Raw genomic sequence first — 144,179 nt, forward strand, 5'->3', positions numbered from 1 at the left:
AAACACCCACATAGAGACCCATAAGGCTATTAAGTCCGGAATCTAAAATCCCATACAGCCGTGCCTTGGAAGTCGAATGGAATCCGTTCCAGAAATCCGTCCGACTTCCAAAACATTTGGAAACCAAAGCGCAGCTTCTGATCGGCTGCAGGAAGCTCCTGCAGCCAATCGGAAGCCCCTTCAGATGTCCAGGTTCCAAAAATAGTTTGCAAACCGGAACACTCATTTCTGGATTTGTGGCATTCGGGAGCCAAAAACGTTCGCGAACTAAGCTGTTCAAAAACCAAGGTACGACTTGCATCACCATTCAAACAAATTTTATTACTGAGATAAATTGCTATAGTGATAAATAAATAGTTGTACAGGAATAAGACAATGAAACACGTAAACCGTGCAGAAATAGTTTTAACAATTAATCTCTCTTCTCAGGGAACTCTGGGTATTGTAGTTCGGTGAGGGGCTACAGGTCTCCTAACAATTCTCAGCACCCTTAACCAACTACAATTCCCAGCATGCTTTGGGGAAAGCCATGAGTGCTAAAGTGGCTCATGGAAGCCAACTCCTAGGGGTTGAGGTCCCCCAATAATATATGTGAGGGGGCTGGGGGCTCCCAAAGTTGATGGGTCATTGCCATTCAAATAATGTGTGTGCACCGCATCATGTGATTGATTATGCAGGGCAGGGCATACCTGGGCACCCACAATATTTTATTCAAGTTGGCAGCCCTGAAGTGACTGCTTTAAATGTATAGTGCAGATGAGGCCTAAGTTCACTGAATTAGTTCACAAATTTCTATATTACACCTGAAAGTAGTTTCCATAATTGCTGGGTGAATGGAACATGAAATAAGTTTAATGAAATTTCTAGTTCATTTTCAAGTTCATGCATATTATTATTTTTTAAAAAAACCCTCTTTATCCTCTTTGAGCCTTTAAGCTGAAAGATCATAATGGTTGGGGAAAATAAATGATTTTTAAAAATCACATTCTGGTGTGTCTGTGTGTGTTTTGATGTTTCCTTTCTCTTCTATACTTCAGCACAGCTGCTTGAAGCATTCTGAATAGTGGGATCACCGAGGATCACTTGGATGAACCTGAATTGAACAGCAAACTGAATATAAACTGAACTAGTCCATTTTGTAAAAGGATGAATGTGAAGAAGAAGCAATTCCTTTTGGACACGCTGAGCTTGAGCTAGAACTAGAACTTTCCAAGATCCATCTGAACACTCTTCCAACAGCATTCATTGGAGGCAGTTTCCCATCCCAACTTCTGCCAGAGGGGTACAAGCAGCACTGCAATTTCTTGGGTCCAACGCTGCCCATTTGCCTATAGAAATCAAAGAAGAAATACAGTGTTACAGATCTTATTGGCATTTATTTATTTATTTGGAGCATGATTTCTAACTGAGCTCATGGACCACTTTATTTTATTTTTCATTGGTTGCCTTTGTTATTACATCCTGCCTTTAAGGGCAAAGCCTCGCAAGATTGTTCTCAAAACCCCCGATACAATATATTGAACACACAATATACATGAAACCAAGCAATACAATATATTGAACACACGCTGAAATTGTAAACGGAGCAAATAAAGTGGAAATAACCAATAAGCAGAAGCAGCCAAAATGTTACAGAAGCAGAAAACCATGAAATTCAGTAGAAAGCCAAGCAGATTATGAAGGTTTTAAAACATCTGCTTCAAGGTCATATGAGTACAGATACGGATCTACCACTGGAAAAGTTCTTTCTCTGGACCTCTGCAGTCTGATGGGTCCTGACAGTAGACCAGGTTGTATTGCCTGGCAGGTTTATTTATGCAGAGTAGGGATGGAGGAGAAATTTGATTCAGTTCACATTTCCAAGGCAAACCTCCCCGTTTTGCATTTCCTGAAAAATGCAAGAACCGCGGTCATTTTTCAAAATTCACGTTTATCTGAATTTTGCAATGCAGTACCTCAGCCAAATGATGTTTGCAAAAATGAACATATTAGTGAAAATAGCTTGAAAAAAAGACATTAAATTGGGGAAAACCACTTGCAAAATAGGTGTATTAGTCAAAACTGCGTACATAAATGTGTTTATTATATGAAATTAACAGAAATGTGGCGAATTTAAGACCGGGGGGTGGGGGAGAGAATGAGAAATGGAGAGAAGCAAAATTGACAGGTTCATCCATCCCTAGGGTGTTTCACATAACTCTATTCCAAACCAATCAGGGCTTTAAAGGTTAACCCTATAAACAATTAGGCTACCAATGCAAATAGCACAGAACTGGTGTTAGAAAATAGCTGCATTGTGACATTTCTCGGTTGTCTTTAATGGCAGCCCCATGTAGAGAACATTGTAGTAATGTAGTATGGATATAACCAGGGAAAGTATAACATGCAGTTCACACAGGCGGGGCTCATCGTGCTTGCTGACTGCAGCATCAAGCGATAATTTGCATGTGTGAATGAGATGTTGCAAGTCTCGCACGGCTCAGGTTAGAACTTTCATATCTCCTGGCGCTGCCTCAAATGCAATGCTTTGCCCGGGAATTGGCTTAAGTGTTCAACTGCAAGTCATCTAGCAAGCAGTAATAACATGTTAGGAATCAAGTGATGTATATGCATTGTGAGAGCCAGCCCTGGACTCTGGCCAGCCCTAGTGCTTAACAACTAAAAGAGAGAGAGAGAGAAAGAGGTGTGGAGGGCCTGCTTTTTGGATAATAAAAACCATTTGGCCATTTCCCCACAGTTTTAATAATTACCTGAAATCGCAGCACCTTGATCTTAGGACAAATGAAGCCTCCTTTCACCATGAAAATGTGCCTTTCTTATGCCAAGTGTCGGGGTGGGAGTGAATAAAAGCATTCTACATATATCTTAGGTATATTTGTCTATTATTTCACAAAGTCAAGAGCTGAGACCTGGAAAGTCAGGTGGCCCCCAGAGGGTTGCTTAGAAAGGAATGTGGCCCTCGGCCTGGAAAGGGTTCTTCAGCCATGCCTTAGCATGTAGCTTCATCTCTCTGTGTTTTTTCAAATTTAAATATAGTCGTATCTTGGTTGACCAACGCCTTGCGAGTTGAATGTTTTGGCTCCCAAACGCCACATACCTGGAAGTGAATATCCTGGTTTGCGAACATTCTTTGGAACATGGATGTCTGATGCAGTTTCCGAGGCTTCCGATTGGCTGCAGGGGCTTCTTGCAGCCAATCGGAAGCCGTGCTTTGGTTTCTGAACATTTTCGAAGTCGGACGGACTACGGGAATGGATTCTGTTTAACTTCTGAGGTAAAGTAAAGGTAAAGGTACCCCTGCCCGTACGGGCCAGTCTTGACAGACTCTGGGGTTGTGCGCCCATCTCACTTAAGAGGCCAGGGGCCAGCGCTGTCCGGAGACACTTCCGGGTCACGTGGCCAGCGTGACATCGCTGCTCTGGCGAGCCAGAGCCGCACACGAAAACGCCGTTTACCTTCCCGCTGGTAAGCGGTCCCTATTTATCTACTTGCACCCGGAGGTGCTTTCGAACTGCTAGGTTGGCAGGCGCTGGGACCGAGCAGCGGGAGCGCACCCCGCCGCAGGGATTTGAACCGCCGACCTTTCGATCGGCAAGTCCTAGGTGCTGAGGCTTTAACCCACAGCGCCACCTGCGTCCCTAACTTCTGAGGTACCACTGTACTAAGGACAGGGCCTCCCAATTTTCATCAGGATTACTGTGTGTAGCAACATGAGGTTTAACCCTTTCCTTCCCCAGCTGCATTCCTTATGAAAATTACACCCCCATCTGTATGTGGATCCATAGGATTTCCTACCCCTTCATTGGACCAACAAGTTGCCTGGATTCACTGAGTGTCCCACCAGGACAAAAGAAGGCACATATTTGCAGAAGATTTGCACGTGCTGATTTACATGTATAGATGCACAATAAATAACAACATTTGCTGTGATTTAAATAGAAATGCATTTTTAAATGCATTTTAACCAGTGCTTTCCTTTTTTTGGTTGGGGAAGGTGCCGGTACTTGAGTACCACTGAGTACCCCCAGAAAAAAAGGTCCTGGTTTTAACGACATTTATACACCGCTTGCTTGTAAATAGAACCTCTAAGCAGTTTGCAGAAAAACATAGCTAATTTAAAGATTGTCAATAGAAAACAAAGCTAAAAGAAGGTATTTAAGGAAAAAAAATCAAAATATAACTGATACCAACTGTTAGCTAGAAACGGATGAAAGCACATGTCAGCTCTTACATGTTTGGGTACGGCTTGCCTAAACAGAAATGCTTTCAGAGGGAGCTTAAAAGGATACAGTACTTAAGTACTTAATTCGTTTCAGAGGTCCGTTCTTAACCTGAAACTGTTCTCAACCTGAAGCACCACTTTAGCTAATGGGGCCTCCTGCTGTGGCCGCACCGCCGGAGCACGATTTCTGTTCTCATCCTGAAGCAAAGTTCTTAACCTGAAGCACTATTTCTGGGTTAGCGGAGTGAGTAACCTGAAGTGTATGTAACCTGAAGCGTCTGTAGCCTGAGGTACCACTGTATACGAGTTAAGAACTTAATTCGTTCCAGAGATCTGTTCTTAACCTGAAGCACCACTTTAGCTAATGGGGCCTCCTGCTGCCGCCACGCCGCCCGAGCATAATTTCTGTTCTCATCCTGAAGCAAAGTTCTTAACCCGAGGTACTATTTCTGGGTTAGCGGAGTCTGTAACCTAAAGCGTCTGTAACCTGAAGCATCTGTAACCCGAGGTACCACTGTACTATGAAGGGACCTGCCTGGTGTCAATAAGCAATGAGGTCATTATCATGGGGGGGGGGGGGGAGAATGTAACCAATGGTGCATTGTAGCGGATGCCCAGGCACTAACTGTTGATAAGCAATGAGTCTCCCTTTTGGGGGTTTTAATTTCATTTAAAAAAATACTTTATGCTGGGCTTGGAATAGAGGACTGCTCCTCTGTAATGTAGGTCACACAGCCAAACCTACTTAAAGCTCCTGATTCATTATCTCACCCCAACACCACACCGCCCCCCTCTTGCCAAGAGACGACCTGGGACCCAAGACATTGAGAGTAGCAGCAGGGCATGCGCAACAGCCCAGAATGAAAAGGGGCCGTTGTCTGTGCCAACTAATTTATGCAACCAAGTGTAAAACATACAAGCAAATCCCTCAACACCCCTCAAGCCAAAATCTCTCTGCTCATCTGGTGATTAACCGCCAAGGAGCAGATGCACCCTGCGACACGATTGGCTGGCACAGGTTGGTTGTTTCGGGAAAGGCCCCTTCAGCTGTCTCCTTGGTTTAAGAGGGAACCTGCTTACATGAGTTTAAATATAAAGTCCACAAACAGCCTGGTTTAAAGGGAGCACCCTGATTTATTTATTTTTTGCATGGGCTGGTTTAATGGCTGACTTCTGAGGCCATGTGGCGGTAGAAACAATGCATATGAGAGACGAGGGAGCCAGGGGCTGGCTTTTTAATTAGATTTGCCATCATATTTTGCCTAAAGCAGAAAGGAAAGAAAGGCAATCATACGTTCCTCTTTGAGTGACTCTCTGAGGAACATCAAGGGAAGCAAAAGGGTTTTTCAGGAAGGCTGAGATCCAAAGAAAACACCAATATGTGCATTGATACTTCTGGCATTGTCTTATCAACATGTACCATCCTTTTGGGCTGATGGGAAAAAACCCCCTGCACATTATGGGTAAAGTTGGCGCCAGTGTGGTGCACTTCATCAAGTGGTGCACTTTGACTGGGAAGACCTGGGTTCGAATCCTTACTTAGCCACAGAATTGATTAGGGATGGTGGATAAATATGGTTCCATTTGCATTTTATTGATATCATTAATATCACTGTAAACTTTGCTGATTTGCTCTTCCCTAAACAATGCATGAAGCGAAACACAGTTATCCTTCAAAACTTGTGCTTCTCTGGATTTTACAATGTAGTTTGCCAGTCAGCCATGTGGACAGAGATGTGTATATTAGGGGGAAGTGTGCATTAAAAATGCATATTTTGGCGTATGCGCTATGTTAGGGGGAAGTTGCTTGCAAAAGAATGTGTGAATCAGGCAAAATAGCATACAGGAAATTTAGGGCTTTAAAGGTCAACCCCAACATTTTGAATTATGCTTAGAAACATACTGGGAGCCAGTGTAGGTCTTGTAGCCAATGTAAGTCAATGTAAGACTGGTGTTAACCTGTATGGTCCTGGCGGTCACTCCCAATCACCAGTCTGGTAGCCACATTCTGGATTAATTGTAGTTTGTGAGTCACCTTCAAAGGTAGCCCCACAAAGAGAGCATTGCAGTAGTCCAAGCGGGAGATAACCAGAGAATATGATAGTGTATACATGGTCTCCAATGAATTTCACACAGAGAAACAGCCAAGCAAGGATGGGAGAAAAATTCTGTTCAGTTCACATTGAAAGGGGAACCTAACTAATTCACACTTCTTGAGATGGTATGTTTTGATAAATAAATTATTTTATTAAATACATAAATAGGCAGACTGAACACCACCATCCTTTGAAATTTGCACTTCTCTGAATTTTGCAAGATAATCTATACAAAAATGAATATACGACGTCAAAATGTGCATACATATACTGGTGATGATAACACATAAATGCGTTTTATCTGTGGAGATTGCTTTGCAAAAAGGTGTTTAAAGGTAAAGGTAAAGGTACCCCTGCCCGTACGGGCCAGTCTTGACAGACTCTGGGGTTGTGCGCCCATCTCACTCAAGAGGCCAGGGGCCAGCGCTGTCCGGAGACACTTCCGGGTCACGTGGCCAGCGTGACATCGCTGCTCTGGCGAGCCAGAGCCGCACACGGAAACGCCGTTTACCTTCCCGCTGGTAAGCGGTCCCTATTTATCTACTTGCACCCGGAGGTGCTTTCGAACTGCTAGGTTGGCAGGCGCTGGGACCGAGCAGCGGGAGCGCACCCCACCGCAGGGATTCGAACCGCCGACCTTTCGATCGGCAAGTCCTAGGCGCTGAGGCTTTAACCCACAGCGCCACCTGCGTCCCGCAGGGTTAAAAGGTGTTTAGGGGGCAAAATTGTGGGCAAGACTATTAGGAGAAATTTGCACTAAAATGCTGGTGAATTTTCATGAGGTTTTCTGTTGTTTTTTAAAAAATGCAAACTGATGTGGAAATGCCAGGAACTGAACTTCAGACTAGAAAAATGAGAGAAACCAAAATGAACAGACTCACTTATCCCTAGCAGGGAACGGCATTTGTACGAAGGGGGCTCAGGCATCGCATAGACAAAGTATTTAGGTTTCTACAAGGCTCTTCAATGTGCACTGAGGAAGGCAGTGTGTTTGTGTGTGTGTGTGTTTTAAAATTGAATATTTCGCTTTGCTGGCCAGTTCTTTTGCTCCTCACAATATGGAACATGACAGGATATTTTTCAGTGCTATTTTTGTACGTTCTATCACAGCCTATATTTAAAACAGCATTTAAATCTGCCAAATGGAGCAGTGTTTTAAAATGGTTGTCAGATCAGCTCTTTTTCCTCCCACGTACAGTATATTTCTGACATGGTTTGGAGGAGCAAAATGGAGGAGACTGGTAAAACGTCCACATTTATCCAGCTTGAGAAGGCAGCCAGGATATTTATGATGACATTAGGGAGGATGGGGGCAAGAATGGAATCAAGGGGTCGCTTGTTTGCTGAGTCGCTTGTGCTGAGGTATCAGAGTCGGTTGCATGGCTCTTAGGTTTGCTTAAGAGAATCGAGGAGCCAATCAGATTCTGGAGATTTTTAAGTGAGGAAATGAGCCCTTGGATAATTAGGGCCTTTTTCTCCTCCTCTCCCATCACTAGAGGATAAATGCCAGGCAATAATAACACATTCTTCCATTAAAGTTGGATAGCCCTCACAATTCACAGTTAATTATACCTCAGGAAGTGAGTGTATAAATGTGGCCTCATACAGTCAACAGCAGTTGGGACCTGAACCCTGACCCGTACATGAAAGGACCGGTCAGTATATCCTCTAAAACTGGACTGAGCAGCATTCAGACAATCGAGGCATTGCAAGAGTTCGAGGACAAATTCCAGCCAGGCACAAATACTTGGGGCGTGAAGCAGGGCCGAAGAGTGTGGCCTTAATATGGACTAAGGACTCAGTTACACTAGTCAAAAAAAAAAAAAAAAGCATGTTGAATGCAACCTGCAATACCAGATGATGCTGGAGAGTAAAAAAATAATATTCTAATCGATTTTCCATAGCATTTTCTTTCTTTGTTATAACGATTTAATTTCTCACTTATTGATAGTGGTCTTTTTTCCTGCGTCTAGAACCACCTTGTGTGGCCTCTGGGGAGAATTCTGAGTGCTGGGTAGAAAGGCTTCGAGGGCTGCATTTGACCCTGGGTTTCCAACCACTGACCTATCATTTCTCTATACTGTCCTTCAGTTAAAAGTTCCAAGACAGTTTGGATCATGAATGGCAATAAAAGCAACCATATGAACACGGCTGACAACAGGAACAGGCAGCACTAGTAACAACCGCAGCAGAAACTACTCATCTATCAGAGCTTAAATATAGCCGTTTCCTTCCTACACATATTGTGCCAGTGTGGTAGAGTGTCAGACTAGAACCTGGGAGACCAGGGTTCAAACCCCTGTTCGACCATGAAACTCAGAGTGTGACCTTGGGACAATCACTGCCTCTCAGCCTAACCTACCTCACAAGGCTGTTGTGAGGATTAAATAAGGCGGGAGGAAAAGAACCATGTGCCCCACCTTGAGCTCTTTCGAGAAAAAGGTGGGGTATACAGTAGTACCTCGTGTTACATACGCTTCAGGTTACAGACGCTTCAGGTTACAGACGCTTCAGGTTACAGACTCCTATAACCCAGAAATAGTACCTTGGGTTAAGAACTTTGCTTCAGGATGAGAAGAGAAATCGTACGGTGGGAGTGTGGTGGCAGTGGGAGGCCCCATTAGCTAAAGTGGTGCTTCAGGTTAAGAACAGTTTCAGGTTAAAAACAGACCTCCAGAACGAATTAAGTACTTAACCCGAGATACCACTGTAAATGTAACCACCACCACCACCACAACAAAACAGAATATTACAATACCTTGGGCTAAGCTAATTTTAATTGTACAGAGAATAACTTGACTGTGATTTGGTTTTTTTTACTCAGACTGGACAAGTCTGTTCAATGTTTAATGCTACAACTAATACAGATACTTTACATTTTGATACAGCTCTTATTCAGGGATCAAAGCACTTTGCATTACCTCAGTAGCCCTACAATGAGTCTGAAAGGCAGAAGAATACTTTGGGAGACCGTGATTTGCCTATGAGCAGGGGTGGCGGATATAGGGGGCAGAAGGGACTTCAACCTCCTCAATATTTTGAGACAGGAGGCTGAGTTGCCACAATATTGCGGGGCCTGCCCCCCCCCACTGCCCAGCACGCCAGGTGGGGGCGGGAGCAGGAGCAGGAGGCTTGGGGGAGATTTTCACCCTCCACACCCCTCACCACGATCGCCAAAACACTGGCCCACAGGATGGGGGCGGGAGACTTAGAGGGCGATTTTCACCCTCTGTGTCCCCCCGCCACAATCACCAGAGCATCCTGGCAGGTGCCCACACGTCCCAGCAGGTGTGGTTCAACAAGGGCAGGGAGTCATGTGTGTGATATCATGCAAACACGACAGTCCGTCCTCCCCAAATGTTGGGCCCAACTTAGTGCACCTGCCTATGGCTGCCTTATAAGTCTAGCTGAGGTGAGATTTGATCTTTTATTTATTTATTATTTAACTCATAAACTTCATATACCACTTGAAGGTGTGTGTTTGGGTTTTTTAAAGACCTCAAAGAAATTTACAGAAAAGATAGAACAAGAAAATCTAGGGGAGGAAATCACAGCCATGCTTTCAAGTATACAAAAGCTAAAATATTAAAACAGAGGAAAAGAGGGAGACCAGATTGTGTCAAAGGTATCTTTTATTGAGGAAGAGCGGGGTATTATAATGCTGCCATCATCACAGAGGTGTCTGTGGAGGGGAATATAGCGATTGAAAATACATTGTATTGTAACTTTTGAATAAATGTTTTAAAAATTCTTTTAAAAAGAAATACTGAAGCAGATTAAAATCAGCTCAACTTTCTAGCGTTTCGTTGGGCTTTTACAGCAAAGGTGCAGGCTTGATTTCAATCGGCAAGGAGTTTCAAAGTGTAGGCACTGCTGCACTAAACAATGGAGTTCTTACAGATACAGAACAAGTATTATGTGGCACCTGTAGTAGGGCCAATTCTACCAATCGAAGCCGTTGAGTGGGCACATGTGAGGTACCATATTTTTCGCTCTATAAGACACACCAGACCATAAGAACCACCTAGTTTTTGAAGGAGGAAAACAAGAAAAAAATAATTCTGAATCTCAGAAGCCAGAACAACAAGAGGGATCACTGCGCAGTGAAAGCAGCAATCCCTCTTGATATTCTGGCTTCTGGGATAGCTGCACAGCCTGCACTCGCTCCATAAGACGCACACACATTTCCCCTTACTTTTTAGGAGGGGAAAAGTGAGTCTTATAGAGCAAAAAATACGGTAAAGGGGGGGTGAGTCTGTGAAGAAAGGAAGTGAATGGCAAAGTTAACTTTTGTTGTCCCGCCCACTTTTGCTTCCTGCCCCGCCAGTGGCGTAGCGTGGGTTGTCAGCACCCGGGGCAAGGCAAGTAATTTGCGCCCCCTAACCCGTGGATTTTAGCAGGGGGCAGAGAGCTGTGAGTGCGAGCACCCCCCCAGATGTTGCGCCCGGTGTGGCCGGCCCCCCCTGCACCCCCCACACTACGCCACTGTGCCCCGCCCACCACTGCCAGAATTCTCTGGGAAAGAGGGCTTGACTTCTCAACCACTCTGGGAATGTGTAACTCTGGGAGTGGAGCAGGGGTCTCCTAGCAACACTCAGCACCCTTACCAAACCACAATTCCCAGGATTCTTTGGGGCAAGTCACGGCTGTTTAAAGTGGTGTCCTAGTGCCTTAAAGGTACACTATGAATGTGTCCTAAGATGGTTGCTGCTCCGGATGGTGCCCAGACAGGAGGTGTCCCAGGAACCAGATATATTCTACCCAAGGTTTCCATGAGGGAAGAAAGGTGTGCTATGAACGTACGGAAATAAAATAAAATAAAGGCGAGATGTTTTGCCGCATTGATTTGGGAGAGAAGTGGTATCCCAGGGTGGCACTGGAAGTGTTTTGAGCTGCAGAACAAAGCATCCTTTCTTGAGTTATTGGCACCCTTTCCTCAGGAGCCTGCGGTCACCCCCAAGGCATCCTGCCATATTGGAAGGACACAGCGTCCCCTCTTTTTGTGGTGACTGTTTGCCAAAACCCTGTGGTCTCGCTGGAGGGAGAGTTGCCTGTCTTTTGCCTCACTACTGACAAAAAAAAAAAGCCTTGCAAAGAATAGCTGTCGTTATCATACAACCACCAACCCCTCCCCACCCCACCAAGCCCCACTGTGCTGAGGAAAAGAAGGATTTAGACTGATTTCACGTGATTTGTTGTACTTTTGTCCTTCTTTTTCAGAGGAAGAAGAAGAGAGGCTTCCTAAGAGGCCCACTGAATCAAACTCCAAGAGAAACAATTAAAATGCAATAGAAAATCATGCTTTGCGTTGGAAGGGGATACTGGGTTCACCGGCAAGTTCAGTTGCCTAGACTCAGTGAGTAGGTTTTTATCTGTTTCTACTAGGAAGCAGAAGGGGATTGGACTCGGTGATGGCTAGCTGGGTGCAACAGGGGGCCTCTCAGCTGCAGCATGATCCTCCAGCCATGATGAGGGAATGTCTGGCTTTCCTAGTGGTACAGTAAGGGCATTTTATAGTATGGACTTCATGGTCTTACATAGGGTTGCCATACGTCTGGAAGTTCCAGGACAAAGCCAGGATCAAGGCATCACAAGCAGTGTCAAACAGTTTAACAACTTTGGCCCAAACAACTTTTGTCTAGATTTTCATGTTTTGAAATATGGGAACCCTATCTTACAGCACTCCCTCTTTCCTTCAGATGGTAATGTGTATATACCCTCACTTATTTTAAAATGTGGTAAGCCAGGACTGTGGCACATAAGGCAGGCTTCTGGCGCATTCTGCTAAGTGGGGTCCTGAACATCCGCCTCAATGCCTGTTGCTATTTCCTCCCAAAGTATTGAATTTTATTCTATTTACAGTGGTACCTTGGTTTACAAACTTAATCCGTTCTGGAAGTCCATTCTTAAACCAAAGCGTTCTTAAACCAAGGTTTGCTTTCCCATAGCAGCGGGGGACTCAATTTACAAAGGGAACACACTCAACAGGAAACGGAACATGTTCTGCTTCCAAGACAAAGTTCACAAACCAAAACACCTACTTCCAGGTTTGCAGCGTTCTTAATTTAAGTTGTTAATAAACTAAGCTGTTCTTAAACCAAGGTACCACTGTATTGGTATACAAACAAACAAAACATAGGAACAAACATTGTACACTACCCAAAATGGGCTGGGTCAGGCCAGTGGCCCATTCAGTCCAGTATCCTGTACTCACAGTGGCCAACCAATAATTTGAAATTTTACCTCCTTTCATCCAAATGCTTGCTCCCGCGCCTCTCAAAATGCACACTGATCATGTGCCATGCATATGTATATATTGAGTTTGTACTGTCGCTTCCCTGCCATGTTATTCTTTTAATATTATTGGTTCACATGCCACTATCCTAAGGGACATAAGCTACGCTCTTTCCATTTATTTAAGAAGCTTATACAAAGCTTACCAGAATGGTGGCAATTGAGTGGTAGGAAAGCTCCCAGGTTGGCTATCTAGCCCGTGAGCCAACCTCTACACTCCTAGCCATGCACCCTCCTGCTTTTGGATAAATTGACCAAGGAGTCCTTTATCCCTCTGCCTCTTTTGTGGAGGATTCTGGGAAGTGCATTCCTCCTAGGTCTACAGAGGTTCTAATTTCCTGCTCCCTTTCCCCAACACTCTGCTGATTTCATTCAGCCTCAGACCGTCTCCAGGGAAATGCCTGTCTGGTTGTGATATCTCTTCCCTGCCCTCCTTAGTAAGCACAAGGTGAAGAAAGGATGTATTTAATTTTTAGCAATGTGCCCCTTGTGTCAATACCTCCCCCTCATGTTCTCTTAGGCAACCGTACTATCTTCCTTGCTGATCTCCTGTTTCTTATTGTTCAAGAGGCAATTTTTCTTTCTTTCTTGTGCACCAGAATTTTTTGTGTGTGTCCTGAAAAATCTGCTGTCTTCCTTATTATGCTTAAGACATATTAACTGTTTCTAGTATTACTCTTATACCATACTAGCTTCTAGTAGAAACCCTGGGTCCATTCCTGTCCGGGTAAAGCATTATACACTGAGGTCACAACCATACCATACATTGAAAGCATATCCAACACACATGTAAAGCTCATGGTTTCCTGCTAGAATTTTGCTGGCCAAAAATTGGAAAACACAAGTACCAACAGTGGAGGAATGGCAGATGAATATGATTTTTCAGAGCTAGCTGACCTGACCGGAAGAGTCCGCGACCAGAAGGAAGAGGAGTATCAAGAGGAATGGAAGAAATTTAATGATTATTTAGTTAAATATGTTAAGATAACTTAAATAGAATTACCGTATTTTTCGCTCTATATAACGCACCAGACCATAAGACACAACTAGTTTTTGGAGGAGGAAAACAAGAAAAAAAATATTCTGAATCCCAGAAGCCAAAACAGCAAGAGGGATCGCTGTGCAGTGAAAGCAGCGATCCCTCTTGCTGTTCTGGCTTCTAGGACAGCTGTGCAGCCTGCATTCGCTCCATAAGAAGCACACACATTTCCCCTTACTTTTTAGGAGGGAAAAAGTGAGTCTTATAGAGCAAAAAATACGGTACTTGTGAGCACCAAAATGGCCTAGGATTTAAATATGTGATGTTGTAGAACACCATGGATAAAAGTTAAAATGAAACGAAAGAAAGATGTTAATTGGACTATGTAATTTTTATGAGAAATTTGTTTTGGAAAACTGCTACAATGATTTATATGGAAACTCAGCCAGGGGGATTTGAGGAAGTCACCTAACAATGTTAACAAAAGTGGAATTCTTACAGTTAGAATATATGTCTGTTTGTTTGCTTGTTTTTTGATGTTTTCTTTTTATGTTTGTTGATATGTTTGTTTTAAATTTGGAAAACCAATAATTTTTTTTTTGAAAAAAAGTAAAGCTTATAGTTTCCCCCAAAGAATCTCAGGAACTGTAGTTTACCTCCCAAGAGCTACAGTTCCCAGCACCCTTGACAAACTATACAGTTCCTAGGATTTAAACGTGTGCTCAGCACACTTTAAATGTATGTTCCCTGGGTGTTCCCTCCCTGAACAGGGCTCTCACCTTTCCCTAAGTTTTGCATCAATTTCAGGTCTCTCATCCTGCACATTTCAAAATGCCAACACTCTGAAAATGAGGTACATGTGAGATAAACAGGCAAAGCAGCTGCAATATTAAAGTCTTGATTTCTCTGTGAATCAAGCAAAAGACAGGCTGTGCAATGTAAGCGGAGGTGACCTGGAAGTCCTGAAACCTTCAGCATGATTTCAGACATACCAAAACAAAAAGCACAAACTCTCATCTTAACTAACTACTGCTCTCAAAGAGCTATCCAAAGGAGGTGAGGAAGAACCCAAGGCGGCGAAACTGCCAAATCCAAAGCCCTCCTGGGCTGGTACTTCTTCTGGCTGGGTGGAAAGTGGCAGGTGGGAGAGGGGACTTTGTTTTTCCTTTATTTCCCCTCCTCCAGCTTTTTAAAACAGAGCAGTGGTGGTTGATGCCCACTGCAATTATGTTGTCTGAAAGTGCACATAGATTCATGGAAGCTGTTTGCAGATACTCAGGAACCCCTTGTTAGGATTCTTGCTCCGTGTCTGCAGTCATGGGATTGTTGTCTATCACGTGACGGTGTATGTTTTCATTCCACAGTGTGGGAAGTGACGGAGACAGGGTGTTTTGGTGTTACTGTGTTCCGTGCAGTGGGACTATTGTCCTTTGTTCTTTTTCTCTGTGCTGTCTGATGAGAAAGAGGAAGGAGCTAAATCAGAATGCTCTGAGTGTATTATATGTAAATAAAAGTAGATTAGCCAAAATGCTGTGCTACTGAGTTCTGTTACGCAAACTGCAAATACTCTGCAGGATCCCTAAGTGTGCTGATGCCTCTTGGTGTCAGTCGCTGTGATGTTCGGGCTGGAGAAAGCTGTTGAAGCTCCTGAACGACCAACCAGGAGGGAGAGAACATGCCAGTCGGGCATGTGTCTCTGCCAGGGTCCTGCACATGAGTAGGATGATCCTAACACCCCTGCCTGGCCTGGATGCAAAAGGGGAGGTTGCAAAGACTTCATGCGAGGGCAGGGCAACTTGGGCCTCTAAATCTAGGGGGCCTCACGAGCCTGCCATCTCCCCAGTGCCACCGTCTCCCCTCTCCCAACATTGCAAACCTAATACTTCATGCGAGGGCAGGGCAACTCAGGCCCAACAACTATGAGACTCAGGGCTAGCCAGTGGGGCCCAACTTGAAGCAGTGAGGCCAAACTTGAGGGTTGTTTTTTTTGTAGGGCCCCAGTTCACAGCCAAAGTCTGCAAAATCTTATAGATATAAATAAAATCCATCTAGAGTGCCCTGGTGTGTGTGTGTGGGGGGGGCCTTAGGAGCGGCCCATGGAGTCAAATTTGGCCAAATTGCTCCAATTGTCTTAGGTCAGCCCTGATGAGACTGTGCAGGGGTTGGACTGATAATCCCTGCACCTTCTAGGTCCCTGGTGTCACTCTTCAGAGTACAGACTCAAGGACTTGTAATGGAAATAAGGGGGGGCACTTATTGGAAATCAGATTTGTCACCTCTCCCCGCAAACCCCGGGATGATGAGCCCAGCCACCTTTTATTCACAGTCGCATAAGCACTACACTACAGCATGGCCATAAACCTGTACGTTCAACCGCTGAAATACACACCCAATATGTAGCAATGGAGATTTATATTACTGCTTTATGAATGAACACTGGGTTTTATTAATGGACTCTGTATTTTTGGAATTACCTAAGAGCCACCAATAGGAAGCTCTAGAATCTGACAGCTAACCAATCGGGTACTACCAAACAGCGACCCCTATTGCTGAAAGCAGGTAACCAGCAGGAAACGCTTCAGCTCAGCCCCTGAACACCCTCTGCTGTGCAGATAACAGAGAAAGCTCACAAATTGTATCCCTTCCTTCGTCCTAGCTAACTCTATTACGCTAGTGTAAACCCTGGTTCACCAGGAGCCCAGAACAGTAGCAGATAAATTCCACTCATACATCAGCGACTGATAAGACTTGTCAACCAGTTCTTAAAGTAAAACCTAAAGTATATATTCCTAAAGTAAAATGCTCCAAAATACAGGCCAAAAGAGAGCAGGTCTGGGAAGAGCGAGCCATACAATGGGCACCACCAGTGAAAAGGCCCTGCTCCGTGTAGCTCCTGCCCTGTCATTTGATAGGGTGCCCACTTGCCCTTCTTCTTGGCATGGAATGCTTTCTATTGGAGTCTCCAGGTCCAATATAAAGACCATAAGAAGGGAGAACAGGTACCTTGAAGTTCCCAACAGTTGTTAATCAAGCAAGCAAGCACACAGGTCACCTTTGTCACAGTCAAGACATCTATGTCCTGGCCAGGCCTGCACCCAATCTTGTTTTTGTACAATCTTGTTTGTTCTCAGTAATCAAAATTATATTATCAACATATACAAGCAGAAAAGTTTTTCCCCCTTCATTTGCAAGGAATAATACAAAACAAAGCGGCATTAATAAAGAAAAGTTCCAGGGTGGCAACAGAAAGCAAAATAAAAATGCTTTTGCAGTTCATCAGAACTATCCAGCAATATCAACTTATAGGAAAACTGGTGCTTTTAACAGTAACCCTTCTAGTTGGTTAATTGATTCGGCAACTTCTATGCACATGACATCTGATACTAATCCCCCCCCCCCCCGAGTTAAAGGATAACTCATCAATGGCAGCTACAGTTGCAAATGGCAACAAAATATCTGTGAAAGGAAGAGGAACAGGTTTGCTCAAGTGTGTTGCAGGTAGAAATACTGTTTGTAATGAAGTGAGAGCAGTAGTTGCTCAAATTAACAAATAAGAAAGTTTTGAGAATTTACATGCTAGATTAAAATTGATTAATTCATTGAGAAGGGTATTGTAAGAAAAACACTGGGACCTAATTTGAATAATAGAGTGCCTGGCATCTGGAGGGCAATTTCCTCCTTTATTTCCACACTGTGGCTGCAGACCAAATCACCTGTCAGGAGAGCTATGAGATTCAGGTGAGGGTCATATACCTTGTCATTCTCAGCAGGTATAAAGCAGGAAGACCTGCACATCAGAAACTTATATTGTGGACTCAGCTATATAGCTGCAAATATAATCTTTTAAGTGCATTTTAAGTGCATTGTACAAATATGACACTAGATGGCAATAGTGAGCTAATGGCAAATTCAATATATATTCAATATATATTTTTAAACGTTTTATTTAAAAAGCATTTTCACAGTTTTTTAAAATATATATATTTAGATTCAGCTCGTGTCACCTCACTCTTACATTTTCTCCAAACTGAAAAGTATCAAAGGCTGCAACCTTTCCTCCCCTTGATCATTTTGGTCGGGAGACAAAACTGTAGATTGTGAGTTTACAAGGTGTCAGGTTGACTCAAAGCCATGTTCGTGCCATTTCCCAGCAAACTCTGAGCTAGCCGCATGGGGAACAACAATGGCTACTGATTAGAACAAAATGCAAGATTTTACACGTTTCAGAAAATGATTATAAAAACCATCAGGCCATTTTAGGAGATGATCCATGACCACGTTTCAAGAACCAGAGAGATTTGCAGTGGGGCTTGCAAAACTCTGAAACCAGCTCGGCACATTCATCTCTTTGAAGAATGTTTGAATTAAAATGTGTACTGTTTGAGAACCCTAGTGAACTTTGCTTGGTGTTGAAAAATGTTCCTGACTTGTAATAACTGAAGTTCACAGTCTGCTCATTTATGATGTTGTAATGAGCAATTTGTGAAGCTGTAATTCATACTTTATCATAATTCCTAATTTTGTATTTTTATTATGCCACTAATTACATGCGGTAACTAGTAGGATGGCTAAACCGGCAGTGACTTAGACAGTGCTGTAAATTATCAATGTTGCCCCTTCTTTCAGTTATCCCTGTCAAATCTGAGACTGTAAGTTACTTGAGGCAAGGACTCACTCTCTGTCTGTCTGTCTGTCTGTCTGTCTGTCTGTCTGTCTCTGTCTTTGTCTCTGTCTCTCCTTCTGCTGTGAAGTCCAACATGCATTGATGATATGGGGAAGGGCTGAAGTTCAGTAGAAGAGCATCTACTTTGCAGCCAGAAGGTCCCAGGTTCATTCCCAGGCATCACTAGGTAATACTGGGACTGAAATCCTGGAGAGCCACTGTCAGCCATTGAAGGCAATATTGAACTAGATGGTCTTCTTCTTCTTGTGCGATCACTCATAGCCGGGTAAGATTGTCTTCCATAAACACAGTTTTAACAGTGAGTCCATACGTAACTGTAGAGGCCAGTTCTGAATCCATACGTCCTTCCACAGTGGGGACATAGGTTTCTGGGTGGGAGCTGATCATGGTGAGGATTTGCCAAATGTGCCTTCCTCTTAGCCAGCGGTTCTCAACCTGTGGGTCCCCAGATGTTGTTGGACTACAACTACCATCTGGGGACCCACAGGTTGAGAAAGGCTGCTCTTAGCACATTTCTCCCTTTTGTCCTGAGTTTGAGTGTCTTCAAAACCCATGACACCTTTGGTAAAGGCTGTTCTCCAACTGAAGCACTCGCAGGCCAGTGTTTCCCAATGGTCAGTGTTTATACTACATTTTTTTAGATTTGTCTTGAGAGAGTCTTTGAACCTCTTTTGTTGATCACCAGCATTACGCTTTCCATTTTAAAGTTCGGAATAGAGTAGATGGACCAGTGGTCTGATTCAGTATAAGACAGATTCCTATTTCCTTGTGTTCACAAACACCTAAGGTTGCACACCATCTCAGAGACAATCAAGGGGTAAAGAGATGTCACATCTACACCATACATTTAAAGCAACTACTACTTGCTTCAGCACCATTTGGTGGAAAGTCAAGCTACCAAGTTAATAAACAAATCTTCACTCAGAAGTCAGCTCAACTGGGCTGACTCCCATGTAAGTATGCATAGGATTGCAGCCTATTTTCAGAGAATGGACAGTGCAGAAAGTGAACGTAAGTCAGAAGAAGGGGAGATGTAGTTGGATGGTCCATGGTGAACAAATTATCCCAGCTATCCCACTCTCATATTGCTTCCAGATGACCTGGTTATTGAGCATTCATCCTGACTGGTTGGCGCAAAGTTTGTGGGAAGGTTAGAAGATGCTGATGATTTACTGAGCATTAATGCTGATTTGCTTCTGGGGGTGATACATGATGCATCAAGCAATCGTTATCCCAGAATTTCTAGTGCAACTTCCCATCCCTTTCCTTATCACCAAAAGGCCTGATCTGGTGTTGTTGCTGTTGTTTTGGGGGAGTGTGTTTGTTGAGCAAGATTGCCATGTTGACTTGAATTGTGCAACCTGAATTTGCCAATATGAGATTTAATCCCACTGGAAAATAGCAACCACCTAGAAGCTCCTTGATTCAATTTCCTTCTACCAAAAGACTGAGCAAGTCCTGGCTCTACCAAGGAAACACGACACTCTGTTTTGTTGCTGTCTCTGCTTCTGTGACAGGAACCCCAAGGGGCAGGGGAGAAATTCAACTCAGTTCTCATTTAAAAGCAAACTTACCAAATTCTCCCTTTCTGAAACAATGCACAAACTGAAACACGGCCATCTTTCAAATCTACACATTCCCCAGTTTTTCATTGTATTTCTCCAGCTCATCAGTGTGTACAAAAATGCATATAGAAGAGTAATGTGTGCATATACATAAATATTAATGAAAACAACATACAAAAATCCATTGTATTGGGGAAACTATAAATATTAGTCAAAACTTGCTTGGGAAAAATGTGTACGTTAAGATAAATTTCAACTCAAACCCTGAAGAATTTTCATAAGGAATTAAACAAACAAACAAAAATCACAAATTGCTGCAGAAATGCGGAGAATTGAATTTAAGATCGGGAAAATGGGAGAACCAGAAATCGATAGATCCAGACACCAATTTCCTACTAAGGAAGGCTTCTGGCATGGAGGTGGAGAGGGGAGGGCATGTGTCCTAAGAGAAATGAGAGTTCCAGAGTTTGGGAATATGGAACCCCTCTGTTTGTTGAGAGCGCTCCATACCATTCCTTTCATTCTTTCCCCATTCTGCGTTTAGGAGATTGTTCTGTTTATTTGTTTATCCGTTGCATTAAGGGAATGGGCTCAGCAAAGGGACACAAGCTGTGCATATTATTATTTGAGTCTCCGGCTTGAAAAATCAGGCACATTAAAATTCCGAGGCGGCTCCCCACAAAGTCTCTGTGTTCTGTGAAAGATGGCTAGGAAACGAGGATGACTGGAGCTGTATGACAGGCGGGCAACACCGCCAGACAAAGAGCTCACTGTGTCAGCCAGCCTCCTTGTCCTCTGGTGAGGGGAAATCTTCAAAACCACCAACCACAACAATGCAGGCATATACTAGGGCGGGGTGTGTGTGTGTGTGTGTGTGTGTGTGTGTGTGTGTGTAGGCACACACACTGCCCTGTCACGGCATGAGAAAACGGGTTGCTAATATGGCATGGAATTGTGCGTATCGAAGGGAGTCAACGCACACAAGCCAACGGCTGCCGTGATATGTGCCCTCCGTCACATCGTGGCTGAAGACAGGGACACTCTATGTGTCCCTGGTGGAACCCACTCCTATTCTCACACCAAAGGGTTGCTTCCTACTCTCTGGGTTGTGCCCACCGTGTCTGAGATGCTGCAGAAGGCTCCTCTCTGCCTCCTCCATGAATACCTCTAACAACATTGACTTTCTGGATCAGCGATTAGAGAGGGGCGGGGTGGAAGGCAAGTGGCAAGCCAACCAAGGAGGAAAGAAAGGAAGGAATCAACAGCCACAACCCTCCATCTGGTCCACCTGATTATTTATGCAAATCAGTTTTATTCTCTGTCTCTCTCTCTCACGCACACACACCTTTCCATTTACAAAATGCCCGAGAAAGCGTACAATATAATAAGGCACCCTTCAAATCACAAAGGATAGGGGGCTGGGGGATAACTATAATGAAAAATAAACAAGGGAAAACACCAGGCTCCACTCTGTGATCCTCAAAATGCCACGCCTTAGTACCCAGGCTCTGCCTAGGGATGGGAGAAGGAATTCGGTTTGGTTCGCATGTTGATGCAAACCTTAAGAAGGTAATACAAGCCCTGTTGGGTCAGGCCAAAGGCCCATCTAATCCAGTATCCTGTTCTCACAGGGGCCAACCACAAACAGGACCCGACCACAAGAGCACTGTAACATCCTGCAACTCGTATTCAGAAGCCTTGTTGCCTCCGAGCATTCACACGTCCCAAAACAATGCAGGAAATGAAATACAGCTAGCCTTCAAAATTCGCACCTCTCTGAATTTTGCAATGAGATTCTTCAGCCGGAAAACACATCCAACATTTTCATCTATTGGAGGGGAGAGAGTGAGCATAAAAATGCTTGTTAGTGGAAAATAACATACAAGCCTCCTCCTTTTTATCACAGCGTTCTTTTAATGGGGTAGTTTTTACGGCGTATTTTAATGATTAATGCTTCTGTTTTAATGTTTTAATGAGATTGCTTTATTATGCATTGTAATGATGGATGTGTATGTTTTAAGGCTTGTGCAACTCATTTTTAGAACTGTAAACTTTTTTTTTTTTTTTTGGCCAGAAAGCGGTATATAAATGAATAGATAAATAATTCAGCGACGCATTGGGCTAGGGGGAATTGCTTGTAACAATGTGTATGTTGAGAGGAACATGCGTTAAAATGCAAACTGGTGAACTGACGTGAAGACTTGCCAGCTACCCCACCACCTCACACCTCATGATCTGAGCTGCAAAAGACTTGGCATCCCTCTGGCTGCCAGAGCTACAAGTACTGAAAAGCAAGGACAACTGCCATTTGATCTGTGTTGATAACATTCCTATCACTATTAAAAGGCATTAACCTATAAATGCAGCAAATGCTCTTAAGCCAATGGAAGGACTATAGTTCAGTGGCAGATCACCAGCTTTGCATGCAGAAGGTCCTGGGTTCAAACCCTCGGCATCTCCAGGCAGGATAGAGAATGTCCTCTGCCTGGAAACCTGGAGATCCACTGCCAGCCAGTGTAGAGTACACAATACTGAGCTAGATAGACCAATGATCTGGCTCCACATGAGGCAGCTTTCTATGTTCCTAAAATAGATGTCCTTTCTTTGCAATTTAATATTTAACATAACACGAAATAGGTCTGGAAACATGGCTGAAAATCTTTCCTTACCCCCTGATATCTGAAATGATGCTATGCTCACAAATCACGAAACCTGGTGTCGGGAGGAAATTGGTTAAACATATGCCAGTCTCTGAAGACCATTTTTAAAAGTCTTTGTGGACCAAGCTGCACATTATATCTGGCACAGGGTTTGCTACTGTGTTATGTGTGTGTTTGCATGGGAGATAGGAGGGCAGGAGAGAGAGGTCTGGATTGGGACCCTAGAGTGAGGACTGGGGGAGTGCAGTGCCCCACTGCAGCCCAGGTCCATAATAATAATAATAATAATAATAATAATAATAATAATAATAATAATAATTTTCCATGAGGCATCCTGAAGCAATTTACAGTACAATAAAAGCATACATTGATAAAAAGAATTAAAACACTTGCTAAACATATGCACACATATTTATTGGCACATACATAAAATCAATTCAAACCCAATACCAGGGACCAGTTGTAATGAAGATCTCCATTTAGAAATATTGATGAAAGAGGAATGTATTTAGCAGGCACCGAAAAGATAATATACAGAAAGATTGAGCTCTCCATGCATGCACTGAGGGGGGGAACTGTCGTGTTGTGTAGGGAACCCCCCCACAGTGCAAAATGGGAGCAGCATTTTGCCAGGGTCAGGAATCAGAAAGTCAACCCTATTCTTGCTAAATAAGGATGTGAGGTGTAGAAAGCTGCCAACTTCCCCTACCCCCCCCCCCAATCTGCTTCTGTGGCCTTAACAGCAGTTTGCAAACACCAGCAGGTTATATAATGCTTCTCTCCATGTTGTAAAAATGTTTGCCGGCTAATTTCTATGGATCGAGGGGCGATTAAAAAGAGAAAAGAGCATTCCAAGACTTGTATCTTGGGTCAGGTGGCAACAACCCTAACGATGATTAACTAGAGTTTGTTTGTTTTTAAAGAGGAAGTGGAAGCTGTAGCGGTTTGGGAATTTTTTTAGAAAGCAAGGAAACAAAGGATACATTTTTAGTATGTTTCATTGAATAGATACCGTTATCATCATCATCATCATCTTCATTAACAACAACAACATCTTCTCCTTTTGGATTTGACTCTGTTATTCCTCTGTCCATCAGGAATAACACACTGTTTGAATGTGCATACATACTGTCCAGTCCAACCTTCTCCCAACTTGGTGCACTCCAGATGTTTGGGACTAAAACTCCCATCACCTCCAGTCAGCACAGCAACATCTGGAAGGCAGCAAGGTGAGGAAAGATGGTGTAGTCTAAGAGCAAGATGTACTGCCTTTCTAAGGCCTCCATTTTCTTCCTTTCGAAAAACTAACCTCAGCAATCTACCGCTAGATGGCAGTGTGGCAAAGCGCTCCCTTTAAAAAAAGAGACAAATCTAGATGCATACCAACTTGCTTGGGCTGTTTCGGGAGAAGGATTGAGACTCAGGCACCATTCCTATGCTAAAGGTGGGACATTAAACATTTTAAAAAACTCCCCTATACGGGGCGGCCTTCAGATGTCTTCTAAAGGTTGTATAGTTACTTATCTCCTTGGCTCGGGGGTTGCATAACTCCATACCCTCCAACATTTCTCCAATGAAAATAGGGAAAAGCGGGACATTCAAATCAGAAACCGGGGCGACTTCTGTAAATCCAGGACTGTCCCTGGAAGATAAGGACATTTAGAGGGTCTGCACTTGGATGGCAGGAACAAATTCATGGAGGCAGTGGCGTAGCTAGGCGCTTGGGTGCCTGGTGCGGGGGCGTGTCCTGCAGCTGGGGGCGGGGCAATCCATGCCCATGGGGGCGGGGCGAACCTCTTCGATGCTTGGAGCTTTTCCACTGCCCCCCCCCCTCAGTTGTAGGGTGGCTGAGGGAGAGGCAGTAGGCAGACGCAAGTCCCACGCTGCCGTTTCAGGCAGCGCAGAACCTGCAGGCGTCTGAGCCACCATGTCGCTCCTAAAAAGTTTTGTGAGGAGATGGAAGGTAAAGCTATCCTAAAGTCCTCCGGTGCGGATCCGTCTCCAGCACGAAGGTGATGTGGCAGTTATCTGAGCGCTAAAATATGGCTGGAGAAATATCAGAATCTGATCAGATCAAGCAGTTCAAGGAATTTCTTGGGACATATAACAAACGGATAGAAACCTGCTTCCTGGATTGTGTGAAAGATTTCACCACCGAGAAGTCAATCCAGAATAGACTGACTTGCTCAGAGCACTGCTTACAGAAGTATTTGAAAATGACCCAGAGGATATCTATGAGGTTTCAGGAGTACAGTGGTACCTCTGGTTGCAAACGGGATCCGTTCTGGAGGCCTGTTTGCAACATGAAAAGAGCGCAACCCGCAGCGGCACGCCTGCGCACGCGTGGGTTGCAATTCGCTGCTTCTGCGCATGTGCATGGCATCATTTTGCACATCTGCACATGCACAAGTGGCGAAACCCAGAAGTAACCCTTTCCGGTACTTCCGGGTTGCCGTGGGACGTGACCTGAAAGAACGTAACATGAAGCAAACGTAACATGAGGTATGACTGTACCACATTCAGCAGAATGAAGCTCTGGCTGCCAAAGCAGGACTTCTTGGTAGGCCTCACTAAAAGGCAGGGGCTGCCTTTGTGAAGACCAACATTGATTGCTTTGCACACGAAGCTGCACCAGTGGCGTAGCGTGGGTTGTCAGCACCCGGGGCAAGGCAAGTAATTTGCGCCCCCTAACCCCTAACCTGCCGCCGCTGCCAGCTTCTTCTTGCTGCTGCCTGGTCTGGTCTGGTGTGGTTCTCTCCCGCGCTCAGCGCTGTGCTGGGCGGCCGCTGCACTGTCCCTCCCCCAGATAGTCCCTCGCTCTCTCTCCGCACCGCACACCTGGCACCCACCCCCTCCACAGTGGGCGGCGACCCGGCGGCTCAGATCGGATTCGCACAGCCAGCACTGCAGTGAGAGAGTGAGTGAGCCAGGTAGGGGCAGAGAGCTGTGAGTGCGAGCACCCCCCAGATGTTGCGCCCGGTGCGGCCGGGCCCCCCCCTGCACCCCCCACGCTACGCCACTGAGCTGCACTAGTCCCCACCACTGCTGTGGCAACATCCACCAGCTCAGAACAGAAGAGCTCAGGAAACAACTGAACTGTGGAAACCACCAGGAGCTGCAGTTGGGGTTGGCAGTGGCTGCAGAGCTGATGGAGTCTGTTCCAAGATTGTCTTCTATTGTGCATTCTGGAGGCTTACAGATTTGCTTCTGACCATCACTAGGTTAAAGATGGGGAGGGAACAACCACATTTTAGTTTTTGTTGTTTCTGTACAATGACTTACTTTTTAATACACAAGCGTGTCGTCCAAAAAATTATATCCCAAAGTGTCTAAAGCAAGGTTTTTTTTTATTTAATCAAAGTAAAATAAATTGAAATTACTGTTTAAAAAAAGAAAGAAAGAAAATAAAAAAATAAATAAAATAAAAATAAAAAGTTTGTGAGCCCATTTTTTTAAAAAAAACTTATTTTGTCACACACACACACACACACACACACACACACACACACACACTACACACAGTTGCTAGCCATGGTGGTTATGCTCCGTAAAGCATAGTGTTTCAGTAAATATACTGAGTGGTAGTTGACTAAGTTTTACTCAGAGTGAACATGACTATTATAGGTCTGTTAATGTCAATGGATCTGCTCAGAGTAAAACTTGGTTGAATATCACCCGTTATATTTTTAATATAAGGCTTCTTCATGTTTTTTGCATAATTGTCCACTGTGTTTCTTGGAAGGGGCAGAGCTCAACTGCATGCAGAAGGTCGCAGGTTCAATCCCCAGCATGTCTAGGAAGGACTGGGATAAAACTCTGTGCCTGAAACCCTGGAAAGCTGTTGCCAGTAGACAATACTTAGCTAGATGGACCAATAGCCTGATTCAGTATAAGACAGCTTCCTTTGTTCCTAATAAGTTATTATTAATAATAGTAACAATATTAATGGTAAAAGGGTGGTTCTTTTCTGAATACCTACAGTCATACCTCGGGTTACAGACGCTTCAAACCCGGAAGTACCGGAACAGGTTTCTTCCGGGTTTCGGCGCTCGCGCATGTGCAAACCACTAAATCACACTTTGCACATGTGCAGAAGTGCCAAATTGCAACCCACGCGTGCACAGATGCGGCGCTGCGGGTTGCGAACGTGCCTCCCACACGGATCACGTTTGCAACCCAAGCTTCCACTGTATTTGGAAGAGGAGGCAGAGAAATATAAGATTCTACTTAGTGCTTTTTTTCTTTAAAAAGGTTTAGGGGTACTCTCATTTTCCTACTCATATTGAAAGTCTGTCCCTCAATGAGGCCAAACTTAGATTCACTAAATGTTTAGGGGTATGCATACACCTGCATACCCTAAAAAAAAAAAAGCACTGGTTCTACCCAACTCAGAGCAGACGTATTGAAACAAATAGACCTAAGTGAGTCATGTCCATTAATTTGCATTGGTCTATTCTGAATATGACTAACATTAGAAACATCTCATAATCACCCAATCTATTTTTCTCTCCCTGAAATGCCATTTCTTTTTATGTAAATGCCTGCCAAAGGAATTGGACCTTCCCCATAAGATTCTTTGGGATGGAACAAATAAGGAAATTGGGAGGCGGCTATTCTGAAAGTGCTCACTAAAAACAAACTATGTAGGATGAAGTTCGTGCTGAGGGGACAAATACTGCGCCATGGTAACTTACAGTCTGCACCAGCAAAATGTGAAATCTGTGATCCATGTAGACATTCCGCCTCCTGTAGCTCTAAATGAGACTGAGCCACAAACCAAGAAGGTGACATTTTGAATATTGGCTCGGTTATGAATTCACTAGGAAACCTTGGGCAAACCTCTTTCAGCCTTAGCTTTCCATCGGCAATATGGCAACAAAGCTGAGCAGCCTTGCAGGGCTGTTTTAAAGGCGCATAATAAGATTGTGCAAATGGAGCATGCTCAACTCTCCAAAGCCCATTATAAATACTAAGTAGTGTGATAAGCCATAATTGTACCATTTCTTTTATTTGGGACTTGATTCTGTTTTCCTTGAAGTAAAAAAAACCAAACCTGTTTTGCATGTGTTTCTGTTAATTAGAGGGAAAGAATGAAGCCCCATTCGCTCCAGAGATTCACCTGGCATTGTCCACATGCAAGTATATTTTCAAAGCATAAGGACTAGGAACCTGAAAGAATGGGTGGTTAGACAGGCAAGCAGATAGATAACAGAGGCTAAGTTCCAAACCCAAATGCTGCATTCATTGCATTTGACTGTTCCATGGCATCAATGGTGATTACTCGATTAGGGCAATTCTGGCACTGCCCCACTAATCTCAATTTGCCCTTAGCCTGCCCTCACCTGCCTGCCTTCTTACAACCAATCAGGGGATGGCTCTGCCTGTCATTGGCTCTGAATCCACCAACTGTTGGTCTCCCCGCCTCTTGCCCTCCCAGCCCCAATGGGCACCGGCTGCCACACAGGAGCACATGGGGCACAAACACAGCCCTGGCCCCACAATATTCCTCTTAAAACCTCATTCAGCATTCCAGACCGTTGTCACTCCATAAAGGTAAAGGTAAAGGGACCCCTGACCATTAGGTTCAGTCGTGGCCGACTCTGGGGTTGCGGCGCTCATCTTGCTTTATTGGCCAAGGGAACCGGCGTACAGCTTCCAGGTCATGTGGCCAGTATGACTAAGCCGCTTCTGGCGAACCAGAGCAGCGCATGGAAACACCGTTTACCTTCCCGCCAGAGCGGTACTTATTTATCTACTTGCACTTTGACATGCTTTCGAACTGCTTGGTTGGCAGGAGCAGGGACCGAGCAACGGGAGCTCACCCCATCAGTAAGTCCTAGGCTCTGTGGTTTAGCACACAACAAATACCCCTTATGTCAATGCCCACCGCTTTAGAATGCCAGGTGTACGGTATGAGGAATTTTAATCTGGTAGTCCTTGTAGAGACGAGACAAGTTCATTCTCTGTTTCCTGACTAAGAGATGCTGGCTGAGATGACACTGTATAATCAATGGTTACCTGGCCATTTATATGCTGTTTATTCTAATTATAGTTTCAGTTCCTGCTTTCACTTTCCCTACCCACCCCCACCCACCCCCGTTCCCCCTCTCCAAATCTATTTTTTGCAGCCTGTAAAAGTAAACACCACTTTCAGCCCAATGTAATTCTTCCACTCCTCTGACTGTGCATCACACAGTTAACGAGAGAGAGAGAGATTCCATCTGCGAGCTGTGCAATTGAGCAAAAAAATAAGAGTCTGATGCCTGGAGGATGGAAAGAGAGAGAGAGGAAATGCTAAGAGGAAGGGGAGCTATGGCAAAGGGCGGTAGCTCAGTGGTAGAGCTTCTGCTTTCCATTCAGAAGGTTCCTGGTTCAATCCCCATCACCTCCAGGTAGGGCTGGGAAGAACCCTTATCAGGAGAGCTGCTGCTTACAGTCAGTGTGGGCAGTACTGGACTAGATGGACCGATGGTCTGGTTCAGCATAAGACAGCTTCCTATGTCCCTGTGTTTGAAAATTATGGATGCTACTCAAGTTGAAATGGCATTACAGTGGACGCTCGGGTTGTGAACGTGATCCGTGCGGGAGGCACGTTCACAACCCGCAGCGCCCGCAACCCACAGCGCCATGTCTGTGCATGCGACGGTCGCGATTCAGTGCTTCTGCACATGCACAAAGCACGATTTAATGTTTCTGCGCATGTGCAAGTGCCGAAACCTGGAAATAACCCATTCCAGTACTTCTGGGTTCGGTGCAGTGTGCAATCCGAAATCGTCCAACCCGAAGCATCTGTAAGCAGAGGTATGACTGTAGTAGATTTTCCAGGCAGGGCTGGCATCAGGGGTCAGCAGTGGCAGGCAGCAGTCAGGATCTGCATTGCAGTAGGGGTCCTCTCATCATCCCCGCTCATCCTTCTCCTGGCTGTTACTACCTGTTCACCCACCAACTCCAAGCATCATAAAAAGAACGTAGGAAGTGACCTTATATTGAGTCAGGCCATTGGTCTATCTAGGTTAATACTGTCTACACTGATTGGCCAACTGTGTACTCCAATAATGGGTGGCCATTGACCATCACCAGTGAATGCTATAATATCCAAGTTTAGAACATCATTATGATGGTTTCTCTCTCTTTAGTTTGGATTATTCATTTGTTATCAATCCTGTGTGGGAATATCATTTTGCTTTTCTTTCTTATGTTTGAGAGTTGGTGGATTAATTTTATTTTTACAGAAGGTATATTTATTTATTTTTTGGATGTGTATATTTTGACAATTATATGTGTATGTGTGCGTGTGCGTGTTCCAAAAACTGAGGCTCCTGATTTGAACATGTTTAATGTGCTTTCTTTTATTCTTAAAGCATCTCACTGCTTCCACACTTGCCATCCTGCAAACTCTGCTTTTCTGATTCTCCCCCCCCCCCTCAAATATGTATTTCTCTTTGTAAAGGGGATCTTTAGAAGAGTCAATCAAATTCCTGGGTGTTTTTTATTTAAGGCAAATTAGTTGTTTAAAAACAACCAAGCAAAACATTATCAATCAGCACATTAAAATATCCTAGCATCTTTTCAGGTTGTTTGGTTTACACCCCCTATCTCTAGCTCTTCCCCCTCCCTCCCTTTTCCATTTAATTTCAACGACAATGCTCCCACTTTGATTGACATTAAAATTATTTATTGTCACATTGTGGGTGTTCAGTACATTGTGTTTGCTTTGCAGCTGAGAAATGCTTTCTGTCTTTAGCAAGCTCCTTCTTTCCAAAGAACCAGTCTGGCCACCCTTTGCTCACTGGCAGAGTGCAAAAATAACATTATGCTTTCTACATGCAAAAATTACCTGAGATTAATGTTCAGTTTGGGCCATTGTTTACCAATTTTAAGGAAGCTGGTTTGTATTACAAGGCACGGAGGTATCATAAAGGCCAGTTCATGGCATCTAGATAGGTTATGGTTGAACATGAAAGAAGAGATTATTTTTAAGCATCAAGGTTAGGGGAGAAATACAATTCTGTTTGCATTAAAAGGCAAATCTCCCTCATTCACACTTATTAAGCCCATAAGCAAAAAAACGAGACGCAGCCATCCTTCCAAATTCACACTTCTCCAAATTTTGCAATGCCAAACAATGTGTACACAATGCATATACTGGGGTAAAAGTGTGCATGATAATCCATATATCAGTGAAACCAGCATATGAAAATGCATTATACTAGGAGAAATCCAAATATTAGGGGAAATACGCTTTGCAAAAATGTGTACCTCAGGCAAAATGGCATACAAAAATGTGTACATTGTGAGAAATTTGTGCTATAATGCTAATGAAGTCTCATAAGGACTCCTAAAAATCTTTTAAAAAGCAAGCTGATGGGGAAATGTGCAAAACTGAACTTAAGACTAGGAACACGAGAAACCGAGAGAGAAACCAAAACTGACAAATGCGCCCATCCTTACAAACACCTCTCTGATTCATCCACCTTTAGAAATCTCCACCTTTAATGTTCCGCTAATTGTTTCAACCCAGTCAGTGTAGACAACTGCTGAGTTAGATGGACCAATGGTCTGACTCGGTACAGGGCAACTCCATATGTTCCTATGGACATGGGTGGCGCTGTGGCCTAAACCACTAAGCCTCTTGGGCTTGCCGTAAAAAAAAAAAAAAGGCGAAAGATTTATAAGCCTCTTGGGCTTGCCAATCAGAAGGTCAGCGGTTTGAATCCCCACAACAGAGTGAGCTCCCCTTGCTCTGTCCCAGCTCCTGCCAACCTAGCAGTTTGAAAGCACACTAGTGCAAGTAGATAAATAGGTACCGCTATGGCAGGAAGGTAAACGGTGTTTCTGTGCACTCTGACTTCTGTCATGGTGTCATGTTGCGCCAGAAGCATTGTAGTTCTGCTGGCCACATGACCCAGAAAGCTGTCTGTGGACAAATGCCAGCTTCTTCAGCCTGAAGAGAGATGAGTGCCACAACCTCACAGTTGCCTTTGACTGACTTACCGTCCAAGGATCCTTTACCTTTGTGTGTGTGTGTCTGTGTGTGTGTGTCTCTGTGTGTGTGTTCCTATGTATGGAAAGGCTTCCATTCAGTCCATTCAGTCCATTCCATTCAGAAAGTTGGATGGGACCTAAAGGGTTATCTAGATCAGCCCCCTAGAATGCAGATATAGCTGACCACTCTATGCTACTTGGACTCCCTTCATGCCGTATGGCAGAGCTGTAGCTATAGGGGGATAGCCAGGTTTTTTGCCTCCAGAGGGGAGCCAAATTAGGCCTTTGACCCAGGTGAAATGAAGCCTAGTTTTGTCCCTGCCTATGCCTCCATGATTCTGTACTTAGCTGGCTTTCCTTCTAACCATCTAATCATTCTTTCAATGTTTTCATAGCTGGATATTCTCTCTCTGCTTTTCCTCTGTCTGTTGAGTCTCTCAAGAATCTGTCCTTGGCCCTCCTCTTCTCTTCTCTTCTCTTCTCTTCTCTTCTCTTCTCTTCTCTTCTCTTCTCTTCTCTTCTCTTCTCTCTCTACCCAGTATCACTGGGTGACATCGAATCCCATGGTTTTCAGTACCACCGGGACACAGATGATGCCCAGCTCTAGGCTTCTCCCCTTGAACTGCTCTTCTATCTCCAATCTGGCCTCTCTAACCGCCTCCCTGGTTTTGTTGTTTGCTTGGATCTCAAACTCAATAGCCCAATTCAGGCATTCGGATGCTCAGCAGAGTAATCATGCAAGGGAAAGGCATGAGGCTGAGCAGGCCAGGTCCACCCACCCCCATTGCTGTCATTCTCATCGCCTTCCATGACTGGTTTAGCCATCAATCCTTTTTCACAGGGATCTCTGGGAATTGTAGTTCCTTGAGGGGTGGGAAATAGAGGCAGGGGTGATGCATCTCGTTTCATGGCCTGAGGTAAAACAGGAAGGTGCCGCCACCATGGCCCTGCCACCACCACCCATTGCTTCCCTTACCAGGGTCATGTGGCATTGCCCGTGGGGGAAACAGTGAGATCTGGCAAGCTCTCACAAGATCTCACCGGAAACTTCTGCTGCTGCTACTACTTCTCCACCAACCTAAATAGAGGTCTCCTAAGGGCTTTCTGGTGTCTTAACAAACTACAGCTACCAGAATCCTTGGAGTGAAGCTGTGACTGTTTCTCCTGTTCTCATGGAGCCTCCCAACACACATTTTGGGACCCTGGAAAACTGGAAGTCTCCCTCCACTTCATGGAGGGTGATATGGTCAATAATGGGTAGTGGTAGAGATAGCATACTTGCCCCTGTGGTATGAGATTCCTCCATACCAGCATTGACCAACCAGCTGCCCCCCCCCCCCCCGATTTTCAGGGCTGCAGTTCCCATCAACTCCAGCTAAGATGGCCACTGGGTGGAGCTGAGGAGAGTTGTAACCCAAAACCTAGGGAAGGCCTCAGGTTGAGGAAGGCCACTCTTCACTGAGGTAGAACACCTGAAAAGGACCACCAAGTTGATGGTTGAACTTCTCACCCTTCCTCAAAGCTTTCCTTTTGCCTGACACTTTCCTTATCCATTGGTGATGCTGTGCAATTTGTTTTCAGTATTTGAGATGGTCAAATTCAAATATTAATGAGTGGCTATGAAAATATGGATAGCGTTTGAAATTTGCACTAAATTTTGATTTTAAAAAATAATAGTTCACTGTGCTAATTTATGTGCATATTTTACATTTAGCCCCCACCCCAATGTCTAATTTGCAGATACAATTTTGAGTTCAAAACCATTCTCTCCTCCCTACATTTGTTCTAGCTCATATTTTAATGATGCCTCTTGTTACTTCATTCTGGGCCTGCTTGATCCAATAGTCTTTAAATGCAAATTGAAAACACTTGCTCATTTAAATAAGCTTGATCTCCAGCCCTCTGATCAAAACTATGGTTGTAATGTTTCTAATGCTATTTGTTGTTTCCAGTGTGATTAGAGGCTGGGCTTGAGCGTTCTAAACCTAAACACCAGGAAGAAAGATATTTAGCAGAGAGAGAACCCTCTCCCAGATGATTTCTTATGAATTGAGCATGGAAGGCACTGCCAAGACAACATCGCTGGAGTGCATACGGTTAGAGTCACCACTGATGTACATTTAATATGAGCTTGGATATATTCCCTTTGCAGAACATGGGCAGCGATCCAGGGCATGGAAAGTTGAATGATGCTCAGTCCAGAGCCTATTAAACAAACCAACAGCTCCACTAATCAGGATTGGTCTGATGCCATTCAAAACAGAATGAAAGCTGTTTCTCCAAGCAAGAACAGCATACTCCAGCAGGGAGTATCTCTCGCTCTCTTTCTTGTCTGATTTTTAATTTCCTTTCCCTGTTTCTGCTTGACAGTGTTCATCCTCCATAGTTAGGGTGCAGCATCTTGTGTGTTTCTGGACAGGGAGAAGTTTGGCAGGTGCAGCTTCTTCTAACAAGGGAGGCAGTGTGGTGTAGTGGTTAGAGTGTTGGACTAGGTTCCAGGAACACGGTTCTTCCCCCTCTTCATTTTATCCTCACAACAACCCTGGCAGGCAGTGACATAGCATGGGTTGCCAGTGCCCGGGGCCACGGGGGGGGGGGGAGGGAGTAGAATGTGTCTCTTTATTTGAAATGCATCTCTGGGTTATTTGTGGGGCATAGAAATTCATTCATTTCCCCCCTCAAAATATAGTCCAGCCCACCACAAGGTCTGAGGGACGGTGGACCAGCCCACAGCTGAAAAAGGTTGCTGACCCCTGCTCTAACCACTACACCACACTGGTTCCCTTGTTAGGAGAAGCTGTGCTTGCCAAACCTCTCCCTGAAACAAAGGAGCTCCACCCCTTAATTGCCCAGACTTCTTTCCTGGCTAGCCTAAACTGCTGCCGCCTGCCTGTTCTATGCCTAGACTGTATCTTTCTCAAGGATCCTGCGAAACTCCATAGAGACAGAAAGAGCAGAGCATTCTGTTTTGTTAACAATTTGCACAGCCTTTGAAGAAGGAAGGTGCTGTAGAAGTGCTAAATGCTACCATTTGTTATTTCGCAAATGCAGCTAGAAGGGGAGGCTATTTCTCTCTGCTTTTAAAGAAAAAGGGGGGGGGGAGATATTTTTTTTTTAAAAAATGAGCCTTACTGTTAAAATCCCTGCAAGAGAAAGTTGGAAGACAGGGAGGTATAAATTCCTTGGCTTATTTTGGGTGGTGGGGGCAGGGAGAGCTTCTTTTCTGAAAGGCAAGTAAACATAGGATGGGCTGGTTCTTGCATCAGGAGAATAGCTGTGCTTCTAAAGGGCTGTATATGAGGAACGGCAGCACTTTGAAATAGAAATAAATACATACATAAATTAGGGAATTTGTACTGATTAAGGCACTTGTTTCCTTTGCTGCTTTTGCCTTCCCCTTTGGGTCCTGGCTCCCCGAGCCAATTGCATATTTTAAAAAGTTTTCTCTCTCCCCCCCCCCCCCCCCGATTTCTGAAAGGAACTCCAACCTCTAAACTAAAGTTCCTTTGTGGTTGCCTAATGAACTGCAAGGGCCAGGGCAGTTTACAGCTTCCTAATTGGTTTTAAATTGCACTCACCCCCTACTCCACCCCACCCCTCTTCATGTTCCCAGTTCATAACATCTTTATGGAGTGTCCACAATGAGCACAGCCCCTCCAAGGTCACCTCTCCTGAGACCACATTGTGGCCGGTCAAGGGCTCCATTGTGGGATGAACAAACTGTCCGGCCCTTTATCCCTTGTTTTCAGCCCCTCCTTCCCCTGCCCACATGGTCAGCGCATGAAAGGGCTCCTGTCGCTTTGTGATGAGAGGGCAGGGGGGCGGCAGAATACATACCTTATTCTAGATAAGGCAGAGCCATTAAGCCTAGACTGCTCATTCTCATAAGCTTCACTTCTAGATCTTGCAGTTCTTATGCTTCATGGAGGAGAAGGCCCTCAATGGCTGGCCACAATAGCTGTGCTCGGCCTCCATGGTCAGAGGCAGCAATGCTTCTGAACACCAGTCGCTGGAAACCACAGGAGGGGAGAGCGCTTTTGTGTTCAGGTCCCACTTCCTGGTTTCCCACAGGCAACTGGCTGGCTGCTGTGGGGAAAGGATGCTGGACTAGGCAGGACATTAGCCTGGTCCAGCATAGAATCATAGAATGGGAGAGTTGGAACATATCCTGAGGATCATCTAGTCCAGGGGTCAGCAAACGTACTGTGCCTCAGGCCGATGTCTCCAGCACTGATCGCATGGCGGGCCGGAGGGCGGAGGAGCGCATGCCCATACGCCTGCGCACATGCTATCTCTGGCACGCTTCTGGGTCGGAGGAGCACCGGAAATAGCTTGTGCATGGGCTTCCTCCGACCCAGGTGTGCACCAGAAATAATGCTTGTGCATGTGCAAATAATGCTTGTGCATGTGCACAATCTATTTCCGGTGCTTTTCCAACACGAAAGTGGGCAGCCGTGCAGCGCCGGTAAGAGCGGGCGGTGGCAGCGGGCAGCAGGGTTGCCGCGGGCCGGATAAACAAGTCCCGCGGGCCTTAGTTTGGGGACCCCTGATCTAGTCCAACCCCCTGCAATAATATGCAGCTGCCCCATACAGGGATCAAACCTGCAATGCTGACGTTAGCAGCACTATGCTCTAACCAGTTGAGCTATCCAGACTGACGGGCTCTTATGTTCTTTTTCTATAGATCAAAAACCAGGGGGGGAAACACATCTGTTATATCAGATCTTACATCTGAACATTTTTATTTATTCTATTCTGGATAAAATATATTCAGAAATGCATACACTGAGGTAGAATGTGTTCATGATAAAATGTGTACTTTAATGCAACCTTTTCGTGCAGATTTTCTTCTTTTAAAAAATTGCAGATTAAGAACATAGGAAGAGCCCTGTTGGATCTTCAAGTCCCATCAAGTCCAGCATCCTCTTCTTTCAGTGGCCCCCCAGATGCCTGTGGGAAACCCATGAGTGAAAGCATGGCGACCATGGATATGTGCTCACCAAGAAGTCCTAAGGACACACTTGAGCTCTTTGGTTGCTACCTATGCTCTTACTCTCAAAGACTTGGCAAAAGAGCCTTCTGGAGGAAGCCAGGAAGGCTTGATAGTAGCGCTTGGACTCTGTTCACTGTAGGCTTTTGTAGAACAAAATTAGAATGCCTGGACTAGCGTTTGTCTCCTCTGAGAGCATGCAAAGAAACACTTCCTGGCACATTGCTATTACTGCCAACTCCCTCACACTGGTTGCCTCTGTAAACGGCTGAGCCTCATCAGAGGAAGGGATATTCCATCCATCAAGACGTCCTTTGCTGTCAGAGGAGGAATTACAGCCTGACAGAGCTGTTCTTTGAGAGACTTGAAGGAGAGAGGGGTGCAGGGTTGGCAGGAGAGAGAGAAAGGGAGGCAGCCTGGAGGCAGATCAAAGCTAGGGTGCGCCTAAGGCAGCCTGTAATATGTGAGCTCCTATTAGCTTGCAGAGCATTTATCGCTCTACCGGGAATTTCATCTATCACAGCCCCAGCCAGCATGGCCAGTGCTCAGAGTTGGTGATCAGTGGTGCCAGAAAACCCTACTTTTGGCCAAGCCATGACTTTACCTACACCCCACATGATGTGTGACACGGCAGCTAAAAAAGCCAATGCAATTCTGGGCTGCATCAATAGGAGTATAGCATCTAGATCAAGGGAAGTAATAGTGCCACTGTATTCTGCTCTGGTCAGAGCTCACCTGGAGTACTGTGTCCAGTTCTGGGCACCACAGTTCAAGAAGGACACTGACAAACTGGAACGTGTCCAGAGGAGGGCAACCAAAATGATCAAAGGCCTTATGAGGAAACGATGCCTTATGAGGAACGGCTAAGGGAGCTGGGCATGTTTAGCCTGGAGAAGAGGAGGTTAAGGGGTGATATGATAGCCATGTTCAAATATATAAAAGGATATCACATAGAGGAGGGAGAAAGGTTGTTTTCTGCTGCTCCAGAAAAGCAGACATGGAGCAATGGTTCCAAACTACAAGAAAAAAGATTCCACCTAAACATTAGGAAGAACTTCCTGACAGTAAGAGCTGTTCGACAGTGGAATTTGCTGCCAAGGAGCGTGGTGGAGTCTCCTTCTTTGGAGGTCTTTAAGCAGAGGCTTGACAACCATATGTCAGGAGTGCTCTGATGGTGTTTCCTGCTTGGCAGGGGGTTGGACTCGATGGCCCTTGTGGTCTCTTCCAACTCTATGATTCTATGATTCTATGTGGCTTGGTCAATACAGCCAGGTATACCAACTGGGGAGGCCTGGTATCGGTGGTAGCTCACAGGCTGAATCTCTGGCTGCCTACCACCTTTCAGATTCCCTTTCATTCTTCTGAGAGCAGCGAGGCTGTCCTAGAGTGTGAGAAAGTTCCGCATGTAATGAGAAAATATTGTTACATGCACCTCAGTCTCTGAGCAGTGAGAAACTCCAAAGGTTACCTAGGGTTTGGTCTCCTTGGAATGAAGATCTGTGGTGATGGTGGTGTTTTTAGGAGATACGGTTTTATTTACATGTACAGTGGTACCTTGGTCCTCAAACTTAATCTGTTCCGGAAGTCTGTTCCAAAACCAAAGCGTTCCAAAACCCAGGCGCACTTTCCCATGGAAAGTAATGCAAGATGGATTAATCCGTTCCAGACTTTTAAAAACAACCCCTAAAACAGCAATTTAACATGAATTTTACTATCTAACAAGAAAGCAATAAACAGTGTACTGCAGTCACACTATCAATCAATCAATCAATCAATCAATCAATCAATAGCTGAACTGGGTTCCACACAGTCACAAAAATAAAACGAAAAGAGCCACAAAAACAAAAATACAAAATAAATAGCAAAAACAGACAGACCTCAGTGTAACACTCAAAACAGAAGTATGGCACTCAAATCTTCAGTGTAACACTCAAATCATCAGCGTAACACTCAAAACGGAGCATGTTCAGCTTCCTAAAAAAGTTTGCAAACCAGAACACTTACTTCCGGTTTGCAGTGTTTGGGTTCCAAGTTGTTTGAGTACCAAGGTGTTTGAGAACCAAGGTACCACTGTATCTGCAACCTAGGAATAAAATGGAAGGTCTCAAAGCATTAACACTCCAACAATAGCTATTTTTAACTCTTTTTATTGATAACTTTTACGCTTCATTTTATATTTTTGTACTTTGTTTAGAGGTTTTCTTACAATCAAGCAGTATGTAAATTTTGTTAACTAAAATTAACTATTTCAGTCTCCCCTTTTTAACCCTGTTTCCACTCTTAATATTCCTTTACCACAATGAAGTATTCTGGGATGATTAAGAAAGAGGGGAGAGAAAGAAAGAGGGGAGGGTAAGGGAAAATATATTTTCTCCATGCACAAGAAACTTCCTTGATGCAAAAATAATATTTTTTTGTTAAAACTGTCCCTAATGAGGCATCCTTCCAATTGTTAATTGTTACCAAGGCAATGACCCCGAGCTAGCCATCTTTAATTAACTTTGAACACATCTCCCGAAATGAGTTTCTCTGGCAAATTGCTTGCCATACCTCTCAGGCACGAAGCAATGACTGCAAAGCCTACCCTCCCTAACATATTGTTGCGCACCAACCCAATCTCTAAGAAGTGAGATTGCGGGTGTTCCAGGCACTTACTCAGGGTTTGTGTTTTGGGAATGAGGCATGGCAGAGACTGTGGTGTCTTTATTATATATGGTTTATTTACACATATATACAACCTGGGGCTACGATGGAGGGGTTCACAGCACCAACACCCACAAGAGGGTCTTGTTTTTCCCATAGCCTCAGCCTTGGATTCAAACTGAGATCGAATATCGTGCTTTTGACTCTCTCTCCAGCTTGCTGCCTTTCCTCTAGTCTAGTTCACATTGTTGGAATGAGGGTCAATCATTCCCAGAAAGAACATTCTGTGTATATTAAACTATGTGAAGTTTCCAGAAGCAGTGAGAAGCTGGTTTCTTTACGACAGGTGCAAGGACACTCTGAAGAATATTGCTACACATGCACAGATTTGGACTGAACAGAGAGAAATGTTTGAACTCTACTATCATACTGTGAAGATGTGAGAGAGGGTCTGGCAGCTTTTAAGGCTGGGCTCAGATATCAGCAACCTCAGATATGCAGGTGACATAACCTTGATGGCAGAAAGTGAGGAAGAATTAAAGAACCTTTTAATGAGGGTGAGAGAGGAGAGCACAAAATATGGTCTGAAGTTCAACATCAAAAAAATGAAGATCATGGCCACTGGTCCCATCACCTCCTGGCAAATAGAATGGGAAGAAATGAAGGCAGTGAGAGATTTTACTTTCTTGGGCTCCATGATCACTGCAGATGGTGACAGCAGCCACAAAATTAAAAGACACCTGCTTCTTGGGAGAAAAGCCATGAGAAACCTAGACAGCATCTTAAAAAGCAGAGACATCACCTTGCCAACAAAGGTCCATATAGTAAAAGCTATGGTTTTCCCAGTAGTGATGTATGGAAGTGAGAGCTGGACTATAAAGAAGGCTAATCGCCAAAGAATTAATGCTTTTGAATTATGGTGCTGGAGGAGACTCTTGAGAGTCCCATGGACTGCAAGAAGATCAAACCTCTCCATTCTTAAGGAAATCAGCCCTGAGTGCTCACTGGAAGGACAGATCCTGAAGCTGAGGCTCCAATACTTTGGCAACCTCATGAGAAGAGAAGACTCCCTGGAAAAGACCCTGATGTTGGGAAAGATTGGGGGCACAAGGAGAAGGGGACGGCAGAGGACGAGATGGTTGGACAGTGTTCTCAAAGCTACCAACACGAGTTTGACCAAACTGTGGGAGGCAGTGGAAGACAGGAGTGCCTGGCAGGGGCGCCGACTTATAAAAAATATTGGGGGGGCCCAAGACCTCCAAACCGCTGCTGCTGGGGGGACGAAAGGGGCGAGCCCCGGGCTGCCCCGACCTTAAGTGAACCTGTGAGGGCCCGCCCTTTGCGGCAGCCGATTGGCTGCCGCAGTGGGCAGTGAATATTAATGAGCTAGGGGGAATCCCTGCTTCTCGCGGGGCTGACGCCAGCCCCACGAGATTGTTGATGGGTCGAGAGCCCGCAACCCCACCCCCTCTCTAGATCGGGAGTGGCTTTGTTTTAACTCATTACTGAATGTATTTTAAAAGGTAACTATCGTCAAACAAAGAAAATAAAAAATACCAACATAATTTTGTGATTTTACAAAGCATAATATAACTAATAATTTTCTTAAATTATTGGGGGGGCAGAGCCCCCCCAAACGAATTTTTGATGGGGCTCGGGCCCCCTCAGGCCCCATGGAGTCAGCGCCTATGATGCCTGGCATCCTCTGGTCCATGGGGTCACAAAGAGTTGGACACGACTAAACGACTAAACAACAGCAACTATCAGAGCTGTCTGTACTTGAATGTTTCCTGTGATTTATTTCTATTCTCCATGCTTGACTTGGAACTCCAACATGCTTGGAGGCTGTGTGGTACTCTGCTACAAAGGGGCCTGGTGGTGTATTGGACCCAAGGATAGGAGTTTTCATTCCCTAGAAAAATTTCAACAGGTTTCAGGGCTCTGAAAACCTCCAACTGGTTATGGATATACCCCAATACCCATCGCAGCCCCAAAACTCTACTTCAAACTCAAGTTTTGTCCTTCTAACTAACTCTGAGTTGAGGGAGGGGCCCCACCCATTTGTCATCTCACACAGAGTCCCTTTCCCTTTGTTCTCCTAATGGTCCATCACCCAATCAGGAAGCTAACCTGGCTTATATTTTAACACTTACGTGATCCTGGGGTTAGAAGGGTACCAATTCCACCCCCCAATTCATAAGAATATAATTTTTTTCTGGATAGAGTTGGGGGAATAGATGTTGATCCTCTACTATTGCATCCATCTCCACTCAGTTTTGGTGATCCTACACAACAAAGAACCTTTTTCAGATTGAGGGCCACATTCCCATTTGGGCAACCTTCTGGGGGCCATGTGCCAATGGTGGGTGGGGCCAGAGGCAAAAGTGGTCAGAACTATGAATGCAAATCATACCTTTGTTCTAGTTTCTACACATAGCCACACACCTGTCTCCGCTCTCCATCCAGACAGCCAATAGGCATTATCAAAGTTCAAAGACTGGCAAAAACGCTCAAGGAGGGTATGAAGTAGGACAGGCGAGGGGTGTGGCCTGGAAAGAGGGGGTGTGGCCTTGGGAGAATCCCAAGGGGCATATAGAGAGGCCTGGAGGGCACATTTGACCCCCAAGGCCTGAGGGGGGGATCTCTCCTTCCACAGAAGAAGGAAGATATCAAGAACCAGGCACCTGTGTAGTGTGGTGTATATTGCAGTGATGCCTTACCAAAGTCAGCATAGGCTATTAAGGCCATTTTCCCTTTGAGATGTAGAAGGCTGAATGCTTGTGAGGACCTGAGGCAGGAATGGGGAATCTGTGGGCCTCCAGGTGTAGTTCAACTACCCATTTCATAATCCTTGGCAGTTGATGGGGTCCAACAACATCTGAAGGGGCTCAGGCTTATCGTTCCTAGACTCAAACCCAGGTTCGAATTCACATTCAGTCCTGGTGCTCACCAGGTGACATTAAACCAGACACTACAGTTGAGTCTAATTTATCCCACTGAGTTGTTGCAAAAATTGGGTGCGGATGAAGGAGGAACTCAGCATGCTACACTAAGTTTCTGGAAGGATTAGTAGGACGTATACCTATCATCATCAACAACATCAACAGCCCAGTGTATATTCATGGGAATATTAGTGGATCAATGTATCGTCATCATCAAAATATACAGAGGAGAATCTAGAGGAGCAAAGACACTGTTTTTCTTCTTTTTGTGGGAATGTTCTGGGGTGCAGGAGAGGATATATTGACTAATTATATCCTTATCCAACTTGTACTAACAAGTTCCCAAAATATCAGCAGAGTTTATAGACATTCCCCTTTAAGTACGCAACGGTAACGTGTGCACAGGTTCGCTAGAACCTCTATAATAATTACTCTGGTAATTTCCCCTTTGTTCCCTCTTAAAATACAAGACACGACACAGTCTTTATAAAAGTATAAAAGAGTTTACTCACGTTCTGTTCACAATATGATCCCAGAAGGTAGGCAGGCTTAAAAAGGTTACATACACTTAGAAATCTATCTTGTAGCAAGATAGCCCTTATCTCCTCTCTTGGCTGGGAGCCAAGAGAGCATCCTTAGATGTTTCCTCATGGAAGGAAGATGGCAGAGAGAGGCAAGAGGCAAGAGAGAGAATGGCTGCCTGCCCTGTGCTTTTATCATTTACCTGCACAGGTGAGGCCACACCCACCTCTGGTCACATGTGGAGGAAGTCCGTCCCCAGGAAGTTTACCTGCTTGCCAGACAGACATCCCTCCCCATGTTCTAACATGTACACTCTAGGAATGTTGTCATTGACTGCTCCTGTGTTTACATCCCACATACCCCTTCTCAGGCAATACAACATACACAAAACATAAACAACTTTATTCAACCACCCAGAGTCCCAGCTTGACACGTAGATTCTGGAAACTCTCTCTTGGTAGGGGTTTCGTCAGGATGTCAGCAGTCATCTCTTGGGTGCTGCAGTAGGATAGTTCCACAAGTCCATCCTGGATCATCTGGCGTATGTAGTGGTATTTAACCCCAATGTGTTTTGTTCTGGCCAGGAACTTCTCACTCTGCGTCAGCTTCAGGCAACTTTGATTGTCCTCCAGCAAGCTGACAGGCCCTTTTCTCACCAACCCAAAGTCCTTTATGAGTTGATCAAGCCAGGCGATCTCTCTGCAGGCTTCTGTTGCTGCAACGTATTCTGATTCTGTGGAAGATAATGCTACACAGCTCTGTTTATAACTGCCCCATGAAACAGGTCCATCCCCAAACATGAAAACATGACCACTTGTTGATTTATAATCAGCATTATCCCCAGCCCAATCCGCATCAGTGTACCCAACCAACTTAGGGTCTCTGACGGCTGGTAACCTTAATTTACAATTCATGGTACCCTTCAAATATCGCACCACCCTCTTTACACCTGCCCAATCATGCTCAGTGGGAGAATTCACTTTTCTGCTAAGAATCCCCACAGCATTAGCTAAGTCAGGTCTACATGTGGTAACTAAATACAAAAGTTTACCAATCGCCGACCTGTAGTCATTGTTGTCTGGCAACTGCTTCGAATCCTGCTGATTCTTCAGGAAGTCAGTGGCCATCGGTGTAGCAACTGGATGTGCGTCTTGCATCTGCATGTGCTCAATTAGCTCGTGGATCTTCTGTCTTTGGCTGAGAAGAAATGAGCCGTCCTCTTCTCTTTCCACCTGGATCCCGAGGTAGTACTGGACATCTCCTAGCTCCTTGACCTCCACCTCTTTGCTAAGGTGTTTTACTATCTGTGTATAGTCTTTCTCACTTGCTGTGGCAATAATCAGGTCATCAACAAATGCTAGGATATATGAGAATTGTCCATTATTTGACTTACTGTACAAGCACTTGTCAGCGTCGCCTTGCTTGTACCCAAGTTGCGTCAGCATTTTATGCAACTTCTGGTTCCAGGCTCTAGCAGCCTGTTTAAGTCCATAAAGTCCTTTCTGGAGTTTGCACACTAAATGTGCCTCATGTGGTTTTACAAAACCCTTGGGCTGTTTCATATAAATTTCTTCAGAAATCTGCCCATGTAGAAAAGCGGTAGCAATGTCTATGTGTTTCACCCTCATTTTCTTGGAGGCTGCAATGCTTAAAAGCATTCTTACGCTGCTGTACCTCACCGTTGGTGCAAAAACTTCATCATAGTCTTCACCAAAACGCTGTGAAAATCCCTGTGCTACAAGTCTAGCTTTGTAGCGCTGCACTTCTCCTTCTGACCCCTTCTTAACCTTGAAAACCCATTTACTGCCAATGGCCTTCTTACCAGGAGGCAGCTCAGTGAGTGTCCAGGTCTTGTTCTGATGCAGTGCATCCATCTCCTCCTGCGCGGCCTTCCTCCAGAGACTGGCTTCTGCAGCTGGCATCTCCTGTATCTCTTCCCAAGTGGAAGGTTCCTGTGGAAACGCCGACCCTGCAAAGTAGGACACCCGTAATGGTGGGACACCTTTGTTGGTTCTGGACGAGCGCCTGACCTCTGGTTCTGCGACCGCATCAGCTTCCTCATCCTCCTCCAACGCAGGCATGTCCCCATCTGAGTCCTCCTCTTCGTCTCTGGTGCCGCCAGGGTTCTGGTCCTCTGCGTCTTCTGGTGCGTTGCCTGTAGGGGGCGCTGTAACACTCGAAGGCAGATTATTACTTTGTGGGGTCTCAAAAGGGAAATATACAAACTCTTGAGTCCTTTCTGACTCATCTGAAGAGTCCACAACAGTGTTCTTAGTGTCTACTTTTCCATATTCATCAAAATAAACTGCATGGTATGCATTTGTCTTACCAGTTTGTAAGTCCATAATTCTGTATCCTTTGCCTCCAGAGGCATATCCCACCAGGATACCTGCTTTTGCCCTGGAGTCAAGCTTGTGTCTGTGTTCCTTGGGCACGTGGAAGTAACACGGACTTCCAAACACACGTATGTGGGACAGATTGGGAGCTTTCCCATGCCAAAGTTCAAATGGTGTGCGCTCTGCACCTTTAGTTGGCAGTCTATTCTGCAAATAGACCGACGTGTACACTCCTTCGGCCCACAGCTTCTGTGGCAAACATGCATCCTTTAGCATGCACCTTGTCATGTCCATAATGGACCTAAACTTTCTCTCAGCTATGGCATTCTGTTGTGGTGTGTATGGAATTGTGGTTATGTGTGCAATTCCTTCCTTGGCCAGGAGAGCCTGCATTTCATTTGAGCAGTACTCACCTCCATTGTCGCTCATTAGCACAGCTGGAGCTCTCTGGAATTTGTTCTTGACCATGGCAATGTATTCCTGGAGCTTGTCCACTGTCTCACTCTTCTCTTTGAGGAAATATACAACACAAAATCTTGAAAAGTCATCCAGAAATATTAAAATATATCTATTCTTTCCCAGTGAGGGAACATTCATGGGTCCACATATGTCAGTGTGCACTATGTCAAGCACTTTGTTGCTTCTTTGTTCTGCACAACGTGGAAATGAAGGTTTTACAGCCTTCTCAGTAATACAGCTTATGCACTTTGCTGGAGCTTCGTTGCTCTGCTTTACCTGCAAACCTCTTACAAGATCTCTTTTCTGTAGATCCAGAATGACGTTGGTGTCTCTATGTCCAAGCCTTCTGTGCCATAGGTCCAGATCTGCTTCATCCTTCTGGCTGGAATGTGCCACTTTTGCAGACTGATTCTCTGAAAGATCAAGCTCATATACACCATTGATTAGCTTTGCTTGAGCAAACACTTTGCCATTTCTAGTCACTTTACATTCTCCATTTCCAAATGTGATCTGGAAACCTTTCTTGTCCAATGTGGACACGCTGATTAAATTGCAGCTCAGCTCTGGAACATACAAAACTCTAGAGATTGTGTTCTCAATGCATTCATTGTTTATATTGCATTTCAGACTCATGGAACCTGCACCTTTTGCTTTAACAATGTTGCCATCTGCAATCTCAATTTCAGATCCTTCTTCATCATTTATCTCATTAAAATAGTCCCTTTTATATGAAAAGTGGGAGCTCGCTCCAGAATCAATTATCCATTTATTACGTCTATTTTCACGATTCTGGACAGTTAAATTCCTTTCTTGCAGTAACCATGTGCATTCACATTTCCCCTTCTTTTCCCCTTTTGGCTGAAAGGGGTGGGGTTTCTTGGCTTTAGGAGCCTTGCAATTCTTTGCAATGTGTCCTTCTTTGTTACAATTGAAACAAATCACTTTCTTAGGCATCTCTTTGGACTTTGTACACTGCCTAGATGCATAACTGCTGTCTTTGCTTCTAGTATTTCTCACTGGAGATTCAGCTCTATCTCTGCATTCTTCTTTTAAATAACCAATCAAGTCTTTAAAAGTCAGACCTTGTCTATGATCCATCAAACTTACAAATGCGCTAAAGCGTGGTCCAAGCGATGATAACAAAAATGCTATCTTTGTATCTTCATCAAAAGCTTTGGGAGTCAGATCAATTCTTTGAATAATCTCAGTAAACTTGTTGATGTGCTCTGTGAATTCCTCTTTTGAATTCATCCTCACTCTGGTTAATTTACACACCAAGTTTCTGAAGCAGTTTATGCTAGATTCTCCATACACGCGCTCAATATCTCTTAAGATTTGAGATGCATCATCTGTACTATTTATTAATGATAGCTGCTCATCACGAAGTCCACTCAAAATTATGTGTCTAGCTTCGCTGTTCATGCGTTTCCAAGCACTTATCTTGGCTAAATCCTCCTCAGACGATCCCGTAGGCTGAGGGTTTAAAGCTTCCAAAATGTGCTTATAATCTAAGCATGCTATCAAGCGCTGCTTCCAGTGTATGAAATTGTGTTCATTCAGCACAGGCATTCCTAGCTTTGCATCACTATCAAAAGCTGCTCTAGCCATCTTAAAATCCAAAAATTTGAAAATTCTTCAAAAATTTCAAAATTTCTCAAAATTTTAAAATCAAAATCTCAAAAATCTAAAAATGCAAAACAATTCTTCACTGCCTTGGGTCACTGTGAACTCTGAGGGAAGGGGGGGGTTGCTTAATCCCCACTGCACAATGGAACAAAGGACCATGTGCTTACCAGGAAGTTAACTCAGAAAAATACTACTCAATTCAAAATCACAATCCAATGCAATCCTTCAAAAATACGCAGAAATATGCAATACTGGGCCCATAACCCTTTGTGGGAATGTTCTGGGGTGCAGGAGAGGATATATTGACTAACTATATCCTTATCCAACTTGTACTAACAAGTTCCCAAAATATCAGCAGAGTTTATAGACATTCCCCTTTAAGTACGCAACGGTAACGTGTGCACAGGTTCGCTAGAACCTCTATAATAATTACTCTGGTAATTTCCCCTTTGTTCCCTCTTAAAATACAAGACACGACACAGTCTTTATAAAAGTATAAAAGAGTTTACTCACGTTCTGTTCACAATATGATCCCAGAAGGTAGGCAGGCTTAAAAAGGTTACATACACTTAGAAATCTATCTTGTAGCAAGATAGCCCTTATCTCCTCTCTTGGCTGGGAGCCAAGAGAGCATCCTTAGATGTTTCCTCATGGAAGGAAGATGGCAGAGAGAGGCAAGAGGCAAGAGAGAGAATGGCTGCCTGCCCTGTGCTTTTATCATTTACCTGCACAGGTGAGGCCACACCCACCTCTGGTCACATGTGGAGGAAGTCCGTCCCCAGGAAGTTTACCTGCTTGCCAGACAGACATCCCTCCCCATGTTCTAACATGTACACTCTAGGAATGTTGTCATTGACTGCTCCTGTGTTTACATCCCACACTTTTTACTTCTAACACGTCAGCTGATGAAATTTGTGAAATCTGAAGTGCAATAAAGGACCTACATCTGCGCTTACTCTCCTCTCTTCATTCATAGAGAACACTCTTCAATACCACACACAGACACACTTTCATTCCTCCACAGTACTTATCCTCCATACTGGTACATCCTCTTTCCTTCCTGCCTTCACAAAAGCCTACAGTGAATTCAGTCCTCCTTCCCTTACAATGGATTGCAAATTCCTTAATAGGTGTTGGGCAGCATCCAAAATTCCCCCTCTCTCCCCCCACCTCAGCCACTTTCTCTCTTTGTTTTTGCTGCTCACAGACCAAGACTGCAAATGCTCTGAATCTTTCTTTTCTCAGCTCCCCCCTTTTTTTGCAAACGACAAGTTTAGCCAATGCTGAAGTAGGGTGCCGATGTTCATCTCAGATCTGTACAAAGGTCTGTAAAGAAGCATTTCAGAACCCTGGAAGAGGATAGCATCCCACCCTCCCTCTTATGTGAGGTGGGTGCAGAGCCCAGGAGATCCTAGAGGGCAGCCCCCACCATTTCCTCCCTAAGGGTGGAAGGAGACTGGTAACACCTCTTAGTCCCTGAGAGGCCACTGTGGAGGCAGCACAGGGGATGGGGCTACGGAGGAGGCAAATATCTCGCCTCCAGGGAGGGTTCTGCAGCAGCCACAGGCAATGCATCCCTTGGAGATCAGATCTGCTGCCCTGGTGGACCCTGACACCCAAGGCAGTTATGTCAGCTTGCCTCATGGGTGGGTGGGCCAGCCCTGAGCAGACCAGGCCTTTATTTTACATGAAACATCCAGTGTACTTCTCTACGTGAGAGAACCCAAACGCAGCCACAGAAACACCTGCTAAATAGTTGCTCCGGAATTATGCCAAATGTAGTGGTAGAATTCTGGACTGTGCCATTCCAGGCATTTTAACAACAACAACAAGCCTGCATTTCTTCAGCTTTTAAAATGCGTGCACACACACGCACACACAATCCCTAGCATTCAAAAAAGAAAACTGCAAGAAGATGGGAGAGAAAGAGTTAACTTCATCCTCTTTCAAACATGCTTGTTTGTAGGGAGTTTTATTTAATGAACCTTCAAAAGGCACACACATCCCAACTGGAGTCCCTGAAGTGGAACAGCCCAGACCTGGACTACTTTAGCCTGCTATTTTACTCTGCGGAGAGCTTTCTCAATGGAAAAGATCGACCAGCAGCTCATTTTCATAAACCCACCATAAGAACAAGCAACGAGAAAGACATAGCGGGAAGTTAGCAAGGCTGGGGTAAGGAAAGGAGAAAAGAGTCTGCTTTCTGTCGAGCAATAGGTGCGCACACACATGCACATTCAGAGCACATTTCCAGCCTCAAAGAATTCTGGGCACTGTAGTTTGTTATGGGCTGTTGGGAATTTTAACTCTGTAAGGGGAGAACTACAGTGCCCAGAATTCTTTGAGGGAAAGAATGTACCTCAAAAGTATGCAAATCCAGGTTCTCAGGCAAAGCCTAATACAGTACTGTATCTTTTCTTAGACCTACTCCTTTTAACTGAACCAGTGTAGTTAGAGCGTCAGAATGGGATCTGGGAGACCAGGGTTCAAATCCCCACTCAGCCATGAAGCTTAGTAGGTGACCTTGGGCCAGTCACTGCCTCTCAGGTATCCTACCTCACAGGGTTGTTTTGGGGATTAAATGGGGAGGGGTAGAGCCATGTACACCACCTTGACCTTCTTGGAGAAAAAGGTGGGAAATAAATGCCACTTATTTGCATCTGCTTTGTCTACAGAAGTTCACAGGTTTGTTCCTTGTCATCTTTTGGTAGGGCTCAGAGAGACCCTTCTTTGCCTGAAATCCCGGGCAGCTGCTGCTGCTGCCAGCCAGTGTGGGCATTACTGAGGTAGATGTGTCAATGGTCTGACATAAGACAAATCCCTGTGTTCCTCTGAGCAGGTTTCCCTCACGATCAAGACGCCTGCTGTTTGTGTCTTGCTTGCTCCAGCCCTCCCCATTCTGATCTCCTTAGAAAAAGACGGTTTTTTTCTTCCCTTCCAATTGCTTAGTTAGGGTGGTTGCCACGAACAACGCCTAGGATATTAAGGCATTGAATACAACAGGAAGTGAGTGGCCTTCCGACCGGGCGGTTAGGACTGCAAGGGGTTCGCTGGGGTTGCCCCAGTTTAAGTATGCATTAGCATTCTCCTAGCCTAGAGAACTTTCTCCGGTTCCACCCGGAACGATTTTGCCCATTCCTGCTAAGAGACCATCGCTCTCTCCAAGTTAAGCAAAAATCTTTGCACTGGGTCCACTGATTCCCCGCCACCCACACTAACAGAGCGACTGAATCCCCCCACGAGGAGCGGGGTGGGGAGCCCAAACATTTTTAGATTCACTGAAATGTGTGGATGGACCGTGCTGTCTATTCAGCTGCTAAATATTTTTTAGAAACCTCCGACTGATCCATAAAAATCGTGCAATTCTGCACGCAGGTTACGCTGCTTAAATCCCACTGACTTCAATAGAATCAAAGCAACCCGTGTGCAGGATTGCCACCCAAATCTCCACAATGGTTTGCATGCGGTTTCCATTCCTCACCATTCCTCACCATTTTTTCCGCAACAGAAGTGAATTCAGTAAAATCCATCAGCTTCCAGCTCGAATGCAACACAGACACAAGAAATTCTCTGCACAGATGCCATTCCGGTTCGTATTTTTCAGCTAAATTTAGGCTGCAATCCGAACCCTGGCAGTAAGATCAATGGAATTCAATAGCCCTTACTTCTGATGAGAGTTGCGATGTTAATGTTTAAGGTGTCCTTTTAATTCATTCTAGGGCTTGGTGCGCGTTTCCTGTTATTTCCGTTGCAATAAAAAAGCAGACTCTAACTTTTCCTTATAGGTGTACGTACTTCTTGTTGACACGGGGATGTCATGACACTGACTAGCGTTTCAGTCTTTCCCAATTTTGCCTGGGGAAAAAATGGGATTGAATCTGGGACCATCTACATGCAAAGCAGATGTAATCACTGAGCTGTGGTTCTGTCCCAACTGATGGGGTCAGATTAACTTCTTTTTTAAAAAATTATTCTGACCATTGACTTCTAAGGATTCAGAATACTATTGCAGTGTAGAAGGTTTTTACTCCCAAAGTTGTTTAAATGATCTAGATCAACCAACACTGGAAAAAGGGGATACTGAATAGAATAAAACTACAATAACACTTATCTTTAATTACTAGAATAGAACTGTAACTGCTTTAAAATATACAGTGTAGTAGTTACCAAGTATATAATGGGATACTTGTAATATAATGGGATGATAATAATAATACTTGTTCCCAGCTGCCTACTGCCTTTGAGTCCTACCTACCACTGTCCCCAAGAACAGTGACCTGGGACCTCCACACAGTGGAGCTTACTTCCAAGTAAGCATGAATATGATTGAGCTGCAATTCCATGTGGATTAAACTGGATGAGAGCATCATTGAACTCAGTGGAATTTGTTTCCCAGTAAACTTGCATGGGATCCTGCTGGGCATTGCTTTCACTGACCCTCTCTCTTTTACCCATCCCACCTCCCCACCCCAAATATTCAGCAGGTTAGTTGTCCACAGTGTCATTAATTAAACTCTGTTCCCCAAATCAGAACAATATCTTTTTATTCTACCTTTGTAGTCGAAGGGAGGGCTCTGTCTTCCTAAACCTGGTCCTGGGCTATTTCGGCATTCAGCACCATCGGTTCTGGACAGCGACCTTTTCACCTTCAAAGGGAAACAACCCTAGGTAGTTCCGTTGTCCTGTCGAATTGGTGGTAAAGGGAGCGGAGCGCATTTCTTCAAGCGCCATATGACGGATGGATAGGGGTGGACTATGTAAATATTATATTTTGAAAACCAGGTGTGTCTGCTTAAAGATATGCAGAGAATAAAAACTTTTGGGGACAGAAAGGAAAATGTCAGTTTAAGCATATCTTAAGCCCTTTAAAAATGTCCAGTACAAATGTCCAGTACAAATATATCCACTACGGGATATATTTGGCATGTGCTTACTTTTCCCGGACCTGCCTACTCGGAAGTAAGCTGCAGTAGATTACACGCTAACTTGTACAGTATATAAACAAGATTCACGTTTTCGCAAAAAATCCAGACACATTTCCTTTTCACTTCTGATAGATTTATCTCTTTTTTTAAAAAAAAGAAAATAAAATCAGATCCACTTTCTTGACCCTACACTGCATTTTTTAAAAAGAGAACTCTGTCAAAATTATTTACAGTTTATACTAGGTTTTTAAGCTTCTGATTGAGTCATTCAACCGTTCTAAAGAGATCTTATTCTTTGTTTATTAATAAAAAAGACAATTATGTTCTTATTCATAAAAGTCGGTGTCTTTCATCCTTGTTAAATGAAGTATCCTTTCTTTCGCTATAGAAGATGTTCAGATTTTTCATAATGTGAATGCCGTGTTTATTTTTACTATGGAAATTCGTTTTGTTTCCGTACTTTTAGGGAAGTGAGAGTTATTCCTTTGCTGCTCTGAGATTACATAGGATGGGGTGGGTGTGTAGCGGGGAGGCGGCTGTCTCCACCGAGAAGCGATTTTTGTAAAATATGGAGGTAACCAAGGAAACATACTTTGCTTTTTTAAAAAGAGGCGATAGACTGAATAGTCCAGGATGTGAGTACAGAACCTGCCTTAGAACCAGATTGTTCTGGGAACATGGGCGGGGGAGGGATCTGTTTCTCTAATTTCTCAGTTCTCTGCTAACGAAAATTGCGACATTTCTGGTAACAATCGCAATATCAATTATACTATTTCTCCAGAATTCGGGAATGTATTGCTACATACAAATTTATATATATAGGTAGATGTATGAATTGATTTATACACCGCTCAATCAACTACGTATAACTAGGCGGTATAACTGAGTAATAATCCACACCCTGACCTAAATTTAGCGTGTGTAATTAATTGCAAGATCATTGGGGCATGTTACTCTATGAAAGCGCCATGTAAAATTGATTATGTAATTATAAATAATGCAAAAACGGAAGGACAGGAGAATTTAGAAATAGGCGGATGAAAGTCTAAGTATTAGTGGGGGGTTTTGTTTTTTACTTTTAGCACATTCCAATTTCTCTCTCTTGCCCTTGCCTGCCAGTTTTCTACATTAGAGCAGTGCAATCCTGAAGTAAGTCCCACTATGTTATGTTCAATGGGGCTTACTCCCAGGTAAATGGGCTACAGGATTGCAGCATAAAACTGCAATGGTAGACATGCAAAGAATTGTGCTATAAGCTACATTACTGGAGGAGGACATTACTGGTTGGAATGTGATTTAGAATAAATTCCTTCATGGCTGTCCACCAATTAACGAATTTATACTTGATTAAGCACCTGCCTTTCCACCAGTTAATGACTGATTGAAGTGAAATGCATTTTTCATATAGCCAAATATTCAAATCTAGGCAAAGTTTTGAGATATTGACCGAAGCATGAAGAGACGTGGGTTCCCCGCCCCCCCCCCGGAAATGCCATATTTTATATTTTGGTGCCCCCTCCGCCCCAATTCTCTGCTGCAAGAGAGTAATATTTCAATAGAAGACATGCACGCTTCAGTATATCAGGACGTCGAACTTAAAAGTGATCCCTTCAATCTCAACCCCCTCTATGAAAATTTGCCATCTCCAATTAAAATTGGACCCACATCATTAATCAACTAAAAAAACTGAGTTGATTAATCTACCCATTAAACCTTCAAGCCCTACAGTTAAGTAATTGTCGAAGGGAAATAGCTCATCCGAAAATCCGCGCTCCTTCCTTCTCCTTTGCTAAACTAATAACGCTTCTGAACAGTTTCTGTGTTACTTTCCTCCAATATCAGGGAAGTAACTGTTTTCAAGTATTTAATAACAAACCGGATTAATGTCATCACCATTCACCTTGTCACCTGGCATTCCTGCTGAATGGGGATACCTTCTGTTTGTCTGTTTTTTGTTTTTGTGTTTTTTTCTGGGGGATGGGAAGGGATCATTGCACCACCGAGGACAGAGGGGAACTTTCGGAGGCTGTTATGAGCGTTTCGTCCAGGCTACCTCTGTTGAAATGACGCCCCGTTTAGACTTGTGTAAAATTCAGCTCTCCATGGAGGAAACACAAACCTCTGCACCCCTCTTGTTACTCAGTAATATAACTTTAGTTGGGAAGAAGAAGAAGAAGAAGAAGAAGAAGAAGAAGAAGAAGAAGAAGAAGAAGAAGAAGAAGAAGAAGAAGAAGAAGACTTCTACCGGACTGCAAGTCAGTAGTGAGCACCACTTTCCCCTTCAGTGCAGGTCTCAAGATATTTCCGCACAAATGTACGTGTTGGCACATAGACAGTTTTTGTACACGTATTCGCCGTGCTACCTGTATCTATTGGTGAGAAAGGCATTCCCAATACACGTTTTGAGTAACTGGTGTCGACCAGGACACCTCATTTTCGAATACAAACACAGACCATGGGCGTAGCCATGGAGGGGGGGCAGGAGCAGCTGCCCCCCAAAATCATTAAAAATCAACAAGAATCAACACAAATCCAAAAGCCTGCCCCCTAACAAAAATCCTGGCCACGCCCATGCCACAGATCATCAAAATCCATGGGTGGCATTCAATGCAGACCCATTCAAGTTAACGGGCACTTATTCATTTCAATGGGTCTTGCAGGTAATCTCATTCTTCTGGGACGGTTCCATTGCCTTCAAGAGATGCTTTACCTTAGTCATGTAAATTTTTAGAAATGATTTCCTGACACTGTTTTAAATTATGGTTTGTGAACCCAAAGAGGAATAATACGCTCATATGATTGGAAGTAAGGATTTTTCAGGACATCCCAAAGGTTTCTATCCCGTGTGAGTCCTGCTCATAGTAGAACTATAGAAATTGAAGGATTTAAAACAAAAAAGATTCCTTCCAGTAGCACCTTAAAGACCAACTAAGTTAGTTCTTGGTATGACCTTTCGTGTGCATGCACACTGTGTATCTGAAGAAGTGTGCATGCACACGAAAGCTCATACCAAGAACTAACTTAGTTGGTCTTTAAGGTGCTACTGGAAGGATTTTTTTTTGTTTTGACTATGGCAGACCAACACGGCTACCTATCTGTAACTTGAAGGATTTAAGTTAGCCATGTCCATTAATTTCAATGGGTCTACTCCAAGTAGGACTAACGTTGGCTGCAACCAAAATATATAGAAATGTGTAGGGCTGGTTATAATTTGCAATGTAAGGTTTTGCTTCGAACATTGCTGTTTATGTCTGAAGTGTAAACCTTTGGGTAGGAAGTATGTATATGCGTTTTTTCTAATACATATAAAACCATGCTAGGTTTTCCACTGTGGGAGCGGGGACTTCTTGTGGGCGACAGATAATATTTGGGGAAGCACCATAGCTCAGTGGTAGAGTATCTGCTTTACATGCAAAAGATCTTGGGTTCAATCCCCGGCATCTCCGTGTAAGGATGGGTTCTTGGTCTGAAACTTGGAGAGCCACTGCCAGCCAGTGTAAACAAACGTAAACAATCGTGAGCTCGGTGAACCGATGGACTCGATGGACTCAGTACAAAGCAGTTTCCTATGTAAGCCAAGCTCAACGCTACACTGCAGTACTCTGACCCTGCAGAAGGCACGTTCGTATGTGATCAATCCATCAGGATTTATTAGTCAACTGACCATAATACACACCAAAAGGACCTGTTTCAGAATTCAGCTACTGGCAAGGCAGCATTGGCATCAGCCCAATCAAGATAAAGAGCAAGTAGCAATTCATCTGATCTACAAAGAGGAAAAAGGTAGATTTGAGGGAAAGAGCAGGCATTCCTGCGCGCGCCCTTAAGAGGTTCAGTTAAAGAGCATTGTCTGACACAGGAGCTTTACAGCAGTAAGAAGTATCCTAAAATCATAGAATTGTAGAGTTGGAAGGGACCACGAGGGTCATCTAGTCCAACCCCCTTCAATGCAGGAATCTTTTGGAGAGGGGGAGGGAAGGCCCTGATTTTTTGGGGGGCGGGATATGGTTCCTCGCATCGTACCAGATGACTGGAATCAGCCAATGAAGTCGTTTCAAGTATAAAAGGCGAACACAACGTAAGTTGCTTATGGAACTCCGTGCCACAGGATGTGATTATGACTACTGTATCAACATATGGGGATTATTTTATTTTATTTTTCAAGGATCAGGCAAATTGCTGAAGACAGGTCCAGACCTATAGGGAAATTGAATGGCAGGACTTGGGGAAAGACAAAAGCAGAATGTTGCTGCCTATAAACTTCTACATCCATCCTTCAGACTTCTGGCGGAGCAAGGATGGCGGACTAAATGGCCATTTGTTCTATTCCAGTTAGGGCCATTTTTACGCATTGCATTTGACAATCATATCCGAAACGAATAATTAAATATAGAGCATCCCATTTACCCCTCTTTAATTTATGCATGGGGTATTTTTATCATTATAAATATCTAAGCATGTGCAAATTTGCACATTGGTATTAATTTGCAAAATAGGCTTCAAAACTGCCGCATCACAAACACAGAGAAAACGGTTTGTGGGTATGTTGCCTTTTCTGTTGGGTTTTGGTCACGAATGACCCGTCTACTTAAAAACGAACTTGTATATTCTCCTGGTTTTGCCAAGGGCTTGAACGCAAAGTGTTAGTTCACACGTGCGTGGACATCGATTGAGTTATATCCCCTTGACTGTGTACTAACACTGGGGGGGAAACACTGCGTTTGAGAGGAGGGATATGCAAGTTCGACCGCCTGTGTCCCATTCAGACGCACAGGTCCTTACAATCATACACGCACGTCTGTATCAAGTCTTGGATTTGTGGTCCTATGCTTGCAAGCCGAGGTGCAATGGGACATGATCCATTCCGACCCCCGGAAACCCAATTTATTTTAATAGACACGTGCTTGATTACTTCCCACTCAAATCAATGGAACTGACCAGTGCGCAGATTTAGGTGGTCCTCCTGCATTATACAAGAGCTCCCCGCGACCCCACCCCATAAACTGTAGTAATTTCAGATCCTCCGAGGATGATCGCTGGAATGCCTTTCATTTACGGCAGGAATAACAAGCAGGGATAGCTAAGAGGCGCATGTACAGTATGAATCCTGCCCTTAATTGACAAAACACGTTGTGTATTGGGCTCTCCTTGAATTATTAGCCTGGCCGATCCTTGGATCTCGCCAGACACGCGTCTCTCAGGGAGGAAGCCAATGTCAAAGAGCCTTTGTCCATTTCATTTCGTCCGTTTCACTCTGGAAATGTCATTTTCTTTTTGAAATCTCTCTGCAGAGCTCTTTGGGACTCTGCCACGGTCCTTGCAGGCGGACACAAGAAGGCTCGGGAACACACCTGACCAGGTGAGAGCCAGCCATGGGGTTTTCTCGGGCTAGGGGTCGAATTCACCCCACATCGCAACAGACGGTCTGCTTTAAAGCAGGAAGGGAATCGCCTAAGTTGAAAAACAGCAAGAAAAGGCCCGCAGCTCTCGCTAAGGTTTCAAACGGTGCAGATTTGCTCTGGAAGGGTTTGGTGTCATTTTTGGTAGGTGCCACTGGAAATCTTTTTTGTGGCCTCGTTTCTGTGGTGGTGGCTACCACCAAGGAGCGAGGGAAGAAGACCGCAAGGCGGATGGAAAGGGTCTCTTTTTAACATATAATTACACTCGTCTTTTTTCCTGAGCAGTTTCTAGCAAGCTTTGCCGATTCTTCCACCCTCTCCAACCGCTCTAGTCTCTCTGCTCCCCAGATATCCAAAGCTGGTTGTTTTGTTTAATTAAACTCAATGTCAGCTTTAATTTTCCGCCCGGCTGGCTCGCTATGCCTTTATAGGAATTAACATTTTGTTTATATATGTCATTGCACTTTGTATAGACTGGCGCGTTTTTGCCGAGGGGAGAGGCGATTTCTTTACAGTAGATGGACCGCCCTGGAGGAAGCGAGGCCTAGCGCAACTTGCATACGGGAAGGGCGATTTCGAGGCTCTGGGCATTGCGGTGTGCGGGTGGTGCGTGAGAGTGGCCTCGATTGCGCCCCACTCCCGGCCGAAAAACCACTGTGGCCGGTGTAGACAAAAGCGAGGAGCGGGGAGAAGGAAGTCAAATATACCCACTGCCAATTGCGCACGAAGGATCTGCATTTTTCTGTGCTGTTTTAGTTAATCCGGAGCAGCTGCCACGCCTGTATTCCGTATTCAAAAAAATGCTAGCACTGGCCTGTAATCCAATGCAAGGCTTCCAAATAAGAAGGTATAGGGATTGGACTGCAAAACGCCCAGTTAAGCCCTTAATGCGAAGGATGCAACAATCCACTTACGTATTTATTTACAAATGAGACAAATTCACCACAAAGTAGCACGGCAGGTTACCACTACGTATTTAAAGCATGCAATATTTAAACAATTTAAAATGGACCACAGATCGTTTACTAGGCAATAGAGGTGGATTCACAAAAACCACACAAATTTTGGCCTGGGTGAAGAGGTCCATATTGACCCCCATTCTACCACCGGTCTTGGGGTTTAGATTGTGGACTCCTCCAGACTGGGTTTGTTCATTTGCTTGCAAAGGTATTTGGAAACACATATTTGAGCACATCCATGGGCTCCCTAGCCAATGGGAACAGTCAGGGCCAGATTTAGGTTTGATGAGACCCTAACCTACTGAAGGTAATGAGGCCCTTTATATGTCAAGCTGTCCTTTGTCAGCAACAAATTGTTGATGTTTTTTGTGTTGAATAGGTCCTATATGCTATGTGGTAATTTATGGACCTAATAGGTATCTAAAGCCATTTGCACATGCAGAATGTAGGCACCCTATATATAGAAATGAGCAAACCAGTGATATTTTAGGGAGCCGGCTAGCAGGCAGAACCCATTACTTACATCATAGGAGCCTATACAACACAAAACACTGTTGCAGTATGTAGGTTTTATTTTAATTTTATTTTTTATCATATATTTTGGAAATGCACATCCAGGTTTTTTTCTTTAAATTTTTTTGGGCCCCCAAGAGAGTGGGGCCCTAAGCTATAGCTTGTTTGGCTTATACATAAATCTGGCACTGGAAACAGCGGAGACCTAGATGACAGCAAAGCAAAAAAGCTTTGAGCAAAACCTTGATGTTGGTGGAAGAGAAGGTGGAACAGAGGCAGTGCTCCTGTCATTATCCTGTCTGTTATGGGTAGAAGATCCCTCACTGCCACTGAAGTCAGGTGCCACCTTTTAACTTGTCTGATGCATGGCGGTGCAAGATTTAGGGCAGTACAGGCAGTCCTCCCCCACAGGGTGCCAAGCCAAGGGGTGCAAAACTGAGGAGACCTATCATTGAGAAGATCCATTTGGGGGCACCAAGTTTTGGTCTTGTCATATTATGGAAGATGAGCAAAGTCTGCCCTTGTGCATGGACTGCTAGAGAATCTTAAAGCACAGACTGAGAAGCAACCATCAGAAGACATCTACTTCAAACCTCTTTGCCACTTTGTCTGAAAATATAATGCACAACGCTTCATTGGAAAGATGCTCGCTAGCCAGACAGATGGTTTAGGAGACAGAGGTCCTTGTTGTTGTTGTTTCTTGCTTCCACTTGGAGGTGGGGAAGGGGCTTCCTGGAAGATCCTATCATATTATTATTATTATTATTATTATTATTATTATTATTATTATTATTATTTTATACCCCGTCCATCTGGCCACTCTGGGCAGCTCCCAACAAAATATAAAAAACACGGTAAAACATCAAACATTAAAAACTTCCCTAAACAGGGCTGCCTTCAATGTCTTCTAAAAGTCAGATAGTTGTTTATTTCTTTTATGTCTGATGGGAGGGCGTTCCACGGGGTGGATGTCACTACCGAGAAGGCCCTCTGCCTGGTTAGAAGTGAAATCCATTAAAACCAATGAAAAACTCGTGTGGAGTAGATTTGTAATGTTCTTTTTGAGGAAAGGTGACATACAAATAAAATGATGACGGTTATGATATTTTTGCTGCCATGAATTGGGTTTTTGGGAAGAGTATTTCCGTAATTACGCCTTTAGGCACTTCCAGACTAGACAATTCTCCAATCCCAGTAAATCAGCCAATTATCCCAAAGCTATTTTTGCCACAAGTGCACATCTTGATTTCATTCTCCTGAAACCTCTAATCATCACTCCTTCTCCTTCCCCTTCATATTACTCTCCAGTTGTTCTTGTTGCTGTTTGTTGTTTTGTAGTCTTTAGCTTAAAATTTGCAATGGCCAGCTTTATAGTGGGGAAGACTACAACCATAACATGCAGTCCTATTCAGGTTTACTCATAAATAAGTTCTATCATTTTCAAAGGGAAAGAATGATTATCTCCTAGCCATAGGTGTGTGCCACAACACCTATCAGTAAGTTCTTTTGGGTGTACCGTAATGTCAGTGAGGATTGTTCTGAATAAAATGTAATTTGAAATCCATATTTCAAGTATACTGTCAGTGCCTTCACCCCTGCTGATAATGCAGATTCACTGATGGATATAAGTATAGCTAAAATACTACACATTGGGTGCAATCCATCTCCCACTCTGTTAGTAAATGATAATAATAAATAAATAAAATATTACGTGCAATTCATCTTCCAATGAAGACAGTGGCTTGAGTCATGTTCATTTTATAATATGTCTTGAGTGGTTCTGTTGTGTCTTGCATTTTCCTAAAGACTGATGGGGCTGAGCTAATATGGTCTTCTGAAAACTGCAGAAGACTTGCTGCCTTGTTTTGAGATGGAACAAGTGAAGGCTAGCACCGTATGATGTTCACCTTCCCCTGCAACTTTGTATGAGTTTGGAAGCTAGAGCAATGTTAAGCTTCCTGAGACCAGAGTCTGCAATGGAAAACACAGGAAGGGGAGAACAAAGACCTTTGTGGTTCCCCTTAAGTCCCCTTAACTGCTCTTCCCTTTCATTTCTTAAGGTCTGTGTTGCCAGTTTGTCCTGTCCATATCTAATTGTGGGATTTCCAGCCCAAATCACAAAGGCATGGGTTTCCTGCTACACATGGAATAGTTCAATTACTAGAGCAGGAGACTCTTGAACACAAGGTCATGGGTTCAAACCCCACAAGGATCCCTTCTTACTATATGATTCTATGATTGCCAGACTCATAGTTTCTGAATCAACCCTGAAGGTACGTATATCTTTACTGTTTTGGTGGGAATTTCTAACAAAAGAGATAATCCCATGTATTTCCTTACTGTCTGAGCTCTCTCTCTCTCTCTCTCTCTCTCTCTCTCTCTCTCTCTCCACCGATGTGAGCAGACATACATGCCTGGCCTCTCCTCAGAGCCCAGACTCCATTTTGGATACTCATTCTGTATTTCCATGACCAAGAAGTATTTCCACCTGCATACTAAAGGGTAAAGGGACCCCCTGACCATTAGGTCCAGTCGTGGCCGACTCTGGGGTTGCGGCACTCATCTCTCTTTATTGGCCGAGGGAGCCGGCGTACAGCTTCCGGGTCATGTGGCCAGCATGACTAAGCCGCTTCTGGTGAACCAGAGCAGCACACGGAAACGCCGTTTACCTTCCCACCAGATTTATCTACTTGCACTTTGATGTGCTTTCGAACTGCTAGGTTGGCAGGAACCTGCATACCACGTTGATGTATTTGCTGCCTGGATTGAAATATAAGTAAACAGTTTTGTTTTTACTAAAATGGGTGGTTCATCCTTAGCAATGGGGACAGAATGGGGAAAGGTCAGCAGACCACAAATAATCAGGGATAAAAAGCGTAACTGTCTAATTCTTAGCTTTCAGTAAGCTGCAAAAGAAGGTAAGTGTTTCTACTCTGCTAAAAGGGCTTCACGGCCTGTTTTATATCTGCTGTGACAATCTCCTCACTCTTCTTGGTCTCCCCAGGAGAGGCATGAAGAGGGTGGAGGAGAAATTGGCATCCCACAGGTGCAACTGCTTCATGAGGCAAGACCTACCAAAGAAGAGTTGTTGGGCTAATTGGACCTGAAACCCTGGTGCAAACCCTGTTTTTTCCCCCCTAATAAAGAGTTAACTCCACTTACTTTCTGTGATATACTGCTGGCTTGCTCTAGTCACTCTCTCTCTCTCTCTCTCTCTCTCTCTCTCTCTCTCTCTCTCTCACACACACACACACACACACACACACACTTCTGTCCTCCATCCAAGCAAGGAAACAGTGCTGTGAGAATTCAAGGACACATCTAGCCCGTCCAAAACACTCAAGGAAGATGCAAAGTAGAGCCTGCAAGGGGTATGGACCACAGAAAAGTTGAGAAGGAGGTGTAGCAGATTCAGAAAGAGAGACCTTGTATCAGATAGAAAGGCTTGGAGGGGCACATTTGGCCCCCAGACCTGAGGCTGCCACCCCTGGGTTCACGGAATCCCAGGATGAATCTAAGGCTGATACAGACTTGAAGTGCGCACTTCTGCCAGAGTGACGCTTGGACTGGTCCTGGGTGGAAGGAGCGATCTGAGCCCTTTCCTTGGTCAAAGGGATGGTTGGCCTGCTATAAGTTGTGTTTTCTTCTGGGAACATTTCTCTGCTTCGATGGGTCCCCAGAAGGACAGGAAAGATGCCAGGCAGAGCCCAGATATCTCCTTGCTTGAATGGCTTGTCTTCATCTCTGGGGGGAGGCAAGCAGGACCTCCCACCAAGCCCAGGAGGAAGGAGGATCAAATGCAATCTCTCTTAGAAGGAGCCAGAGAGCAAAAGAGGCACCCGCATGGTGCAACATGCCAATCACTTGGCAGGGGCAGAGCATCCTGCTGGCTCTTCTCACTATCGGTCCTGAACAGGCAGCTTCTGCACAGCAGCAGGTTGGAGTAGAAGGCTAGCCATGAATAAACACAAACCACCACTTATACACAAAACCCCCTCCGTTACACTCTGCACGTAGGATTACTGAAAACTACTGGTGAGTGCTCTAAGAAAGGGGTGCTCTTTAAGCAGGTTTGGTGGCGTGTTGAGAACAGGGATGAGTGGATCTCTCCATTTCAGTTTCCATCAGGCTCCATCTGCACTATACAGCTAAAGCAGCATCGTACACAGCTTCCCACAAAGCATGCCTCCTGTCCATCATCAGCTGGGATAGCTCAGTAGAGCATGTGATCTCAGGGTTGTGGGTTTAAGCCCCACATTGGGCAAAAGGGTTCCTGAATTGCAGGGGATTGGACTAGACACTTCTGGTCCCTTCCAACTCTACAATTCCATGATGCTATGATCGGACTGTAGTTTGTTAAGGGTGCTGAGAGTCGTTTGGACTGCAGACTCCCCATTTCCCCTCCCAGGGCTACAATTCGCAGAGTTTCCTGTGAAGAAGTAGTGCTTGTTAAACAATGTGGGATGTCATCCATTGGAGAGGTCAAATACAACATCCCTTGTTTCCCTAGAGTGGACACAGACAGGGGGTGTTACTCCAGCCAAGGTAGAATTTCCTGTTACACCTGGTCTGGAGCATCCTCCCCCTCCATGTGACCAGGCAGGTGGGCGTGACCCTTGCAGACCCTACTAAGGGGCCAGTCATGCAGCCATCTCTCTCTTGATGCTCCTCTCTTCCATTTTGGCCACTGCTCCTGGTGCCTCTGATGCTGTCTGCAGGCTCTCTGCCAGCAGCACATGGGCCCATCCTTACAACAATGTAAGCTACACTGTATCTGTAACTACAAGCTAAAGCCTGCCTTCAGGGATCATACTGTGAACTGAATGTGAGTAAACTTTTCATTACTTATAAGGAAGACTCTTGTGTCTTTATTCTTTTTGGAGGGAATCAAAGGGGTCTTACCAGGAATATACTGTAATCTGGGCATGCCAGATTGGATTGCTTAATTAAAGATATTCAAACGAATCTGCAACTAGCTTCTTGCTGTGTAAAGGGGAATGAGCTCTGCGTGAGAGGGGAAGGATAATATTCAATCAATATATCCTCTCCTACTACCCACAATATTCCCACAAACAACTCTAGGTACGGCAGCTCTGGGAGAGGAATAGGGGGCTCCCAACAACTCACAGCACCTTTAACAAACTACAATACCCATAATTCTTTGGAGGAAATCATGAGTGTTTAAAGAGCTATCATTGCGCTTTAAATGTATGGTGTGAATGTGACCAGAGTCAGACCACTGGTCCACCTGGCCTAATATTGCTTTCTCTGTCTGGCAGCAGCTCTTGCCAAGGTTTCAGGCAGATATCTTGCTGCTAGAGAAGGAAGGACTTGCCAATATCGTTTCCCCTGTTTTTCCAATCTTAAATTTAATTCTCCACATTTTCACAGCCATTTGCAGTTTTTTTTAAAAAAAAAAATCCTCACGAAAATGCATCCACAATTTCTTGCTGATTTCTCCTAATTAAACACATTCATATATGCAGTTTCAACCAGTACACATAGTTGGCAGACAATTTCCCCTAATATAATGCATGTTTGTACATTGTTTTTCTGAATATATTTATTCTTATGCACACTATCCCCTAACATGCATTTTTGCAAACATATGTTGGAGAACTGCATTTCATAATTCAGATAAGTATGAACTTCAAAGGGATAGCATTTTGGTTTAAATACTGTTTCAGAAAGTGCAAAAACTGATAGCTTCAGCTTTAAAGGGACCTTAGGTGAAGGGTAGGTAAATCATCATCATTATCATCTGAATTGAATTTCTCCTCCATCCCCTGCATGCTACTTTTATTTATTTATTGAAGTTATACCTCGCCTTTTCTCCAAGGTGCTCAAAGTGACATACCATATATAGTCCTCCTCTACCCCTTCCTCCTCCTGCTCCTGCTCTTTCTCACAACAACTCTATAGTGTAGGTTAGCCTGAGAGACTGGGGCTGGCCCAAGGTCACCTAGCAAGCATCATGGCTAAGTGGAGGTTTGATCTCTGGTCTCCCAGGTCCTGGGACGCGGGTGGCGCTGTGGGTAAAGCCTCAGTGCCTAGGACTTGCTGATCTCAAGGTCGGCGGTTCGAATCCCCGCGGCAGGGTGAGCTCCCGTCATTCGGTCCCAGCCCCTGCCCACCTAGCAGTTCGTAAGCACCCCTAAGTGCAAGTAGATAAATAGGTACCACTCCGGCGGGAAGGTAAATGGCATTTCCGTGTGTGGCGCTGGTGCTGGCTCGCCAGCTGCCACTTAGTCACGATGGCCACATGACCCGGAAGTGTCTCCGGACAGCGCTGGCTCCCGGCCTCTTGAGCGAGATGAGCGCGCAACCCAGGGTCGGACACGACTGGCCCGTACGGGCAGGGGTACCTTTACCTTTACTTCCCAGGTCCTATTCCAGCACTCTAATGTGCTCTAATGAGGTCCAGCTCCAAGGGCCTTCTGGCAGTTCTCATTGCGAGAAGCAAAGCTACAGGGAATCAGGCAGAGGGCCTTCTTGGTAGTGGCGCCCGCCCTGTGGAACACCCTCCTATCAGATGTCAAAGAGATAAACAACTACCTGACATTCAGAAGACATCTGAAGGCAGCCCTGTTCAGGGAAGTTTTTAATGTGTGACATTTTAGTGTATTTTTTGTCTTCGTTGGAAGCCACCCAGAGTGGGTGGGGTACAAATAATAAATTATTATTATTATTATTATTATTAAATCACTAAACACACTGGCTGCCTTTGACATCCTTTTAACTGAAGATGCCAGGAATTGAACTTGGAACCTTCAGCTTGCAAACTAGGTGCTATACCCACTGAGCTATGACCTTTCCATGGGGATAAAATAGACCTAGAAGGGTACATAAGGCTTCTGTTGAACACTGACCAGCTTTAGATGAGTACCTGCCTTTTCTTATCTACCTTACATGATTTCTCACAGTAGGAAATATATCCACTTAGCAATGAGTTCCCCAAATTACTGACAACCAATCATTCTTTCCCAAGCAGCCATTTTTAGTGGTAAATATTTTAAGCATACAAAGCAAATGAATAGGTTTCCTTAATAAAATGATTAATACAGAAAGGCCTAGCTGGCTATGCATAATTCATAGGCGGGGAACAATGGGGAATTAGACTTTTACTCGCCGTCTCTACAAAGACAATTATGGGGGCTGTATAACTATTTTGCCTTTACCTGGAGCTTGGGACTTGACTTTCATCAAACACAAAAGAAAGGAAATGAACTCATCTAAGTGAATCGTGATGGCCTGTGTGCTGTGCAGGGTTCCTAGGAAGGCAGGAAGAGATATTTGTTTCTGATTATGCGCTCCTTACTCGTAAGGAGAGGTTAAGTAGAAATAAAAGGTTTGGATCCAGGCTGGTGGCAAGCAGCGCACCTGGTAAGTGTTGTCTCAAGAAATCCCATGGGGAAGTGTCCAACTCAGTTACACTCAGAGTCAACTCACTGAAATGAACAGAGCTGTGTCCATTAATTTCGATGAGTCCAGGACTAGGGCTGGATACAGCCATTGAGGCTGAAGGGCCTACAACTTCCAAGTCATCCCATTCCAAGGCTATCAATGGTCTACCTCCACTGCTGGAGCCAGTAATGCTTTGAAATACCAGTTGCTGGAAACCACAGAAGGGGAGGAAGGGCTCTTGTGCCAAGGTCTTGCTTTGGGACTTCCCACAGGCATCTGATTGGCCACTGAGCAAGAGCTATAGCTGAGTATTTGGTGGAAAACCCATTCAGCAGGTATTCAAATTCAGCTATCTGGGAATTACATTCCATCATAGGCTTCTCTGGTCCACGCACCGTGCAATGACGGTGAATGCCAGTAAGATGTCTATGCAGGCCATAATGCATTTTTTCATAACAAGAGGTACTGTATTTTTCACTCTGTAAGACTATAACACACACCTAGTTTTTGGAGGAGGAAAACAAGAAAAAAATATTCTGAATCTCAGAAGCCAGAACAGCAAGAGGGATCGCTGCACAGTGAAAACAGCAATCCCTCTTGCTGTTCTGGCTTCTGGGATAGCTGCACAGCCTGCATTCGCTCCATAAGATGCACACACATTTCCCCTTACTTTTTAGGAGGGGAAAAGTGAATCTTATAGAGCAAAATATATGGTAATTCACATATCAGACCTACTTTGGGGAAGGTTCTCAGCCAGGGTGGAAGGAGAAAGAACTTGCCCATGTGAAGACCACCTGGTGGAAACCCTTACACATATGGTTCTTAATTGTAAACTATATGCTGATCTCCATCAGCAATTTCTAGATCAACTCTGTATCCCCAAATGGAAACCAGAGTTGGAGGACATACATTTTCTATTACTGGGGAATGATCAGGAGCTCACCAAGTTAGTGGCTAAATATCTCTATTTGGTTTTTTGTCGTCAAAATACACTGCAGACATCTGATCTTCCTGGAGACCAAGAGATGTGATGATAGACTGCTCTGCCTCCTTTCTTTTAGCAAGTGTTTTGTGCCACTGGGGAAGTGGTAATTCTGTATTGATTTGTTTTGGATGTTTGCATGTGATGCCAATAAAAGTTTTCATGATGATGATGATTGGCCACTGTGAGAACAAGACGCTGGGCTAGATGGGCCATTAGCCTTATCCAGCAGGCTCTTCTTATGTTCTAATGGGACGCGGGTGGCACTGTGGTATAAACCACTGAGCCTCTTGGACTTCCCGGTCAGAATGTCAGCGGTTCAAATCCCACAATGGGGTGAGCTCCCGTTGCTCTGTCCCAGCTCTTGCCAACCTAGCAGTTTGAAAGCATTCTAGTGCAAGTAGATAAATAGGTACTGCTGCAGAGGGAAGGTAAACGGCATTTCCATGTGCTCTGGTTTCCGTCACTGTGTCCTGTTGCACCAGAAGTGGTTTAGTCATGCTGGCCACATGACCTGGAAAACTGTCTGTGGACAAATGCTGGCTCTCTTGGCCTGAAAGCAAGATGAAACTCCACAGTCACCTTTGGCTAGACTTAACCGTCAAGGAGTCCTTTACCTTTACCTTTTTTCTTATGTTCTTAGGTGGCGATAGCTTTATCTGTGAATAATTAACACAAGGATGCCTCCCTGCTGGACTTACCATGCAAGGAAGGCAAGTCTGCATGGATCTTTGGAAGAGTTGTGTGCATTATGAATGTTAGAAATTCAGACTCAAATCTTCCTTTCAGAGGCAGTTTTAGGTAGTGTGACCAGTTCAGCTGCACTGGGCATCATGCTTTAGGGGCCCCCACAACAATGCTACAATAGAACAAAAATGCTCCAAGCTCAGACTCCATTTTTAAGCCAGGCTTATTATGTTTTAGTAACTCAATTACCATTTTAAACCTGCCTCAACAAAGCTACTGTATCTGTTACTCTTCATTGAGTATTCGGAGGGAGTGTATGTTATTTTGATCTTTTTAAAACCTGTTTGTGTGGTTATTGTTTTAAGCAGGAGAAAAGGGGGAAATACCAAGAAAAAATCTAGTCTGCCTTAAAGCATTCCTGATTACTTAAACTAAAAGGATAACACTAGCTAATCTAAGCTTCCCTTTCAAAGTGCATAGTTTGCAGACTTAACATATAGACTAAGAGAACAAGAAGAACATACGTTTAGAGAAGAGTGGAAAACGTTTATTGAATACATGGGGGGAAATTGTGTACACTTGAAAACGCTGGCAGCATTAAGATAAATTCAACAGTGTAAATAAGTTTTGATGGATGTAATAATGGAATACAGAATGTTATAGTTTTTGTAAAATATGCAGGGATTTATGAAATGCAAAATGAACCATGGAAAGAGAAGAAGGGAAGTCATTGATATTTTAAGGATGTTTAAATCAGTGTTTTAAATTGTAAAACAGAAAATTTAATAAAAAATTCTACACACAAACAGTGCAAAGGGAGGGCACTCTGCTGAACTGACATGAGAAAGGAAGGATAATATCTAATAATTTTTTTGTGTATAAGATGCCCCCATGTATAAGATGCCCCCTATTTTGGGGAATTCCAAATTAAGAGAATACCCCTCAACACTACCCGTGTATAAGACGAGCCTCAATTTTAAACCTAATTTGTTGGTTAAAAAAAAACCACTCTAGTCTTATACATGGAAAAATACGGTAGATTCTCTTCTCGCCTCTAAAATCACATTCCAACAAGATTGGGCAGGGAGGGTGGACATCAAAACTTTTGGCTTTTTCCTGGCTGGAATGCACTTGCTACATAGAGGCAAGTGTCACCTAGGCTGTTCTGCTCACTTCAGCATCTCTCCCTGCCCCCTTTTTGCCGTAGAGATGCTCACCTTTGCCTCTGTCTCCCAGAACATTGTCCAGGAGTGAGTGCATCCCTTAGCCTGGAAGATGTTCCCAGCCCCTGGTATAAACTAACTGGCTGTGGCTCTCAAAGGTCTCAGGCTTTTGTAGTCTTTTGTAGTCCTACCTGGAGAGGCTGGGGAATTGCACCTGGGACTTTTGTGTGGTAGAGGACTGTTTGCATAGATAGAATAGAGAGAAATGACTAGTTGACTAGTTCAGTTACTAGAGGGAAGGGCAATTAGTGCAGTGGTAGAGCACCATGTATGCAGAAAGCTACAGCGATAGCACACTTTGGGTTCGCATATTTCAGCGGCACCCTGTGGGATGCCAAAATTTGGTGCTCCTCGCCTCTCACATTCCATTCTACAGTATTCATGAAGCGCCCCTGCAGCACAGCACCCAGTGGCATTGCACCAGTCGTGCCACCCTAAAACTGTGGGGTGTAACATAAGCAGTCAAGTACAACACTTCCTGTTTGCCCAGAGTGGACACACAGGGGGATGTTACTCCAGGCAGGAGGACTTCCTGTCCCACCTGGTCTGGAGCATCCTCCGTGTGTGACTAGATAGATGGGCGTAACCCTTTGAGACCCTGTAAAAGGGCCAGTCACTCAGCCAACCTCCTCTTTTGCTGCTCTCTTCTGATACCGATGTATTTTGCTGTCTGCTGGCTCTCAGCCAGCAACACATAGGCTCATTCCCATATGGGATGAACTCAAACTCTCTTCTGTAACTACAAGCTAAAGCCTGCATCCAGGGAACCTACTGTGAACTGAATGTGAATAAACTTCTTACCATTACTTTTAAAGAAGACTGTTGTGTCTTTATTCTTTTTAAGAGGGATAAAAAAGGGGGAATTTACCAGGAACGAGCCCAATCTGGACAAAGCCATATTGGATTTCTTAAGTCAAGAGATTCAAACTAATTTCCCAACTGGCTTCCTGTAATATACTGGGGAATGTACTCTTCTACTAGCTCACTAGCGTGAGTGAGGAAGGATAATATTTAAACAATATATCCTCTCCTACTATCCACAATGGGATGTGGGTGGTGCTGTGGGTTAAACCACAGAGCCTAGGACTTGCCGATCAGAAGGTCGGCGGTTCGAATCCCCGTGATGGGGTGAGCTCCCATTGCTCGGTCCCTTCTCCTGCCAACCTAGCAGTTCAAAAGCAAGTCAAAGTGCAAGTAGATAAATAGGTAACACTCCGTCGGGAAGGTAAACGGCATTTCCGTGTGCTGCTCTGGTTCACCAGAAGCGGCTTAGTCATGCTGGCCACATGACCTGGAAGCTGTACGCCAGCTCCCTCAGCCAACAAAGCGAGATGAGCACTGCAACCCTAGAGTCGGTCATGACTGGACCTAATGATTAGGGGTCCCTTTACCTTTACTATCCACAACTTTCCCACAAAAAGCTTAGAGGTAAAGCACCATGTATGCATTAAGCTCCAGCAATGGTAAATTTTGGCTTCGCAAATTTCAGCAGCACCTGTGTGGTGCTAAAATTTGGTGCTTCGCACTCCATTCTACAGCATTGATGGGGTACCCCTGTAGCACAGCACCCGGTGCCATTTCACCAGTCGTGCCACCCTAAAACCACCTTGGGCTCTGGGTTCGAACCCCTGCCTCCCTAGGTAGGGCCAAGAGAGAACACTGCCTGAAATCCTGGAGAGTTACTGCCAGTCAGAGGAGACAGTACTGATCCAGATGGACCAATGGGGTGAGTCAGTACCAGGCAGATTCTTTATGTTCCAGTAGCATAAGCAAGTAGAAAGAGGTAGGAATAAGAGCGGCAATATCTGCCAGAGTGCTTGAACTCACTAGACAAATCAGACCTCTTGAATTAAGCAAAACACTTAGCTCAGCAGTTAGCTAAATATGTTTTACATGGTCAGTGCAGTTTTTTAAAAATAATAATAATAATAGGTTAGCAGCATAATGGATATTGGGTAAAATTGTCCAGGGGAATAGAATTTGCAAATGGCACACAAACACCAATAAATGTCTTCACAGTGCTTGACTTGATATACATAGAATCCAGTTCATTTTTCTAAAAGTGAAAGTATCTCTGCCACATACTTTGGAAAGACTCTGATCCTATGTCGCTTTTCTAGGAGCAAGTCCAATGGAAATAAAATATTTTTCTTTTTTTTATAATAATTTTTATTAAGGTTTTCCAAATTAAAACAAATCAAAACAAATTAAATCCAATCTATAAACTTTTTGCCAATAACTAGGACTTCCCCTCCCAACCCCCTCTTGTGTTCCAAATCTTCCAAATAAGCAATTAAATTCAACAAGTTCTTATCCCCAAATTACACTCATCATCAATAACCCAATTTATCCAAATTCCCATCCCCTAAGATCGATCTATACCCTTCCACGAGTTTCCCCCTTTCAAACATAGTACAGATGGAAATAAGATAAATATGAATAGTAATTTTACAGCCTTTGGATTCCAATTTTCCCTCCCCTCTTTCCCCTTTGCGTTTCACCTATCCCTCCACTTCTAATATCTTCCTGGTGTTCCCACATTACACTATATCCCTCAGGTTCTTTGCCAGTCTTTGATTACGGATGTCCAATCGTAGAAGGAGTCTATCAAAAAAGGGCCCATTTCTTCTATCCAGGTTTTTATATCCAGGAGTAAAAACTCCAATTTTGTATCCATAAGCTTGTCAAACCTGAATATCCCAAATGTTCCCCCAGTTCTGTCCAGTTCTTGTTATTTCCTTGTTCTTGTCAATCATTCTCCTCCTTTTTATTTCTCTGTTCTCCCACAGAAATGTTCTTTTTCCAAAAGTTTCTAGTGTCTCTGCAGAGGCTTGTTATTCCTGGAGCAAAGCATTGCATCATGTTCCTTTCATTTTCCAACAAATAGTTCCATTGTTTCCTGTAGTGTGTAGACCTCTGTAGACAAAATAATGTTCCATTCCTGCAGTTTCCCAGGAGATTAAAAGTTCCATTCAACTGTTCAAGTTTCCTGTGAAAAACACATGCAATATCCCTCGGCTCCTCTAGGTGCATTGCAGTAGCAAAGTTCCCTTCCAGAATCACATCCACCAGACCAAGTAGCTTGTTGACCGATATTTAAAACAGTTTATATTCAATTTATAACAAATATAACCGGCAAAGTCCTCATAACAAAATCTCTATTTTAATCTTCCTTTTTGACAGCTCTTTGACAGCTGTCAAAACCTCCATCGCTTTTCTCCAGGCAGTTTCACGAATCGCTCCAGGGATTCCGGGGGAGGGTTGCTTTTTTTTTTTTAAACAATTCCACTTTTCTCCTCCAGCTCAATCTTATAATTTTCCCTCGCGAAGTTACTGATTCGGCAAGATAAGGTTACACTCGATCTTAGTTGTCCAGTCCTTTGTTTTGGCTCTTCTACAATTTAGGGGTGGGCTGACTTCCTTTTTTCCGCCTCCCCCGTTCGCTCCGAATTTTAAAAATTTATCCCCTTTTTTTTAGTCCATATTCCAATTACTCACGGGTTCTTCTTTAGAGCCGAATTTTCAATAGAAGAAGTCAGCGCTCTCCGCCGGATGGCATGCGGCTGCGCTCGGCAGGGATAGCAGAGAACTCAAAGCACCACGCTTCTCCCCGGCACCCGATCCGTAGCCTTTAAAAAGGCTCCTTCACGAGTCGGGAGAGCGCTAACGGTGCCAGCCGAGTCTCCATGTCCACGGCCTCCTCTGGCCGTGGTTTTTAAGGGTCCCCGCATCGCCGGTGCGGTAGGACCCAGCCCCTGCCAAGCCGGCTCCCTCCGGAGCTCGGAGGGAGTCCGCCATTCGGCGATGGCGCCGACCCGGAAGCCCGGAAATAAAATATTTTTCACTGGCAGGGATGGCCCCAACAAGTTAGGGAGGAGTGAAAAGGCAACAATAGGAGGAGGGAGGACAAGGAGATTTCAGAAGGTAGAATCCTGTCCTTGGCAGCACAATATGTTACACCCAGCCCTCAGGACTGGCCCACCCTTGAGACAAAGTGAGATGACTGCCTCAGGCAGCAAGATCCACAGGGGCAGCAGATTCCCATGTGGACCTTTATTTCCCACCCCCCTGATCTTGATGTAGATCTTTATTCAGTTGTTCTTCCCTGGTGGAGAGGAAGACACCATGTTGTGGTTTGCCTCGGGTGCCGAAAAGCCTTGAACAGCCCTGGAGCACAAACAAGCATGAAGCGAGGGCAAAACCCCTTTACCACTGTTTCTTTATCTTAAATATTCAACTTATATCCCTACATTCCTCCCAAAGGGCACCAAATGATGTTCTGCAGTAACTGCTATTCAGAGACAGCTTGAGTGAAAGCCATTGAAATGGTGGTTCAGGTGGTGTGGTATTATTATTATTATTATTATTATTATTATTATTATTATTATTATTTCAGTTTATCTACTGGCCTTTATACAAAGATCCCAGGGTGGTGTACAACACTGAAAACATAATTTACATAGTATAATAAAACAACCACAGCAAAAAATCCTAATAATTGCCCACGCACATTTAAAAGTGTGGGATGTATCATCACTGAAGCAGTCAAACACAACATTTCCTGTTGCCTAGAGTGGACACACAGGGGAATGTAGCTCCAGATAGGGAGGACTTCCTGTCATACCTGCCCTGGAACATCCTCCCCCTGTATGTGACCAGGTAGATGGGCGTGACTCTAGCAGACCCTACAAAAGGGCTAGCCAAGCAGCCATCTTCCTCTTTTGGACTCTTTTTGCTCTTTTGCCATCTTCCGGCTCTTAGCCAGCAGCACATAGCTCATCCTCACAGAGGATGGAAGCCACAAGGTAGAAAGTCTGAGGTCTAGCTCAGACTTCTCTTCTCTACAAATGTAACTGTAACCACACGAAAAAAGCCTGCCTTCAGAATACTAACTGTGAACTGAATGTAAGTAAACTGTACTCTTACTTTTAAAGAAGATTGTCGTGTTATTATTTTTAAGAGGGAAAGAAAAGAGGAAACCTACCAGGAACAATCTAGACTGGACAAGCCAGACTGGATTGCTCAACTTGAATGATTCTAATGAATCCATCCACTTTCTTCCAGCAATCTGCAAGGGAATGTGCACTGCTGCTTGTTCACTAGCGTGAGTGAGGAGGGATAATATTTGATCAATATATCCTCAGCATTCCCACAAAAAGGCCATAGATGGTTTACGGTCCAAAGGCATAGGGAAAGACCTGTAATCATGGCACTAGGTGAGCCTTTCTGGGGAAAGCATTCCACAGATGGGGGAACCACCACAAAAAGGCCCATTCTCGTGTTGTCACCTTCTGAACCTCTCAGAGAGAGGGGACACAGAAAAGGGACTCAGGTGATTATTGCAATTACCTATTGCACCCACAAGCCCTACGCTTGGCTTTACCTGGTATACAAGTACAAATTTGCATTTGAGCGCCAGACTAAAACGGGACATCGGATGTCTTTGCATTTAAGATCTATGATTTTTTAAAATACAGATAGGGTTGTTGTGGGCAGAGGCTGATAATTATCTGGATCACTAATGAGGGGGGCTCCTCCCAATGCAAATACCAGCTTCAGAGGAAAGATTTTCCTCAAGACTGCAATGATTATCAGCCCCCTGACCGCATGGGAGCTGTTTCATTATTTTTAAACGTGTATGCTAAGTGCAAATACACATTTAGGCTGCAATCCTATATATGCTTGTTTATGTGTAAGTTCCTTTAAAGTGAATGGAGCTTAATTCTAATTGGATATGTATAGGATTGCAGTGTTAACATTGTATCTAGTTTGGCCCTGAATTAGAATAGATCAGAGATTCTAACAACTTACTTACAGCAGATCTACAATTTACTTACAGCAGATCTACTACTACTAAGCATCCGGTAATCTACCACTAAGTCCTGAGCTACTTCTTTTATTCCTAGCCAACAACAACCCTTTGCAAATAATAACAAATCTTTTTTTTAATAATAAGGTGCTGGGGTGGGGGCAGAATAGTTAAGATATAAATTAACACCCTCAAGTTGTTTTTCTTGAAGTTCATCTTCCTTAAAAATATTGCAACCTCATCAATGAAAGACCTCAAGTGCTCTGAACATTTGAATTCAAAATGACCATGATTCGATTTTGAAGACATCTTGCAGGGGAAATGTGGGAAAGTGTGTTTTGCTCCCCCTGCTGGCTCCTTCCCAGAAGTTCACCTTCCTGACTAACATCACAAATGCACATTAACAGATATGTGTGGGGAGATCATTTCTGAAACATGGTCTGGGAGGTGGGCTGGAAGGGAATCTGCACCGTTGTTGGTTTTTCTTTATTAAAAAAATGTTCACTGTAAAGTGGGCTAGAACTGGCCAGTCGTGTCCAACTAAATTCCACCTACAGTAGCCACATTAATTTCATCGGGTGAAAAACGAGTCTTTTGGGGAAAGGACAAAGGCTGCAATTCTGACCCCTTAAAATCAATGGGAATTCTGCTATTGACTTCACAATTATTTTATTCATATTCCACCTTTCCTCCGTGCTGAAACAATGAAGGTGGCATAGGAATGTCAGAACCTACCTTATACACAGTCAGATCAATGGCCCGTTTAGCTTGGCTCAGTATTGCCTACACTGGATGGCAGCGACTCTCCAGAATTTCAGAGAAGAACCTTTCCCAACCCTACCTGGAAGATGCTGGGGGATTGAACCTGGGGCCTTCTGCGTGCAAAACACTGAACTTGGCCTTTCCATATGATGGGGTGGCCATACAATGACATGCTTAGCAATTGGATGGCCACAGAACACAGGGATTTCAGAGCTCTAACCAGAGGTGCCAGGGATAGAGACAGGGGTCTGTGGAATGTGGCATTGCCAGTGAGCTTCTCCATAGAAGAAGAAGAAGAAGAAGAAGAAGAAGAAGAAGAAGAAGAAGAAGAAGAAGAAGAAGAAAGGAGGAGGAGGAGGAGGAGGAGTCTGGATTTGATATCCCGCTTTATCACTACCCGAAGGAGTCTCAAAGTGGCTAACATTCTCCTTTCCCTTCCTCCCCCACAACAAATACTCTGTGAGGTGAGCGGGGCTGAGAGACTTCAGAGAAGTGTGACTAGCCCAAGGTCATCCAGCAGCTGCATGTGGAGGAGCAGGGAAGCGAACCCGGTTCACCAGATTACGAGTCTACTGCCCTTAACCACTACACCACACGGGCTCTCCTGGGTTCCTGGGCAATGGTGGCTGGTGCTTATTAGGTTAGAAGGCAGGGAGGTCAACAGCAGGTGAAGCCTGAGCCAATGGCAGGTGGAGCCAATAAATTCTACTTGTGTCCCCATTCTTCTCCCCTCTGAGATCTACAAGGGCAAAACTGAGACTTACGGAGGAGGCAGCTGATGGGCAGTTATGTGTTGGAAGACAAGCAGGTGAACTTGGAGGAATCAAGAGTGAGGTTGGTGGGCCATTTGCCCCAATGGACCAGCCTCTGTTGCTTCAGCAACATTCCTGCATCATTGCCTCCAGATCATGGCTTGGTGTGGCAACTAAAATGATAAAAGAAAGGAACAAAGCCCATTCATTCCCTCCAGTGTTTTGCAAACAGTGGAGCACAGGTGGGAGGAGATATTAATAATTTCTTGAGGATATTGTTTTAATTTTTAATCTCATCACGTGGAAACATCCCTAGTTGAGTGGATTAAAGGTGGATTTTCAAGTAAAGCTGAGTCCTGCACATTAGCAAGCTGCGGTGTGCATGGAGGGACTGTGTGTTGCATGCAGGTAAATTCCGGAGTCTGCCCTGCATAATTTGTAAGGTGTGAAAGAGCTATCCTATTACATCAAACTTATCTTTCTTAGCTGTCCCTCAAGGTACACAATTTTCTCAAGTCTCAAAGATGAGCATTTGCTGCAACCTCCATTGAGTCACTTTACATTGCATTCTGCAGTCTCCATCATATTATATTAGCAGACTCCAATCTGACAAATAGTTTCTGTTTGTATCCTTCGTCCATTTTGAGTCCCTCCTGAGTCCTCTTGCATTTCTTTTGTTGATTTATGCTGTTTGCTGACTATAAAAAATCAATGAAAATCTTTTTTTAAAAAAAGACTTGTCTGAATATTCTGTGTGTATGTTTACCCTGTAAAGCAATTACAGGATGGTTTCCATACATGGGAATAATATCCAAATTTTATCACCCTCCAGCATTTTTGCATTTCCATGCCTCTTGTTGTTGCTGTTGGGTTGCGGGGGGGGGGGGTTGTTTACAAAACAAGGGGCCACTGATGGATACAGGTGCACCCTTACAGCAAATATATTGAATGTTACCAAGCTGTGACTTTTAACATTGCCGCCTTGAAATTGTATGTCTTATTGACAAATTGTATCTTATAAAATTATCTGGCTAAAGAGAGAGAGAGATAACAATTGCTGTAAATTGTTTTGGAGACTCTGGGGTTTAATCTGAAGTTAAGCTAGTTTATGGTGCTTCTGATTTTTCTTCTTTTATATTACTGATGTTTATTATATTATTACCATGTTTGTATTTAGGTACATTTTAATGGAATGACATGTCATGGCCTTTGTCTAGCACATTAAACAGAAAGAATGAAAGAATGAAAGAAAAAAGTATCTTTCACAACTGGTGTCCAAAAACCAAATCTGACCTATTGATTTATTTTTTAATTTAAAAATTCAGATTTTGAATTCTGAAATGTTGCCAGATTTGGAATGTGCGGAAATTTGTTTCCTGTCTGTGCTGATTCATGAATTATATAGTTGTCTCTGAGAGAAGGGATAAGATCTCACATCATCTCAGTGCGCCAAGAAGTGGGAATGTATAGGAATGTGGCATATCCCATGTGTTTCAGCTGCATTTTGCTCTAGAACTGTTTGCAATTAGCTGTTTTTCAATAAGCACCAGGGATGTGTGTGTGTGTGTGTGTGTGTGTGTGTGTGTGTGTCTGCCACACTGCACAAAAACCAGGCAGCTTTTAACCCACAGATAATGTTGCTATTTTTTAGATTCCTTACCTGCCCTTTACCATTAGGTCCCAGGTTGGGTTACATTGTAAAAATACAATATCAAAACCAGTTTTAAAGTTAAGCATGGATCCTGTGGATTTAAACAGTGTGACTGTGTGCAGAAGGGGCTGGGGAACTTGTTGTGATGTAGTTGAATGGGGGAAATGTTATGGGCATTTTAATGTACTCAGTTGCAGCGCGAGGTGGGAATGCGGAGGTGTGAATGTGGGTTAGACAGAATATGTATCTTGCAGAAAACTGAGCTAGCCCACAATATTTTGGCACCTAAGGCTTAAGTTAGGTTGTCCCTTAAGCATCAGAAATAAGACCCATGGACCAGAATGGATTTCACACCCTAAGTGAGTTTGCTTAGGACTGTGGAACTTCAAAGATCTGCAATGAAAAGCATCACTTTCTCTAATGCCCATCACAGTAGCTTCCTTTCTAGAAGAGGCATTCTGCCTCCTGTCTCTCACAGAAGAGAATGCCTCCTTTAAGTTAATACTCACCAAGTGCAGTTTTTATAAGTTTTTCTACACACACACACATCTGTTGCCTGCTTAATAGCGGACACCTTGTGAAATGCTGAATCGATTTAAAATATTTTCAGCCAGTTAAACATTGCAGCCCTGCTGCAAATCCAAACAGCAGATGTAATATTTCACCAGTGCTATTTTTCTAGAAAAAGAGATGCTGGAACTCACCATGAAAACATCCCTTGTTCTCTTAGAACGGTGTCCACCTGAGAGGTGCCGGAACTGAGTTCCGGCGAGATGAATAAAAGCCCTGTATTTAATCATAATAACTTGGCAGTTTGCTACCTTTCTAAATGGTGACCCAAATCTACAGCCTGAGCTACTTACATCCTTCTGACTCATGGTCAGCCCTGGCTAACCCTGGCCAAAAAAACAACAACAACTCTGTACACAGGAATGAGAAACTGAATGGAGTTGGGTTTTGTACTATGAAAAAAACCCACAAGAATGGAGTTGGAGGGGGAGACAGAGTGGCAGAAGTAAATGCTCCCTTCTTTGGCCCAGACGCTGTGCCAGTACCGCTTCCTGCCTGGGCTAGTCTGTGCCAAGTCCAGCCGTTCTTCGGGAAGAAGAAGGAGCTATTTGCTTTGGCCATGGAGTTTATCATTGTGCATTATTCACCTCCTGAGCGGGCTTCCTCCCCTGCTTTCTTTCTTTCTTTTTTCTTTCTTTCTTTCTTTCTTTCTTTCTTTTCTGTGTGGTGGTGGGGAGAGGCGGCCTTGAAAGGCCTCAATGGCTGGGAATACCATTCTAATGACAGGGTAGCACAGCTTATTTAGAAGATGAAAAGGGGCTTGTGGTCTCATAGCAGCGCCTCACAGCCCTCAAAGAAGGTGCTCTAATGATGGGGGTGAGAGGCAGGGAAGGCCTAAAACAAACTCCAAAAGGAGAGCAAATAAAGCAGCCAGGAGCTTAAGATATATTAAATTACCCTGATTAGGAATTTAGGCAAGGCTCGAGGCTGCTGGAGAGGCGAAGGGGGGGGGGACACGCCAGGGGACGCCATTCATTGCTGGGGAGTGGGGGTCAGGAGGTCGCGGGAGTTCACAGGAGCTGCCTCCATTCTTATGTTAAGAGAGGGAGTGGAACAAGTCCAGGCCCAGGGAAAGAGAAGAGAAAAACCCTTGGCAATCATTTTGGGCTCTCTCTTTGCAAGGCGAGAGAAGCACTCTAGCTAATTGCCAAGCGGCGTCTTCCCAGTGCCTCAAGGAGGGCAGTTCTAATAAGCCTTTGGGAGATCAGACCCCAAAGGTGGAGACTTGGAGAGAAGGGGGGTTGGCAGAGGCAGCTTTCAGGACAGTCAAGTTCCAGGACTTTCCCAGGGGGAGGCAAACTGCACAGGACTCTCTGGTCTGGAATCAGAGACAAGCACATCCACTGTTAAGAATGGTGCACTTTTCAATTCTTTTGGGGGGAGGGATTTATACCCTACCTATATACATGGGCTAGCTCATTCCTGGCTCAATTCTCTCATACCTTCCTTGTTTTGTTTTTTTCCTCCCCCCCCCCCCCCCGCTTCATGTCCAGTGCAATTTTTTACATGTCGGCTCAGGAGTGAGCCCCAATAAGAGTTCAATGGCTAAGTGTTGTATTATTGCAGGCTTCCTTGTTTTGAAAATCTATATACAAACTGGCCTTTTAACATTAAAAAAATATATTTTGGGTCGGCCTGTGAACTTTTGAACCAGCACACATTTTTCTTATTCTTTAAAAGGTTTGTTTTCCTTATTGTTATCCTACCTGTCAAATACATATATATATTATACTCAAACTCAAATTATCAAAATGGTTTTGTTTTTAAAGTACATTTAATATCAGAATAAGCATAACTTAATCAGGCAACAGGGTGTGTGTTTTTTTAAAAAAATAAGAATGGTTTTAAAAAATGCTTATAATTCTAAATGCTTATAGCTACTGCAGCTGGCAATCACTTTCTTAAAACAGGCATTCTTCCAAGAGGCAATGCCTCTTCTATGACAACACTTCCTATGACACATGTGTTTATCATCTAAAAAGCAAACGAACTAAGACCCTACCTGCCCGTGGACTGTCTCACCAAAGTGGTGCATGCTCTGGTTATCTCCTGCTTGGACTACTGCAATGCGCTCTACATAGGGCTACCTTTGAAGGTAACCCAGAAACTGCAATTAATGCGGCAGAATGCGGCAGAATGCGGCAGCTAGACTAGTGACTGGGAGTGGCCGCCGGGACCACATAACACCGGTTCTGAGAGATCTGCACTGGCTCCCAGTATGTTTCTGAGCACAATTCAAAGTGTTGGTGCTGACCTTTAAAGCCCTAAACAGCCTCGGTCCTGTATACCTGAAGGAGCGTCTCCACCCCCATCGTTCAGCCCGGACACTGAGGTCCAGCACCGAGGGCCTTCTGGCGGTTCCCTCAATGCGAGAATTAAGGTTACAGGGAACCGGGCAGAGGGCCTTCTTGGTAGTGGCACCCACCCTGTGGAACACCCTCCCAGCAGATGTCAAGGCAATAAACAACTATTTTACTTTTAAAAGACAAGTGAAGGCAGCCCTCTTTAGCGAAGTTTTTAATGTCTAATGCTGTATTGTTTTTAATATTCAGTTGGAAGCCGCCCAGAGTGGCTGGGGAAACCCAGCCAGATGGGCGGGGTATAAATAATAAAAAGAAAAGAAGAAGAAAGAAGAATACACACACACACACACACACACACACACACACACACACACACACACTATATATATATATTAGCTTCAGAAATAATGCTTTTACCCATATGCAGCAAAACACAGGGATGCAGGAAGCTGCCTTATACCATTGGTCCACCTAACTCCACATTGTTAACACTGACTGGCAGCCACTCTCCAGGGTTTCAGGCAGGAAACACTCCCAGCCCTGTCTGGAGATGCCAGGGATTGAAGCTGGAGCCTTTTGCTTCCATCACAGTTGCTCTGCCACTGAGCTATGTGGCCCATCGACCTGAAAGAGGGGCATGTGGAGGCATACAGTATGGAGCCCCTCCCTTTCAGTACTGTCAAGCTGCAGAGGAACCAACCCTTGTGGCAGGTTGACAGGAACAGATAATACAAGGAAAAGTCCTTACCATCTACTTTTTATTCAATATTTACAGAGAGAGGCTTGAGAATGCAGCCTCTTTGAATAATGGCATTGTCCCGAGTCAATCTCCACTCCCCTTCTCTCCCACTTCCTCATTCGTCATCCCTTCTATGGGTGGCACTGAAGGCCCTTTGCTTCTAAGCCCTTGGCTCTCCTACTTTTAAGGCTCTCCGGCTCCTGGGAGATGGTGGGTCTGGAACGTTTTCTAGTGATAATGTATCAGCCAGCTGCTCTGCCTCTGCCTCCTCCTCCTCTCCCATTATTTCCCAGCCCCCTCATCTTCCTCTGAGCTGCGATGTCCCTCAAACCCCTGTTGTAATTCTGAACTGTCTTCCTCTTCTCTGGAAAAGTCAGGCTGGTCTCCACCATTCCTCCTCTGCCCAGTCCCTGACAAATATTGATGTTGCTACTGCTTACTTACATGGGATGTGACTGGGCTTTTAGTGTTGCAGATCCAGCTTTTCACCCACTTTTTCTTGGTAATCTTAATGCCTGGAAAACCCACCTCCAAACCCACCTCTTCCCTGAAGCCACTGAAAAATTGCTTTATCCCAGTCACCAACTGGGGGGGAAATCCAGATTATATGTTTCTGCATCTGCTAATGTTCAATTCTGGCCACCCATAACTCTTTCCTTTCCCTCTCTTCTCCTCCCACCTCTTCTTGTTGAAACTGTAGATAGTAAGCTCTTTGGGGCAGGGACTTGTATCTTGACTTTATGGTAATTTCCTCAAGCTCTGTAGTAGTATGAATTAATGTGCTATTTAAGAACTGGTACCTGAGTTTGCTTTCCCACCTCTTCCCTCCCAATCCCCTTTTCCTTTTATGTGGTGTATTTTGCCTTTTAAGCCTCTAGGAGGGGCTGTCTTGTACGTAATTGATTTCATATAATCTTCTCTGGGAGCTTTTCCATCTTTAAAGAAATAGGATTCAAATAAATAAATAAATATAAGAATAATCAAATTCAGCATCTGAAGTGATGATACTTTGTAGCCAATGTGAGGCTACTGAGAAAAAAGAGATTGAGAGAACTCCCAAATTTAAGATAGAAGAGGGGTTTTTTTTGGTGGTGGTGGTGGTGGTGGAGGTGGTGGGAGAAAAAACATTATCCAGGCCAGTCGAATGAGGACTGACCACGTTCAACAGTCAAATATGGAATATCTACTACAAGGAAGAAAATGGGAAACTTAAGGGAATGGAATATCCTGAAACAGGGCATGGCTGCCAGTCTGGCACTCCATGCTGCAATACTCTGTTGTAGGTCCCATTTTAAACCCTAACCACATCTGCATACTGCACTTCCCATTAAGACAAACTCCTCTGAATAACAGAATTGTAGACTTGGAAGGGATCTCAAGGGTCATCAGAAGGAGGGTCTTCACCCCCATCGTTCAGCCCAGACACTGAGGTCCAGCTCTGAGGGCCTTCTGGTGGTTCTCTCACTGTGAGAAGTGAGGTTACAGGGAACCAGCCAGAGGGCCTTCTCGGTAGTGGCACCCACACTGTGGAACGCCCTCCCATCAGATGTCAGGAAATAAACAACTATCTGACTTTTAGAAGACATCTGAAGGCAGCCCAGTTTAGGGAGGTTTTTAATGTTTGATCTTTTATTGTGTTTTTAGTATTCTGTTGGGAGTTGCCCAGAGTGGCTGGGGAAACCCAGCCAGATAGGTGGGGTATAACTAATAAATTGTTGTTGTTGTTGTCTAGTCCAACCCCCTTCAGTGCAGGAATCTGAGCTAAAGCATCCATGAAAGATGGCCATCCAATCTCTGCTTAAAGACCTCAAAGGAAGGCGAGTTCCCAACCTCCCGAGGGAGACCAGGAGACCATTCCACTATTGGAACAGCTCTTAATGTCAGAAAGCTTTTGCTGGTGTTTCATTGGAATCTCCTTTCTTGTAACTTGAAGCCATTGGGGCGAGTTATACCCCCTAGAGCAGGAAATAGCAACTTTGCTCCATCTTCCACATGACAGCCCTTGAGATGGCTATCCTATCTCCTCTCAGTCTTTTGAGAATGTTCAGGGAGGCAGGAGAGCATATATTGTTTAATTATATCCTTCCCAACTTGTGTTAACAAGCTCTACAAATTAGCAGAGTAACATTCCCCTTTTAAACTTTCACAGTGGATAGGTTTGCCAGGCTTGTATAAGCCTCTGAAATAAGTTTTCTGGTAATTCCCCTTTATTCCCTCATAAAAAGAATAGACACGACACAGTCTTGTATAAAAGTATAAAATAGTTTACTCACACATCCTGTTCACAGATGGATCCCAGAAGGCAGACTTAAGTTACAAAATATATACATGTGGAATCTATCCCATAAGGAGATAGTTCCTTTGTCCTCTCTTGGCTGGAAGCCAAGAGCACATCTCAGGAAGGAGATGTTGCTTATTCAAGGAATGGAGTCAGAGACAGAGATGGCTGCCTCCCCTGTCCTATTTTGTTACCTGTACAGGTGAGGTCACGCCCACCTCTGGTCACATGTAGAGGAACTTTGTCCCAGCCCAGGAAGAAACAGGAAGTTACAACTGGCTGCTCCAGACATCCCCTTTTTATGTCCACTCTAGAAATGTTGAATTTGACTGCTCTGTGTTTCACACCCCACAAGTGTCCTCTTTTTCAGTTGTGAAAAGAGTTGTGAATAATAGTCCAAAACTCAGATCCTCCAAACTATGTATTGACACCACCTCATTTTTGTATGTGTATTTAAGTTCCTCCACACCAGGCAGAAATGGAAAGAGTTAAGAAGAGGCACTGTTGTAAGACAATCCTCCACCTTCGCCACTGGTGGGCAGCTTCTCCTTCAGGAATGTTCAGTGAAAGGCTACAAAGCATGCATAATGGCACTCTTCTCCCTCTTCCCCTCCTCCCCCCTTTTTATTATTTATTTATGCTGGTTGCCGGCAAGGTTAGAACAAGACATTGTCTGGCTCTTTGTAGACAAGGCAGAGCCCTATTCATCGCTCAGTGACAAGCAGAAAATCGGGGAAGAAAGCCCGAAGGAAAACAAGTCATCAACTGGGCCCACATGAACCCACACCTGCAATCAGAGGCAGGCTGCAACAACAAGGCCCCCATTTACAGTAGGTTGGGGTGCTGTCTAGATACACCAAACTGTGCCCCAGGAAACCCATGCGGTTCCTTGGAAACATAGCAGTGATTCCTTAATGGAAAGATCAGTTATGGTGGGCGACTGTCACTGAAAAATAGCTTGCTCATCACTCTGCCAATCTTCCTTTGAAAGATAGGGTGCTGGGAATGTTTTAGACCAACGACAGAGAAGGGTCGCCATCCTGGCTGGAGCTGATGGGAGCTGTAGCCCAAAAACATCTGGAGGGCCACAGCTCCCCATTTCTGATTGAGATGATGCTGTCAGTTTACATGGCTTTACATTCAGACCCAGCAGTGATTCCAGTGTAGGGATTAAAGAGTCTATCAATTCCAGTCCTCTCAATTTCTCATTCTTCCAATCTTAAATTCAGTTAGCTGCATTTCTGTGATTTGTTTATTTTACCCTCATGGAAATTCAGCATTTTAGTGCCAATTTCTCCCAATGAACATACTTTTGTATGAATTTTTGACTAATGTACACATTTTTGCAAGTGGTCTTCCCTAATGTAATGCATTGCTTGCTGGGAGAACTGCACTGCAAAATCTGGATAAATGCAAATTACAAATGATGGCTTTGTTTCGGTTCGCATATAGTTTCAGAAAGTATGAATTTGATAGATTCAAATTTAAATACAAATTGCATTTCTCCCCCGTCTTGTTGAGGGAGACCTTGACTACATTAGATGCTAATGCATATACCTCACTTCCTTCAAAATAGAGTTAGCCAAACCTGCAGTGCTTAGGTGCCCTTCTGCTCAGTGGGGCCCTGGACCTCAGCCTCAAAATCCTACCCTCATAGCATCAATCACTCTGTGGTGGTCAAGTGTCAGGAGTGAGCTGGCAGTAAATCACACCATACAAGTTGAAGTTAGCTGTTTATTAACAAGAACACAATCTGCACTGTCTTGGTGTAGCATCAGGCCTAATGAACACAGCAGCTCTTCCCTGGTAGGTCTTGCCCCATGGATCAGTTGCCAAGACTGAAAATCCCCTCTTCCTCACAGCCATCTAAATCCCCTCCTCTCCAGGGTTTTCCCCAAAGCAATTGGAGACTGTGCCTGCATAAAGCCAACCTTTCCTCCACGCTTTTCATGCCTCTTCTGATTCTAGGAGACCGGTGGGAGGGGAGCTTGTCACAACAGGGGGAGGGAGGCATGCATGACTCTTCACCAGCCTGACTCAGCTCTGCTTCTTGGCCTCCCTCCTCCCCTGCTTCAACTTCTGCATCTGATTCTGGACTTCTGTCTGCCACAGATTCTCCCTTCTCACTAAACCCTGTTACCTCTTCAGCTTCTGAGTCCTCCTCTTCCCAGGCATCTCCCTCTTCTCCCTCTGACCAATCATTGGTGTTCCACCACCACTTCCCAGGATCTGAGCTTCCTTCCCTTCACTAGTTCCTCCCACCATTCCTCTGCATCCAACCACTCCATGACATTGAGGGTTCCTTGCGGACAAGTCAACATGGGTACCCTTCTCTCAAAGTAAGGAGTTGGACAAAATACTGGAAAAACAAGGAGACCCATGATTCAGTTCAACTCACAGGAACATGGGAAGCTGCTATATACTGGGTCAGGCTATTTGTCCATGGAACCTAGTCTTCTCTACTCTGACTGGCAACAGCTCTCAAGCAAACTTTCTCCCCACTCACCTCCTGCCTGACATATCCCCCCCCCCCCACTGGACATTCCAAGGATTGAACTTGGAGTTTCCTACCCATGAAAAACACACTCTGCCATTGAGCTGTGATTTTTCTCCACTAGAAAGACAGAAGTGGACCGATATGTGGAGGAGTGCTCCTGTCCAGGGTTCCAGCTAGCCAGTCATGTCCCCTACCAGGATACTCCATTCCATTCCACTAGTTGTCCTGTCCAGTTCCCCTGCCACCTCCACCAGTTAGCCAACATTCCATGCCCACTGAGCATGCTCAGTCCTTATCGAGCTGCTTGAGGGGGTGCTCCTTCAGGGATTTTGTTAAAACGTAGTACTGAAAATCTTCAGAGTTCCCTCAAGCCATCCGATAGCTGCCTCCTCTGCAGCTGGTGCTGTTTTAACCACATCAGAATCAACACTAAGAGAATCAGTCCATGATATACTATAGGACATAGGTAATAGGGCTGTCACACAATTAATGAATTTAGTCACCTAAAGTGCAAATGTTAATCAAGTCATCAACTAATTAAATATCAGTTTGCAGGTGAGGAAAAAGTTCTAAAGGGACTTGTTTTACTGATGATGCAACTATGTTGTATAACAGGCACCATCTTATAAGAAACATAATCTCTTAGAAGAGAAATCTTATATGAGGCATAATCTGTGTCAGACACAGGAGGGAATGCCTCTTTTAAGTTCATGTCTGGCATTTGCATAAGTACTTGTAATAAATATAGTTTCTGTAGTAAAAAACAACAACAGCCAGTGTTACAAAAATTAAAATTGGGAGCCCTGGACTTCTCTGGAAGTTTATCAAGAGTTCCTCAAGAAAAGGATCAAAAATGGCAGACAGGCTTCCCTGCAAGACAGCTTGCTCTCCAATGCTGTATTCCCTTGCACTATGGAGTCGCAAGGGAGTGTTGGGTAACTTGTAGGCCAGCATTTCCCACATTGTGGAGAGTAGTGAGCTGCAGCTCACCTTCAGGTGCACCTCAGCACTGTAGCCCAACCACCTAGCCATGTAGTAACCTTTAGGTTAGACAGATGCTAGCAGTTCCGAAAGCAGTAATAATTGACTTGGAACAGAGAGGAAGAGGGTAAGAGAGGGATGCTATTTAAGAGGGGAAAGGGGTGGCAGGGAGGAGGGATGAAAGAAAATGGTTGTTTGTGGGTGGGGATAATGGTACAGGTTAAGCGTGAAAGGGGAATGGAAGAAGAAAGAGACGAGCAAAAATGATTTGAGAGGCATGGGAGGAGAAGAGAAAAATAAAATAAAAACCTCCACTTATAGCCCCCCAATAAGCAAATTCTGTCTGAAATTAGAAGTCTGAATCATAATACCTCCAGAACCAACATGCATGTACTTAGCTTGAGAAAAGAAGAACTATGGAACTCCCTGTCATAAGGAAATCACAAAATTTCCGAAGGAGGATTAGATAACAACAGAAAACGGTATCAGTAATTGCCAACTGATTGTGCCAATCGCCATCTCCATTTTGTTGCTGAGTCTGACTCTGTCTTTGCGCTGCTATTTTGTGACTGGTGCACCTCAGTAATTTTTATGCCTCTGAGGGTGCAGAACGTGAGAACCCCAGTCCTCTTCTCAGTGGATGAAGGATAACAGCAAGGAAAAACCCATCTGGCCACTGCTTTGCTGCCTGAAACAATGCCCCAGACTCCTCTGAGGCAGTCTGTGGGAAGTGTTTAAAAAAAACAAAACACTGAGATACAATTCTGCTTTGAAGTTTTGAAATGTTATTAGATCCTTTGGCTGCCATCTGTGGGTTGCTGTTGTTGTTTAGATGGCTGTCATTGTATTGTTCTCTCTAGTGCTTTTAATTTTGTACACCGTCTTTTCAAACAGTAGCATATTTTTTAAAAATGTTGTTGTTGCTAGTTTTATGGACCCCGCTTTTAGAAATAAAGTTCTTCAGAAGGTGCCTTACATAATAAAAACCTTCAAGACAAGCACACAGCATAATAATGTATACAAGAGCCAGGATATGTTAGGAAAGAAGTTTCTTCAAACACCATTTAAGATCAGAGGAAAACATCAGAAAAGGTGATTTCCTAGTACCTGCCATTTTGATCCTTACTAACAGTCAGAGAATAGGACCCCAAATACCCTTTCCAGGGCACCGAAAATCATCTAAAACTGCAGGCACATTCAAAATGGAACTTGAGTTTGAATCTAGCTGCCCCAAGTTATAACTGTGCTTTTCATGAGAGCATGCCTTAGGTAGCTACTAAGAGTAAAATCAATACAAATACACTGCCATAATAATCATTATAAATCCACAGTAGTTAAAGCAATTAATGAAATGGTAGAACAGCAGCCAATTAAAAACATGCATTTATTTTAAAATAATCTGGGGAATATTTGCTTGCTGAGATGAGCCCAGAATCCTATATTGCCTTCTCGTGTCCTGTTGTTAACGTTAATAAAAATGTTAAGACTCTGGCAAATCAAGTATCCAGAACAAAACCTAGGCAACAAAGCAGGTATTGAGAGGAAGGAAGAATATTCTTATAAAAGAACTATAGTTGTGTGTGTTGGTGTGGGGATTATGTTTCAGAATTCAGTGTTCAAAATATCCAAAACAGTTTGCTTTTTAAAAAATCATAAAAGCATTAAAATAAAAAAACAACCCATGAAGATGTAATTTAAAATAACAGAACCGACGGGGAAACCATCTAAAACCAGGATAAATTTGTCAGCATCAACCAATGAAAGCAAGCTTCACCATCAAACACTAAAAGTCTGTGAGAATTAAAAAGTTAACCAAATTAAAAACTTAACCAGAAAGGTACTACCGTTGAACCTAACTAAATAAGGCCTCGCCACTGAAGACGCTTTCTCCTCAGTCATCAGCTATCTAATCTCTGAAAGTAAAGCTTTGAAGAAGATCCTAGATTTCAGGCAGCTTTATATGAAATAAGATGTTCCATTTCTATTTGTCTGTCTCTGTGTATGGTATATGGAGTATGTGTGAGAGGAGGGGGAAATAGATGGAGTGTTTGTGTGATTTCAGTGGGGCTTACTCTCAGGTAATTTGGTACAGGACTGAAGCTTTGATTGGCTAATCACCTGGCTTTTAACTGATCATTGACTAAATTCACCCACAATTTTGGATATTGCCAAGCTGCCTTTTTAACATATTGAAGGAAGTTCACATTTAATACACAAATCCTCCCATTTATGCTGAAGACATTTATCATACATTGCAGTGGCTACATTCTAACCAGCTTCACCATCTTACAGCTTGGGTTAAAACACTGTAAAGCTGAAGGAATAAAAATCTTTACCCACAACAACAACAAAAATGCTGGATCAAATAACAAGGAGTCATGTGACGTGTTAAAAGATTGTGATACACACTTTCCTTGCCTAGGGAATCCACTTGGACAGAGCTGCACAAAGTGCTGTCCCGTGGCTGCTTCCCTAGGGTCAAAGTTGTCAGCATGCACCATTTAAACTTTGTTCACGTCCGTCCATCGATCGGAATCCCGATTCAGCACCTTGGACAGGTAACAAAGCCCTAAAACGCATTCCATCTGCGGCTTCAATTTCCGCCCTTGGCTTGCAGCGGACTTTGCTATTCGAGATGTGGAAGTAGGGGTGGCGTGGTAGGGGAACCGGAATCCTCCATTCCCGTCACCGCTGCTTCCGGAAACAATACCTTGTGTCCGCACCGAGGGGTCTTAATTCGCTTTTGGCTTTGTGGGCAGTTCACAGAAAGATTCTCCAGCCAGGAGACAACTCGTTTTGCAAGGCGAGGCGTTGCCCGGTGCGTTCCCCAACAGCCCTTTTACAAAACCAATTATCTTATTAATAATGGGACATTCAAATGATCAGCACATTAATTATCACTTTAACTACCCTTCTGTTCACACCATCAAGGCAGTCAAAGAATACTAGAAGGCTGATCCTTCGCCGAAACTCCTCCCCCACCACTCAGTAGTGCAAATATTTTATTTTTATATTACTACACCCCGCCTATCCTCTAAGAAGTTCAGGGCGGCGCACACGTCCAGTCCCTATCCCCCCCCCCCCTATTATATCCTCACAACAACCCTGTGAGGTAGCTGAGGCTGAGAGAGAGTGACTGGGCCACGGTGTTCGTGGTCAGCTGCGCATGCGAAGCCAGGTCTTTTTGACGCTAGTCTAACGCTCTAGCCACTATACCACACTACCCCTTCAGAAAGTATATAGAAAGTGAATCCAGTGTAAGAGGAAGGTACCAGGTACATCTTACAACCACACCCGTTGAAAATGTGTGGTTGAAAATTACAACCACCTATTTAGATTAGTGGTTTCATTTTCACTCACTTTTGGGAAATCCTGTCTGGCGCCCGCTCTGAAGTTCTCGCACATTTATGTTGGCTTAACTCTGCATCAATCTCCAGGTTAAAATTGCCTGCGGAATCAAGACGGTCGCGTCTCACAAGACCGGAGGCAGCAGTTTTTCTTCATGGAGGTTTTCTTAGAATGTTCTGTCATTTTATTTATTTATTTATTTTGTCGTATACCAAATAGCCTAGTGAGAGAGGTGGATTGCTTCAAACCCCTTTCCTGGAGGAAAGTTATACGCTGTAGCAGAGCAAGCTTGAACACCGGCATCTCCCATTTCAGTCTAAACAGGAAGTGTCTTATAGCCATTTTACAGATGCGAAAGCCGAGACCAAGGAGGAGTTGCTTTATTGCGATGTTGTTGTGTTTACAAACTGCCTTGAGCTTCCGGAAAGTGGGTGTGAAGGTTTCTAAAAACTAAATTAAGTATATAAATCACACTAGACCATCACTTCAACCCAGTCCAGGCAGAACTGAATTAGAATTTGAACTCAGGTCTTCTGCTGCATAACAGGGCGCGCTGGCCGTGAGATGATTCAGAAAACCTGCTACCTGCTTCCGGGAAGCCAAATAGCTGGTTAACAATTCCATTTAGTGTCTTCCTTCCTCCTCTCTCCCTCTAAGCACAAGTCTGAACGAGTCGTGATGACTAATGGAGCATCCAGTTTCAGAGGCAGTATACCAGTGAATACCAGGTGATGAGGATAAACAACATGGGAATGCCAGTCTGTTCTAGTCCTTCGTGTGAGCTCTCAGAGGATTTTGATCCAACAAGGCAATATCTATATTCTTAAACCTAGAAGTAGTTGGCAACAACACTTAGCGAGGGCGATGTATAGAGCTTTTACACTTCTCTTGTCAAGTAAGGAAACAGCGAAGCGCAAGTCAAAAAGAAAATCAAAACCAGCCCTATGTTCTCCACGCTGAAAGCGTCCTAGAAACAATGACACCTGGAAGACAGGTTACCTGTTGCAGGTAAGAAATTCACGAGGCGCATCTCGCGCGAACTCCAAGATGGGATGAAGCGACCGCTTCCTGTCCCTTGGAACGTAGATGCCTCGGAGAGGATCCTCTGAGATGGAGATAATTTAGATGCCGGGAGGAGGAGAAGCGAGGTGCGTTTTCCTTCAGCTCTGCTCGGCCTGCCCCAGGCAGAAAACGTTTTCTCACTCTCTTTTTCTCTCTCTTTCTACTCCTCTGGAAGTTTCGTCGGGTGGACACCAGAATTCTGCAGGATGGGATCCTGACTCCCGCCCTCCCAGGTAGTTCTTTAAGAGGGAAAGACATTTTTTGTTTGTTTCTTACGAATGGGCAGGAAAAAACGGATGAACTCTTTGCTCCGTAAAACCAGGATGAAAATGACTGAGAATGAGCCACAATTCCCAGCTTCCCAGCCTTCATTTCTTTAAAACAAAAACAAAAACATAGAACCTGAGATGTGGGGCAAAACGTACAGACACCATAATCACATTTCGAGAGATTTTTTTCTTCCTTTCAGTTTTACTTTATTCCTATCATACCCTGAAAAAGTAAATTTACGGGCATATTTTAATCTGGAACCGAGGCTTCCTAAACCATATCTATAGGGGTTGCTTGGCAGTGGTAAAATAGGATGGGATTGGGTTGTATTGCTCGCACACAAATCATTCTCTTTTCTTTGTAAAAGCGAAAGTTTTTACCCCTCCCTTGATTCCTCCGCTCTGCCCGTTTCGGTTTCGCTTCTGTATAAGAATATGTACAGTATACGCATTACTTTAGAGAACGAGCTAGCCAAAAGTAAGTCCTCTCTAAATCCCACTGGCACTGAGGAAATTAACCGCGTGTTCAGCTTTCTCTCTTTCTCAGATATAGATGCACACGCACGTGATATAGTGGTTCAAAATGCGGTTGAACTCTGTCCGGTTTCTTTTTAAAGTCTCCATTTTTTAAAAAAATGTCTGCAAGGCAAATAAGATTTTAAAGAGCGAAGAATCATATCGATAGATCGCTGTCTCTTTCTAGAAGTGAATTTTGTTTAAAGGCTTCTGAGTGAAACTAGCTTTTATAATAATGTGTGCATGTGTGTTATTAACATATTATAGTATATAATGAGAGAGCCCACCTAGTATTTTCAAATGTCACTTTTTCTATTAAAAAAAAAGAGTGCGGTCTGAAAAGGTGAGGTTCTTCAACCCTGGTCCCCTGGCCAGTTTCGCTGCCGTGTCACCGCTTATAGACCCTTATAGACCTGGCGGGAATCAACTAGCGATCAGAAACCTATCAAAGACTGAAAGCCAAATCTGACGGAAGTTTCGGAGACTTTGATTTGATGGTTCTGCTGCAAGAGGGCCCAACTCCTACAAGGTTTAGGTTGAATAATCTGGGTCCGGGTTATATATGTGTGCTTTCCTAGTATTCATATTTGTGTTTGCTTTTGGGCAGCGTTGCTCTTGCGCTAGGATCGATGTTGTGCTTCTTTGATATTTTCATTCCTAAATCCCTACAGGATAGAAAGGTGGCTATATGCTTGAATTAAAGGGGGGCGTCAGTTGGTGTTTCCTGTCCCGTCCCCCCTTTTCAAGAGAGGTGCCGGGTTTTAAAAGATGGGGGTCGGAGCCCCAGCCTAGATCATGCTTTAGAAACAGAAACAGACACGTTACTGGGGAGTCACTTGATTCCCACGGCTCTACTCCGCGCGCCACCGACGAGGCAATTCCAACCACGTCTACTCGGACGTAAGCCCTGTTGAATTCAACGGGGCTTACTCCCAGGTAAGTGGGTTTAGTTTTACAGCCTGGATCTGGGTCCGACGCCTTTAAAGGCAACGAGAGCTAGATTACAGCCCAGGGTCTGAACAACTTGTTGAGTTGCGTTTGCCCGGAAAAAGAGGTTTTGGCGCACATGTTGCAAATCAACCTCTTTGCCCAGGGGTGCTATTTGTCTTCAAAGAGGGTCAGGTCACAGTCCCTCCTTCAAATGAGAACTGTCCCTCTCTTTGAGAAACCTATTCTCAATTCTTTATTTATACGGCTATTAGCCCATGAAGTATGTACGAACATAAAAGCACAGAAGCATAAAGACCAATATATCTAACAACAGAAGGTGAACACCACGATGCAAGGGTGGGTCATTGAGCAGTGACAAATAACAGCTTGGGGCCCGGAAAGATCCAAGGGACGGTTCACAGAAAAAGGAAAACTGGAGACGAGATCCGTCATGCACTCTCATCATAACTGTCCGATTAGTTTTTGATGTTGTTGTTGTTTTTTGGTGGTTTTTGTGTGTGAGATAACCACATTCAGGAATCTCGCCACCTGCAGAGTTACAGAAGGATCTGTATCCTGCAAAAGCAGTGCGGCATGTGACTCAACAGGCCTGCCAACCAAGCGCAGTAAAGCAGGACCCAGGAATTTAGTCCTGGCTATGCTATGTAGGGGACAGTTGAACATTATATGTGGAAGAGATTCAACTGTTTTCCCGTCACACTCACATAGCGGAGACACCAAACCCTTGGAAAATCTGTGGCTCAGCAGGTTCGATGGAAAAACATTGAACCTTGCACGAATAAATGCAAGTCGGTGTGGTACAGATGAAAGAGATGACATGTATGATGGAAGGCCAAGTGGTGGGGTTATTCCGTGATACCTGGGGGAGCAGAAACCCCCACCCCTGGAGAGGTTGTGTTGATTTTCAATGTCTGCTAATCTTTGCTCGATAAGGCTTTTGGCTGAGCGTAGGTTCATCTTTAAGGAGTCCGCTGCGGAAATTCCGATGCTCAGAAGTTTGGCATGGATTTTTCCTACCCACGGATTAACAAAGTCATCCCGCCAGAGGCACTGAAAGAGGTAATGTTCAGGAAGCCTATGCCAGCTGGACAGCCAATAGCCAAAGACTCGCTTCCAGATGACAGTCTCCAATGATGCAATCCTTAACTCCAGACGTATGGCTGCGTTGCTCACACACATGGGGAGTTTCAGGAGGCGACGGAGAAACTGATTCTGCAATGTCCCCAGTGATGTTAAATTGGACCCTGGGGCCCAGAGCGGGGCAGCATAACAGAGGGTGGAAACCACTTTTGCGTGGTACACCTTCAATGCAGAAGGGATGTGGGAGGCTCCGTCGGCCGCAAAAAATTGGAGCAGAGTATTTGTTTAGTAAATACTGTATCTGTGGCTTCCAGCTTAGGTTGTAGTGAAAAAAGACTCCCAGGTATTTAAATTTGAAAACCTGTTCTAATTGGACTCCATCTAACTTCCAGTTGTAAGTTTTCCGAGACCTGGTAAAGACCAGGACTTTAGATTTCCCATGATTAATTGTCAGATGGTTGAGTTTGCAATAAGCCGCAAAAATCTTTAGGGCTCTGCATAAACCGACTCTAGAGTAGGAAAGGATCGCTGCATCGTCGGCATATAGGAGCAGAGGGCAGCGAAAATCAGCTAGGCGGGGGGCATGAATGTTGGCTTGAGACTCATTCAGAAAGAGCTTCATGACGCTAATAAACAAGTTGAAGAGGAGTGGGGCCAAAATGCAGCCTTGGCGCACTCCTCTATTTATTGGGACCTCGTTGGATAGGTTTCCCGCCGGTGTGAGTCTCACTCTAGCCGACGACCCGTGGTGTAATTGGGTTATAAGCCATAACAGCCTTCTATCTATGCCCCATCTCTCTAATTTTTTCCATAGACAGTTTCTTGGGATACTGTCGAAGGCGGCCTTTAGGTCTATGAAAGCGACACATAGGCGCCCCGACTCGGGGAAGAATATTTTCTGGCAAGATGATACATAATTACCATATGGTCAGTGGTCGAATAATTGTTCCTAAAGCCCGCTTGCTCATGGCCAATCAAATTTGAGTCGTATGCCCAATGGGACAGCTTAGACAGCAAAAATTTTGCATAGATTTTCCCGATGATAGACAGAAGGCTGATGTTCCAATAGTTCTCTGGGTCAGCAGGGGGACCCTTTTTATGGACTGGTACGATCACGGCCTCCTTCCATGACCTAGGGATAAGCCCCGTATAATTAATTGCATCAAAGACTTTGGCCAGAATTTCAGCCCACCACCTCGGTTGCGCAACAATAGCCTCAGCAGGGACTAGATCCGGCCCGGGGGCTTTGCCCGTTTTCAGATCTAGTATCAAGTCCATTATCAGGTCTGGGTTGGTAGAGGGCCACAAAGGTAGATGGTCAGCTCGGAATTCCGTGGGTGAGTTGGATTCCTCTGCCAAGGAGAAATATTTACTCAAGAATTGTTCCCATGTGGGCACAGGGATAATCGCCAGTGGGTACTTCCTTCCTCTTTTGTTTATCAGAGCCCAAAATTCCTGTGGTCTGCGGGATCCAGAGGCCGCAATCAAGGCTCGCCAACGCTTTTGGTACCACTCGCGTTTGGCCAGCTTTAAAGTCTGTTTGTATGCTCTTTTGGCTTGTAAATAGGAGGGTGGTAGAGCCTGGGCATTAGAGTTTTTGTATTCATTATAGATGGAATGAAGAAGGGATCTTGCTTGTTTGCAAGAGGTGTTAAACCAAGGGGCCCCAGCACTGCAATGCGCCACTTTTGCCTTTTGAGGAGGTGATGTAAAAAAAAGTGGTAAGGTTTGTTATAAGAAGGTTAAAAAGTTTCAAAACCGAATTGAAATCTTGTAAATCAGTAGTTATTTGAGGTAGATAGGCAATGATTTCCCTATGGAAAAATTCCTGGTATTTTTGGGCCACAGCCTCCGACCATTTGATCCCTCTTATTTTGATCGATGATAGGGTTTCCAGAAGGACTGAGTGTTTATAGTCCTTCTGGCACCGGAACAATGACAAAGTGGTCACTATTGGAAGGTGATCACTGAAATGTTGGTTTTCAACTTGGAAGGAAAGTACATTAACGGCCAAATTTGCAGAGATCAAGAAGTAATCGATAACACTGTTAGATGCTAGTCCCAGGTGAGTGAACTCCCCCGGTATATCGGGGGGGAAGGTGCCGTTCAAGAATACTAGATTCATTTGGTAAAGGGTCACTCCTGCTTTGTTTACTCTGTTGTCCTTTGAAGTTCTAATTCTGGTATGTTCCAAGTCAAAGTTGTCCAAGCATGGGGGAGTCCACCATTTGGACTTGGTTAGTAGGTCCCAATTTGTGGCAATACGAGCATTAAAGTCTCCCCCAATTAAGGAGTACGAGTTAGGACATTTGGTATGACATGACAATAGGTGATTTTCAAATGATTCCCATCTCCAATCAAGATCAGGTGCTGAGCCTTCAGGGGGAGATAAACATTAGTAATTAGTAATGAGGACTTCCCTTCTGCGATCAGTCCAGATAGAGCAAAAGGCGGGGAAGCCCGTACCAGAGTGAATTTGGCGTGAAGTTGGAGTGAGATCCCAATCAAAAGACCCCCTTTGGGGCGACCACCTTTCAAGGAAGGGGAGGCCGGAAGTGTTAGAAGATTGAAGCCGTCTATGGTAATCTCTTCCTCATCCCATGTTTCTTGGAATAGAATGATATTAAATGAGTATATGTACTTCCTGAATTCGGGATCTGATTTTTTGGTTCTCCAACCAGCAATGTTCCAGCTAAGGATTGATAATGTCAGGTCCTTGTGCTGTCCCGGTAATTGTCACTTTGAGTTGTTTAATAGGTCCTTGGAGGTAGAACGAGGACCCATAAGGAAATCAGTAATTTTAGTTTGTGCGAATAAGGTCTTCTTCTGTGTTGATTGAATCCATGATTTGGTAACATTAACAGGCAGGGAGGGCTTTGCCAGGGAGGAAGAATTAGGCAAAGTTGGTGAGGTCGGATGCTGTTCATTGAGGTGAGTAGTAGCAAGTCTTTGATGGGCTATACTAGTAGATCCGTCAGAGTTGTCAGTCTTAACCAGGGTAGCGCTAAGAGGTGTACCAGCCATCACTTGTAGTTGCTGCGCAGATGGAGAAGAATTATCACGCAGATGTATAGAAGGACGTGAACGTGGGGATGGTGCATGCATAGTCATTTCCTGGTGATCTTCAGACAGGGTAGATTCTAGCTCAGGCATTGAAGCAAAGGAATCATCAACTTCCAGATTTTGATTGGACATAAGGTCTGAGACGGGAGTATTGAGTTTATCGACTTCCTCCACGGTAGAATGGTGCTGTTGGTCAACAGGTGACTGCTGATTCAGATCAGTAGGGGGTAACAAAGTAGCAGGTTGAGAGATTATCAAGGCATTTGATGGAGACACCTTGTGGGACGTGGAGCGCCTGCTCTCCTCTCTCGTCGGCATAGAGGGGTCCTCTTGCGATAGGAGTCTTTGTTTGAGTAGATCCAATCTATCGAGAATAGCCTGCGGTTCTTCTGAAGGGAGTTTTCCATAAGAGGAGATAAGATTTCTCTCTTCAGGGATATTCCAATCTCCGCTTGCAATTGGATCATTCCTCAGCGTAACTAGATGGGCACTTGGGATCGCAGGTGGAGCAGGGGGTACCCGACTAGGTGTTTTTTCCTTTATTATAGGAGCAGAAGGAGGTAACGAGCATTCATTGCCGGTTAAGATGTTGGCAAAAAGAGGTTTGACACTCGTGTCCTTAAAGACTCTTGTTGTTACAATCTCCCAGGGTGCCAGCCGATCTTTTTGTCTTGCAAGAAGATGTGGGATCCTTGCAGACTGGAAGGAGAGCATAAATTTCCTTGGCCAGGGCGTGGCATTTAGGGGTACTACAGATATAAGATCTATCTGGAAAAAAGGGATATTTAGCAAATCACGTAGGTACCCTTTAGCCATCCTCAGGTTATTCCACCTAAGTCTGGGGGCGTCACGGGAAAAAATGGATAGACATATTTTATTAGGTTGAAAAATCAAGGATTGCTTATTCCTTTGGGGCAGTGGCAGCCTGCATCTAGAGCCCTTAAGGTGAGATTTCTAGTCAAGTTGTCTCTTTAAGGCACTTACATTTGAGAAACCTAGCGACAGCGACAGGAGGCCATGGGCGTAGCCAGGATTTTTTGGAGGGGCAGGCCTTTTGCTAGGAAGCAGAACCTCAGTTTGCTATGTATTTTATTGATTTTTTTTAATTTATGGGGGGCAGCTGTCCCTCCTTGCCTCCCCTTGGCTACGCCCATGCAGGAGGCAGGTCCTTTTCAGCCTGGGAAGGGCCGTAGCTCAGTGGCAGAATATCTGCTGGGCAAGCAGAAGGTGTGTGACCTCGGTTATATATTTTGTTGTTGCAAACCGCCTTATGTATAGTAACATAGAAAGGCGGTATACAAACTAAAAGCGAAATGAAGGTCCCAAGTTCAATCCCCGGAGTTCCCAGGTAGGGCTGGGACCGGGAGAGACTTCTGCCTTGGAACCCTGGGGAAGATGCTGCCAGTCAGTGTAGACATTATGGAGCTACAGTATAAGGCAGCTTGTTTTGTTGCTAAGTTTCGGAGGTCCGAACTGGGGAATGGTCGTGTCTCTGTCATGCAGAAGGTTCAATCCTCAGCATCTCCTGGTAGGGCTAGTTAGAGACCCCTGCCTGAAACCCCTCAAGAGTCTGACTGTATAATATGGCAGCTTCCTAGATTCCTGAATGTCCTGTCAAGACAGGAGGCAGAAGCGAATCCCGCTCTCCCTAAGTTTTTATCAGCTTTTGTAATGAAATCAGGGGAGAGCCTGTGGTCCTCTAGCTGCTCTGGGACTCCAATTCCCATCAGCCCCAGCTTGCAGGGGCCAGCGAGCAGGGATGATGGGAGCTGGAGTACATCGACATATGGAGAGTCACAGGATAGCCGTCCAGGAACTAAATCAATCCTCATATTTCGCCCTTTAAAAAGGGAGGGAAAAACAAAACCAACACAACAGTGTCTCTGGATGGCATGGACACAGCATATACAATTAAAAACCATTTTTTAAAGATCATAATTTACAAAGATATCGGCAAGCACGCACACAAAGGCACGGAAAGCAGCAGAGAAACCCACTTAAAAATATGGAATAATTCTGCTTTACAGCCTGTATTTCCTCCAAGGAGTTAAAAGACAGCGTCCATGGCTGTCACAGTAAATACACAGAAAAACACCGTTCCCATTTTATTCTCACAACAACCTTGTGATTGATGTAGATTGAGATGAGAGGCTGATTAGGTTGAGCGATGGATGTCTTGTGTGAAAGGCTGAAAGCCTTGAGCTCTTTGGAGGAAAGGTGGAAGTATAAGTATGGCAAATAAACAAATAAATGACTGCCCTCGCCCATTGTTTGTCTCTTGCGTCTGTTACTCAAAAGATTTTCTGCTTCTGTATGTGGATCTTCCATTTATGGTAGTTCTCACATCGCCAGCAGCCACCAATAGAGCTATTTCATGTGAACTTTCAAAACATCGAAGCCACTGGCCAACTTCACATCTGGTGGCAGGGAATTCCATAGGCTAAATTAATGTGTTGTGTGGGGAAAAAAGTACTAGCTTTGTCTGTCCCGAGTACACCGCCATTCAGTTTCACCGGGTGATTTTAAGTCACGGTGTTATGTGAAGAAGAGAGTGGGAAATATCGTCTCACATTCTTCTTAATTAGGTAAACTCGTCTTTTTCTAAACTTCAAAAAAATATAATTTAGTTTCCTCTTGGGAAAGGTGCTCCAATTTCCATTTAAAAAAAAGTTTGTTAGCAACATAATCTATAACGTCAAGTACTTCATCAATGAGAGAACCTAAACAAATAATCTATACAGTTGGAATTAAGGAGATCGAAAAATGTTTAAGGCTGCAATTGTAGACACGCTTATCTAGGAGTAAGTCCCACTGAAGTAAATGGAGCTTACTTCTGAGTAAATATGTAGGGGATTGCAACATATGTCTGGCTCTGGAGTTGTTGTCAACCCAATCCTGCTCAGACTAGACCAAGTGAAATTAATGGATCTATGTTAGTCATGTTCGGTCACTTCAATGGGTCTGCGCTAAGTAGGGGTAGCTATGACGACAACCCAATGCCTCGTATATTGCATATACAAGGATACAAAAAGTGAGAATCTATGCAAAGGGATTTGGAAAATATAGGCTATTGGGATCAAAGGGCTAGGATCGCACTGAGAGGCTGCAGTCCCTTACTCGCTCCTGAACCCAGAAATGAGTCGAATTGAACGCAATGCGACTTACTTCTGAGTAGACACACTCAGGCTTGAGCTGCAAATATCTTTATCTGGAATATGTGGAGGGTGCGGTTGTGGGAGTATGGATTCTCACTCGTTTTTGGACGGCTGGTGTAAAACAATGTGCGCGATCCAACGCCTCTTACGTCGAGGAAAATTGTCTGGCCGAGCTCCAGAGGACAGCGGAATGCACCCAAAACGCAGTAAGGATTGCGGTATGTGCAAAACCACGGAGTCCAGTCTTATGAAGAAAAATAATATTGGTATCTCCATAATTCCTAATACGGATCATAATTCTATCCCAGATGGACAAATCGTCTGATCAGTGCTTAAGTCATCAGAAGAGGACAGATTCCCCTTTCCTTACCACAGAGCGAATAACTTTGCGTATTCCTTACCACAGAGCGTCCTAACTTTGCGTATTCATGCTTAAGTTATACCTAGAAAACCCGCAAAAGGTTCTAGAAGAACGAATATGGTCGGCAGCCAAATAGCCTCTGGGAAACCTCCAATGCAATACAGTATATGAAAGTAAGAGCCCTTTCCGACCACTTCCTCCAAATCTTCAGTTTGAATTTGTTTCATTCATCCTTTTCTACAGGGGACGAACCAAATTTGCCGCCCCAGTTAACAAAAATCTCCTTTTTAGACCTTTCCTAGTCATCTGCTGAAAAGCACTGCCCTTTGGTTTACTTTCCACTGAAGGACGAGGTCCGTTTGGTTAGCTTCACGTCTCTGAGGTTTTCAGCCCCAGCGATGCTTCCAAAGTGGTCAAGGACGCAAATGGTCAAGGATCAGGATCCTGGAGAAATCCTTGCCCCCCCCCCAGCCCCAGAAACGCTGCAAAGAATAATATGGGTGGAGGAAGAAGAAGGTACGATTCAGGAACAAGCATATGGACCCATCAGGAGCGAAATTAGATCTCCAAAGAATTTTAAAAATACAAGCACCTGTGGTGCGTATTTTTACTCAACTATAAAAGTGAAATCACGACTATTAAAATAACATGAATTTGTTTTAAACCCATGTGCCTCTCGCACCTTTATAGTTTCTAAACCTCCAGGCAGGTTCTATTGTATTTTCATTACTGTGCAGCATGGATTCGAGCGCTTTATTCTTATTGTTTTTATTTGTGGTGTTGGGGTTACCAGGCCAAAGTTTGTCCCATCGCTTTACCAGAGAGGTGTGCTTAACTTCCGCCATTCAGATGTGCTTAACGTTGGCTCGATCCGTGAACTTGCAATGATAATAAATTTAATAATATAATAATTGCAATTTAAAAATTAAAGCCTAAAGCAATAATAATAATAATAATAATAATAATAATAATAATAATAATAGAAGAAGAAAGCTATTTCATTAGAATTTTCCCCAAATGCTTTGACTGAAGAAGCCGAATAGATAAATTGGGGGGAGCGCTGTGAGTAAATCCCATCGAGTAGAGCAGGGCTTACTTCTGAGTAAGCCTTTAGGGTTAAGCTGTGAAGTGCTCTTCACTCGCTGGTCTAAGAAGTGCTCTCCAAAAACTGAACCACAAACAGGCCCGGCCACCACCTTCTGGCAGTCAGGAAAACGAAGTCAAGCCCAGGGAGAAAGGCTTCGTTTATTTTACGAACAAGAGGTTCCAGCCAGTGTTTACACGAGAGCCGCTCCTTTAAAAATAAAAATAAATATGCACACACACACCGCGCCAAGAACCTGGAGAGGACTGATTCTGGAGACCAATTAGGAACGTTCCTCTTGGGGAGAAGATGTAACCAGGAGAGAGGTTTGAAGCCAAAGGGCCAATTTCCACCGCACAAAGAGCTTTTAAGTACCTTTGGGGGGGAAGCGCTGGTGTTGATTCATAAAGCAGGTACTTGGGCAATCGCCATTCAAACCACGTGTCTCTGTGTATTTTGCTCGCCAAATGCACTTTAAGGCCGAGCAGGTGCAGCGAAGAGCCCCCCACCCCTCGGAGGAAGCCGGCGGAAATTGCGCTTAACCGCGAATCTCAGCCTGGAGAGGTGAGCGCAAAAACCGCGAGGGTTTTGTTCTCTAGGGGCAGAGATAAGGGCCCTTTGCTGAAGTTCTTCAGACCAGGGGAAGGGGGAGAAGAAGAAAGTATCATTCTTCGTTAGGAAGAATATGGGGGCGAGGGTAGCCCGAGTCCCAAATTTGGACCTCTTCACAAGCGCAGGAGGCTCATAGTAAAAAAGCTCTCTGGCTCTGGAGGCAAAATGAAAACACGCACGAACACCCTTTCACCCCTAATACTGGAATACCCAATAGAGAGACTAAACACGAGCCAGGACAACAGCAAAGCAAAGGCATTAAAAAAGAAGTTTTTTAAAATAAAATAAAGATTTTGACTTTTTTTTAAAAAAAAAAAAGCATCGAAGTAGTCGGGTGGGAATTAGACTACACCCCCCCATTTTTCTGTTCTCATTTCGAAAATTATAATCTTATTTTAGTGTTATTTTTATTTTGAATTACATATGTGGGGATACCACAATATTGTCAATGCTTAGGGTCTCTATATGCCTTAATCCGGCTCTATCCAACCCCACCCCAGCATTGTTTATCTGGAGCTCACTTTTCAAGAAAGGAGTAAGAGAAAATGTTGGTTTTCGGGGGTTTTAACACCACAAAGTGAGCCGGTGGGCCAAAGAGGCTCTTCTATCTGGCTAGATTTCCAAGGAAAAACGATGCATTTAATTGAGCTACATCAGAGGTAGGGAACATTCTCTCCCCACCCCCCACCCCCCGCCGCCATATTCCCCTCCTACGAAGCCTTCTGGGGACCACGTGGCAGGGGTGAGCGGAACCAGAACCAAAAGCAAGTGGAGCAATACATCGAATTGGACCTTTGGGCAATAGGTTACTGTCTACACACGCTTACATCGCCTCCATCCGGGCGAACAAGAAGAGTGATCAGAGTTCAAGGGCACAGCCAGTCAAAACACACGGAGGGTGCGCTCAGGATTCGTAAAGGGGGAGGGAAAGCGCATGGCCTGGATAGAGTCAGAAGGGCCGGAGAGAGAAGCCTGGAGGTCCGCATTTGCCCTCCCCGGGTCCACATCACGGATAGACAGAAGAAACATAAGAAGCTGCCTTATACTGAATCAGACCAGTGGCCCACCTCGCTCACCTACACTCCACACTGACGGCCAACACCTCTCCAGGTTTTCATGGCAATGGTTTCATCCTGCGTGGAGAACCCAGGAATGAACCTGAGACCTTCTGCCTGAAACGCTCCGCCGCTAATAATAATAATAATTAATGATGATGATGATGATGATAATTTATACTCCACTCATCTGGCTGGGTTTCCCCAACCACTCTGGGCAGCTCCCAACAGAATATTAAAAACACAATAAAACAACAAACATTAAAAGCTTCCCGAAACATGGCTGCCTTCAGATGTCTTCTAAAAAGTTGTATAGTTGTTTATTTCCTTGACATATGATGGGAGGTTATTCCACAGGGCAGGCGCCACTACCGAGAAGGCCCTCTGCCTGTTTCCCTGTAACCTCACTTCTCGCAGGGAGGGAACCGCCAGAAGGCCCTCGGAGCTGGACCTCAGTGTCCGGGCTGAACGATGGGGGTGGAGACGCTCTTTCAGGTATACTGTGCAGCAGACCTTCCTCTTAGTAATCAGGATGGTGACAGATAAGATAACAGATGCGATCAGATAGAAAGACCAGTCAGACAGAAGATACCTCAGATAGGTTAGACAGAGCAGTAAGAAGCAGGCGCAGAGCTGGCGAGGCAGGCATCATCTAGGTCTACAGCAGAGTTCCCAAACTTGGGACTACAACTCCCATCATCCCTTGCTAGCAGGACTTGTGGACAGGGATGATGGGAGTTGTAGTCTTAAAAAAAACAGCTGGAGACACAAGTTTGAAAAACGCTGATCTATAGCAAGTTTCCGGGGAGGCAGTGCTGAAACTAAGCAGGTTAGGTTCTAGACAGGTAACCGCCTGGGGAACCACAAGGTTAGAGTATCAGATTAGGGAGACATGGGTTCAAATCCCCACTCGGTCACGAGGTTCGCCTTGGGCCAGTCCCTGCCTCTCAGCCCAACTTATTTCACTTTCTTTTTTTCTTCGGAGGATAAAATGTGGAGCGGAAGAACCTTGAGCGCCTCGGAGGAAAGGGGTTGTTTATTACCGTTATTAGATCACCATTGTATTTTAAGGATAAAAGCAAAATCAATCAGATCCCTGCCTCCCGGGAGCTTGAATTCTAAGGGCAGGATTCCAGACAAAGTCAAGCACTTTTCATGTCCTCTTGAAATCAACAAGGACTCGGTTTTAAAAGACGTAGTCGTGTTTTAAGACTGAAGCATCAAAACCAACCATCCTGGATTCCTTGGCAAGTTTTGCGCACCGATGCGTTTTTAAATCTTTAAGGTACCACAAGCCTGCCCTGGATTTTCGATTGGGACTGCCACAAAGGGATGGGAGAGACGAAGGCGATATTAGAGATGGTCGTGGGCAACTTTAGACCTGCAAATTTAGGTTTTAGGTTGGGGATTCGGTAGGCTAGATTAGACAGATAGGTATATTGCCTGAACATCGCCAACGCTCAAAAGCACGCTCTTGAACAGCTTTTTACCGAAGCTTTGGCTGCTTAAAGTATAGCTTGCGGAAAACTTCCATCTTGCCGACCTGGAAACAGGTGTGTAGAGATTGGCTGTGGTTACTTAGCGGTAAATGACCTGCATTCTGTTTGTGCTCAGAGATGCTCTTTACCTGATGGTTGAGCGGAAGGTTGTTTGTTATCGTATGCTCCATATTTCAAAACTACACTATTTAGCTGTAAGGGAACCTAATGCCCCGTAAACATGAAATCTAGAAACTTATTCAGGTGCACATGTTTTATGGAGATTATGGGACATCGTAGTGATGCGTGTTGAGTGAAAGGGGGGGTCGCTTTTATCATTTCTAAGCGGTACACATTGAACAAATGTAGAATTGATGTCTGAGTCTTTCTCCTCTGAAGGAGTAGACCCAGACGAGGCTGGCACCCGTTTCTAATCCACCTGCAAGCACAGAACTCCTTAGAGGGATTGCTTGGACAGATTAGGAGACCCCTTTGGCGCGCCCAAATATCTCTGCCCGCACCTTGACCATTAACAAAACTCCAAATGAGTTTCTTTTACTTTAGCGCTAGTTCGGTAGAACATTCCAGGCCAAGAACTCTGTGTTAATTCGCAAGCTTGCACGCTATGTGCCACCAAGGAATGTCGAGAAAAGCAATGGCGAACAGCGCGAGCCTAACCATGCCTCAGAAGTAAGTCCTGTTGAATTCAGTGGGCCTTACTCTCGGGTATGGAAGGTTAGGATTGCAGCCTCAGAGACGGAATTGTGAAAGAGACCCTTCCATCTTTAAAATTCTGGGAAGCAGAGAGAATGTTATTTAGCAGTAAGTAGTAGGACTATTTACATGACTTATTTCGCTTTTTGATCATAATGGTCAACAAAAAGGTTTACAAACCCAATAAAGCAACAACGGGGGGGGGGACCTATCCAAATCTAAAAGGACAATCCAGGTTAGTAAAACATACACACACGCAAAGAAGACGTCAGAAAATGCCTCCTAGTATTATATTTACTTCCAATGGGATCAAGACAGCGTCCTCCTTACAGCAACCTTGAAAGTAGGGTTAGTTTCAGAGGTAATGATTATCCAAAGCTCATCCAGTGAGCTTCACGCCTGAGCAGAAATTTGAACCCGGGGCACCCCATTCCTAGGCGATGCTCTAACCACCACAATACATTTGCTGCCCGTATCAGGCAGTGTTTTCTCTTCCCTTCGTGACAAGCTGACTCTGCTGCGCTCAAAACCCACAAATCTCTTTCTATGCAACTTTGAAAGGAGATGCCGGAACGCAAATGAACGACACCCCACCCCGTTTTGTGCCTGCGTATACCTACGTGCAGAGGCATTTGAAGGATACCGCTGCCTCTACGCCGCATCAAAGGTTCAAAATTGAATTGGGGGCTGGGTTCGAGTTACCTCTGCACGAGGGGCCCTGTCTCTTTAATAGCTGTATTGAAGATGGGGTGTTTAGTAGGTGCTTTAGATAGGTGCGGAACATAGGAGCCAACTCCTAGGGGCCGAGGGGTCTTCGCTCCCCACAATAAAATATTTGAGGGGGTCGTCGCCCCCCAAAATTGATGGGCATTGTCATTCAAATAGTGTGCGTGCACTGTGTCGTGTGATTAATTATAGGGGTGGGCCTTACTTACTTGGGTCCCTCCAATATTATATTCGCGTTGGCGCCCCTGATGCGGAATAAAATGGGCCTATGTCAAAAACCTAGACAGCATCTTAAAAAGCAGAGACATCACCTTGCCAACAAAGGTCCGTATAGTTAAAGCTATAGTTTCCACAGTAGTGATGTATGGAAGTGAGGGCTGGACCATAAAGAAGGCTGATCGCGGAAGAATTGATGCTTTGAATTATGGTGCTGGAGGAGACTCTTGAGAGTCCCATGGACTGCAAGAAGATCAAACCTCTCCATTCTGAAGGAAATCAGCCCTGAGTGCTCACTGGAAGGACAGATCCTGAAGCTGAAGCTCCAATACCTCATGAGAAGCGAAGACTCCCTGGAAAAGACCCTGATGTTGGGAAAGATGGAGGGCACAAGGAGAAGGGGACGACAGAGGACGAGATGGTTGGACAGTGTTCTCGAAGCATGAGTTTGACCAAACTGCGGGAGGCAGTGGAAGACAGGAGTGCCTGGCGTGCTCTGGTCCATGGGGTCACGAAGAGTCGGACGCGACTAAAGGACTAAACAACAACATGTCAAAAACTCCCCCTCCTCCATAATTATTAAATAAGCATGAGAGCCGGTCTCCTTCAACAATGGTTCTGAACAACGAGATGTGAGAAGGGCTGTAGGTCAGACGTAGAGCATCTGCCTCCCACGCAGAAGACCCCAGGTTCGAACGCCGATATCTCCCGTTAGGGCTGGGGGTGAGCCTCCCCTGCCTGAAGCGGCTGCCAGTTAGTGTACCCAATACTGAGCTTGATGGGCCCATGGCTCCGATTCCGTGTAAGGCCGTTTCCCGTGTTCCTACCAGGAAGAAAGCAGCAGAAACCAGCCCTAGCCACCAGGGCTCCCCACCCCCCTTGTGCCAAACCATTATCCTCCCGATCTACCTCGGAGGACTGGAACAACGGGTTGAGATCCTTGATTTGCAGGGGCTTGGACTACACGACCCTCGGGGTCCCTTCCAACTATACAATTCTAAGAATCCATGGGGCGCCTCCCCGGGTTACAAATGTGACGAAGGAGGTAAGAAAAAGAAGGCTGGCTCAGCAAGCAACTCCCTCAGCAAGGCTCCTCTCTCTTAGCTGACTCGCAAGACTTTTTCTTCACCTGCAGCTTGGTTTGGTCCTGTTTTATTTTTTCTTGGAGATGGATTACTTGAGAGGAGGTGGGACTGGGGGCTCTTATCCGGTTTCTTCCACTGCTTTCTGCCTTGCATAAGCCCCTACCAGCCTTTAATAATAATAATAATAATAATAATAATAATAATAATAGCATTCAGAATCTGTAGAGGACGCGTGACCCGCGCATTCACACGAGCTTTGTATTCCCTGTTTGCAGCTCCGTTTCTAATGGCCGGTGTTTGTGTGTTTTCGCTTCCTCTTCCTCCTTTCTTTCTTTCTTTCTTTCTTTCCTCCCTCCCTTCCCCTTTCCACCCGCTGCTGCGCCGGCGACCACCCCCCTCCCCTATCGGCCTCATGCTAATAGCATGCAAATTGCCTCATTTGCATGTTTCTCTCCGGCCCGGAGAACGGCGTGGAGCTGGCGAAGGTAATATATTTCCTAACGTGAGCGCCCAGTCAGGAGAAGGTGGCTCCCCTCCCCCCACTTTCCCTGTCTGCCTCCCTCCCCTTCCCCCTCCCCCTTTAGAAGCGGCTGGGAAAGAATTAACTCCTTCTTGGAAATGGGGAGGGAGAGAAGGCAAGCAGATCTTTGCCGTACGCGCCGTCTAATTGGCCTGCAGCACAGCCTCCGCCTGGCATTGCTGGAAGAGGCACCTGCCACAAAATGGCTGCCCGCGAGCGTTGGGGGGGGGGTTGGTCTGGCTCTGGCTTTCTTCTCCCCCCCCCCCCCCATTCTCAGCCTCCCCCTTTGCTGGTTGGCAGATGATCAAGACGAAGATGGGAATGGGTAAGATCCCATTAGGGAAGGTGCTTCCTCGCTCCCCTAAATCTGAGAGGATAGAAGGGCTCCCCGTGGCTTCCCTAGAGAGTAGATCGCAGGAGCTGATCTCTGAAGAAGCAGGCTGGACACGAAGGAGGGGAGATCCTACCCACGTATTTTGAAAATATTAGGGTAACTGTGCGGGAGCTGGCCTGGCGCGCGCGCGCGCGCGCGCAGATGCCGTTCCTTTTTACTCGGAGTAGACCCACTGGCATGAATGGACCTGAGCTGGCAGGGGAAAGGGCCTCGCTCTGCTTTGTGTGCGGAAGGTCCCGGGTTCATCCTTGGCATCACCAGATTTCAACCCTTGCCTGAAATCATGGAGAGCAGCTGCCGGTCAGTGTGGGCAATATTGAGCGAGATGCACCTTGGTCTGACTGGTATAATACAGCTTCTTTGTTGATCGTTTATTCACTGCTTTTATATCCCACCTTTTTCTGCAAGGAGCTCAAGGCTGCCGTACATGGTTCTCCCCTTCCCCACAACAGCCCTGTGAGGTAGGGCAGGCAAAGGAGCAATGACTAGCTCCGTGAGCTTCATGGCGGAGTGGGGATTTGAACCCTGATCTCCCAGGTCCTAGTCCGACACCCTAACAGCCACATCACACACGCCTTTTCAATGGGTCTTCTCTGAGTAACGTTGCCCAAAGTTTCAAAACAAACACAAGCAGCGCTTACCCACCCAGCAGCGCGTTCCTAGACGCCTTCCCTCCTCAAAAGAAAAACCATGTCTAGTTCAGTGGGGTTTATTGTCAGGTAAGCAGAGATATGGTCGCAACCTCAAACGTCCAAAGGACCAGGGCTTCTAGACAGATTGATCTCCACTACAACACAGTGCAATACGTTACAGACGAGTGGACGGGAGATCTGGAGAGGAGAAGGTAAGATATACACCCCAGTCTGCTGGAAACCCGACAATAGCGATTTTCTGTTTCACTACACGGCGGTGAAACCACGGCAGAGCATCTCTGACGCCTGAAGAAGGTCCCTGGTATATCTCCCTAATGAGCACAGCAGGGGGAGAGAGTAGGTCTTGCTCAGTTGTTGTTGTTTAGTCGTGTCCGACTCTTCGTGACCACATGGACCAGAGCACGCCAGGCACTCCTGTCTTCCACTGCCTCCCGCAGTTTGGTCAAACTCATGCTGGTAGCTTCCAGAACACTATCCAACCATCTCGTCCTCTGTGTCCCCTTCTCCTTCTGCCCTCCATCTTTCCCAACATCAGGGTCTTTTCCAGGGAGTCTTCTCTTCTCATGAGGTGGCCAAAGTATTGGAGCCTCAGCTTCAGGATCTGTCCTTCCAGTGAGCACTCAGGGCTGATTCCTTAAGAATGGATAGGTTTGATCTTCTTACAGTCCATGGGACTCTCAAGAGTCTCCTCCAGCACTGCCTTTAAAGTTAGATGAGGCGGATCATATCCATTTGAAGGTAAGAAGAGCAATGTGTACAGAAGAAATTCCTCTTCTCCCTCTCACACCTTCTATCGCATCAATAGCGCACCCGCGCACATGCGCAAAGGGATTCACTGTGGCTACCCTAACTCATAGAGTACCAAACCTATTGCTTTATAGGCAAACACATACACACAGCTGGTCACAGACTACATCAGGGCTGGGCAGACTGAGTCTTGTGGGGTCTACTTTGTTTTTTGCTTTCCTCTAGGAACTCCCAGGTCCACCAGATGCAAAAAGCGGCAGCGGGGAGCCATAATACTCAATAATATACTGTGCCAAGAGCCATACACTGTGTCTCTAAATTGGCATCTGAGTTATAAGGCATCAGATATTCCAACACAAACCTGAACAAAGATGAAAGGGAACCAATTAATACTCCTATTTTGCAGATGAAGAATGTCAGGCTAAGGTAGTGATCAGCTGAAGGTCAACCATTCTTCTTCTTATTATTATTATTAGTAGTAGTATTCTGCCTTTCCTACAAGAACTCCTGGTGGCATACATAGTTCTCCTCACACTTCATCTTTATAACAACCCTGTGAGGTTGGTTAGGCTGAACGAAAGTGACTGGCCCAAGGCTGCTTCACGGCTCCATGGGAATTTGAACCCAGGTCCTTAGCTTAAGACTCTACCCCACACTGGCTCTATTCACTGTTATTTGAGACTCTAGACATCCTGGCCAACCTATTGCAAATCGCTATTGTCCTCTGCTGAACTAGATACATCCACAAACACTTCAGAGGGAATATGCCTCGGGAGTGTTTAGTGTCTCCATGTCAGTCTTTCTGTATGTATGCATCTGTGTGTTCCATGATGTGCATGTGATGTGCATATGTGGGGTTGCCTGTTACATTCCTGCCCATGCCAGCTGTGGAGTGGGCCCTTTCGGCCATGCTCACTCTGAAGCGGTTGGAAGAGGGAGACAAAAAGATCAATCTCCTCTGTTTACTAAAGATCCCTGGTGTAGAGGCTAAAGATCCATCTGGAGAACAGCATTCTGGCCCGTCAAATGCTTTTGGAAAATCACAAGCATGAAAACAGATACTCTATCTCCTTTGGATACCAAGGCTCTACTGTATATTCAATCAGACATGGCCCATAGCCATTGATAGCTCTATGTTTGGTGAATTTGTCCAATCCCTTAAAATCAAACAGAAACTTCCAAGCTAAGCCATTCTCTTTCCCTTCCATAACCCACAGTTTGAATGAAGAAGTACCACTGCATATATATATACTCCAAGTCCACGGTCACTCTAGATCAGTGATAACCCTCTATGAAAGAATATGGACCCCTGTGCTCTACTGAGACAAGCACCACAACTTTATTTCCAGAGGTGGACTTTTGTGTAAGGAGGGAATCTGAACTGTTTTTCAAATTGTTGTGTTGGGAGGGGGTGTCATATCATAGGAGTCAACGCTCCAAAATTCTAAAACATTACAGAAACTCTCTCTGTGCGTACGAAGTGCCCGATATTTTTTCCCCTTTTTTGATTCGGTTTTGGTGAGCCATTAAACTAAATGAAAGTATTAACTGCCAGTACCAGCGTGGCATATTCAGCACTTTTTACACCTTTTCTAAAACCTCTAACTGCACGGGATCCAATCATTAGGATGATGGAAAACACGATCAAGTTAGAATGTGGATTTCCATCTTCCATGTACCTTTCTTGAGAATCCAGTCGGATAATCCCTCTTTCCTCTGACACAGATACATTTTCCTCTCCATAACAACAGTGGCGTAGCGTGGGGGGTGCAGGGGGGGCCGGCCGCATCTGGGGGTTAGGGAAATCCACGGGTTAGGGGGCGCAAATCCATGGGTTAGGGGGCGCAAATCCATGGGTTAGGGGGCGCAAATTACTTGCCTTGCCCCGGGTGCTGATAACCCACGCTACGCCACTGCATAACAACCCTTTGCAGGTCTACTCAGACCCAAGTGTCATTGTTTTCAGTGACGCTTACTCCTAGACGTGTATAGGATTGCAACCTAAGAGTGTCACTACACCCGGCCCGTGACACAGAAAGGGACGAGGGATGATATTCAGTGCTAGTCATACTCAGATCAGACACCTTCTCGCTCAAGTCCATTAATTCCAAGGGTCTACTAAGACTTTGCTGGCTATCAGCCTTGGAGATCAGCAGCTGCTGCAACGCAGACATAGGCGCACGTACACACTTTCACATTTATATTCAATCGCAATTATGCCACACACTTGCTTCTATAAGCGAGTCTCTTCTAAGGCCTAGTTCAAAACTTTCCCACGACAAACGTGAACTTAGGGGGAACAGCTGGTGGCAGACAGACAGCCTGCGGATTGGCAGCTCTGCGGAGTTTGGCTTTTAACAAACCATCGTTCCTTTTGCTTGAAACGCCGTTAGGATTCTCCGCCCGCCCGTGCTGCTGTTTGGAATGCAAAGCGCGTCTTGATCTAACCCAACGCCGGTTGTTCTAAATCTAACTTCACCGCGGGAGATCTAGGAGTCGCACGTGTGCGTGCTTTAGTTTCACTCCTCGAGTCTAGCGGATAAACGATCCGGTCGTGGGTATACTGTCCATCACAGCGCAGACGCTAGAGTGGAACATTGGAACAGTGTTGGGATTCGGATTTTAAAAATCTATTTTAAAAGAAATCCTTTCTTCCCAACCTTCGTAATGAATCAAGTGAAAGGCTTCAGACCCATCAGCGTAGGAGTCAACGCCTAGGGGCTCCGGCCCCCCAATAAAATATTTGAGTCCCCCCCCCCCAAAAAAAAAGGCGATGGGCAGGGCGTTGCCATTCAAATAGTGTATGTGCACCACGTCATGTGATCGATTGTGCGGGGCGGGGCTTACCTGCCACCCCCAATATTTTATTAAAGTTGGCACACCTGCGCATCAATGTCTACCCAACTTTACTATCCTCTGACTTAAGGCACTACCATCTTCAAAACCAAAGAAAACAAAACTGTGATGGTTAGGTTGTTTGAGCATGGAGTCCCAGTCTGCCTTTACAAGAGGAGTATAAAATCACTGTGTCAGGGAAATTCTTAAGGACAGAAAGGCGCCAGAAGAGCCCCGCGGAATAATCAGATCCAAAGTCCACCTAAGTCTAGCTTCCTGCTCGCAACAGCAGTCCGTTGCCATTAATAATAATAATAATAATAATAATAATAATAATAATAATAATAATAATAATAATAATAATAATATTTGTACCCCGCCCATCTGGCTGGGTTTCCCCAGCCACTCTGGGCGGCTTCCAACAGAGATGAAAAATACACTAAAATGTCACATATTAAAAACTTCCCTGAACAGGGCTGCCTTCAGATGTCTTCTGAATGTCAGGTAGTTGTTTATCGTTTTGACATCTGATGGGAGGGCATTCCACAGGGCGGGCGCCACTACCGAGAAGGCCCTCTGCCTGGTTCCCTGTAACTTGGCCTCTCGCAGTGAGGGAACCGCCAGAAGGCCCTCGGAACTGGACCTCAGTGTCCGGGCAGAACGATGGGGGAGGAGACGCTCCTTCAGATATACTGCACCGAGGCAATAGTGCTCCCCCGGTTGGCCTCTAGCATCTGATGCAGTGCCTCCGACAATGGAAGCTCCATTTAGCGCTCGTGCAAAAACAAGAAGACCTTTCAGAATCAGAGCTGGAAGGGTTCCCTCAAAGATCCTCTTCTAGTTCGACCTTCAGCCCATACGCGAAATCCCTTACCGGCGACAGACATTTCTAACGTCATAAGAAGCCGGACTTCAAGTCAGGGACCATGCCCACTTCTTGTGGCAGGCAGTTCCACTGCCTATCATTTTACTTGCTTGCTTGCTTACTTACTTATACACTCATTCATTCATTCATTCATACATACATACATACATACATACATACACACATACTACAGCGGACTTCAATGATTTCAGTTAAAACCAAAGAGCAATAAAACCGATTTAAATAAATAAATAAATAAATAAATAAATAAATAAATAAATAAATAAATAAATAAAAACAGCCAAATCAGTAACAAGATGAACAGTTATCAAAATCCTGCCAAGCCAATTCGCCTTCCACAAAGGCCTGCCTGGAATACGTGAGTTGGCAGTCGGCACATTGAGTGCAGTGACCTAATTACTGGGGCGGGGAATAGTGGGGCTGGCCCCTTAAGGAAATGCAGAAGCCTTTCCTGACTATAAACTAACTTTTTACCCTTTAGCAATCGTAAATACAGTAACTTTGGCGGGCAACAAAAGGTAAGGCAGGCGAACTCTTCCTCTCCCGCCCCCGTCATTCGAGGATTTCTTGTGTGAACAAGTCAATCCCTTTCTCTGCCCTGGTTCTCCTCAAAGTCAGTTTCATTAGCTTGCCACCCCCTCCTCGGTTACAGACGAAGAAAAATCCTCTCTCCCCTCTCTCCAGACCCCATTCCGTATCCCCTCCCGCTTTTCTGTTATAAATTTAAAAAGCAAGAAATATTTTAGTCCGCCAAGAAGATCTTCCAACACACAACTCTTTGCCTTTCTTCTACCACTTTCAAAGTGGTCATCTAGCACCAAGAATTTACTGGGAGTCATTTATAATTCCTTCTGAAAGGAATTGGGGATCTCCCTGCGCCTCAGTATTTCCAGTCTCTGGAGGGAATCAATTAAATGTACGCCCAAATGGAATTAATTTGGGATTTGAGTTCTAGGGGTTCATATAAAGTCAATGGGGATCCGATTAATTTTTTAAAAAAATATCATGGAATTTCGTTTCAACTGGATAGCAGATTTGGGCTACCCATTTACACGATATATTCTCCCTTTGAGATTTGGACTTCTTTAAATGATCACTCTAGTCTAGCCGTTTGCTCGCAGAAAATCCAGATTGTAACGCACAGAGGAATAATAGTTTCATTTTTTAAGGGAAATTGTGAGTAGGCTATCCCACCAGAACAAGGGTGATACCACCGTTTAGCATTTCATCATGGTGTTCCAAATATATCGGTGTAGATGATGATGATGATTAAATTATAATCGTAAACTTACACCGATATACAGCTACAAGGTCCATTTGACTTTAATTGCACTAAATTAGCAAAATAAACCTGCGCAGGTCCCTGCCCTCTAGGAGTTTACAATCTGTAGCCAAAGTTCTGCACGTTTACGCGTCAAAGGGATTGGTGCACCCTAAACACACGTGCTTTCGCTGCACTACGAGTAAGTAACACGCGTCAGCTAGCGCAGCAGCCGTCCCACTGATTTCAATGGGAAAGCGAAGGATCGGGTTAACATGGGTCCCATTTAAATAAATGGAGCTGACCATGGTCGTAGCCAGAATTTTTGTTGGGGGGGGGGCTGACCTCACCATTGGGTACTCCCATGGAGCTGACCTCTGCCTGGGTTACACGAGACAGCCGGGAGGGGAACGAGAAGGAAGCGAAGGAAGATAACAGAGAGAAGAGAGGATCATAAGGGATTAAAAGCCATGAGCATAGCCAGGATTTTTGTTACGGGGGCCAGCCTTTTTTTGTTGCGGTGGCGCAGAGCCTCAGTTTGCTATGTATTTTTATTGATTTAGGGGGGCAGCGCCCCTCACTGCCCTCCGCCCCTTGGCTACGTCCATGCTAGAAACTGCAACGATCCTGGTTTTCCCCCTCACTGGGACTGGTCGTCTTAGAATGTAGTCTCAATCTACACAAGAAAGGCCTCTCTCGCCCCTTCCCGAACACCTGGAAGTATTGCAAAATATACATTTTCTGCATGTCATGAGACCGCCTTGCCTGCAAACCTCTCGGGTGCAGGATGACTGTGCTGTTTATTAGAACCCACCCTTGAAGGTGGAAACACTCGCTTATTATCTCAGCCCTACTGGGTCAATTCGGTGTGAACATTCTCTCCCATCTGCACTGCAAACGGAGGTGCGCCTTTATTCGTGTACATGCGGTATGAGTTTATAATAGAACGTCTCTAAATATGTGTGTGCATAGCTAATCACGGTTACGGTATGCTCAAATCTTTGGGACTGGTTGTAGATAAGTACACATTCCTTCCTTATAGGAAGCAGTACCAGCACAAAGAGTTGCTTTACTTTTGAAAGTAGAGGTATGTAGTGAATATTTAACATTTAAAGGTAAAGGTAAAGGGACCGCTGACCATTAGGTCCAGTCGTGGCTGACTCTGGGGTTGTGGTGCTCATCTTGCTTTATTGGCCGAGGGTGCCGGCGTACCAGTGGCGTAGCCTGGGGGGTGCAGGAGGGGCCAGCCGCACTGGGCGCAACATCTGGGGGTTAGGGGGCGCAAATCCATGGGTTAGGGGGCGCAAATCCACGGGTTAGGGGGCACAAATTACTTGCCTTGCCCCGGGTGCTGACAACCCACGCTACGCCACTGCGGCGTACAGCTTCCGGGTCATGTGGCCAGCATGACTAAGCCGCTTCTGGCGAACCAGAGCAGCACACGGAAATGCCGTTTACCTTCCCGCTGGAGTGGTACCTATTTATCTACTTGCACTTTGACGTGCTTTCGAACTGCTAGGTTGGCAGGAATTTAACATTTAACAGTTCGCTTTACCTTAAGTTCTAGGAATGGTGGTCTTTGAAAAGACATGGGTATTTCTTAATTTTATTTGTTACATTTGTATCTCTCCTTTCCTCCAAGGAGCTCAAGGTGGCATAAATGGCTCTCCCCCATCCCATTTTATCCTCTCCACAGTCCTGCAGGGTAGGTTAAACTGAGAGGCAGTGATTGGCTCAAGGACACCCAGTGAGCTTCATGGCTGTGTGGAGGAATGGAACCCTGGACTCCCAGGTCCCAGTCCAATACTCTAGTCACTGCACCATAAGTAGCCAGAAATACATTCCAGCCCCAAACGGTTTTTTAAAGGTGAAGGGACCCCTGACCGCTAAGTCCAGTCACAGATGACTCTGGGGTTGTGGCGCTCATCTCGCTTTACTGGCCGAGGGAGCCAGCGCACAACTTCCAGGTCATGTGGCCAGCATGACTAAGCCGCTTCTGGCAAACCAGAGCAGCACACAGAAACACCGTTTACCTTACCAACGTTTACCACCGTTTACCTTACCTTCCCGGAAGTATTTATCTACTTGCACTTGCTAGGTTGGCAGGAGCAGGGACTGAGCAATGGGAGCTCACCCCATTGCGGGGATTCGAATCACTGACCTTCTGGTTGGCAAGTCCTAGGCTCTGTGGTTTAGACCACAGCACCACCCACATTTTTACTGGGTTGCAAATAGATGTCAACGGACCTTAAAAGCTGATGTATATCAGCCTTAAGCAGAATGAGATGGTTACATTCCGGATTGTACCACTTAAGACAGCAGGTGGGTAGGGTGTTCTACTTCCCATATACAGTGGTACCTTGGTACTCAAATGGCTTGGCTCCTGAGCAAATCAGCTCCTGAATGCCGCAAACCTGGAATAAGTGTTCCAGTTTGCGAACGTTTTTCGGAAACGTCCAACGCGGCTTCTGATTGAGTGCAAGAAGCTCCTGCAGCTAATCGGAAGCCACACCTTGGTTTTCGAATGGTTTCAGGAGTTGAACGGACTTCAGGAATGGATTAAGTTTGAGGTACCACTGTATAATAATAAACACCTCACATCTAGTAAAGTAGCATATTACCCTTGCCTTTTCCTTTCTGAAATATACACCACCTTTCAACAAAAACACAGAAAGCAGACTACACAAAAATGAAACAGGACAAAGGAAAATAAAAGTACTACCTAAACAAACAAAGCAAGATGCAACTTACAGGCAAATGAACAAGGAACTCCCAGTAGCAGTTAAAACAAAGGAGAAGGAGCTTGAAAAGCAGACCATGCAGTAGAAGACTGTAGCTGTAGCCGCTACTCAGAGTATGAACATTGAAATAGATGGAGGGGACTAACTTGCCAAAATTTGCAGTCAAAATGACAATTATGTTTGCTAAATAAACATATGAAGGCTCACAGAGTTCCTGCATTCCTAGAGAAGACAGGTTTGTGTGATGTCACATTCCCTACTTCCTGTGGTGGGAAATATGACAAAGAATCTTGATCTTCTCTTCTTCCTCCTTGTCTCAGTCTCTCTCTTCCTTTCAAGCCAGCAGTGTAAGCCTGGGCTCTACTCAGAGACCATACTCCGTTTTGAAAGCTAACTTTGTATTTTGTAGCTAAGAAGTATTTTTACCTGCCTAATACTTTGATATATTTGCTACCTGCATTGAAATGTCAGTAAACTTTTTTGTTTTTACTAAAACACGTGGTTCATTCTTAGCAATGGGGACAAAGGGGGGAAAGGTCAGCAGGCCACAAAGAAACAGGGAGAAAAGGTGGAATTGCCTAATTCCCGCAAAAGGGCCTAACTTTTTACTCTGCTGAAAGGGCTTCATAGTCTGTTTCCTTTCATGTTTCTTCCACAAACATAGGATACATTTAAATTTAAATTTACAGATTTAATCCTCTGTCCATTTCCATCATTTCAGGTGTTCAGACTGCTGCTGATGCATATACTATCAATAATAATAATTGCTGATGTTTGCCATGAACTTTGATGCCTATTTAGTGCCCATGTTTGACCTATGACCAGGGCCACTGTCTTGATCACTCCACCATAGTTACACTAATGTCTATTCCATTATCAGGAGAAAGATTTGGATGTAGGCATTGCTACATTATCCTGAAGATGTTTCAGCAGCTACCATCTCCTTGTATCACTGGAATTCCAAGAGCCTCAGAGCTTCCCTCGCACTGAGTCTGCAGATGGTGTAGGTCTGCAATTTCCATCATGCCTAGCCAGTTTAGACAATGGTAAGGGATTATGGGAGATGTAGTCCAACAACATTTGGTGACCCAAGGTTGATGACCTCCTCTTGCTGGTTTCAGGTCACTTTTAAAAAGAAAAGAAAAGAAAAAGCCTTATTTCAGGAAAACCAGTTATTTGTGCCACTGCAACAAACATTGATGGGGCCTGTGTAGTTTGATAATATTAGTTTAGCTCAGGGGTAGGCAACCTAAGGCCCGGGGGCTGGATGTGGCCCAATCGCCTTCTCAATCTGACCCACGGATGGTCTGGGAATCAGCGTGTTTTTACATGAGTAGAATGTGTCCTTTTATTTAAAATGCATCCCTGGGTTATTTGTGGGGCATAGGAATTCCTTCATTCCCCCCACCCAAATATAGTCCAGCCCACCACATGATCTGAGGGATGGTGGACCAGCCCAGGGCTGAAAAAAGGTTGCTGACCCCTGGTTTAGCCTGAAGGAAGGTCAGTACAGGTAAAGGACGGTCTAGGAAGCCTGGAAGATTCCTAACTCTATCTACTCCTTTCCCATGCAGACACATCGGCCTGCAGTGCAAGCTGAGTTGCACCCTAACGCAGCAGTCTTGAAGACTGGGGCAGGGGGAAGAAAATTGCTTAAGGGGGCAGGCTGGCCCTCTGAAACTAGTGACTTAATAGATTATAGTGATTTAGATGATTTGGGAAAGCGGAGAAGGGATTTGCATTGATCAGAAGTTTATTGTTTGTAGATCAGCAAACTCGATTCTTCCAGGGTGCATTGCTTGACTGAGCTTCAGCTCTGCCTCCTGGCAACCCGATGCTTCAAAAGCCTTTGCTCAGCTAATTGGGGCAGTGGGTAAGGAGATAGATGGTACACGAAGTACAGTGTCTGCTTGAAAGATGTAGGATTGCAGTCTCATTTTGTTTATACACACATATGCACAGGGGCTGTGACAGTATAATATAATTTGCATTGTGTGTGTGTGTGTGTGTGAGAGAGAGAGAGAGAGAGAGAGAGAATTGATGTATTTTTCTGTAGGTATTAATATTTCCCCTAGATTATTTCCTCCTCCTCCTTCACTACCATCTCAGGTGGGTACACAAACAAAGGCTCACACCCTGTACATCTGAAGAAGTGTGCATGCACACGAAAGCTCATACCAAGAACTAACTTAGTTGGTCTTTAAGGTGCTACTGGAAGGATTTTTTTTTTTTGACCCTGTACATCATTTGACTAGGGCAGCCTCACATGATGACATCCTTCATGAGTAAATGAGTCATCCTGTGCCCATTAAATGGTACCATTTTGCCCTCGAAATTCCAAATGGCTGCCATATATATTCCAATTGCTGTATGTTTGTAGGTCAACTTGCAATGGATATCAGAACAAACACATTGCGCACTTCAGAAACCAGGTTTTCATGAAAACAAGCAAGCTATTGCACCTTGGTCTGCAATGTGGGATATTTACAATGCAGTCACACCAAGGATGCATGTTTGATAGATAGGCACTGTGATAGGAGCTGAAGCTTACAGTTTTCCTGTAAATTTTTTAGAGACAACTCTGAGAGAGACTCTGCCCTGACAAGGAGAGGGTGTAGCCTTATTTAATCTCCTCATCTGGCTAGGCACTTTTCCTATGCTTTTTTGCATCTCTCACTCTTACTCTTCAACTCATCACCAAGCCGGAAATGTGAGAACAATCTGCATGTCTGAGCTCCATCACTCCATCTTGAGCTAGACTTAAGCATGTCTTTGTAACTAAATTACCATTTTAAACCATTTTGAACAAAGCTGATGTATCTGTTATTTTGCAACAGAAACTCTGAGTGAATAAGTTTTGCTTTTACCCTTTACAAGAGTGTTTGTGTGATTATTGTTTTAGAGACAGAAAAGGGGGAAATACCATCAGAATCCAGCCTGCCTTCAAGCATCCTGGATTACTTTTTTAAAAAAGGCTAAAACTAGCCTACCTAAGCTTCCTTTTAAGCTGCAAAGGGATGCACTCTGCTGAACTGACAAATGGGAGGAAGGAAGTAAAATATCTATTAAATATATCATCTCCTATCATCTATACACATCACTACATGAAACACCTTCAAAAAGCAGTGGACTAAAACATTTTGCTGCTTGAGATGATGGACAAGTTGGCAATACACACACCCAACCACCCATTTTGCCTAGTAGCAGTATTTGGTGCCCATATGCTGTTGGATGACAACTACCATTATCCCTGGCTATTGACTGAGCTGTCAGGTAGTGCTGGGGGTTGAAAGAGATTTATTTTGTGAAAAACATCTTCATATATGCGACAACAATGGTGAGAGTCCTAATAGCACAAGGATGGAAGACTGAGGAAACTCCGATGAAAGAAGTATAGCAAGAGAAGCTGATGGACTATGCAGAATTGGCAAAATTGACACATAAACTACGGTTGCAAGGATAACTGTGACTTTAAAGATGAATGGGAACCTTTTACAAAGTACTTAAAGATGCAACAAAGTGAATTGGACTCCTTGACAGGTTTTGAATAAACAATCACAAACTTTTTATTGATAACAAACAGCTAGACAAATTTAGTATCTATAGAAATTTGTAACATGCAGAGAATAGCATTCATAGAGAAACCAGAGATTGGAACTGAGGAAAGTCAGGGGGTGGGGTGGGGGTTGTTTTATGGGAGGGAGGGGGGAATGGGGGGGAATTCAGGATGATATGTTTTCAGATAATATGTTTTGTTTAAAGTCTTAATAAAAAAATTATATAAAAAAGAAAGAGGTTTATTTTGGCATATATTTTGTTAAGGTAAATTAGCGCCCCTGTGAATGGGAGTGTGTGAATCTGAACTCATCTCCATGTTTTATCCCTGTAGATCACACCATTAAAAATAAGGTTGGCATAACTCTAATACAGGGTGGTCCAACTTTTCATACCAAGTGGGCTGCAAGAGTATGGTACTTCAGCATGGAACTCATGGGCCACACACTGCCTGGTCACATGCACGGGGGGGGGGCAAGCCCAAATTTGATGCTCCCCAGCCCTTGCACTGCCTTCCCAAACCGAGGCGTTGAGCTTTGGGGAAGAAGATACAAGGCTCTGGCAAGATCCCAACTTCCTTCCCAAAGTTGAGAAAGTGCTAACTAGGCTTTGAGAAAGAGGTGGTAGTACTCTAGTACCCTGTCAGAGCCCTCAGACCTCCTTTCCAAAGCCCTGTGGGGGCTGTGGGGGCCATCAAAATAACCCTCAAGGACCACCCTGCTCTAATATGACAGGTGACCCTCCTTTGTGAACTTTGGTGACCTTGAGAGAATCCTGATTCCAACCTTGCCTCCTGAAAGGCATATCCTGTGTTCACCCACACCTCACCTAAAGGTTAAAGGTAAAGGTAAAGGGACCCCTGACCATTAGGTCCAGTCATGACCGACTCTGGGGTTGTGGCGCTCATCTCGCTGGCATACAGCTTCTGGGTCATGTGGCCAGCATGACTAAGCTGCTTCTGGCAAACCAGAGCAGTGCATGGAAACGCCGTTTACCTTCCCACTGGAGCAGTACCTATTCATGTACTTGCACTTTGATGTGCTTTTGAACTGCTAGGTTGGCAGGAGCAGGGACCGAGCAATGGGAGCTCAACCCCTCGCAGGGATTCGAACCAGCGACCTGCTGATCGGCAAGTCCTAGGCTCTGTGGTTTAACCCACAGTGCCACCCGCATCCCTAAAGGTCACCTAAAGGTTTGCACATGCAAATTTAGTTGCTAGGTAAATCAGCTCCTCAATGGCAGCCATCCACACAATGGCAAGGTGATTTGAAGGCAGATAGAAGGCAAAGAGATGTCTAGGTTCACTATTACAAGTCTTATACTCTTTTGTTAAGCAAAACACACACACACAGTGAGAAGCAAGCAGGATGGCCAGGTGAGAAATGGGCAGAAACTCGGGGAGGGGGGGGAGAGAGATGGGAATTGCTCATTTCAAAGCCCCTCCCTTCCTTACTAGGAGGCATTTGCTAAGAATATTATTAAAACCCCAAACATTCCAGTAGCTACCTTGTCTAGCTCCAACAGGACACATAGCCAGCACTCCCCAGGACTCAGCTTTCTGCCTCACTTGAAGGACAGGTATACTTTCCTTTCTCTCCCCCCTCCCCCTCCCCCTCTAGTGTGGGTTTATGGCAACATTGTCATGCCTACATTTCTGTAGGGCAGAGCTCTCCAAACTTCTCATGTTGGTGACACGCTTTTGAGACATGCATCATTTCCCATCACAGCAATTCAGTTTTGCTAGCAAACAGGAGGTTAAACTAACCCCTCTCCTGCCCTGGGAGGAGTGTGAGGAGCATTCGCCCCACACACCTACACCCTGCAGCTGATACACTGACACGACATGCAGTTTGGAAAGTTCTGCTGTAGGGTTCTTTTAATTAGCTGGGGAATCTTTCACTCTTGAGATCTAGATGTGTGTGTGTGTGTGTGTGTGTGTGTGTGTGTGTGTGTGTGTTGTAGGAGTTGCTGACTATTTACTTTTATTTCATGTAATAAACCAAGCTTTCTTTATTTCTATGTGTGAAAGTTTCCTGTGAGCTGAGAGTTGAGGTAAAACACATACTCATAGAGAAGGCAAGCAAAAGATCCTAAAACTCTCAGCAGTGTGCATATGGACATACTTGAGTGCTGGATGTGCACATGTGAGTTCAGGTATACACTAGTAACAACCACAGCTTCTGGGAGGTTGGTGGATGAATGGGCAATTCAGCTATAGAGGAAAACGTCATTGGATTATATTTCATTTTTAAAGTAAAACAAAAAGATATATGGAATTTCTATGGAAGCCGCCAGTTTCTATGGAAGCCGCCCAGAGTGGCTGGAGAGGCACAGCCAAATGGGCGGGGTATAAATAATAAATTATTATTATTATTATTATTATTATTATTATTATTATTATTACTGCATCCAGCCATCTTTGGAGTGAAGTCCATTTAGGCTGCAATCTTATACAGTGGCATCTTGGCTTAAGAACTTAATTCGTTCTGGAGGTCTGTCATAACCTGAAACTATTCTTAACCTGAAGCACCACTTTAGCTAATGGGGCCTCCTGCTGCTGCACCGCCGGAACCCAATTTCTGTTCTCATCCTGAAGCAAAGTTCTTAACCCGAGGTAATATTTCTGGGTTATCAGAGTCTGTAACCTGAAGAGTATGTATAACCTGAATCATATGTAACCCAAGGTACCACTGTAGACACTTACCAGAGAGTAACTTCTGTTTGTGTCTACTCAGAAGAAAGTCCCCTTGCAATCAATTGGACTTTGTCCCAGACAAATGTGCAATATAGGATCGTATTTTTAAATTTTGGGTTTTTAAAAAATATATATAGGGTCCTGGTAGTGTTTTAATTTTTCAAATCAACCCCAAATCATCCAATTCTGCAATATTACCTTTCTGTGTGCCAAAAGGACCTTTGTTAAATAAATTCACCTGAATTCACCTTTGCCTCATTCTGACTAAAAAATGCAGTTTTAAGGTCATGAAACCTAAGATGCAGTGCAACTGCAGCTAAATGCACACAGCTGACAATATCTGTGGCATAAATTGAACCAATAAATTGAGCAAGCAGTGAACACTGCAGGGGAAGCAGAATGCTTCTTGGATATAGTTCTATTCCCATACAGAACATCTCTTGCTTGGAATGGAGAAAACATAGTTATTGAAAGACTCCCTCTTCTAACTTTCAATTATTCCTACAGTTCCTGGAAGCTGCATTTCACTGGCCATAGCTGGTCAGCGCAACCAATTATGTCACATTTAAAAAATAAAATTGGAGGGAGATGGGAAACCCATGTCCCTGCAGATCTTGTTGGGACTATAACTCCAGTCACTGCCAAACCAGCTTTGCCAAAAATAAAGGATAATGGGATTTCTAGTCTAGCAATGTCTGGAGAGCCACTGCTTCCTCATCACTACAGAAGGAAGAAGATGGTAAGAGAATTCCACCAGGTGACTTCTAACCTTCTTCCTCTTGCCATTCATATCTCCTGATTTCATGCTTGGGAGGCATAGCTAGTTGGGTTCCCCCCCTCTCTTTCTGGTTCCGTTATATTTCTGGAGCCTACTGTCTCCAAGATAGAAAAGATATAATCATATCTTATAACTGGCCTGCTGCTTTTAAGTGAGAGAAGAGGGCTGTGTGTGTGTGACGTTATCCCCAAAAGAGGGGAAAGTTTCGAAAGTTTCCCCAATAGTATTTATCGACAGGAGAAGATTTTAAGAAATAAAGAAACAAGACATTCCTATACAGACAGGTACACCCAGGTACATTTAGTTGAGCCCTCCACACATACCTCTTGTGCCCTAATGTATGCCACAAATGCATGCCTTCAGTTATTATAGCCTGACCTTCTCTTGACCTTCCTTTCACCCTTAAAGCAACAGGAGCCCACCCACTCCCCACAACACCCAGGGCTGGGACAGTGAAACCGGGGCCTCCTTCAAGCAGGAGAGCCTGATAGAGGGTAGGTTTGTTGTTTTAATGGCAGCAGTCCTCATTGTGTCCCAAAGACCCTTCACAGACCAGAGCATCAACCTGCCTCTCCTGAGATGCTGCCCAGGGTCAAAAAACATGACCCTCTTGAACAAAACAACTGCCTCAACCCAGCAAAACAGAGTGACTTTGGTATTTCAGCTTCAGTCTGCTGTCATATTGGGGAGATGAGGGCCTGTTAAAAGAGCAAAAAGCCTTCAAAGGGTAATGGACAGTGAAATATTATTATTAAGAATAAAAAGAATGGGATTTCCCCCTGCTTACCTGAATGCAATTTCTCCAGAGCTCTGTCTCGGATTAACCCCCAAACTGGTCCCTCTCTCTCTCTCTGGGGCTTTTTAAAAGGACAGATACTTGAACTCGTGCTTCGGAAAGCCCTTTTAAAAAATAATATTTTAAAAAAAACTTGGAAAGGAAACTCTCTTTGCAATTTCGCCCCCGCCCCCGCCAAAACAGACACACATGGCCCACCTTCCTTCTTAAGGATTTTGGGCAAGAAGGAAGCCCGCCTCCGGCTATCTCTACCCTGCACAGCCTTCGAGTGTAGAGAGAGACGCTCGCGGGGCATATATACAGATATACATATATGTGAGGAAAGAGAAAAGGGGGTAATTGGAGTGCTTAGGGAACCAACAAACCGGAGCTGTGAAGTTTTTTGCAGACCAGGCAGCTAAACGGTGCCAAGTTAAAGAAAGCGGGGACGGGACGGGAGGGGAGGGGAACGGGGGAGGGTGTTGTTAGGGCTGGATAAAGAGCGATTGTCAGAAGAGGAACAAAAGACCCGGGCCTGGAAAGGAATGGAGAGCTCCGCGGCCAAGCGCCCGTCCCGTCGACTGAACTTGAACTTCGGAGTCGGGGACTTTGTCTGAGGCTGAGACAGCCTGAGAACTTTGTAGAGGGGCACCTTGGGGCGGCCTGTCTGGGTCTGGGAAGAGGGGTTTGAGAGGGGCTGCTGTTTTTTTTCTCCTTAGTCCCCGAAGTTCCTGCGTGGAATGCAAAATCAGATTTGCTGGGGGGGGGCGCTTCTGTGGGGTGGGCAATGTCTGTTTTCCCAAAGCAACGTTAATTGAGGGAAGGGGCGCGCAAACTTTGCACCCATTTTGGGTGTGCGTGTGTGTGAAAGAGAGGGAGCGTGTCTTCCCCTTTAAAGCACAGTTAATTGAGGGGGTGCATAATTATTGTGCGACCCCAGACTTGATGCAATTAAACCCCTCCTTCTTTTATTCGCCCCCCACTTCACAGATACAATCAAGCCAGCCTTTTCTCACCCAGCCGTTGCTCTAATAATTTATTCTTGCCCTCCTCGGGAGAACGTTTCCCACCCCTCACAAAATGTGGGTGAAAGCAAGAAAAGGCACCTGGGAAATAAATCTTAGTGCAACGTCTTTGACACACTTTTCTTGGGGACCCCCCACCCCACCCCCCACACTTGCATGCTCACCTTAGAGATTGTCCCCATAATTTTGAAATTTAAATTTTATGCCCTGTTGCAAAAGGAATGGGCTTTTTCTTTTTAATCAATGCGTGTCTGCGTGTATGTTATTTTTGGAGTAAGGTGGGGAGATGCATTAGAAACCGTCACTCCGCTCCGAATAAAATGTGGCGCAATCGACTAGAGGTGCAGAGAATCCGAATCAAGCGCTTGTCGCATCCTGTTAACACCCACAGCAGCTCTACTTCACAATTCTATTTTGGAAAGCTGACTTCACCTTACATTTCTTCTTCCCCGGATTGCAAGATTTTTAAAAGTCTGCCTGTTACAAAGTTGGGGAGGATTGGTGGCGTGAGTGGGGGGAGAGACCTAGAGAGAGAATCAAAATCTACGACCCATGAACGTTTTACCAGTCAGGCAATCTAGTGAAGCTTACTCCCAAGTAGACGCGCTTAGCAGCCCAGTTTTGCAGCCGGATCCTAAGCATCCTTACTAAGAAAGAAGACCCCACCCATTCAAGTGGAAGAGTGGGGGGGTGTCTTCCTTCCAGGTAAGCGTGCCTTGGCACCTGTGCAACCTGAAACTTATTATGCGTCATTTACACGGAAGTAAACCCTGCTGATTTCAGTGGGACTTCCTCCTGACGACGGTGTTTACACAGTGGACGACTAACCGCTTCCTAGGAGCCAACTACTAGGGGCCGAAGTCCCTTTGCCCCCTCCCCACAAAATATTTGAGGGCCTCCCAAAAAGCTGATAGACATTGTCATTCAAATAGTGTATGCCCGCCATATCATGTGATTGATTATGCAGGGCAGTACTTACTGCCCCCCTAAAAATATTTTATTCAAGTTGGCACTCCTGAACCATTTCCTCGGAAGCTGATCTCATTGTGGTCAGCGAGGTTTATTCCAAAGTAGGTGCGTTTTGTATCGCAGGGCATCACTATATTTTCAAGGCATCGATGTGTGTGTGTGTGTGTGTTGGGAAGGGGTCTTTATTTAAAAGTCTTGCGGGGAGTAGACAGTCCAGTGATGCAGAAAACCCTCTTCTGGCCAACTTTTTCAGATTTGTTTTAAGATCTGGGAGGGGGAAAGAAGAAGGGCACTTAGAACAGCATCTTCCTCCGCTCCCCACTCCCTGAGCACAACATAACTGGCTTTTTTTGGGTGGGGGGAGCATCCAACTCTGGATTGCTCTGGGCTCCGCGCCCCTCCCTGCATTCCTCCAGAGGAGGGAGAGGGGCGCTGCTGAAGGGGAGGGAGGAGAAAGGGGTGGGTAGGGGGGTTAGCAGGAGCAGTTTCTCACACTTTCCCGTCCCAACCTGGATTCTCTGCACGTCCAAGTCTGTTCTCCCAGTGCCTTCTATTCAGCGTATAATTGAACGTTAATAGCAGCTGGGGATGAGGTCATTGGCGCCGTCTTTTCTCACACATTTTCCATGCAAATCCGTTCAACTCTAAACAAATTTGAATAAAACCCCCATTGTGTCGGCCCTCTATGGGCTTGCTTCTTCTTTTTCCTTTTAAATAAAGTTCCATGGGTGTCTCTCTCTCTCTCTCTCTCACCAGAAAGCTGCACCAAGGAGGAAAGGGGGAGGGAGGCAAGGAAGACACAGCCAAACGCCTGAGCTTGGCAGGTTGTTTTCTCTTTCCCCTCCCTTAAAAAGAAGAAGAAATTATTGGGGTTGGGAGGGAGAGAGGAAGGCCAGTCTGGGGCAAGTCTGAAGCTCCATTGAAGGAAGAGGTGGGGAGGGGGATTTTGCTATAAATAGTGGGAAAGACCTAAATAGTTGGTGTGAAGGCCCTCGAGGGGGGTGATGGAAAAGGTGGCCAGGAGTCCCTGAGGCTCCAGGAATGGGATTTGTTTGGTGCAGGGAGCCCAGTTGCGAAGAGAGCACAGCCAGATTAACAAACAGGCACAGTAGGCATTGGCCTATGGGCCCCACACCTCGACAACAAACCAAAATAATATTGATTTGTTTTGCTTTGTGTAATAGAATTGGTTTGTTAAAATTGTTGGTTGGTAAAATAAAAACCATGTTAGGAGAGAGGCCCTCCTGAGATTTTGACTGCCTAGGGGCCTTGTAAAGGTAAAGGGACCCCTGACCATTAGGTCCAGTCGTGGCCGACTCTAGGGTTGCAGCGCTCATCTCGCTTTATTGGCCAAGGGAGCCGGCGTACAGCTTCCGGGTCATGTGGCCAGCATGACTAAGCCGCTTCTGGTGAACCAGAGCCACGCACGGAAACGTCGTTTACCTTCCCACTGGAGCGGTACCTATTTATTTCGAACTGCTAGGTTGGCAGGAGCAGGGACCAAGCAATGGGAGCTCACCCCGTTGCGGGGATTCGAATCGCCGACCTTCTGATCGGCAAGTCCTAGGCTCTGTGGTTTAACCTAGGGGTCCTACACAGGGTTTAATCTGGCACTGGAAAAGGGAGAGAGGAAAGTCCCAGCAAAGGAAGAATACAAAAGCTTGTGGAATATGCAGAACTGGCGAAACTTACCGGAAGAATAAGAAATCAAGATAACAAACTTTTAATAAAAGAATGGGAATGGTTTATTGAATATTTACAGGTAAATTGTAAACAGATAAAAACACTGGCAGGATGATTGTAATAACCTGCAGCTACATAAGAGTATATATATAGATAGATAAATAAATGAGTAAGTTAAGTTAATTTGGATATGTAGAAGATATTGAAAATAAATTTAAGGAATCTCAGAAAGAGTGGGAAGGAAGTCAAGTTTTAAAATGCCGAAATGATTGTAAATTCAGTGAAATGTATATATCTGAAAAGTATATTTTTTAAAAAAAATTATAAATTAAAAAAGGAAAAGGGAGAGAGTTCCTGAGCCTGAACTCAGAGGGTTTCAAAGTCCCAGTACCACTTGAAAATGTCCAGGGAGTCTTGCTGGATCGCTTAATAAACTTCATTCAAGACAAAAACAAACTACCACCAGTGCATGAAAATCAGACAGAAGACTAAGAATGTAAGAACCTAATAGGAACCCGGCACTGGATCAAGCCAATGGCTTATCTAGTCCAGTATCCTGTTCCCACAGTGGCCAACCAGATGCAAAGTCCACAAGCTGGGCATGAGCTCAACAGCCCACCTGTGATTCCCAGCAATTAGCATTCAGAGGCCTAATGCCTCAGAGTGGAGGGAGATCACAGCCATGGTGTCTAGTCACTGCCCATTAGAAGTCATCCTGGATAGCTCAGTTGGTTAGAGTGTTGCAGGTTGCAGGTTTGATCCCTGTATGGGACAGTGACATAATCCTGCATTGCATTCCAGCTCTATGAATCTATGAATTTATGAACTGTGAGCAAGCCAAGTACTGTATATTGCTAAACAGAGACTAACAGAGGCTAACCTACAAAAGCTGTATTGGGATGCAGGAAGCAGACCAAGTCAGACACATTTCCTTCATAGCTCAGTGTTGTCTGCTCTGACTGGTAGTGAAGGAATGGGTTTCTGTGCAGTCAGTTTAAAACTGACTCGAACCCTCCCACTTTTCTTCTTAGCATTTCTAAAATGCATAAACTTGAGCTCTTGAGCCAAAACCCAGCTGTATAAACAAGTCCTCAGAGCCCTCTCCTTTATCAGTTTGTGACGGCAAGGATAACCTTGACTGTACCAGTAGAACAGAGAAGACACATCTGTGCCTTATCTTACGTCCTGACCACAAAGACGCACAGACCCAGTCTGGGAACAGCGCCAGAGTGTGTTCTCGGAGATGGTGACCTCTTGCTCCAAGATAAGAGTAGGAACAGGAAGATCCTTTTATGGTCAGAAGTACAGGAGAGAATACCCTTTTATGGTTAAGAATACCAGAGCAGGAACATATGTGATGTCAACCTGTGTACATAGGCTGACGTGGTTGGATTCCTGGGGAAGGAGGGAAAGGGTGCCTGGAGGAGGGAGAGGGTGCCTGGAGGATATATATACTGCATGAAACTTCTCATTTCTTTGGACTTGCTGTGGACTGACCACGCAAGTGCCTTCTGCTATCCGGAGAGCAGAATAAACTCTTTCTTTGAACAAACCTCGGTGTCATTTGACTTCCTTCCTCCCGTCCGGGAGCAACGCAGACCCAATCAGTGAACCCCAATAAGGCTACAGTAGCAGTCTCTTTGGGGTCAGGGGACATTCCCAGACCTACCTGAAGGTGCCAGGGACCTTCTGCATGCAAAGCAGATGCTGTACCACTGAGCTGAACAGCACAGGAGCGTTGTTATGCCCTCTCCCAACATCGCAAATCTGGGTTTTCCAAGTCTTAATTCTATTTAAACAGGCTACCTGCTCCTAAGTACAGGCGAGGTTTCTTTCTTGGTGTGCCCTCAAAGCTTTTAGAGCACAGATGTAATAAAGCTCCTTTAAATAATAGATACTGTCCTTGTAATAATGAACAGATGGAGTCAGTTTTATGTGCACCATTTAATCACAGTTTTTACCGGGGGGCTAAGGAAACTATGACATAAACCCTCACAGAGTCCTTCCCAGGTCAATCATCAGAGCTTCTGTTGATCATTTTACTGGAGAGCTCCATTTTCTATTAGAAATAATAATAATCACAGAGCAAGTTGCAAAATTACAGCAATTTCGCTTAAGACAATTTAGGATTGCTTTTTTATTATTATTCACAGCCTGCTGTTTTTTAATGAACTTTCGTATTTTATAATCTGTCATTTTCCTCTTTTTATTTGCAGTCATGGGATCACAAACTTTCTTCATTTTTACAGGTAACACCTATGGAACCTCCCCTTTCTGTGCAACTATTCAAGGTCCTTTCTTTTGACACCTGGCCACACTAGGTGGTATAAGCAGGTATACTGTGGCAAGGTGAGGTTAAGTAACAGGAACCAGAGAGCAGGAATAAGAGGATAGTTCTTCTGATGGAGAGATTTAGAAAGTATATTCTCCCAAGGAGTGTCTCCACCCCCATCCTTCAGCCCAGACACTGAGGTCCAGCTCTGAGGGCCTTCCGGTGGTTCCCTAACTGGAAGAAGTGAGGTTACAGGGAACCAGGCAGAGGAGGCCTTCTCGGTAGTGGCGCCAGCCCTGTGGAACGCCCTCCCATCAGATGTCAAGGAAATAAACAACTATCTGACTTTTAGAAGACATCTGAAAGCAGCCCTGTTTAGAGTTGTTTATAAAAAATGTTTGATCGTGTTTTTAATGTTCTGTTGGGAGCTGTCCAGAGTGGCTGGGGAAACCCAGCCAGATGGGCAGGGGATAAATGTTGTTGTTGTAGCTTCGAGAACACTATCCAACCATCTCGTCCTCTGTTGTCCCCTTCTCCTTGTGCTCTCCATCTTTCCCAACATCAGGGTCTTTTCCAGGGAGTCTTCTCTTCTCATGAGGTGGCCAAAGTATTGGAGCCACAGCTTCAGGATCTCTCCTTCCAGTGAGCACTCTGGGCTGATTTCCTTCAGAATGGATAGGTTTGATCTTCCTGCAGTCCATGGGACTCTCAAGCGTCTCCTCCAGCACCATAATTCAAAAGCATCAATTCTTTGGCGATCAGCCTTCTTTATGGTCTAGCTCTCACTTCTATGGTCCAGCTCTCACTTCCATACATCACTATTGGAAAAAACCATAGCTTTTACTATACGGACCTTTAATAAGGGAATAAATAATAAATTATTATTATTAAGGATCAGTATTGGGACATTTGCTTTTTAACTTTTTTGTAAATTATCTAGAGTTAAGAGTGAGCAGTGAGGTGGCCAGGTATGCTGATGACACCAAACTTTGTGGGGTCCTTAAGACAAAATGGGGATGTGAGGCGCTCCCAAAGGATCTCTCTAAACTGAGTGAATGGGGGGGGGGGTGTAAAATGGCAAATGCAATTCTTTGTAAACATGCATATAGGAGCAAAATGATAACAATCTTATTTTCACATATATGTTTATGCATGGGGATAGCCGGGGAGAGGAGCAGCTGCCCCCTATATCAAGTAAATACATAAAAATACTTAACGAAAAGTAGAAATCGTAGAAAGATTTTGACAGGTTTTTCTGAGCACTTGGGGTCGAAAGAAATTTAAAACAGTTATTGTCGAGACATTTCATTCTGAATCTGCTAGACAGAGCTAGACAGAGGATGATGACAGGTGGGTGTCCTGCTTCCCTTAACATAAATCCTGGCTACAGCCATACACTCATGGGATCTGAACTGTCAGGGACTGACCAGGAGTGAGAGCTTGGAGTCATTGTGGATAGCAGCTCAATGAAGATGTCAAACCAGTGTGGGGTGGCTGTGGAAAAAGCTGAATTCCATGCTACTTTGCAGATCATTAGGAAAGGAAAGGAAAATAAAAAGTGGCTGATGTAATAACACCACTATACAAATCTATGGTGCAACTCCATTTGGAATATTGTGCACAGCCCTGGTCACCGTCACCTCAAGATGGATATTGTAGAGCTGGAAAAGATTCAGAAAGGAGCAACCAATATCAATCAAGGGGTTAGAAGAACTCTTCTACATGGAAAGGGACTTCAGAGCAGTGGTTCTCAAACTTTTTTCTCTGGGCTACACTTTCAGAATAAAAACTTGTGAGCACCACACTGAATTTCTTATTGATAATAAATACAGTGGTACCTCTGGTTAAGTACTTAATTCGTTCTGGAGGTCCGTTCTTAACCTGAAACTGTTCTTAACCTGAAGCACCACTTTAGCTAATGGGGCCTCCTGCTGCCGCCGCACCACCGGAGCACGATTTCTGTTCTTATCCTGAAGCAAAGTTCTTAACCTGAAGCACTGTTTCTAGGTTAGCGGAGTGTGTAACCTGAAGTGTATGTAACCCAAGGTACCACTGTACATTGGAAAGCAAAAAGCAGTGCTTGTTTTATAACATAGAACACAACTGCTTTATAATATGGTCATGGGACATCCAGAAAGTATAAACTACAGAAGAACATTAATCACTCCCAAAATATAATGATAAACAAGCCTCTTACTTACATATGTACCTTAAGTACGTATACAAATGCCATGGGAGGTGTGACTTTGCTTTTGCTGGGTGATCTCATTTATATTAGGTTTAATTGAGACAAGCAAACTCCTCATCAACACAAAGAAGCCTTTGCCTTTTCTGATCTTTCATATTTGTCAGAGTTAAAATATGTTTTGGAGAACTCTAGAACATGGGTAGGCAAACTAAGGCCCGGGGGCTGGATCCGGCCCAATAGCCTTCTAAATCCAGCCCGTGGACAGTCCGGGAATCAGCGTGTTTTTACATGAGTAGAATGTGTGCTTTTATTTAAAATGCATCTCTGTGTTATTTGTGGGGTTCATCTTTTCTTCAAAATATAGTCCAGCCCCCCACAAGGTCTGAGGGACAGTGGACTGGCCCCCTGCTGAAAAAGTTTGCTGACCCCTGCTCTAGAAGAATGGCAAATGGTCTTGAAGAGAGGCGTGGATGCTGTTTCTGGTTGTATATACAAAAGAAACCATTTTGATACCATACTATACTACACTGAAATGTTTAAATGTTTCTTTGATTGTCCTTGAATCTTTCCGCCACACTTGCCACCCTCTCCTGCCACACCAGTGTGACACACCATACCATTGAGAACCACTGGTTTAGAAAAACAGCAAGTAAAAGGTGATTTGATGGAAGTGTATAAAATTACACAGAGGCAGTATGCTTCTGAATGCCAGTTGTTTTGAATCGCAAGCATATATATATTTTTAGCATGTTACACCGATCCTGGCCTGATTGCCACTGGCTGCCAAGGGGTTTCCAGGCCCAATTCAAAGTGCTGGTTTTGACCTATAAAGCCTTAAACAGCTCAGAACTGCCAATATCTGAAGGACTGCCTTTCCCCATATAAACCATCCCAGATTCTGTGTTCATCCTCTGAGGCCTTTCTTCATGTGCCTCCTCTACATATGGTCCAGAGGGTGGCAACACAAGAACTGGCCTTTCCTGTAGTGGCTCCCTGTTTGTGGAATGCTCTCCCTGGTAGGTTCATCTGGTGCCTTCATTATATATTTTCAGGTGCCAGGCGAAAACATTCCTCTTCAACCAGGCCTTTGGCTAATTAATATTCTGTTGTTGTTGTTGTTTAGTCGTTTAGTCGTGTCTGACTCTTCGTGACTCCATGGACCAGAGCACGCCAGGCACTCCTGTCTTCCACTGCCTCCCGCAGTTTGGTCAAACTCATGCTGGTAGCTTCGAGAACCCTATATCCAACCATCTCGTCCTCTGCCGTCCCCTTCTCCTTGTGCCCTCCATCTTTCCCAACATCAGGGTCTTTTCCAGGGAGTCTTCTCTTCTCATGATGCAGCCAAAGTATTGGAGCCTCAGCTTCAGGATCTGTCCTTCCAGTGAGCACTCAGGACTGATTTCCTTAAGAATGGATAGGTTTGATCTTCTTGCAGTCCATGGGACTCTCAAGAGTCTCCTCCAGCACCATAATTCAAAAGCATCAATTCTTCGGTGATCAGCCTTCTTTATGGTCCAGCTTTCACTTCCATAAATTACTACTGGGAAAACCATAGCTTTAACTATACGGACCTTTGTTGGCAAGGTGATGTCTCTACTTTTTAAGATGCTGTCTAGAATTAATATTCTACAGACTTTTAAATGTGTCTGAGGGAAAGGGGGGAGGTTATTGTTTTGCTGTTTTGTTTTACTTATTTACTTGTTTTTATCCTGTATTTCATTCTGTGAATCGCCCTACAATCTTATGATGAAGAGTGGTATATAAACAATAAATAAATAAATCACAAGTGTGAAAATAAGGGGGGGGGGCGACACTCAAGTCCGGTTTGTGGGTTTCCCAAAAGAGGCAACTGGCTGGCTGACAACAGGATGATGGACTCAATAGGCCTCTTGCCTGACCCAGCAGAGCTCTACTTACTTGCGCTCTTAGATGGTAACAAGGAAAAGAAAATCAATGTGCTAGATGGAGACTAGATTAGATATGAGAGAAAGATATTAGGAAGGTCGACCTGATTAAAAGTTAGATATTAGATTAGATTTTATCACCGGTCTCAGATATTAAAATATAAATTTAGATGGGATAAGTTAGATATTGGGTAGATAATATTAAAAGAGAGATAGTAAATTGGTTGAATATATAGTGTTAGACATATGCAGCTACCTTTTTTTGCAGGGAGGCTTCTGTTAAGGAACAAGGGGTGGGGGGAGGAATTTATGGTTTTGAAAGGAATTTTCTAGACTAAGAGCACAATTCTCTTCATGTCTGCTCAGAAGTAAACCGCAGTGATCTTAAGGAACATGTAGGCTCATGCTGGATAAAGAAAAACAAAGTGGTGTTATCAGAGTAGGACTTTGGGGTCACCATCCAGAACTCCACTGAGCAGAAGGAGCAGGAGGGAGCCCATACACAGTAGGGCTGACTTGTTACTTTTTGCAGGAAGTGAAGCAGCATGCATGGTCATCTGAGGGTGTTGTCGAGGCTTGACAGAGGTGTGTGTGTGTGTTCAGCACCATTAATCCAGAGTCTAAAAATTCCTATGTGAACTTCTGGCTACTGGCACAACTCATTTAATATCAGGGCTGTTGGGACTGGCAGGGTGGAAGGCTAATCAAAACCAAAGCCGACGACAGGTGGAGGCGGAGCCAACTAAGTTTAGTTTTGACCCCACCTTCCTCCCTGCTGAGTTCTATAGGGGCAAAAAAAGGGGGAGCAGGAGCTGGAAGCTGACAGACAGTGCTGCCCTTGCCTAGACTGTATGTAAGGAAGAAGGTAGGTGGGAATGGCTTGAGGACAACCTAAGTTTGGTAGAGCAGTGCCCCCATTTGTCTTAATGCACCAACCTCCACCGGTCAGGGCATGACTGACTGTTTGAAGAACAAGCCTGGGACTCCATTCTAGAGCACTTGTATAGTGTGATTGCTTCAAATGCCCCCTCAAAGCCCACATCTTACGCAAAGCCCTTGGCTCAATGCTTTCATCCCTGCCCTGGGCTAAACAGAAGCCAAAGGTCACTAATTCCAATGTTGGATCCATCCCTTGTTATACAGTGATGCCTTGGGTTGAGTACTTAATTCATTCCAGAGGTCCGTTCTTAACCTGAAACTGTTCTTAACCTGAAGCACCACTTTAGCTAATGGGGCCTCCCCCTGCTGCTGCTGCCCCGCCGGAGCACGATTTCTGTTCTCATCCTGAAGCAAAGTTCTTAACCCGAGGTACTATCTCTGGGTTAGCGGAGTCTGTAACCTGAAGCATAAGTAACCTGAAGTGTATGTAACCTGAGGTACCACTGTATTTGGGCTTTCTCGCTTCCTCTTCTCCACATCCCTCCTCCTGCCTTACAGTTCTTGAGGGGAAAGGGACTTTACCACTGCCACCCATTTCTCCCCATTTATCTTGTTCTGTGAATTGCCCTGTACTTTGATATTGTTTAAGAAATCCTTCATATTATTTATTAATTTATATATTTCTTATATGCCAAAATGGCTTCTAAGCTGTTCACAGCTTTAAAAAAAAAAAAAATCTGCAGGGGGAAATTCTTTACAGCAACTCACACACTGACTTCCAGCATCAGGATACCCATTTCCCCAGCTGCATTGGCTCCCTTGTTGAAAGCAATCAGACTAACACATGGGTAGGCAAACTAAGACCCGGGGGCAGGATCCGGCCCAATCACCTTCTAAATCCGGCCCACGGACGGTCCAGGAGTCAGCGTGTTTTTACATGAGTAGAATGTGTCCTTTTATTTAAAATGCATCTCTGGGTTATTTGTGGGGCATAGGAATTTATTCATTTCCTCCCCTTCAAAATATAGTCCAGCCCCCCACAAGGTCTGAGGGACAGTGGACCAGCCCCCTGCTGAAAAAGTTTGCACACACTAACACATGTGTGGAATATGCCTGACCTGAAGCTGGTTGTGAAACTCATAAGCAAAACCATTTCTCAGTAACCGTAAGGCATCCCCTTCAGAGGAGTAACATGGGAAGGGGACTTGGTTGTCTGTCAAAAGTAGACATGTTTGCTTGTTTCCTCCTCCCTCCCAACCCATTTTCCTTTCATGTCATGCCTTTTTTGATTGTGTCTATTATTTTCACCCTTCTCTTTCCCCTTTTTCTTTTTAAGGGTTTATAAGCTGCTCTGGGAGCCTTTTTTCACTGAAGAGTGGGATAAGCAAATCCCTTAAATAAATAAAATTCTGTAAAACAGAGACTAGAGCTGCAAGTGCGAGCCTATTTATCACTGCTAATTAACCTTGGCTTAATATCAGGTTTAAAGTTTCTGTTTGCAATGGAGCTGTCCTCCACTCAAGTGCTGAAAGCATTGCATGCTCTCTCTCTCTCTAATTGTGATACCCTTGTGGCGCTTTAAACACTAACAAATTAATCGCGCCATAGCCTTCGTGGTCTAGAATCCAAAAGCTTATGCCATGATAAATCAGTTAGTTGTTAAGATGCCACAAGACTCTATGTTGTTGTTTTTCTGTGACAGATTTCTACCTCTCCCGAAATCTCTGAAAGAATATGTAAATAAATGCTTGTCTGTGAGGTGGGATTGTGAACAAGTAAGGGCATGTTTTTCAAAAAGAAAGAAAGAAAGAAAGAAAGAAAGAAAGAAAGAAAGAAAGAAAGAAAGAAAGAAAGAAAGAAAGAAAGAAAGAAAGATAGCCCTGATAACACATGTAAAACTTAAGAAGGATCTCTTATTATTTGTATTGTTATTAAAATAATGTACATATCATGAAATGATTATGTATACATTAGCAACACCAAGAATTTACTCTGCTATTAAATGGAAAACAACATCAATTCCTACTTTTGAGGAATGGAGAAATAAAAGGTATAATTACACAGTTATGTTTAAGGTAAGTAATTATATCAGAAGAAGAAAAGGAGCTCATACAAAATGACAGATTTGGCGTTGTTGTTGTCAGGATGAAAACCTTTTATTGAGTTTTGGCAAAACAAGGTACATACCTCTATGGATGTTACATATTTATATTACAGTGCCATCCTATGCATGCCTACTCCAAAGTAAGTCCAACTGAGCTCTATGAGACATACTACCAAGGTAAGTGCATCTACGATTGCAGCGTGAGTGTATTATTTGGTATTTAGTTATATAAATGCGGGCAAAAGCATATATGCTTTTCAAACCTTGTTTCCTTGTTTTGCATCATTATATTTCTTTTTTGAATTTGAAACGAAATTTTAAATAAATTAATCAACTGCACACCTGCCTTCAGACTTCATTTGTCAGAGTCCTGTGAAGCTAGCGGATTCATTAAATATCCACAAAATGCCACCTTACTAAATAACATATAAATGAACAAGGAGTGTGTGGGGCAGTGTTGTGTAGTGGTTGCAGTGGCAGACTAGGTCCTAGGAGACCAGGGTTCAAAAGTCTACCCAGCCATGAAGCTCACTGGGTGATCTTGGACCAGTCATTGTCTCATAGCCTTACCTACCTCAGAGAATTACTGCAGGGATTAAAGGAAGGGGACAGTGTATGCCACCTTGAGCTCTTTGGAGATGCAATAAATGCAATAAATAAATATTAAAAAAAAACAAGAGACTGCAATTCCTGTGAATGGTAGGTCAGATGAGACTAGAGTATGAAAGAAGAATAGATCAAGGATTTGTAGCAACTTCCCTATGAGGAAAAGATTTGGGGCTTTTCTGGTCTATGACCGTAATAAATTAATTAATTCATTCATTCATTCAAGATTTGGGGCTTTTTAGATAAAAGGCAAACAAGTGATAAAGGTGTACAAATTTATGCATGGTGAGAGTAGAAAGTTTCCCAGAATTCTTTGGCAGTGGCGTAGCATGGGTTGTCAGCACCCGGGGCAAGGCAAGTAATTTGCACCCCCTAACCCGTGGATTTGCGCCCCCTAACCCGTGGATTTGCGCACCCTAACCCTAACCCCCAGATGTTGCGCCCAGTGCGGCCGGGGCCCCCTGCACCCCCCACGCTACGCCACTGTACTTTGGGGTAAGACATGACTTTTCAAAGTGGTATGATATTGCCTTAAATGTGTAGTGCAGATTGGGATTAAGAACCAATTTATTTAAGCAGGCTTAAATGTTCTTGTATGATGGCACTGTTCATAAGCTTCACACAGGGCCGTGGTCTGTTTTGTGCAAAGATCACTCCATGCCCAATTCCTAAGGGGTAGCAACAATGAAATTTCATAAATGGGGGAAAAGAGAAATGACCACTCTAGGATCAAACCACAACTGGCTTTTATGACGTTCCCCAAACAGGACTCAATTTACTTGCCAGTCGGGCCAAACTTATCTTGCAAGTGCGACTGTTTGAGACAAACTGCAAAGTGAACTTCAAAAAATGCTGTGGAGTTATGAAATAATAATAATAATTAAACTAAGCTTAGAGATCCAGTGATGGGATTCTGGAGATCTGACAAGTACTGTGTAACTGACAGCAACAATGACCGATATTAGACTGATATGATATACCATCAACACTCTTTGATGCTGTCTGATAGAGATCTGCTATATAATAATACATCTGTCTTATCTATCAATCCATCCATCTGAGCTGTCTTTTCTCTCTCTCTCTGAGGTGTGCAGAGGGAGAACCTTCCCCCTCTTTCCACCCATCCCCCTTTAAGCAGAAGGCAATCAGCCCCCATTGTTTCTCTTTAATGTGCTATTTGGGGGGAGGGGAAACAAACCAGCCTGTAGGAGGGCCTGGTGGCAGCAGTGAATAATCACCTCATGCAGATTTCCTAGCCTTGCATCTTTGCAGTGGAAATTAGCATGCCATTCCCACCTTCTCTCTCTCTCTCTCTCTCTCTCTCTCTCTCTCTCTCTCTCTCTCTCTCTCTTGCACACATACTCCACCCTCTCAATACTAGCCTTGAACTTGGCCTTGCAGGGGATCTGCCTGCATGTGCTTCCCAGAGAACAATATGGTCATTCTTTATCCCACCTCCTTTGTTCATTTGGGGAGCTCTGGGTGGGAAAGAATCACCAGCACCATCCTGGTTTCGTGATGGATTGGGAAGAGAAGAACCCCGAGAGGATGAGCGTCTGAGTTCCATAGGTGTCCAGATCACCATCACATTATACATTCATCGCATGAATTTCCATGGCGTTCAACCCAGGTCACGATCAAGCAGCCATTCCTTGGTTGCCTGTGTGTGTTTTTTCCTTGCCTTTGTGGGTTTTGTATGGCGAAAGCTTCTAGCTTTCCGTTGAACGACATAAACCTCCAGAGTTGTAGTTAATCGGAGAACACACATAAATTCTGGCTCTATTCCTACTCTATTCTATCACGGGAAAATGTGCACAAGGGGACAGAAGAAGCCAAATATTTCCCCTGTTGGGTGGCTGCTGTGCAGACACCCCAAAGGATGTTGTGGATTAAACCCACCTTGAGAGTGTGAGCTGGTTATTTCCTAGATTACATGGTCATGGTCGATATTGTCCTCTTGGGCATGATTCAGCTTTCCCAGGCAAGGTCTAAGACCCCCACATCCCTCAACCTCACTTGCATATCGGCCAGACAGTGTATACCCAGCTCCCTATTCAGGCTGTTAATATGTGCAGATTCTCCATCCCTTGTGGTGAACGTGGACAATGGCCAGTATTTATGCACATTCACCATTCAACTCACATTAACCCTGACATATAAAATGCAGACAGACACGCAGAGAGACAACACAGACATCAGGGGTCCACAAATGCAGTTGCCAGGCTGTCAGCAGTGAGCATAAATCTCTTCTCAGTCAACTGCCTGCTTGCCAGGCCCGGGTGACCATCCTGGAGTGGCAAGGGGTTTTTTTTTTTTTTGCTGCCAAGGTCCCTGGCACAAGTGCAGAAGTCAGTAGGAGGGAGTAGTGTCATGTTGCACTGGGCTTTCGAGTCATCTGGGAACACCAAGAATCTCTCACCCCAATTCTGAATACAGTGGTACCTCGGGTTAAGAACTTAATACGTTCTGGAGGTCCGTGCTTAACCTGAATCTGTTCTTAACCTGAAGCACCACTTTAGCTAATGGGGCCTCCCGCTGCCGTTGCGCCGCCAGAGCATGATTTCTGTTCTCATCCTGAAGCAAATTTCCTAACCCAAGGTACTATTTCTGGGTTAGTGGAGTCTGTAATCTGAAGTGTATGTAACCTGAGGTACCACTGTACATCCAAAGCTTAGCACGACTGAGAAACTGCCTCTCCCCTTTCTAGAGTCTTCTTCTGCTACTGCCCAAAGACTCAGACAAGAGGCAGATTTGCTGGCAGGTAATTTCAGATCAAGGACGTGGGTGGCGCTGTGGGTTAAACCACAGAGCCTAGGACTTGCCGATCAGAAGGTCGGCAGTTCGAATCCCCGCGGCAGGGTGAGCTCCTGTCTCTCGGTCCCTGCTCCTGCCAACCTAGCAGTTCGAAAGCACCTCAAAGTGCAAGATGTGAGGTTGCCAGGCTGATAAAAGATGGAGTAATGGACAATGGTTTGGGATTCAAACCGGGGAAGGGAGGGTGGGGTTTGGAAATCCAAAGGATGTACAAAAATACTCTGATTTTTTCTATCTTTTTTTTTCTTTTTGTGTTGTCACTAGTAGTAAAATGGGGAATTTGCGGAAGGGAAACTGGGACGATCTTAGAAAAAGTCTTTAAGTATAATGATTGATTTATATAAGCTAAAAGTTGATATATAAATTGAATTTAACAGAACAATAAATTAAGGTTAAAATTTAGGGATAAGAACTTGCTGAGCAAACTTTTGGATATGGAATACAAGAAGGGGAGGCGAGGGGAAGTTGCGGAAAAAAGGTATTGAAAATATGGATTGTACGTTGAATTTTTTTTCTTTTTCTCTTTTTGTTTTACTTTTTTATTTATTTGAATAATTCCAATAAAGTATTATTTGAAATGCCAATAAATATCATTTTAAAAAAACAAAAAAACAAAGTGCAAGTAGATAAATAGGTACCGCTCCGGCGGGAAGGTAAACGGTGTTTCCGTGCGCTGCTCTGGTTCACCAGAAGTGGCTTAGTCATGCTGGCCACATGACCCGGAAGCTGTACGCCGGCTCCATCGGCCAATAAAGCAAGATGAGAGCCGCAACCCCAGAGTCAGCCACGACTGGACCTAATGGTCAGGGGTCACTTTACCTTTACCTTAATTTCAGATCATGGCTGCTGGCCATGATGGTTATGCTCTGCTTCCACCATTGGGAGACGGCACAGCTTCTGAATGCCAGTTGATGGAAGCCACAGGATGGGAAATAGTTCTTGTGCTTGAATCCTGTTTGTGGGTTTCCCACAGGTATCTGGTTGGCCACTGTGAGAACAGGAAGCTGGACTAGATGGGCCATTGGCCTGACCCAGCAAACTCTTCTTATGTTCCAGACAGTGAACTTAGTGATTTTACAGGGGGCTCTTCGGATCACAGGCATAGCCAGGATTTATGGGGGGAAAGAGGACACCCACATGTCACCATTCTCTGTCTGGCTCTGTCTAGCTGATTCTGAATGAAATGTCTCAACAATAACTGTTTTAAATTGCTTTCTTTTGACCCCCAAGTGCTCAGAAAAATCTGTCAAGATATTCCTGCAATTTCTACTTTCAGTTAAGTGTCTTTATGTATTTACTTGATATAGGGGACAGCTGCCCCCCCGGCTATGCCTATGCATAAACATATATGTGAAAATTAAGATTATTGTTATTTTGATCCTACATGCATGTTTACAAAGAATTGCCTTTGCCAGCCTTGTTGCTGGGGGACAAGAGGCCTGGTTATTCTGAAGGGGAAGTGGACTCCTCTCTAAAATACCACCCTAACTGGGTGGCAACCAAATATAATGGCTGGCTACCAAGGGCATCAAAAAAATTGAACATCTGCATTCCATCTACCCTGTTGTTCAGCCACAGCAAAAACACACAGAGAGGTTGTTTGTGAAACCATCAAAATGATTTATTGTCACAATGATTGAACTTTAATAAATAATAATAATAATAATAATAATAAGGAATTGG

The 144,179-nt window shown here is 44.6% G+C and overlaps 2 long non-coding RNA genes across 3 annotated transcripts in view; both read right to left on the minus strand.

Moving 5' to 3' along the window:
- Positions 1–300: 300 nt before the first annotated feature.
- Positions 301–90,961, minus strand: LOC310831827. The gene is made up of 3 exons (XR_014557998.1): positions 90,798–90,961; positions 51,556–51,819; positions 301–1,328 (listed from the first exon to the last, which is right to left on the minus strand). It is a non-coding gene; the product is annotated as an uncharacterized lncRNA (long non-coding RNA).
- A 53,167-nt stretch (positions 90,962–144,128) lies between these two features.
- The window catches only part of LOC310831796, a 97,711-nt gene continuing 97,660 nt past the window's right edge, over positions 144,129–144,179 (minus strand). For both annotated transcript variants that reach the window (XR_014557959.1, XR_014557960.1), the window contains exon 4: positions 144,129–144,179. This exon is cut by the window's right edge and continues 2,777 nt beyond it. This is a non-coding gene — a long non-coding RNA (uncharacterized lncRNA).

The sequence above is a fragment of the Podarcis gaigeae genome (genome assembly GCF_964106915.1).
Source record: "Podarcis gaigeae genome assembly, chromosome: 14".
Lineage (NCBI taxonomy): Eukaryota > Metazoa > Chordata > Lepidosauria > Squamata > Lacertidae > Podarcis > Podarcis gaigeae.